Here is a 144,179-nt window from a genome sequence, read left to right as displayed (position 1 = left end):
TGTCCAGAACCATGTGTGTGTCTAACAACCAGCTGACCTTGTGTTTATCTCAGCATGCTGAACACCAGCTGTCCATCACATAACACCGCCCTCCGTCACCATGACGACTCACGAGCTGCTCGCTGCTCTCTCTCTCTACATCAGCTGCACCCTCTCTCTCTTTTTAAAGGTACAGTCCATAAGGGATAATTCAGGATATTGTCACACAATACTGACCCCTATGGAATACCATTAGTTACCGTCAGCAAAACAGAATTCTCTACATTATTCTGACTCTTTCTCCCTTGTCAGTCAGCCAATCTTCGATCCATGCAAGTATCTTTCCTGTAATTCCATGAGCTATGATCTTGTTAAGCAGCCTCAGAAACAGAGAAACATAGAAAACCTGCAACAAAATACAGGCCCTTCGGCAAATTTACTAACCTATCCCTCCACTTCGTATCCAGGTCATTTATAAAATCACGAAGCGTAGGGGTCCCAGAACAGATCGCTGAGGCACCCCACTTTCACAGACCTCCATGCGGAATATGACCCATCTACAAACACTCCTTGCCTTCTGTGGGCAAGCCAGTTCTGGATCCACAAAGCAATGTCCCCTTGAATCCCATGCCTCCTTACTTTCTCAATAAGCCTTGCATGGGGTACCTTGTTAAAGATCATCTTAAAATCCAAGCTGACAACACCCAGTGCCTCTGCTTATCTGTCCCGCCTGTTATTTCCTCAAAGTATTCCAAGAGATTTGTCAGACATAATTTCCTCCAAAGGAGTCCTGCTGAGTTTGGCGTACTTCATCATGCGTCGCCAATTACAGTACCCAAAAAAACTCACCCGTAATACACACTATCATCTTCCTGACCACTGAGGTCAGACAAACTGTCCTATAATTTCCTTTCTTCTGCCTCCCTCTCTTGTTAAAGAGTGGAGTGACATTTGCAACTTTCTGGTCCGCCAGAACTGTTCCAAAATCCAGTGATTCGTGATAGGTCATTACTCATTACTTTCAGAGAAAACTAAGGGGGGTTTTCTTCACTCACAGGCAGGGAGAGTATGCAACGAGCTGCCAGAGCAAGTGGCAGGGACAATTTCAATCTTTAAGTGGAGTTTGCTTAGGTCCATGGATGAGAAGGATATGGAGGGCTATGGTTCAGGTGGAAGTTGTTGGAACTAGATTGGCCGAATGGCATTTTCCTGCGCTGTAGTGTTCTATGACTCTAATGCCTTCACAATCTCTTCAGCTACCTCTTTCTGAATCGTGGGGTGTTCACCTTCTGGTCCAGGAGTCTTATCTACCTTCAAAATTTTCAACTTCCAAAACATCTTCCCTCCTTGGTAAAAGCACGTAACCTCACTTCTGACCTAGATACTCCTGAATGTTTGGCATTTATGTAATAAATTCAATGACACAATTGTAGTAGGTGACTTCAATCTGCAGGAGAATTGGGAAAGTCAGCTTTTTGTGAGATTGCAAGAGAGGGAATGTATTGAATGCATACGAAATAGCTTCTTAGAGCAGCTGATGGTTGAGGCTGCCCAGGGAACTGCTATCTTAGATTTGGTGTTCTGTAATAACCCAGGTCTTATTAGGGAAGGTAACATAAAAAAAAAAAAACATTAGAAGGCAGTGATCATAATATGATTGAATTCCTACTGCAATTTGTGAGGGGGAGCATAGGTCACATGCACAGTATTGCAATGGAAATGGAATAAAGGGAATTACAGAGGCAGGAGACAGGCGGTTCCCCAGGTGGCTGACGTTTCTGAGAATAGTTCATAATGTACAGGATAGATATGTCCTCCAGAAGTAGTTCCCAAACAGCGGTGCTACGCTACCGTGGCTGGCAAAGGAAGTTAAGGACTGTATAAAAGTCAAGGAAAGTGCTTATAAGGTAGCAAAAGTAAGCAGGAAATTAGATAATTGGGCAGCTTTTAAAATCGAACAACAGGCAACTAAAAAAAACTATATGAAAGGGAAAAGTGAAATATGAGAGCCAACTAGACAACAATATAAACAATCATAAAAATGCGAAAGGGAGGCAGGAGTTGATATTGGACCGCTGGAAAATGATGCTCATGAGGTAGAAATGGGGAAGAGATGGTAGATGAACTTGATAGGGACTTTGCATCGTCTTCTCTGTGGAAGACACTAGCAGTGTGCCAGAGATCCGTGAGTGTCAGGGAGCAGGAGTGAGTGCCATTGCTATTACAAAGGAAAACGTGCTAGGCACACTCAGTTTCTTAAAGTTGAAAAGTCACCTGAACCAGATGGACTACATCCCAGAGTCCTGAGGGAGGTTGCTGAAGAGGTAATAGATGCAATGGTCGTGGCCCGTTCAGAATCACTTGATTCTGGCATGGTCCTGTAGGACAGGAAGATTGCAAATGTCACTCCAGCGTTTGAGAAGGGAGGAAGGTATAAAAAAAAGCAAATTATAGTCCAGTTAGCCCAACCTCAGTAGCTGGGAAAGCGTTTGAGTCTAATATAACAGATGAGGTTTTGGGGTACTAGGAGACGAAAGATAAAATAAGTCAAAGCTTCTCTACAGGGAAATCTTGCCTGACAAATCTGTTAGAGTTCTTCGAGGAAGTCATAAGCAGGATGGACTAACGAGAGGCAGTGGATATCATTTAATTGGACTTTCAGAAGGTGTCACACATGAGACTGCTTGACAGGATAAAAATCAGAAGAAATACTGGCATGGACAGAGGAATGGCTGACAGCCAAGAGGCAGCGAGTAGGAATAAAAGAAACCTTTTCTGGTTGGCTAGCAGTGACTAGTGGTCTTCAGGCGTCAGTATTCGGTCCGCTACTTTTCACATTGTTTGTCAGTAATTTGGATAATGGAACTGATGGCTTTGTGGCAAGGTTTGCAGATGATACAGAGATAGGTGGAGACATTGGTAGTACTGAGGAAGCAGTGCGATTGCAGCAGGACACAGACAATTTTGAAGAATGGACAAAAAAGTGGCAGATGAAATACAATATTTTGAAATGTACGATAATGCATTTGGGCAAAAGTAACAACAGTGAACTATTATCTGATTAGGGAGAAGTTTCAAACAACAGAAGTATAGCAGGAAATATGGGTCTTTGGGCAAGACTCGCAGTAGGTTAGTTTACAGGTTGAGCCTGTGGTAAAGAAGACAAATGCAATGCTGGCATTTATTAAAAGTGAAGTGGAATTGAGAAGCAAGGAGATAATGCTGATACTTTATAAAACACTACTTAGGCCACAGTTAGAGTACTTGGGACCCATATCTCAGAAAAGGTGTGCTGTCGTTGGAGAGAGACCAGAGGATGTTCAAGAAGATGATATCGGGAATGAAGGGGTTAAGATATGAGGAGCATTTGCCAGCCTTGGGCCTGTGTTCCTTCACTGACTTATGTTTAATAAATGCAGATGATGGGTGGTAAATCTCACTGAGACCCACCGAATGTGGGAAGGTCGAGATAGTGTGGAGGAGGAGAGAACTTTTCGTATGGTGGGGGTAGCCATGACAGAGGGCATGGCCTCAAAACTGAGGAGCGACCTTTTATAGTAGTTAAGGAGGATTTTATTTAGTCAGAGAGCAGTGAATCTGTGGAATTCTCTGACACAGATGGCAGTGGGGTCCAAATCTGTGGGTACATTTAAAGCAGAAGCTAGTAGTTTGCTGATCAGTCACGGCATTACAGGATATGCTGAGGAGGCAGGTGCATGAGGTTGAGTGAGAACCGGGATCAGCCGTGATAGAACGGCGGAGCAGACTCAGTGGGGCTGAATGGCCTAATTCTGCTCCTATGTCTTATAGTCTTATACTGCTAGTGTCTTACGCAGTGAAAATTGACACAAAATATTTATTACATTTGGCCGCTATTTCTTTACTAACTCACCAGCATCATCTTCCAGCTGTACAATATCAACTTTTGTCTCTCTTTTACTCTTTGTATATCTGACCAACTTTTGATAGTTGATATTATTGGCTCAATTACTTTAATTTTTCATCTTGTCTCTCCTGAGTGTTTTTTTCTTTAGTTGTCTCCTGTTGGTTATGTAAAGCTTTCCAATCCTCGAACATCCCACCAGTTTCTTGCTATATTATATGACCCCACTTTTGCTTTCATCAAAAACAGGAGAAAATCTGTGGATGCTGGAAATCCAAACAACACATACACAAAATGCTGGAGGAACCTAGGAAGCCATTAATAATATTACAGGATAAACAAGCAGGAACAACTCCCTCAATAGATAAAACCAACCCAACACACACATGTTCCTCGACCAGTGGAGCACCTCACCACAGGTATTATTTGTGTCATCAGTCAGACAACTGAAAGATTTTTTCTGTCAATCAGCTTCCAAATGTTGCTACTCTGTCATTCGTTGCCATGCCCCGCTGTTGATTCCCTTCTCCTCATCATATGTTCTTACCCTGACCATCGTCCAGAGCCCCAAACTCTGCCCTGTGCAGACCTGCCTCTGGTTTCTGACCCTGCTTCACTGAACATCCAACTGATGGTTTCTCATTCTGCTTTCAGTCTTTACAGGACAGTGGTGTTTTCTAACAACCCTTTAGAAGCAGGGAAAATGACCCATAATGTGGAAATGAATCATGATTAAGGAGGTTAACTACCAATGTCATTCTTCCTCAGTCCAGAGATTGGAGGGGCAAAGAACATGTCAGTCAGAACTGCAGTCAGCTCAACTTCTTCAGTCTGCAGAAAATTCAAGGGAAACCACTTCACCCACAGAGATGTGACTGTTTGGAACCCATCACCACAGGGAGACCGAGAGGGGAACAACAGGGGAGGATTTAAAAGGACTGTCGTGCAACTGAATCACTGGCTGGGTTCAGCCAGCCTGATTTGACTCTTGACTGCACACTAGGTGTGTTATAAATTCACTAAATACTGGAGACAGAGTGTAAAACGGAACTGATTTATTTGTCACAGATCCAGAATATTAAACTCCAGTCCCATTAAAGGCGAATATGCAGCAGAAGAAACTCCTCCCATGCCCAGTGACCAGGGTGCAGAACTGGGTGTGGTGAGCAGCAGCAATAATTGCAGAGTTCAGCACCGACAGTCACTCTCGGAATTGCATTCAGCACGGTGATGGACAAATATCCAGCAAGCAGCTTATTGAAATTTCTTCCTAGTGTGAAAATGGTAGTGTGTCACAAGGTTAGGTTACTGAGTAGATTAGATTCAACTTTATTGTCATTGTGCCGAATACAGATACAAAGCCAATGAAATGCAGTTAGCATCTGTCCAGAAATGCGAAGAACAGTGTTATTTATAAAATAACTGCGAATGAAAAGTAAGTGCTACAGCACACAAATATAAAAGTACTGAGACAGTACAATATGGATGCAATACTGCTTAGCGCTGTGATGTGAGGTTCAGCAGTGTCACAGCCTCAGGGAAGAAGCTCTTCTTGTGCCTGCTGGTGCGGGAGCGGAGGCTCCTGTAGTGCCTACTGGATGGGAGGAGAGTAAAAAGTCCATGGTTAGGGTGAGATGCATCCTTGATAATGCTTTTCGCTCTGCCCAGTTAGCCTTTATGGTAGATGTTCCCAATGGTGGGCGATCAGGTGCCAATAATCCGCTGGGTAGTTTTCACAACATGCTGGAGTGCTTTGCGATCCGATACAGGACAATTGCCATACCACACTGAGATGCAGTTGGTGAGTATGCTCTCAATGGTATAGCAGGAAGAGGTGAGCTTTTTTGATGCTCCACAGGAAATAAAAGCGCGCTTGTGCCTTTTTGATCAGGATGGAGGAGTTCAGGGACCAGGTGGGATCCTCAGAAATGTGGACACGAAGGAATTTGAAGCTTGATACACGCTCCACTACAGCTCCGTTGATGTAGATGGGGATGTGAGTGTGGCTCATAGCATGCCAGAAGTCCACAATAATCTCCTTGGTCTTCTGGGTGTTAAGGGCCAGACTGTGCTGGTCATTATCGCTGTCGGCTTCCCACATTCAAAACAGGTGAACGACCTCTCCCCAGTGTGAACTCAATGAAGCACATTTGGTGCAAGTGGCTGAGAGAATCTCTTCCAAATGTCTGAGCAAGTGATCAGTCTCTACCCAGTGTGAACTCGCTGGTGTTTCAGTAGATGAGATGATCGAGTAAATCCCTTCCCACAGTCTGAGCAGGTGAACGGCTTCTCCCCAGTGTGAACTCGCTGGTGTCTCTGTAGGTTGGATGACTGAGTGAATCCCTTCCCACAGTCTGAGCAGGTGAACGGCCTCTCCCCAGTGTGAACTGACTGGTGTAGCATAAGGGAGGATGACAGAGTGAATCCCTTCCCACAGTCTGAGCAGGAGAACATCCTCGCCCCAGTGTGAACTGATTTGTGTGCCAATAGGGAGGACGACAGAGTGAATCCTTTCCCACAGTCTGAGCAGGTGAACGGCCTCTCCCCAGTGTGAACTTGCTGGTGTCTCAGTAGATCAGATGACCGAGTGAATCCCTTCCCACAGTCTGAGCAGCTGAATGGCCTCTCCCCAGTGTGAACCTGCTGGTGTGTCTGTAGATGAGATGACTGAGCGAAGCCCTTCCCACAGTCTGAGCATTTAAATGGCCTCTCCCCAGTGTGAACTCGCTGGTGTATCTGTAGATGAGATGATTGGGTGAATCCTTTCCCACATTCACAGGTGAATGGCCTCTCCCTACTGTGAACTGACTGGTGTGCCAATAGGGTGGATGATCGAGTGAATTCCTTTCCACATTCTGAGCAGGTGAACAGCTTCTCCCCAGTGTGAACTCGCTGGTGTCTCTGTAGGGTGGAAGAGTGAGGGAATTTCTTCCCACAATCTGAGCTGGTGAAATCCCTCTCTGCAGTGTGAACAGACTGGTGTTTTAGTAGGTGAGATGCCTGAGTGAATCCCTTCCCACAATCTGAGCAGGTGAACGGCTGCCCCCCGGTGTGAACTCGCTGGTGAGCCATTTGGTCAGATGACTGAGTGAATCCTTCCCCACAAATTCAGCAGGTGACCAGCCTCTGCCCAGTGTGAACTGACTGGTGTGTCCACAGGTGGGAAGACAGACTGAATCTCTTCTCACACACAGAACAGAAGAATTGCCTTGCTCAGTGTGAACTTGCTGATGTACCTTCTGTTGAGATGACTGAGTGAATTCATTCCCACTGTCTGAGCAAGTGACTGGCCTCTCCCCTGTGTAAAATGATGGGTGTGCCAGATGGGTATGCCAGCCAGATGATCGAGTGAATCCCTCCCCACAGTCTGTGCAGGAAGGATGGTTGATTGAATCCCTTGTTCCACTTCTTAAGTATCTAGACAGAGACAGCAAAACTGGTGTGTTATGGTCAAGATTCCCGTAGACAAATTTCTTGTCATTTTTAACCTGTAAAAAGATTTACAAAATCCATCAATTGGGGAAGGACAACATTTCAGATGAGATCACTTTAGTTGCCACGGTGTGATCTGCCATCACACTGCTACAGTGAGGGTCAACCCAAGTTGGAGAGAGAGGTCATCTTCTAACTGGGCACAGTGCTGGTATCTGGAATGACCATCAAACTCTCTGATGCTCTTCCTGTCTCTATGAGAATGGGGCATTTCTGCCATCTCCAATCTGTGACCTGGCTCAGTTTGACTCTCTCCATTAGTATTATTCCCTGTTCCCACTGAGCTGCAGAAACACTGTCACACAAATACCCTTTGTTAACATGCAACTGGGATTTTCTTTTATATACTGTTAATTTAAAGTGCCACAGTTTTAACGCCATGTAAATATCTCCAACTCAGATGTCTGGTTGGTCTGCACAGCTGTTAAAAGGAATTAGAGTGAATATTAGTATTATTTAAGGTTCTTGTCACAGTCATAGAAAAGTACAACACAGAAACAGACCCTTTGGCCCATCTAGTTGGTGCTGAGCTAATTAAACTTTCTACTCCCATACCCCTATATTCCAGGTACCTATACAAACCTGTAACATGTTGAAATTGAGCTCGCATTCACCACTTGTGCTGCCTGCTCATTCCACACCCAGATGACCGTCTGTGTGAAGAAGTTTCCCTTCATGTTCCCTTAACGTCTCACCTTTCACCCTTTACCACCCCATCTCAGTGGTAAATGCCAGCTTGCATTTACTTTGTCTGTACCCCTCATAATTGTGTTTTACCTCCATCAAATCTCCCATCAATCTTCTACGTTCCAAGGAATAAAGCCCTGACCTCTTCAATTTCTGCTTATAACCCAAGGCTTACAGACCTGACAACATACTTGTGAATTTTCTCTGAACTCTTTCAACCACCAATGTCTTCTGCAAGTCAACATAACATCCATCTCCTGCACTCAGTTCCTTGGTTCATGAAGGCCAATATGCCAAAATCTTTCTTTCTGTCCCCATCTAACTGTGATACCACTTTCAGCGAAATATAGGCTTGTGTTCCCCGATCCCTTTCTTCAACAGCACTCCTCCGTGCCCTACCAGTCACTGTGTAAGACCAAAATGCAACACCTTTCACTTGTCTACATTAAATTCCATTTTCCACTTCTCAAACTATTTTTCCAGCTGGTCCAGTTCGCACTGCAAGCCATGACAGTCTTCTCGCAGTCTGCTAAACCCCGAGTCTTGGTTTCATCCACAAATTTGCTGATTCAGCCAACCACATTATCATCCAGATTACTGTGTGGCAAAAGACCAAGTTATCAGAAGATTGATGCTGATAAGAGAGACAAAGAGAGAAACATTCCAAATGTTAATAAGAGAGAGGACAGAGATTAACAAAAAGAGACACAGTTCTGAGTATTGTCAGACCGGTTGCTTTGAACCTGAACTGTTTGAAGTTTGATGGACAGGTGATACCCCAGCAGGGGGATAAAAGGAACAGGTTCCCTAAGGCACGACACACACCACGAAACCACGTGATAACGAGACCCTGGAAGTGCAGTGTGCCCACTCACATGTTGGTGGGAGTTTTGGAGGTCTGGTTGCGGGACCGACCATAGACACACAGGGTGGAAAGGTACGGTCGGCGGGAACCTGGTGTGTGTCTCCGTCCTTGCCTGAGTGCCGGGTTCACCGCAGAAGAACGATCGTATCTGGAACGGAGGGGTCACAGTCGGTGACCTCAGAAGACATTACAAAGGGCTCGCCCGAAAGCTAACTGCGAGGAATATCAAAGGTCTGTTTGAAACTGATTTGAATATCATCATTCACTCTCTCTCTCTCTCTCCCCAATGGCACAACAGCGATTACTGCCAACTGAACTAAACTGAACTGAACTCTGCGTCACATGAGACTGATCATTTTACCCCTAGACTGCGATAGAGCTTGATTGATCCTATTATCCTAGTTCTGTGTACATGTGTGTTTTATCATTGCTAACTTGTTGCATTTATATCCTTACTATTAGAGTACTATGCTACTTATTTCTTTAATAAAACTTTCTTAGTTCCAGTAATCCAGACTCCAACTAAGTGGTCCATTTCAGCTGGTTTGGCAACCCAGTTACGGGGTACATAACATAAGTGGGGTTCTCGTCCGGGATTTTGAACGCTAAATTTGGGACGGGGTAAATTGATTGGGTTAAAATTCCCGAAAGAAAGAAAAGGCAAACAGCAGAAATAGAGATTGAGGAATTTCTAAAGGCGCCAACCTTGGAGGCATTAGAGGATGCCAGGAAAGCAGAATTGGCAGCTGTGGCCAAATGGTTGAATCTTTTTAAGGGGAAGTCGACAATGAGGAGAGAGGAGATGCACAGAGCTATCATAGAGTATTATGTGTCTAAAGGTGTGTTTCCCCAAGGGGAGCTGCAGATGATATCCATTGGAAAACCTGGTGGAGATGCAGTACAGGTGCAGATTGAAAAATTGAGACTCGAGCACGAGTTCCAGGTAAGGCAGCTAGAACACGAAGAGAAACAATTAGAATGGCAAGAGAGAGAGAAACAGTTAGAATGGCAAGAGAGAGAGAGGCAGTTGGAGCGAGAAGAGAGGCAGTTGGAGAAACAGAGGGAAAGGGAATTTGAGCTGGAGAGGTTAAAGATGACGGCAGTGCAGGGGCCCATGCCGAACCAAGGTGGAGGGTTCAGGGCGACCCAGGAGGTTAGGCTGGTTCCCCCATTTGACGAGACCGATGTTGATCGGTACTTTCTCCATTTTGAAAAAGTTGCTACAAGTCAAGACTGGCAGAGGGATAAGTGGGCTGTTTTGCTTCAGAGCGTACTTAAAGGAAAAGCCCAACAAGCTTACTCGGCTTTGTCCGCAGAAGATGCCCAGAGGTATGAGGTGGTGAAAGAGACCATACTCAGGATTTATGAGTTGGTCCCGGAGGCATACCGGCAGAGGTTCCGGAATGCGAGGAAGCAGTGAGTTTGCCCGTGAGATGCAGACATATTGTGAGCGTTGGTGCGCCTCGAAGGGGGTAGAGGGGGATTATGACAGACTGCTACAACTGATCCTGATTGAGCAGTTTAAAGGTATGTCCCTGAGGGTATGAGACCCTACCTAGATGAGAAAGAGGCAGACACTTTAGCCGCAACTGCTAAGTTAGCGGATGAGTACGCGTTGACACATAAAATGAAGTTTGCCCCGAGTAAAGGCTACCAGAAGGGTATTCGGGACGGCGGGGAGAGTCCGCCAGAAAAGTCAGAAAGTAAGCCAGGGACTAGTGAGAAGGATAAGGTAGACCGGGAGCAGTTTGGTAGGAAGTCTCCAGGGGTCGTATGCTATAATTGTGGGAAAGTCGGACACTTTGCGTCCAGGTGCTTTGCCCCAAAGGAGATGAGAAAAGGGCAAACAACGGTTCCGACTGGCTGTATTGAGCTGGTAAGCAAACCGCTAGGAGAGAAAAGGTCTGATAAAGTTCAGGAAGGGCGCCAGAGGTTTATCTCGGCCGGATTTGTGTCAATGAAGGAAGGGTTAAACCCAGTTCCAGTACAGATCTGGAGAGACACTGGAGCTTGTCAGTCATTGATATTAAAGAGTGTGTTAGACTTTAGTTCAGAGACCCAGACTGGGGAGGTCAGGGTCATAAAAGGCATTGGGAAAGGGACTGAAGCAGTACCTTTGCACCAGATACACCTAAAAAGCGACTTGGTCTCTGGACCAGTCACGATCGGGGTGAGGCCCAAATTACTGATGAAAGACGTGGAGGTCTTACTCGGTAATGACCTCGCCGGCGGAGAGGTGTACCCAGCAGTAAGAGTGACAAGCCAGCCTGCCAGCATTGAGGCCCGGCCCATGGACTCACAGGTTTATCCCGTTTGCGCAGTGACTCGGGGCATGTCTAGAAAGGCTGCCGAAGTAAATATAGAATTGGCTGAGACATTTTTACCAGCCTTGTATCAGAAGGGGTTAGAAAGTGAGGAGCAGCGTAGTGAAACGGAAATTAAGGTAGATTTATCATTAGCAAGGAAGGAATTTGTACAGGCACAGGAGCGAGACGAGGAGCTGATGGTTTTGGCGGAGACAGCTCTCTCCGAAGCAGAATTAAAAAGGGAGCCAGTGGGCTATTGTGTGGAGGAGGAAGTACGAAGGAAGAAATGGAGACCAAGTACCGTGCCCGCAGATGAGGAATGGGGGGTGGTGCCAAAAATTTATGGGGATGAGATTCTTAACCTGGCCCACCGGATACCCCTCGGTGGACATTTTGGGGGGAGGAAAACAGTTGGCGGAATCATGAAAGAGTTCTACTGGCCACACAGGAGGAAGGATGTTATTGACTATTGTAGACGTGAGTTAACACAGTTACAGGCTTTTGATATGCTAACAGCTAGCCACGATGGCGAACAAACCTAGTCAGTGCTATCATGAAAATTAATGAGGCTAGTGTGCCACCTGATAAGGGGAAAACCCATTTTGAAAAGATAAGTATGGTGCCGACCAGATGGGAGAAGTCTATTGTTTTGGCCAGCTATGCTGATAAGCTCTCTCCATTAATTCCCGAACAGAGCGACCCGCTAAGAGAGCTAATTAAACGGCACGCACACGTATGTCCAGATGTCCCGAGGCGATGCAAAGAGCTGGGACATGGTGTTGTCGTCACATCAGGTCAGCGTAGTGAGCATCACCCCTATAGGATGATTAATTCAGTGACAAAAGGGCTAAAGAACACAGAAGCGTATATTGGCGATGTAGTGGTCTGGAGTGACACATGGGAGGAGCACAGTGTGGCACTGTTTAAACGGCTGTTTGAAGCCAGCCTGACAGTAAACCTTGCAAAAAGTGAGTTCGGCCACGCGAAGGTCACTTATCTGGGATTTGTGGTAGGACAGGGGCAGCTGGCTCCGATGCAAGCTAAGGTGCGGGCTATCTCTGAAGTCCCCACCCCAACAGACAAGAGAGCCCTGAGAAGGTTCTTGGAGATGGTGAGGTACTATTGGAAGTTTTGCAAAAAAAAACTTCGTGGACATTACCCACCCTCTTACTAAGCCCTTGCCAAAGAATGCTAAGTTGGTGTGGGACGACCCTTGTTATCTGTGTCCGGGATGAAAACCACTGAGAAGTTACACTGATCACAACTCATTAGTGTTTTTGGCCACTATGAAATATGCTAAGTTGGAGCCTGGTCTTAGAGGATTATTAAAATAACACATATAAGAGGAACGAAAAATGTGATTGCTGACTGTCTGTCAAGGGTTGACAACTTAAAGTTCTCTGTATTAGCCAAATAGCTGATGGACATGTATATTTGTGTGTATCTAATAGTGTATTCATGCCTATAATTTTTACCCCAGTAAAAATCCTTTGAAGGGTAGGGGTGTGACACCTGAACTGTTTGAAGTTTGATGGACAGGTGATACCCCAGCAGGGGGATAAAAGGAACAGGTTCGCTCAGGCACGACACACACCACGACACCACGAGATAACGAGACCCTGGAAGTGCATTGTGCCCCCCCCACACAAGTTGGTGGAAGTTTTGGAAGTCTGGTCGAGGGACCGACCATAGACGCACAGGATGGAAAGGTACAATTGGCGGGAACCTGGTGTGTGTGTCCGCCCTTGCCTGGGTGCCAGGTTCACCGCAGAAGAATGATCGTATCCAGAACGGAGGGGTCACAGTCGGTGACCTCAGAAGACATTACAAAGGGCTCGCCCGAAAGCTAACTGCGAGGAATATCAAAGGTCTGTTTGAATCCCATTTGAATATCATCATTCTCTCTCTCTCTCTCTCTCTCTCTCTCTCTCTCTCCCTCCCCAATGGCACAACAGCGATTACTGCCAACTGAACTAAACTGAACTGAACTCTGCATCACTTGAGACTGATCATTTTAACCCTAGACTGCGATAGAACTTGATTGATCCTATTATCCTAGTTCTGTGTTCATGTGTGTTTTGTCATTGCTAACCTGTTGCATTTATATCCTTACTATTAGAGTACTGTGTTACTTATTTCTTTAATAGAACTTTCTTAGTTCCAGTAATCCAGACTCCAACTAAGTGGTCCATTTCTGCTGGTTTGGCAACCCAGTTACGGGGTACGTAACACTGATATAGATGACAAACAACAACAGATTCAGCACTGATCCCTGTGGCACACCACTAGTCACAGGCCTCCAGTCAGAGAGGCAACCATCTGCTACCACAGTCTGGCTACTCATCAAATTTACTATCTCATCTTGAATGCTGAGTGACTAAACCTTCTTGACCAACCTCCCATATGTGCCTTGTTCAAGTCCGTGTAGACAACACCCACTGCATTGCCTTCATCCACTTTTCTGGTAACATCAACAAAAAACTCTTTAAGATTGGTTAGACATGACCTAACATGCACAAACCCATGCTGCCTATCCTTAATCAGTCCACATCTATCCAAATACTTATATATCTGGCTCCTGCACATACATTCTAATAACTTTCCCACGACTGATGTCAAGCTCACCAGTGTATAATTTCTTAGCTTATTTTTAAAGCCTTTCTTGAGCAGCGTAACAACATTGGCTGTCCTCCAACCCTCCAGTACCTCACCTGTCACTAAGGATGATTTAAATATCTGTGCTTGGGCCCCGGCAATTTCTGTACTTGTCTTCCGCAGAGTCCTAGGGAGAAACTTGTCAGGCCCTGGGGATTTATCCATGGTAATTTGCCCTAAGACAGTAAACACCTCCACCTCTGTAATCTGTACAGGGTCCATTAACTTGATGCTGCTTTGCCTCACTTCTATAGATTCTGTGTCCATCTCCTGTGTGAATACAGATACAAACATACTACTTAAAATCTCCCCCGTCTACTTTGTCTCCTCATATAGATTACCATTCTGATCTTCCAGAGTGAGCATATTTCTGTACTGACCTTCTCCATGTTTCTGTGACAGAGAAGTTGGCCAAACTTGATTAGAATCGGAAACTGGCAGGAATGACGACAGAGCAGTAATGGCTGGAGTTTCTGGGAGCAATTCCGGACGTGCATGGTAGATACATCCCAAAGAACTGGAAGCATTGTAAAGGCAGGACACAGCCATGGCTGAAATGAGAAGCCAAAGCCAACATAAAAGCCAAAGAGAGGGCAAACAAAAGAGCAAAAACTATTGGGAAGCTTCTAGAAATGAAGACAAGACAACTGAAAAAAATTGTTGGATGAGCTAAGGGCATGGAATTATGATATTGTAGTCATTAATGAGTCTTGGTAGCACCCAACAGTCTGAGGCATTTAGAGGAACAAAATATCCGGGGCCTCGATAGCTCTTGAAAACCAAGGTTCCCTGCCCCAGTTACCTTTCAACTTTTATTTTGGTGGGCACATTCAAAATCTACATCCTCAAAATTTCACTTCTGAAGGCCTCCCACTCACCAAGTACTCATTTGCCAGAAAACAGCCTGTCCCAATCCACACTTGTCAGATCCTTTCTGATGGCATCAAAATTGACCTTTCTCCAATTTAGAATCTCAACCTGTGGTCCAGACCTCTCTTTTTCTGTGTTTACTTGGAATGTCATAGCATTATGATCACTAATTTCTGTCACCAGCCCTGGATCATTTCCTCACAGCTTATTGTACACTTCTATGTGCTGATTAAGGGCACATTTGACAAACTCCACCCCATCTAGTCCTTTTACAGTATGGTAGTTGGGTCAATATATGGAAAATTAAAATCACTTAATATATCAACCTTTGTTTCTTGGCATCATCTGCGATCACTAGAGAAAAAATTGTTCTTCTAAATGCTTCAGACTGTTGGGTGCGACAGTCCCAGTCATGGCTATAATATCATAATTCCTCTCCCTGAGGTCTGAACAACATCTGTGTTGTGTCTAGATAACAATTTCTCCATCATTGTCACAAAAAACAAAGGAGCTGATTGTGGACGGCAGGAGGAATGGAGACAGGCTAACCCCTATGGACATCAATGGATCTGGGGTTAAGAGCATGAACAGCTTTAAGTTTGTGGCATACACATCACCGAAGATCTCACGTGGTCCATACATACTGGCTGTGTGGTCAAAAAAGCACAACAGTGCTTCTTTCACCTCAGACCATTGAAAAGTTTGAAATGGGGACCTAAATCCAAAGAACTTTCTACAGGGTCACAATTGAGAGTATCCTGACTGGCTGTGTCACAGCCTGGTATGGGAACTGTACTTCCTTCAATCGCAGGAATCTGCAGAGAGTGGTGCGGACAGACCAGCACATCTGTACACGTGAACTTCCCACTATTCAGGGCTGTAAAGAGGTCCTGAAGGATCACTGGGGATCCCAGTCAACCGAACCACCAACTGTTTCAGCTGCTACTATCTGGGAAATGGTACCACAGCATAAACACCAGGACCAGCAGGCTCTGGGACAGCTTCTTCCACCAGGCCGTCAAACTGATTAATTCATGCTGATACAATTGTATTTCTATGTTATGTTGACTGTCTGTTGCACATACTGTTTATTATAAATTACCATAAATTGCACATTGCACATTTAGAGACGTAATATAAATATTTCTACTCCTCATGTATGTGAAGTCAATTCAATTCAATTCACCCTCTCCTTTATCTGTTCTGTCATTCTGGCTCCCACCCTCCCTGCAACTTCAGTATAACTCCCCCACTAGCACTAGCAAGCCTTACCACTAGGATATTAGTCCCCTTCTAGTTTTGTTCCCCTAACTATCGAATCCCGTATCACCCCTTTGACTTTCCTCTGCCAGGTAATCCCCCTAACAGTTTCTAAAGTGGTCTACCTGTTATTGTGTGGGATGGCCACAAGAGTACTCTGCGATGGCTATTGAACCTCATTCTCCTTCCTGACTCTCACCCAGTTTCCTGCGTCCTGCACCTCGGTGTAACACACCTCTCTTTATGTCATATCTATCACCCCCTCCAACTGCTGAACGATCCAGAATTCATCCATTTGAAGTTCCAACTCCGTAATGTTGGAGCTGGATGCACATCTTGTATGTGAGGCTGTCGGACACTGGAGGTCTCCCTGCCTTCCCACCAATATCCCCTGTAATTTGTAATGACCAGTGTGCACAAAAATCTTGTGCTGTGCAATTTTTTGCCCAGTGACAACAACATGTGAACACTGAATTTTATGTAGAGAGGTAGTCATTTCAACTGCCAGCAAATGACTGTCAATAAGAACTTTGATCTCCTCTGGGTTTGATCAAGTTCATCTGCACTCTCACACAACCTATGTAACAGGCCTGTAGCGGTACTGAAGGATTTTCTCACCAGTGCTTTTGCACACTGTATATACATTGGCAGGCAAAAGTTTGGGCAGCTCGGTCAAAATTTCTGTTACTCTGAATAGTAAAGCAAGTGGAAGATGAACTGATCTCCAAAAGTCATAAAATTAAAGATGAAACATTCTTTTCAACATTTTAAGCAAGATTAGTGTAGTATTTTTGTTTTGTACAATTTCAAAGTGAAAAAAAGGAAAGGAGCACCATGCAAAAGTTTGGGCACCCCAAGAGTTTTGAGCTCTCAGATAATTTTTACCAACATCTCAGACCTTGATTAGCTTGTTAGGGCTATGGCTTGTTCACAATCTTCGCTAGGAAAGGCCAGGTGTTACAAATTTCAAAGCTTTATAAATACCCTGACTCCTCAAACCTAGTCCCAACAATCAGCAGCCATGGACTGCTGCCTCTAAGCCCCTGCCTAGCACTCTGAAAATTAAAATACATGATGTCCACAAAGCAGGTGAAGGCTATAAGAAGACAGCAAAGCGTTTTCAGGTAGCTGTTTCCTCAGTTCGTAAAGTAACTACGAAATGGCAGTTAACAGGAATGGTTGAGGTCAAGTTGAGGTCTAGAAGGCCAAGAAATCTTTCAGAGAGAACTGTTCATAGGATTGCTAGAAAGGCAAATCAAAATCCCCGTTTGACTGCAAAAGACCTTCAGGAAGATTTAGCAGACTCTGGAGTGGTGGTGCACTGTTCTACTTTGCAGTGGGGCCTGCGCAAATATGACCTTCATGGAAGAGTCATCAGAAGAAAACTTTTCCTGCATCCTCACCACCAAATACAGCATCAGAAGTTTGCAAAGGAACATCTATACAAGCCTCATGCATTTTGGAATCAAGTCCTGTGACTGATGAAGTTAAAATAAAACTTTTTGGCCGCAATGAGCAAAGGTATGTTTGGAGAAAAAAGGGGACAGAATTTCATGAAAAGAACACCTCTCCAACTGTTAAGCACGGGTGTGGATCGATCATGCTTTGGGCTTGTGTTGCAGCCAGTGGCACGGGGAACATTTACTGGTAGAGGGAGGAAAAAATTCAATTAACTACCAGCAAATTCTGGAAGTAAACATCACACCGTCTGCAAAAAAAGCCGAAGATGAAAACAGAATGGCTTCTACAACAGGATAATGATCCTAAACACACCTCAAAATCCACAATGGACTACCTCAGGAGTCGCAAGCTGAAGGTTTTGCCATGGCCCTCACAGACCCCCGACCTAAACATCATTGAAAATCTGTGCATAGACCTCAAAACAGCAGTGCATCAAGACGGCCCAAGAATCTCACAGAACTAGAAGCCTTTTGCAAGGAAGAATGGGCAAAAATCCCCAAACAAGAATTGAAAGTCTCTTAGCTGGCTACAGAAAGCGTTTACAAGCTGTGATACTTGCCAAATGGGTTGTTACTAAGTACTGACCATGCAGGGTGCCCAAACTTTTGCTTCAGACCCTTTTCCTTTTTTTGTTATTTTGAAACTGTAAACGATGGAAAAATGTAATCTTGCATAAAATATTAAAGAATGTGTAATCTTTAACTTTATGCCGTTTGGAAATCAAGTCATCTTTTACTCGCTTAGCTATTCACAGTAACAGAAAATTTGACCAGGGATGCCCAAACTTTTGCATGTCATTGTATGTGATTTTCTTGCTAAATGACGCTTTAAAAAGTCGGATTTCCAAATATCACTCCCCTTCTTCCCACTTGCAAATTCTCCAGCAACTTTTGCATCACCACAATACACACAGTTTTTGTATTTCACATAAATTCTTCCCGTGAACACTCCCCCAGGTGACTGACGGTAGGATGAACTCAGTGATGGCAATGCCAATGAATATGAAGGGAAGGGCAGTAGTCTGTCTCATTGGAGTCTGGCACATTTATGATGAGAAAACTACTTGTCGCCCAGGGCAGAGGTGTTTGATATTATTATGTACCCAGAGAGAATGGGTCAAAACATGTTCTCACCGGAAAAAAAAAACTCCAGAACAAGAGCAGGCAGAACAAGCAACGCACACAAAATGCTGGAGGAACTCAGCAGGCCAGGCAGCATCTATAGAAAAGAGTACTAATGCTGAGTTCCTCCAGCAATTCGTGTGTGTTGCTTGGATTTTCAGCATCTGCAGAATTTCTCTTGCTGCGGTTACAGGTTGAACGAAGGTGATTTTCTCAACAGCTGATAGAAAGATTTTGTTCTCTTTCTCCGAGTTCCTAATCCTTGCATTTAGATAGCTGGAGCTCAGCTCTGTCTGTGAGATCTATCTGCTCCCATTCCCTGACGTGCAGGAAGCTCCTCGGGGCCCGTGTACGAATCGTGGGACAGAGAGAGAGGAAAAAGACCTGCCCTGTCCCGAGTTTGCGGCCACGGTGTCCGGAGCTCACAGCAATTGAACTCAATTAGAGTCGAAACGGCCCTTATCTGTTCCGATGGTGCTGAGGCCGAATGAGTACTGCGCGCATGCGCAATTATCGGAGACTGCGGCAACCATGACGCCTGCGCATTTGATCGGTGCTGCAAGCGACAGCGAAATTTTAAACGCAAGGCTTTATGGGTAATCAAGCTGCCATTAAAGGTTTCTGCAAACACTGGTTCCATGTCCATACCTCAGTTTTTTTTGTGTGTAGAAAACTCAGCAGCTGTTTTAACGCAGAAAGCGGCTCCCATAAACAATACACTAAATATCAACAGGCATTTCGTGTATCTAGTGCCAAAGTACAGTCCTCTTACAAATGCAGATATGAAACACAAGAGATTCTGCTGTTGCTGGAAACACAGTGACGCACACACACAATGCTGAACGAGCTCTGCAGTTCAGGCAGCAACTAAGAAGAGGAGTACACGGTCTAGGCATGCTGAAGGGGGTCGGCTTAAATGCTGTCTACTTATTCCTCTCCACATTTGCTGTCTGATCTGCTGATTACCTGCAATATTTTGTAGAAATTAACCATTTTGTTTTTCAATTAACCAGGTTCCTAATGTTTCTCATTTTTCATTCATGGCCACATCCTGCTGGTCTGGCTCCTCTTCCTCCTCCTGCTCGTAACCTCCAGACCCCATCTCTTTCTGGAGCCCCAAAGCCCTGATTCATGCTGGCAACTCGTTTGTTTCTGACTCTGCTCCATCGAATATTCACTCGCCAGTCTGTTGTCAGACGTTAGAGGTGCATCGCACCAAACCAGCTGTCTGAGGCACAGTCATTTAAATGAGTGAAAATGACCCAAAATGTTGAAAATAGCAGGGACGAAGGAGCTGAACCAACTTAGTCCAGCTCTGGGGAAGCTCAAGTACTCAGTGAGCTCATTCGTCTTCTTTCTGGAGAAAATCATGCAGGAAATTCATGCAGGTGTATAAGATGATGAGAGGTATTGATCGTGTGAATAGTCAGAGGCTTTTTCGCAGGACTGAGATGGCTAACACGAAGGGGCAGAGTTTAAGGTGCTTGGAAGTAGATCAAGGGAGATGTCAGAGGTATTTTTTTACATAGAGAGTGGTGGCTGTGTGGAATGCACTGCCAGCAACGGTGGTAGAGGCAGATACAATAGGGCCTTTTTAAGAGAATCTTAGATAGGCACATGGAGCTTAGAAAATTAGAGGGTTCTGAAGTAGGGTAATTATAGGATAAATGGGCGGCACAACACTGTGGGCCGAAGGAAGGGCCTGTAATGTGCTGTAGATTTCTGTGATTCTGTGAAATTGAAGGGACATCTCTTCTCCCACGAAGTGATGATTAGTTGCAACCTGTTATCACAGGGAGAGAGAGAGAGAGAGAGGTGAACGGCAGCGATAGATCGTAAAATACTGATATGGAACACAACCATGGGCAGGGACCAGATGGGCCGAGTGGCCTCTCTGGTTTACATTATGAGTGTGGTAGAGACAGGGAGTACCCGAGACACGGGATTTGATACAGAACTGATTTACCTTTCACAGACCCACAATATTAAACACCAGTCTAGTTTAAGGCTAACATCAGCAGAACAGACTGCTCCAATGCTCAGTGACTAGGGTTCAGTCCTGGGTGCGATGAGCAGCCGCAATAACTGCAGAATCTGACAGTAACAATCCCTCATGAACCTGCAGCTGCCTTCAGTCACCGCGATGGTTAAATATTTAACACAGAACTTATTTGAACTTCCTCCCTGATGTGAAGTTGCTGGTGTTGCAGCAGCTGGGATGATTGTGTAAAACTCTTTGCTCACTCCGGACAGAAATGTGACCTCTATTTATTGTGAACTCACTGGAGCATCACAAGGTGGGTTAACTGAATGACTCTCTTCGCACACACGGAGCAAGTGAACGGCCGCTTCCCAGTGCGAAGCTGTTGGTGTATGTGCGATGGCCGACTGAATCCCTTCCAAAATGAGAGCCAGTGAATGACATCACACTGCTATCAACGTCATGGCAATGTATCCAATCAGATGACGGACATGGACACGTGATCGGGCTCTCCTTGTAGCGAGTGGGGCGCTGTCTTCTCCAGCATCTCCGCCTCCACATTCAAGGATCGGCGGCATTCAAGCACTGGTGAACTGACAGATACAGCGGAACTAACGTGATGTTGTGTTTGTGATTCCTATACACAAATCCTTGCCCTTTTCTGTTAAAAGTTTGCAAAACACGCTTGATGGACAGCATTTCAAATTAGTTAATTTTAGTCTCCATGGTGACGTCGAGATTGTTACAGCGAGACTCAATTTAGTTTAAAGGAACAAAACCTCATTTTCTAACTGGCCACAGTTCAGGCATTCAGGCACAATATCAAACTCTCTGCTTTCCTTTCTGTATCAGAATGGATCATTTCTGGCCTTCATCAGTCTGCGACTTGGCTCAGTTTCTCTCTCTCCTTCACGTTCTGAGCATGCGCCACACCTACTAAGATCACATTTTATTTACGCGGCTGCTTCTGGAAACTCTCCGTCCATCCTGGCATTGAATTCAGAGTCAGCAATGTTATTGAATCTCAGGAGTAGGTGATTAGGCTTTCTCATTGGAGATTGATAAAGCGGCGGTAGTGTGTGTCTGGACCGGACCACAGTTGTTCACTGTTTTATGGCCTGACGGAAGCAGCGAGACGTGAAATGTCCCAGTCTATTGATGACGCAGAGAGAGTGGAGCTGGGGGAGGGGAGGCTATTCACATGCAATTTCGTAGCTTTGCAATCAGTTCATAGTGCACTGTGGTGCTGCACTGGCGGGGTCCCATTACTGGGATCAGGGCAAAGTCACTGTGGCTATCAGGATTTTGTGAATAAAGCGCCACTCTCCAACTTAGCAACTCGGGCCGCGGAGCAGGCCTATCGTTTGTATAATTACAGTGCAATTCATGGCATCGTGATAACTAAATACTGTAGCCAACCACGGCCACTCTATCCAGGCCTTTCAATATTCGATAGCACTCGTAAATTTGGCCACACGGCCATCAATGCTGTCATCCGATGCATTCACTTAGAACGCGAATAGAAACGTTACCAACACAGACTCCTGTGGAGCAACACGAATCACCGACAGCCAATCAGACAAGGCTCCCTTTATCCCCACCCTTTCTGACAGGTAACAGGTGACAGATGTGTGACAGTCTCGGCCCGAAACGTCGACGCTTTACTCCTCCTCGGAGAGGGTCACTGTCCTGATGAGTTTACCCAGCATTTTGATTGTTACGCCGGATTTCCAGCATCTCCAGGATCTCTGTATTTGGACTTGAACGTGCACATGACACAAATGCATATTCACATCGCTTATACTTTATTGAACGGGACTAGCAAAAAAAAAGATCGACAAAACAGTTGCAGATAAATTAAAATAAATTAAATAGCGGGAGGTTTGCTCTGTGATATAATCGAGTTTAAGCGGGAGTGAGCGTGATGGGGGGGGTGATGATGTCCGCGGGTGGAACGCCCTCTTGAACAGTCCCGTATCTCTATTGGTTGGTGCTCTAGATTGACATTATCTGCTACCAATGGAAACAAAATATCGCGCGTCATATTACGACAGGTTCTTGGTGTCTGGGAGATGACAGGAGCACGGGTTGCCAGCTCGAGCCCCGGACCGCGGTGCTGACGAAGCTCTGTGAGAGGGCGCGTGGTGCAGTGGCCGGGACCGTGTAATGGCGCAAGAGAGCGATGGGGAGTCTGCAGGATGAGTGAAAGGGAACGGGAAGCTCGTCTTCTCTTCCGGACCGTGCTGCCTTGCAACCGTTTGATTCCGCAACCCCTGCTGGGGTCCGGAATTCTCACTGAAAATGGAATATAAATTCATATTTAGAGCAATATTAATGTTATGTACGGGAAACTAAAAGTTCACACATGCCTTCGCAAACACTCATTCGATTGGTTTACTCCAAATCAGTTGCAAACGATTCTCTTGTGAACAGAGCAATGTGCATACGTAGGCCATTCAGCCCCCGAAAACGGCTACTTCACGCAGTAATAAGGTCCAATAAGAATAATTCAAGTACAAGCGGGACGGCCATTCTTTTTGCTTGTGTCACTGTTTAGACTGGCTTTGGCTCATCGGGCTTAGGGGAGATCAGGTTTGGGTGATACATTGTCTTGTAAGTTACTCTCTCTCTGTCCTCACTTGTTCATTCCTCATTTGTTATGGCAGAGCAGATTAGTGTGAATGGCTCCTGGGCAGGGTTCTGTACTATGTGTGGGATGTGGGAAGTCTGGCAGACCTCCAGATCAACACATCTGCGCCAGGTACACCGAGTAGCGCCTCCCGAGAGAAGGTGTTAAGGAACTGGAGCTGCAGCTCGATGACCTTCGACTCACACGGGATAATGAGGAGGTGACAGACAGGAGCTAAAGTGGGGTAGGACTCTTAGGTTGCAGGAGACAGGTAACTGGGTGGCTGTCAGGAGAAGGTGGGGAAATGCACAGCCACTGTGACCGTTCCCTCATGAATAGTACACAAGTTTAGATGCTATTGAGGGCGACGACGTACCCGGGAGGAGCCGCAGTGACCGGCTGTCCGGCACTGAGTCGGGTGTTGTGGCTCAGAATAACCGAGAGATGAAGACAATTGCAGTGTTGATAGGAGATTCCTCAGTCAGAGGGAAAGCGACGATGTTCTGTGGGGGCGATAGAGAGATTCACATGGTATGTTGCCTCCCTGGGGCCAGGATCATGGGTATCTCGGATCGGGTCCGTGGTATTCTCAAGGGCGAGGGTGAGCAGCCCGAAGTCTGGTGAGCATTGGCAGCAATGACATCGGTAGACAAGGTGATAAGATCCTGAAAAGAGGTTTTAGGGAGATAGTTAAAGAGTTGAGAAACAACACTTCCAGGGTAGTAATCTCTGGATTGCTGCCTATGCCACGTGATGGAATGATTTAACAGGTGATGGCGAGACCTCACTTGGAGCATTGGGAGCAGATTCGTCTCCCTTGTCGTAGAAAGGATGCGCTGAAACTGGAGAGGGTTCAAAGGAGGTTCACAAAAATTATTCTTGGTTTGAAAGGCTTGTCTTAAGAGGAGCGTTTCGTGGCTCTGGGCCAGTATTCACTGGAATTCAGAACAATAAGGGGTGAAATTCTTGATAGAGTGGATGTGACGAGGATATTTCCTATGGTGGGAGAGTCTAAGACCAGTTGACACAGCGTCACACATTGACTGGGTCTCCCATACTCAAAAGGCCTAGATTCGATAGTGTTTGTTAAGTGTGTTCAGAAAAGTTTCCTTCATCGGTACATGGAGCTCCCAATGAGAGAGAGCGCGATACTTGATTCCCTGTTAGATACTGAGACACGGCTGGTGACAGATGATTGTGTCTGCGAATTCTTTACATCCAGCGATCACAACGACATTAGTTTAAAAGTAAGTATAGACCAGGTACGGTCTGCCCCGCGGACTGAAATTCTAAATTGGAGAAAGGCCAATTTCGATGATATCTGAAAGGATATGAGAATTGTTCATTGGGACACGCTATTGTCAGGCAAAGGTGTAATTTTGAGAGTAGCAAGCTTGTATGTGCCTGTCAGAATGAAAGGTAAATATAACAGGTTTAGAGAATTTTGGATTCCCAGAGATATTAAGGCATTAATTAAGAAAAAAAAATGGAGTTGGTTAGCAGGTGTCGGCAGGTAGGGAGAACTGAGGTACTTCTGTGATACGGGAGATGCAAGAGAATGCTTAAGACAAGATCAGGAACGTTAAAGAAGACATGAGGTTTCCCAAGGAGACAATGTGATCTGGGATCCCAAGGAGATTCTACAGAAATGCAAAGAGGAAAAGGAATTGCAAGGGACAAAATTGGTCCTCTGGAAGACCAGAATGTTAATCAATGCGTGAAGCCAGTTGAGGTGGGGGAAATCATACAGATTTTGTTCTGCATCTGTATATATTAGGGAGACGGATGCAGAACCTGCACAGAATGTATAGAAGTGGGGCGAAGCAGATCATGGACCACATAGGTATTAAAGAGGCGGACATGTTGCTGCATTGAGGTAAACTCGGTGGAGAGACTCCCAGGGCCTGCCGAGGTGTTCCTTCCGAACTTGTAGGTGGCAAGTGCAGACATTGCTCGGATTCCAGCAGAGATACTTAAATCATCCTTAGCAACCGGCGAGGCACCGGTGAATTGGAGGATGGCGAATGAGACCTTAAGATATAGGAGCAGAATTGGGGAAATTGGACCAGTGAGTCGGCTCCGCCATTTCATTCTGGGTCATCTAATTTCCCTCTCTGAGCGAGTTCACACAACCATAAAATAAAGGATCAGAATTAGGTCACTTGCCCCATCAAGTGCATGGGTAATGTGTACTGTTGTTCCGCTGTTTAGGAAAGGCTCTCTGCTGACATCAGTCGTGGGAAGAATATTGGACAGTAAGGGACAGGGTCTCTGAGTATTTGGACGGGCAGGGACTGATTGGGGATAATCTTTACAGGTCGTGTCCGACGAATATGATAGGGGTTCAAGGGGAATTTGCTGAGAACGTTGATGAAGGCAAGGAAATGGATGTTGTGTGTACAGACATTAGCAAGATATTTGACAAGGTCCCGCATCGGATGCTGGTCAAGAAAGTTCAGACACTTGGCATTCAATGAGCGGTAGTAAATTGTATTAAGTATTGGCTTTGCGAGAGAAGCGTGGTAGCAATTGCCTGTCTGACTGGAGACCTCTGACTGGTGGAGTGCCAAATGGATCCTCCGTTGTTTGCCATCTCCACCATTGATCTAAGTAATAATGTGGTGAACTCGATCCGCACATTTGCGGATGACACCATGATTGGGAGCACAGTGGAAATCGAGGAAGTCTACTGGATTCCTGCAGGATCTGAATCAGCTGTAAAAATGGTAGAAGGATTTTAATACAGACAAGTGCGAGGTGCTGCACTTCAGAAGGACCAACCAGGGTAAGATTTACACAGTGAATGGTACACTGGGGTGTGCTGTAGAACAAAAGGATCTGTGAATACAGACGCATAATTCATTTAAAGTGGCGCACAGGTATATAGGGGTTGAAATGAAAGCATTTGGCAGGCTGGTTTTCATAAATCAAAGTAGTGATCACAGGAGGTAGAATGTAGTGTTGAAGTTGTAAAAGACGCTGTTGAGGCCTAACTGGGAGTATTGTGTACAGGTTTAGTCATCTACTAGGAAGAAAACTATGAATAGGGTTGAAGCAGTCCGGAGGAAATTTACAGGGATCTTCTCGGATCTGGAGAACCTGAGTTAAAATGAAAGATTGGACCGGTTCACACTTTATTACTTGGAGCGTAGAAGATGGAGGGGGATTTGACAGAGGCATAATAAATAATGAGGAGTACATATAGGGTAAATGCACGCAGGCTTTTTCTACGGAGCAACACACACACACAACGCTGGAGGAACTCAGGAGGCCAGAGAGCATCTATAGAAAAGTGTAAACAGTCGACATTTCGGGTCGAGACTCTTCATCTGAACTGAACGTGAAATGTTTCTTTCTTTCTCTCTCTCTCTCTCTCTCTCTCTCTCTCTCTCTCTCTCTCTCTCTCTCTCTCTCCCTTTCTCTCTGTCTCTCTCTGTGTCTCTGTCTCTCTGTCTCTCTCTCTCTCTCTCTCTCTCTCTCTCTCTCTCTCTCTCTCTGGTAGACTATAGCCTGTCAGTTTGTGAATGTGATCTGCGTGCTGGTCTGTACTCCTGTGAACATATTAAAATTGGGAATCATTCCCTTCCTGGCTCCCATTTTCACTACCACACAACTCCCTGGCTGGTTATAATTTTCAATCAATACGTCACTCCCTCCCTGTCAGCCAAGTTAACCGCGGTGTAATATATAAGTTTCTGCGTCTGCCCCTCCCCGACGGCCATTCCAACAACAGTGCATCTCAAGTTCGCGCGTCAGTCCTTCGATAGCGCCCATTTCCAAACAACCTATCACTCCCCACATGGGTACAATTTCTCGCCATTTGGAATGGGCGTCTTTTCAGAAAGATGCATTTCACAAATATTTCAGGCGCCGTGTTAATCAACAACCCGCTGATTAACCAATGGCGAAGGGGTTTCTTGTTGCAAGAATTGCCCGGATGGAAATACAATATTCAGTTGATGCTAATGTCAATAAATGAATAGTTATAAACCTCTCTGAATCGTACATGGGCGAATGGGTTTGGTTTGTTTTCAAGATGAAATTACGTGCCTCAGAACAGAGAGTCATATGAAACTACAGCAAAAAAAAAAAAAACAGGCCCTTCGGCCCGTCTAGTCAAACCCGAAAACAGTTAAACTGCCTACTCTCACCGACCTGCACCGTGACCATAATCCTCCATATCCCTGCTATCCATGTACCTACCTAAGCTTCGATTGAACGTTGAAATTGAGCTCGCATGCACCACTTGCTGTCACGACCCTCTGAGTGAAAAAGCACCCCAACCCCTGGTTCCCCGTAAACTTTTCATTTTTCAGCTTCAACCCATGCCTTCTGATTGTAGTCTATCCAACCTCAATAGAAAGAGCCTGCTTGCATTTACCCGCAGCTATACCCCTCATAATTTTGTATACCACTATTAATCCTCTCTCAATCTTCCACGTTCTAAAGAATACAATTTTACCCTGCTCAATCTTTCCCTATAACTCAGGTCCCTCAGACCCGACAACATTCTTGTTTTTTTTTTTTTTTCTGTTTTCTTTCAACCTTGTTTACAGCTTTTCTGTGGGTAGGTGACCAAAACTACACACAATTCTCCAAATTTTACTTCGCCACTGTGTTATTCAACTTCAACATAATATCCCATCTCCTGGACTCAGTACGTCGATTTATTAAATACCAACGTACCAAAAACTTTCTTTACGATCCTCTCTTCCTGTGGCACAACTTTCAATAGATTATGGACCTGACCTCCCAGATCCCTTTGTTCCATGACAGTCCTTAGTGCCCTACCGTTCACTAAGAGCTTTCCTGATTGGTCGGACAGAAGTGCAAATCATTGCACTTGTCTGCATTAAATTCGATCGGTCATTTTTCAGCCCATCTTTACAGCTGATGCAGATTCTTCTACAAGCCACGTTGTCCACTATACCCTCAAATTTGGGGCTATCCGCAAATCTGCCGATCAGTTAAGCACATCATTCCAACTCATTGATATAGATGACAAACAACAAATGCCAAGCACTGATTTCTGAGGCACACCACTAGTCACAGGCCTCCGGGCAGAGAGTCAACCCTCCACTAGCACTCTTCCAAAGCGGAATCCTGAATACCGAGCGACTGAACGTTCTCGACCAGCCGCCCATGCTGGACTTTGTCAAAGTCTTGTCGGCAACATTTCTTTCATTCACTTTCCTGGTAGCTTCCTGGAAAAACCCTGTAAGATTAGTTAGACATAACCTACCACGCACGAAGCCATCCTTATGAAGATACAATCAGCAGATATTGGAAATCCAAACAACACATACAAAATGCTGGAGAAACTCAAAATATCGGAGAGCATCTGTACAAAAGAGGACAATCGGCGTTTCGTGCCGAGACACTTCATCGGGACTGGACAGTGCAAGTTTGTCCAAATACATATATATCCAGTCCCGTAGAATAGCTTCCAATAATTTTCACACACTGATGTCAGACTCACCGACCAGTAATTTTCTGGTTTGTGTTTACAGCACTTTGTAAACAGTAGAACAATATCCTCCAATCTCCTGGTACCTCACCTGTCGTTAAGGATGTTTTGAATATCTCCGCAAGGGCCCCATCAATTTCTGCACTTGTCTTCCGCAGGGTCCGAGGAAACATCTTGTTTGATCCTGGAGATTTATCCTTTCTGATTTGCCTCAAGGTGGCAAACGCTTCCTCCTCTGTAATCTGTTCATGGTTCATGAAATTGATACCGCTTTGCCTCGCTTCCATAGGCTCTGCTTCCGTGCCCCGATGAAATGCAGATGCAAATAATTCATTTTAGGTGTTCGACAACTCTTTTGGCTCCACAGATGGATTATCACTCTGGTCTTCAAGAGGTCCAATTTTATCCCTTGCGATCCGTTTGCTCTGAACATGCCTGTCGATTCCTCAGTGATTCTCCTTCATCTTATCTACTAGAGGAACTTCTGCCTTCTTGCAGCCTCCCGGATTTCTTTCTTGAGCTTTCTCTTGCACTTGTACTTTCTCTTGCACTACATAAGGACCGCATGTGATCCTACTTGCCATTATCTGCTTTCTTCTTTTAACCTGCGCCTCAATATCTCTTGAAAATCAGGGTTCCTGCACATGTTATCCTTACCTTTTATTCTGATCTGCACTTGCATGTTTGTAGTGTAAACATGTCGTTTTCGAAGGTCTCACAGCTTCCAATTATATTTTTGCCAGAAAGCCACCTGTCGCAATCCATACCTGCCAGATCCTTTCCGATACCATCAAAATTGTTTTTTTTTTTTCAATTTAGAATCTCAAGCCACCTGTCGGATCTAACATTTTACATACTTACTTTGAAATTATGGGCATCATTGTCACTGGCTGCAGAGTGTTCCTATACACAATCTTCTGTCCCCTGCGCTGCCTCATTCTTTAATAGCAGATTCAATATCGCAGGCTCGCTTATTGGAACCTCTGTGTACTGATGAAGGAAACGTTCTTCGACGCGCTTGACAAACTCTATCCCACCTAGTCCATTTACAGTGTGGGATTCCCAGTAATTATTTGGAAGTTAAAATCACCTACTATAACAAATTTAAGTTTCTTGCAAAGGTCTGCAATCTTACAAATGTGTTCCTCTAAATCCCTAAGACTGTTGGGACGTTTGTATTAGAGCCCTGTTAACATGACCACCTTTCTTATTACTGAGTTCCACACATAACCTCCAGGCTGAGTCGCTGGTGAAGAAGGCGAATGCAATGTTGGCTTCATTTCTAGAGGAATAGAGTATAGCAGCAGGGATGTGATGTTGAGGCTCTATAAGGCGCTGGTGAGACCTCACTTGGAGTACTGTGGGCAGTTTTGGTCTCCTTATTTAAGAAAGGATGTGCTGACGTTGGAGAGGGTACAGAGAAGATTCACTAGAATGATTCCGGGAATGAGAGGGTTAACATATGAGGAACGTTTGTCCGCTCTTGGACTGTATTCCTTGGAGTTTAGAGGAATGAGGGGAGACCTCAGAGAAACATTTCGAATGTTGAAAGGCATGGACAGAGTGGATGTGGCAAAGTTGTTTCCCATGATGGGGGAGTCTAGTACGAGAGGGCATGACTTAAGGATTGAAGGGCGCCCATTCAGAACAGAAATGCGAAGAAATTATTTTAGCCAGAGGGTGGTGAATCTATGGAATTTGTTGCCACGGGCGGCAGTGGAGGCCAAGTCATTGGGTGTATTTAAGGCAGAGATTGATAGGTATCTGAGTAGCCAGGGCATCAACGGTTATGGTGAGAAGGCGGAGGAGTGGGACCAAATGGGAGAATGGATCAGCTCATGACAAAATGGCGAAGCAGACTCGATGGACCGAATGACCGACTTCTGCTCCTTTGTCTTATGGTCTTATGGTCTTACAACGCCTCACTAGTGAAGTTCTACAGTCTGTCCTGGCGGAGCACTGCCATGACATTTTCTCGTACTGGTAACGCTGCCCCTCCTATATTAACCCCTCCCGATCTGTCACGTCTTAAATAATTTGATCCCGAAGTAGGTGTAGCTTATTTGATCAAAGTGTTTGAGCTGAAACTCGCCCTGAGCCGGACAGCCCCGTTCATACACAGGGTGGAGCCCTCAACCCGGCTGGATCAAATTCACAGCCTGGGACTGGCTGAATAAAACGGAGAAGCTTCGCCCCGCTGGTTGCGTCAGAAAAATAAGGAGGAAAAGTGAGATCTACACGGAAATCCAGACAGAAACTATTTGGGAACGCGAGGGAACATTCATACAGCCTCTGTAATTCAGTCTGTGTTTGCTGCATTTGTCTTAGTCCTCTCTCCTCTCTCCCGCTGACCGACCTGTACCAGGCTGGGGAGGAGGTGTGGGACCAGAACTGCGGACTGCCTCATTAACCACGGCTCATCCGGACCTGTCTGTCTGTAATGAGCGACGGACACTCTATAACCGAATAGGGTCGGGAGCAGCAGCGCAGACTGAATTCCGGCGCAGGGTCGGCGCATTTCTCATCCGGGACCGCACTGAACTCCCTCCGGTTTCAACATCAGAGGTACTGCAAATGTTGTCTCCGATTCTGCAAATCCGTGAGCGTGTACAGCGGGGTTCGGCTTTTGTCGGGAGCGGGAGGGAATACAAGGGGAGAAGGGAGCTCTGACACCTTCAGCCAATTAATTGTTGACCAACTGCGTTAAAAGAAACTCGCGCACGGATAGTGATATCTAAAATGTCCCACGGGCCAGGGCAGGATCCCTTCTCCTATTTCTCCCTCTCCCTCTCCCCCCACCCCCCCCCCCTCTCTCTCTCTCTCTCTCTCTCTCACACACACACACACACACAGTAGGACCCGATGACAACTACAACAGAAGAGCTGAAGGGGACTCAGAATACCAGAGGGACCGTGACATTTTACTGTTTTACTGATCGAGACGTCGCAGTGGAGAATGCCGCTGATCGATTTATTTAATTAAATCCTAACAATGATATTTAAACTGCAAATATGGGAGTTTGAAGTAAAATTAAGTACTGGAATCTCACAAAGTCTGCTAGCAGTTGTAACAAGTAGTCATTCAGATTGTAGACATTGGGGAACTTTCTTTTCTATATCATAGGGAGATCATTTTTTTTCCGTAACAGAAATGCTTAAATACAATATTAAACGAGTTTTGTGCACAGTTGAAGTGGAATGTAGAACTAGTTTGTTTGGTTTCAGCAGAGAAGCCGCTCCCTGCTCCGAGGAATGTCTGCGTGACGGAATCCGCCCTGCGGATAGGGAGCAGTTGGCAAACAGAGAAATCGCGCTGTCAGTCTCACAGAACAGCAACACCGGCCCCTCCCCCACAGCTACTAAATATCCTTCGCTTGGTTTTCTGGTAAGAAATTGGAAGAAAAATATATCCAGACGGAGACAGAACATTCTTGGTGAATTGAGGTGAGACTAATTCAGCTTCTGATCTTTATTTCCGATCAGCACGTTATCTGTGTTTCGGATCAGTGAATAAGAAGTCATCAGATCCATTGTAACGCTCCTCTGGTGGTGGCGGTGTTAGTGATCCTGCAGTTTTCCGTCTGTACGTGTCAGATTTTCCACAGTTTATATCAAGATTAAAAACTCTTCTGCAACCAGCGGTTACAATTTCAAAGCAAGCGTGTGAAAAGCTGTTTAGCCAACACGAGTTCCGTTTCCAAAACTTGTCATTTCAAATGAATTTATGTTGTATTCTCTTTGAAACTGTTTATTGTAGCTGTATCGAGCTGATCTAATCAATGCCATGTAGAAGCAAAGTCTTTGATTCTGTTCAAGGCTTCGATACATGGAGGAATATGTTCAAACAGTAGAGTAGCAGACGGAATTAGGAGTCCTCGTGCAGGACTCCCAAAACATTAATTTCCAGGTCGAGTAAAGAAGGGAAATGCAATGTTGGCATTTATTTCAGGGGGAATAGAATATAAAAGCAAGGAGTTAAAACTGAGCCTTTATAAGACACTAGGCTGGCCGCACTTGGAGTAATGTCAACAGTTTTGGGCCGAATATATTAGAAAGGATGTTTTGTCATTGGAGAGGGTTGACGAGGATGATTCCTGCAATGGCGCTGTTAACATTTAAGCAGCGTTTGGCAGCTATGCACTTGCAGTCACTGGAGTTTATAGCAACGCGTGGAGAATCTTATTGAAACCCACCAAATGTTGAAAGGACTAGACAGGGTGGATGTCTCTTATGGTGGGGTATCCAGAACTAGCAGGCACACCCGCAAAATTGAGGAGTGACTTTTTAGAGCAGAGGTAAGGATGATTTTTATTGAGCCAGAGAGTAGCGAGTCTACTGCGGTGGAGGCCAAGTACGTGGATATATTCTGTACCGGTCCCACCTTTCCTGGAAGAGAGCCCAATGATCGAATCATCTTATGCCCTCCCTCCCACACGAACTCCTTTGCCATGTATTAAACTGTATAATCTTCCTACTCCTGGCCTCACTGTCACGTGGCACGGGTAGAAATCCCGAAGTCACAACCCTGGAGCTCCTGACCTTTAACTTAAGCAACGAACTCCTCACTTGAGAAAATGGCTTATCACCATTGCATAGGAAACCACAACACAGACGCTGTCCCTGTCTGACTTACTCACATCCGCGTACCCTCCGGGCTCACGCTCTTCCTGAACAGCCCTCTTTCTTCAGTCAGTATCTGCAAGATCATAAAATAAACAACTGAAATGATCTGCTAAAGAGTTCCAGTACTGGTGACTATGTTTTCCCAGTTAAAACACTCTCTTCTTATTCCCTACCTGTTAAAAGGGGGACGTTGATGGCGGAAGCGGAGATAAATGCAAGACACAAACAATGAAGTAACAGGACTAGGTTAATCGAGATAGCAAGGTGAGTCAGGAAGAAACGACGCTGGACATTGACACAGGCGCTGGACGAGACTAGGATTCGGGCCCTGGGCTAGGACGTGGACTAGAAACATGGGACCCGGATGGGAAAATAAGAACGAGGAGCCTGGCATAGGAACACGGAACTCCGAAACCAGAGCATGGACAAGGACATGGAATCTGGGTCTTGACTCAGAACCGGAACCCGGGTCCAGGCTAGGACTCGGGACTAGGATCTTGGAAATGACAGGACGTGGCTACAGGACAGGACGTGGTACTCCAGCACAGGACGAGTTACCACAGCAGCGGGCTGGGCGAGGAACTCCTGGGTGGGGCGAGGAAGCGGAACTAGATGAGGACACGAACCTCAGATTTGGACAGGGTTGGAACACGACGTCTGGAATTGATCTTGGAACACAGGAACACAGAGCCTTAGTCTTAAACTGAACGCTCAGAGCCTTGGATGTGGACTGGACACTCAGAGCCTTGGATGTGTACTGGACGAGGTATTTTTGGGCAGGCCGAGGTACTCCAGGGAAGGACGTGGATCTTGGACTAGGTTTGGCTCGGTTCTTGGATTCGGCTTGTTGGGTGCAGAGCCGGGACTCCTCCTTGGAGCGCAAGGCCGGGACTCTTTCTAGGACGTAGGGCCGGGATGCTTTCTAGGACGCGAGGCCAGGATGACGGCCGAGGCCACTTGCCCAGGGAACTGCTGAGGTACTCCTGGACTGGACGAGAGACTCCTGGACTGGACGAGAACACAAAGCCTTGACTTGGACAGGACTGGAACATGGCACCTGGGACGTGGAACACAGGAACACAGAACACAGAGCCGGGACCCCTCCTTGGAAACAGGACTTAGGGCCAGGGCCTTACACAGTGTCAGGATCCCTCCTTAGGAACAGGACCTAGGGCTAGGACTCTTCTTTGACATGGACACTGAAAACGGGGACACAAAGAGATAGTTCCAAACTCAACGGTAGATAGTTTCTTATCTTGGCGTGGCAAGGCTCCTGTCTCACTCCGGCAGTTGAACTTGACAGGCATGCAGGCGAGGCTGCAGAAGGAAGAGGAAGGGAACAGTCCAGCAGGGAAACTTGGTTTGAGAGGTATTTATGTGCCAGCCCAAAACGGGAATCAGGTGCCTCAATTAAGGCACCCAAAGGAACAAGAGAACACAGGGAAACCCAGAATAAGGAATCGAAAGACCGGACCGTGAACCGGAATGCAGACTTCTTGGACCGGACCATGACACTACCCTGCTCACGTTCACTTTGCCAACTCCAGATATTCCGCCAGATCCGAACCCACTGTGAGGACATTTACATCTCACAGGACGCTGTTCAAATCCCTGTCCCACTCTAATGCAGAGGTCACTTATACCCCACCCCACTTCCTAATCTGCAGTCGCAGCCCATGACGGTTACAGCTGTTTCGAGACCTGAGATTCTGGGGCTCTGTAACAAACACAATGTTAATAACAAGATGCGACAGTAATTAAGGTGAAAAGTGAATTGTTGGTTCCTGAAAGGACACATATCCCGTCTGATCCAATGGACTAGATCCTCCCTAGTTTACAACTTAATTTTCCCTAGGTGATGGAACTACCAATCAACTCACATTCTCCCCACCAAAGTCTACAGTCCCACGCCCTTCCCCCAACTTACCTAACACCCAGAAATCCACCCATAACTTCTACCCACACACAGGCAGATCCCCTTCACCCCAAACCACCACCCAGCTCTGGGAACCGCAAGTAACCGATCCCACAGCTCGGGCTCCGTTGCAAAGCTAAAACCGGCCTCTGAACCGGAGAGGCCGGAGCCTAGAGCCTAGAGCCGGTAAATTTGCTGTTGACACAAAGGTTGGGGATGTTGTGGATAGTGTGGAGGGCTATCAGAGGTTACAGTGGGTCATCGATAGGTTGCAAAACTGGGCTGAGAAGTGGCAGATGGCGTTCAACCCAGAGAAGTGTGAGGTACTTCATTTTGGTAGGTGAAATATGATGGCAGAATATAGTATTAATGGTAAGACTCTTGGCAGTGTGGAAGTTCAGAGAGATTTATCTAATAAGACCCCGGACTGGTCCATTCTTGCCCCCCCGTCCAACACCACACCTATCCTCAATTTGTCTGGACCATTGACCCCATCTCCAGCTCAACAGTCTGTCGGTGTTTGCCCCCAATGTGGTGAATCCCTCTGCTCGCCACCACCGTGGGCTCAGACATTTCCACAAATGAGCCCCTCCTGTTCCCACCGTGAGAAACATCCTGTCCGCTCCCTCTCACATCACCGTTATCCTTTCAATAAAATCCACCCCACCCCCCTCTGCTGGGAATCCTCCCTCCCCGGGAAACTGGCATCAATCCAACGGGCGGAGCGGTCTCCTCCTACCTCTCAGCTATACATCATTCTCCGGCCACAGAGACTCATCACAAACGCCCCTAATTTCTCTCAGGGGAAATTGAAATAAATCAAATACCGTGACATTTGCTCTGTGTTTTGTTCCGCTTTAAGGGGGATTTTGGAGCCGAAGCGGGAGACATCGTCAGTGGTGGTAACGCCCTCTCGACTGGCCCACCTCCGCTATTAGGGGTAAAGAAGTGATTGACTTCTATTTGCATCACTGGGAATAACGTAGCTCGTAAATACTCTGTTGACAGCGGCGGAGGGACTGAGCTAAATTGAGTACAGTAGTACAAACCGTTAAACCCGTCTGAGCGCGGGCCGGGCAGCGCGTTTATGACGTAAAATACCGGACTAGTGACGTCAAATCCCGATGTGCGTCCGGGCCTCCACGTCCTCATCCAGGTCATTTATAAATATCACGAAGAGCTGGGACCCAGAACAGATTGATGAGGCACACCACTGGTCACGGACCTCCATGCAGAATATGACACGTTTGCAACCACCCTTTGCCTTCTGTGGGAAAGCTAGTTCTGAATCCACAAAACAATATCCTCTTGGATTCCATGCCTCCTTACTTTCTCAATAAGACTTGCATGGGGTACCTTATCTGATGCCTTGCTGAAATCCATTTACACTATATCTACTTCTCTACCTTCATCAATGTGTTTAGTCACATCCTCAAAAAAAAAATCAATCAGGCCCTAAGGCACGACCTGCCTTTCACAAAACCATGCTGACTATTCCTAATCATATTATGCCTTTCCAAATGTTCTAAGTCCTACTTCTCAGGATCGGTTCCATCAACTTACCAACTACTGGAGTAAGACTCACTGGTTTGTAATTTCCTGGGCTATCTAATATTCAATGACAGGACCGGCTGGAGGGGCCGAGTGGCCTGCTCCTGTTCCTGTTATCTGTGTGTTTAAAGAAGAGGACTAACGGGCCCCTTCTTCGGCCTGCAGGATTTCCCAGCGGGTGTTGTAACCATCGGTGTTTGAGGCCAATTGTTCCCAAACGGTCATCAATTTAGCTGAGAGGGCAAATTCAACATATCCAAGTCTGTTATCGACAAATAATGTAGAATTATGTATCGTTAATGACACAAAACCGATATTTTAATATTGTTGCTGACAGAGAATTTTATAATTGATGTTCCATGTGTTATCTGAATGCACGTGTCTGTGATGCTGCTGCAAGTCAGTGTTTCTCTGTACCTGTACCTTCCCGTACTTGTGCACTTGGCAATAAATTCAACAGGACCTGAGAAAACGTGGATACATAGAAACATAGAAAAGCATACAGCACAATACAGGCCCTTCGGCCCACAAAGCTGTGCCAATCATGTTCCTATCTTAGAAGTACCTAGACTTTACACATAGCCCTCTATTTTCCTCAGCTCCATGCAGCCATCCAGGAGTCTCTTAAAGGACCCTATCGTTTCCGCCTCCACCACCGCCGCCGGCAGCCCATTCCACACATCTCAGTGAGATCTGAGTAGTGATGATCATCTTGGGACCTCGGTAGTTTGAAAAAAATGCAAGACCCTTTGGAGTGTTGATGAGCACGGGGATCTTGGAGCCCCAGTTCATTGTTCACTGGAAGTGACTACACATATTGACTTTATTATTTACTACGCATGCTTAATTTTATTATTCGAGGCATTGAGTTCAGAAGTCAGGAAGTTGTGTTGCAAATTTATAAAATTCTAGTTAGACCACATCTGGAGTATATCATACAGTTCTGGTCGACCCATTCTGGGAAGCATTTTGAGGCTTTGGAGAGGGTGCAGAAGAGGTTTACCAGGATATTGCCTGGATTAGATGACATGTTCCTATCTCTCAACATTAGCAGAGATAGGAACAGACAAGTTAGAAAAGCGTTTAAGTGGAGTACGGGGAGTATGGGTATAGCATGAGGTGGAGGATAAATCCTGGCTGAGGGATTGGAGCAGGGGGCAGGGTTTCAGATTTCTGGATCATTGGGACCTCTTTTGGGGCAGCTGTGACCTGTACAAAAAGAATGGGTTGCACTTTAATTCCAGTGGTCCAATATCCTGGAGGGGAGGTTTGCTAAGGATACTGAGGAGAGTTTAAACTAGAATTGTTGGGGGGGGGGGGCGAGACCGAACTGAAGAGACTGGGGAAGAGGCGGTTGGCTCACAAATGGAGAAAGCTTGGAGACAGTGTGTGAGGGAGGATAGGCAGGTGATAGAGAAGGGACGTGCTCAGACCGATGGTTTGAGATGTATCTATTTTAACGCAAGGAGAATTGTGAACAAAACGGATGAGCTTAGCGCGTGGATCAGTACTTGGAAATATGACGTGGTGACCATTACAGAGACTTGGATGGCTCAGGGACAGGAATGGTTACTTCAAGTGCCGGGTTTTAGATGTTTCAGAAAGGACAGGGAAGGAGGCAAAAGAGGTGGGGACGTGGGACTGTTGATTAGAGATAGTGTCACGGCTGCAGAAAAGGTGGAGAAGTTGGTAAAAGAGGGATTGTCTACGGAGTCTCTGTTGGTGGAGGTTAGGAACAGGAAGAGGTCAATAACTTGACTGGGTGTTTTTAATAAACCGCCCAATAGTAACAGGGATATCGAGGAGCAGATAGGGAAGCAGATCTTGGAAACGTGTAATAATAACAGAGTTGTCGTGATGGGAGAGTATAATTTTCCAAATACCCATTGGCATCTCCCTAGAGCAAGGGGTTTAGATGGGGTAGAGTTTGTTAGGTGTATCCAGGAAGGTTTCGTGACACAATATGTAGAAAAGCCTACAAGAGGAGAGACTGTACTTGATTTGGTATTGGGAAATGAACCTGGTCAGGTGTCAGATCTCTCAGTGGGAGAGCATTTTGGAGATAGTGATCATAATTCTATCTCCTTTACAATAGCATTGGAGAGAGATAGGAACAGACAAGTTATAAAGGCGTTTAATTGGAGTAAGGAGAATTGTGAGGCTATCAGGCAGGAAATTGGAAGCTTAAATTGGGAACAGATGTTCTCAGGGAAAAGTGCGGAAGAAATGTGGCAAATGTTCAGGGGATACAGTAGTTGTGTGGAATTCTGCACAGGTACGCTCCAATGAGACAGGGAAGTTATGTTAGGGTACAGGAACCGTGGTGTACAAAGGCTGTAATAAATCTAGTCAAGAAGAAAAGAAAAGCTGACAAAAGGTTCAGAGACCTATGTACTGTTAGGGATCTAGAAGATTATAAGGCTAACAGGAAGGAGCTTAAGAAGGAAATTAGAGAGCCAGAAGGGGCCATGAGAAGGCCTTGGTGGGCAGGATTAAAGAAAACCGAAAGGCATTCTACAAGTATGTGAAGAGCAAGAGGACAAGACATGAAAGAATAGGACCTATCAACTGTGACAGTGGGAAAGTATGTATGGAACCGGAAGAAATAGCAAAGGTACTTTATGAATACCTTCAGTATTCACTATGGAAAAGGATCTTTGTGATTGTAGTGATGACTTGCAGCAGACTGAAAAACTTGAGCATGTAGATATTAAGAAGGAAGATGTGTTGGAGCTTTTGGTAAGCATCAATAGACAATAGGTGCAGGAGTAGGCCATTCGGCCCTTCGAGCCAGCACCGCTATTCATTGTGATCATGGCTGATCATCCACAATCAGTACCCAGCCCCTGCCTTCTTGCCAAATCCCTTGACTCCACTATCATTAACAGCTCCATCTAACTCTTTCTTGAAAGCATCCAGAGAATTGGCCTCCACTGCTTTCTGAGGCAGAGCATTCCACAGATCCACAGATCTCTGGGTGAAAAAAAAGTTTTCCTCAACTCCGTTCTAAATTGTCTACTCCTTATTCTCAAACTGTGCCATTTGGTTCTGGACTCCCGCAACATCGGGAACATGCTTCCTGCCTCCAGCGTGTCCAAATCCCTTAATAATCTTACATGTTTCAATCAGATCCCCTCTTATCCTTCTACATTCCAGTGTATACAAGCCCAGTCGATCCAATCTTTCAACATATGAAAGTCCCGCCATCCAGGGAATTACACTTGATAACCTACGCTGCAGTCCCTCAGTAACAAGAATGTCCTTCCTCAAATTCGGAGACCGAAACTGTACACAGTACTCCAGGTGTGGTCTCACCAGGGCGCTGTACAACAACAAGAGGATCTCTTCGCTCCTACACTCAACTCCCCTTGTTATGAAGGCCAAGATGCCATTAGCTTTTTTCACAGTAAGCTGTATCTGCATGCTTACTTTCAGTGACTGATGAACAAGGACACTTAGATCTCGTTATGCTTCCCCTTTTTCTAACTTGACACCATTCAGATAGTAATCTGCCTTCCTGTTCTTGCCACCAAAGTGGATAACCTCACATTTATCCATATTAAACTGCATCTGCCTTACATCTGCCCACTCACTTAACCTATCATAACCTCCCCCTCACATTCCACACTGCCACCCAGATTTGTGTTATTTGCAAATTTGCTAATGTTACTTTTAATCCCTTCATCTAAATCATTAATATATATTGTAAATAGCTGCGGTCCCAGCACCGAGACTTGCAGTACCCCACTAGTCACCGCCTGCCATTCTGAAAGGGACCTGTTAATCCCTACTCTTTGTTTCCTGTTAGCCAACCAATTTTCTATCCATGTCAGTAGTCTACACCCAAAACCATGTGATCTAATTTTGCCCACTAATCCCCTATGTGGGACCTTATCAAAGGCTTTCTGAAAGTCCAGGTACTTTACGTCCACTGGCTCTCCCGTGTCCATTTTCACAGTTACATCGTCAGAAAATTCCAGAAGATTAGTGAAGCATAATTTCCCCTTCATAAATCCCTGCCGACTCGGATCGATCCTGTTACCGCTATCCAAATGTGCATAATGCAATGAGATTACACATAAATATGGAAAAGGAGAGCTCTGGACCACGGGGTGAGATTATAAATTGGAAAAAGGTCAATTTGATGGTATCGGAAAGCATCTGACAAGTGTGGATTGGGACAGGCTGTTTTCTGGCAAAGGAGTACTTGGTAAGTGGGAGGTCTTCAGAAGTGAAATTCTGAGGGTGTCAAGTTTGTATGTGCCTGCCAAAATAAAAGTTGAAAGGTAACTGGTGCAGGGAACATTGGTTTTCAAGAGATATTGAGGCCCCGGATATTTTGTTCCTCTAAATGTGTCACAGTTGGGAACAGACCCAAATGCAAGACACAGACGTTGAAGTACAAGGAACAGCACTTGACTAGAGTAGGGACGTGACAGGATACAGGCAAGGAGCAGGGACAAGAATACAGACTTGGGTTTGGACCCCGAGCCAGAGACTGTACAAGGACCCAGAACCTGGGTCGTGCCTCGGGCTCGGGCCCCAGAACCAGGCATGGACATGACATGACTGCAGGACTGGAGGCTGGGGTCTTGAAACCTGAGGCTTGAAGACAGGCTTGGGGACTTGAGGCTTGAGGCTTGGATACAGGCTTGGGGACTTGAGGCTTGAGGCTTGGAGACAGGCTTGATGTCTTGAGGCTTGAACCTGGAGACAGGCTTAGGGTCTTGTGGCTTGAGGCTGGAGTCTTGGTCTTGAGGCTTGAGGCTGGGGTCTTGCTCTTGAGGCTAGGGTACTTCGAGGCTTGGGTATCAACTCCGAGCCAGAGACCGAGCAAGGACCCAGAACCTGGGATTTGACTCAGGCTCGGACTCCAGAACTAGGCGAAGACAAGACGAGGCTACAGGACTGGACATGGCTTGGGTGAGGAACTCCTGGGTAGGGCGAGACACAAGGACAGGTAAAGGCACATGGACAGGACTCGGATAGGACTGGACTAGGCACGCACTGGACGAGGACATTCAGGAGCATGGAGCCTTGGACTAAAAGAGATGGGAGCATGGAGCCTTGGACTAGGGGAGACGAGAGCATGGAACACAGAGCCGGGATCCCTCCTTGGGAACAGGACGAAGGGCTGGGACTCATACACATAACACTGAACACTGAAACAGATTTCCACACAAATTGGCAGCAAATAGCCGGACCCACCTAGCGAAGGCGAGGACACAGAGACAGTTGTCAACACTAAGTAGCGGCAAACGACCGGACCTACCTAGCGAAGGCGTGGACACAGAGAAACATTTCCACACAACGAAATAAAGTGCCTTATCTTGACTTAACAAGGCTCTGGTCTTGTTCCGGCGGTAAAACTTCAGCGATACAGGCGGGGTCTCCAGGCTTGGTGAGCAGGCAGAGAGTCAGGCGAGTTATCCAAGCAGAGAGTCAGGTGAGGTATCCAGGCAGAGAGTCAGGCGAGGAGGGAAAGTCAAGGAGGGGAACAGAACAGTCCAGCAGGGAATTCCTGTTTTGCAGAGGTATTTATGTCTCACTCCCAAAATGAGAATCATGTGCCCACAGCAGGAACTGGGGAAAACCGGAAACCCCGGAACAAGGAACCATAGACCAGACCATGAACCGGAACACGGACTTTATGGACTGGACTATGAGAAAATGCATCAGTCTGTTGGGTGCAACCAAGACACATTAATGACTACAATATCATAATTCTAAGCTTGAGCTCATCCGACATTTTTAGTTGTCTTCCATTGGTTCCGAAAAGCTTCCAAATGTTTTTTGCTCTTTTATTTGTCCTCTCTTTAGCTTTTATGTTGGCTTTGGCTTCTCATTTTAGCCACAGCTATGTCCTCCTGCCTTTCCAAATCTTCCACCCCTTTGGGATGTATCTATCACTCACTTCCCGCATTGTTCCCAGAAACTCCAGCCATTGCTGCTCCATTGTATTCGTACAAGTTTCCCCTTCCAATCAAGTTTTGGGCAGCTTCTCTGCAATAGAAATATGGAGAAGATCATTACAGAAATATGCCCACTCTGGAAGATCAAAATGGTAATCTATACGAGGAGGCAAGAGAGATGGGAGAGATTTTAAATATTACTTTTGCACCTGTATTTACTCAGGAGACGGTTACAGAGTCTATAGAAGTGAGGCAAAGCAGCATCAACTTCATGGACCCTGTACAGATTACAGAGGTGGAGGTGTTTGCTGTCTTAAGGCAAATTAGCGTGGATAAATCCCCAGAGCCTGACAAGTTGTTCCCTGGGACCCTGCAGAAGACAAGTGCAGAAATTTATGGAGACCAAGCACAGATATTTAAATCAAACTTAGTGACAGGCGAGGGACTGGAGGATTGGAGGATAGCCAATGTTGTTCCGTTGTTCAAGAAACGTTCTAAAAATAAACTACGAAATAGTACATCGGTGAGCTTGACATCAGTAGTTGGAAAGTTATTGGAACATATGAGCAGGAACCGGATATGTAAGTATTTGGATAGATGTGGACTGATTAAGGATAGGCAACATGTCTTTGTGCATGGTAGGTCATGTCTAACCAACTTTATAGAGGTTATCGAGGAAATTATCAGGAAAGTGGATGAAGGCAAGGCAGTTGATGTTTTCTACATGGACTTTAGCAAGGCACTTGGCAAAGTCTCATATGGAAGGTGGGTCAAGAAGGTTCAGTCATTCAGCATTCAAGATGAAATATTAAATTGGGTGAGACACTGAATTTGTGAGAAGCTAGAGTGTGGTTGCAGATGGTTGCCTCTCTGACTGGAGGCCTGTGACTAGTGATGTGACATAGGGATCAGTGCTGTATCTGTTGTTGTTTGTCATCTATGTCAGTAATCTGGTTGATAACATGGTTAACTGGATCAGCAAATTTGTGGGTGAAACCAAGAATGGGGGTTTAGCGTACTGCGAGAAGACTATCTTAACTTGCAGTGCGAACTGGACCAGCTGGAAAAATGGCTTGAGAAATGGAAAATGGAATTTAATGCTTACTAGTGCGAGTTGTTGAACTTTGGTAGGACCTACTAGTGTAGGTCTTACACAGTGATTGGTAGGGCACTGAGGAGTGTTGTTGAAGGAAGAGATCTGGGAATACAGACCTGACGAAGGGTCTCGGCCTGAAACGTCGACTCTATCTCTTCCTAGAGATGCTCCCTGGCCTGCTGCGTTACCCAGTAACTTTGATGTGTGTTGCTTGAATTTCCAGCATCTGCAAAATTCCTCATGTTTACGTCTGGGAATACAGGTCTATATTTCACTCAAAGTGGTATCACAGGTAGATAGAGATGGGAAGAAAGATTTTGGCACATTGGCCTTCATAAACCAAAGTACTAAGTACAGGAGATGGATTTATGTTGATATTGTACAAAACACTGGTGAGGCCTAATTTGTAGTATTGGGTGCAGTTTTGGTCACCAACAAACAGGAAGATGTAAAAGCAGTTGAAAGAGTTCAGAGAAAATTCACAAGGATTTTGCTTTGGTGTGGATACGGAGTGATGCACCCCAGTACAAGCCAACAACACAAAATATCAAACAATGCACAATGTGCGAGTAAATGATTGGACTCTATAGTTATTTCTTAGTGGTGGGTTAGTAGAAACAGATAAAATAAAGGCACCAAATCTGTACATTTATCAGTTTTGTGCCCAAAAGATTTTAATACGGTGGAGCTCACACCACCGGTTCCATCCACAATGACCATCCGAGCCTCCGGCCACCATCTGAAACGCCGAACCCCGATAGCCGCCGTCCTGGGATGCCAGCCGCTGTGCATACATCCGTCCTCTTTGCTCGCCTCCCGAAAAGACCGCGAACTAGCTCAGCTCACACATACAAGATAATATAACAAACACTCTATTGGTTAGTATCCCCCTTATCTGCAGTTATAACGCAAGCATTTCAGTTGCAGTGACCCATTACATCACTAGGTAACATTACAAAGAAGCTATTTCATCACAACGCTACAGAGACGCCATTTTGTCAGCCTTAATTGTTAACATTACAGTTAATAACCCTACATAAGTATTTAGATAGATGTGGACTGATTAAGTTGGCAGCATGGGCTTGTGCATGGTAGTCATGTCTAATCAAACATCGAGTCTCACGAGGATGTTATCAGGAAAGTGGAAGAAGGCAAGTCAGCGGATGTTGTCTACAAGGACTTCAGCAAGGCACTTGACAAAGTCTCATATGGGAGGTCAAGAAGGTTCAGTCACTCAGCATTCAAAATGAGATAGTAAATTGGATGAGTCAGAGGTTTTGGGAGAAGTCGATGCTTGCCTCTCTGACTGGAGACCTGTGACTAGTGGTGTACCACAGGGATCGGTGCTGGATCTGTTGCTGTTTGTCATCTATGTCAGATATCTGGATGATAACATGGTTAACTAGATCAGCACACTTGTGGATGACACCAAGATTGGGGGTGTAGTGGGCAGTGAGGATGACTATCATGGCTTGCAGTGTGATCTGGACCAGCTGGTAAAATGGCCTGAGAAATGGAAGATGGAATTTAAAGCAGACAAGTTCGAGGTTTTGCACATTGCTAGGACCTACCAGTGTAAGTCTAACTCAGTGACTGATAGGGCATGGAGGAGTGTTGTTGAAGAAAGAGATCTGGTAATACATGTCTATAATTCACTCAAAGTAGTGTCACAGTTCGATAGGGACGGCCAGAAAGATTTTGGCACATTGGCCTTCATAAACCAGAGTACTGAGTAAAGGAGATGGATGTTATGTTGACGTTGTACAAGACATTGTTGAGGCCTAATTTGGAGTATTGTGTGCAGTTTTGGTCACGAACCTACAGGAAAGATGTAAAAGAGGTTGAAAGAGTTCAGAAAGAAATTTGCAAGGATTTTGCCAGGTCTGGACTTGAGTTATAAGGAGAGATTGAACTGGACTTTATTCCTCAGACGTAAAAGATTGAGGGGAGATTTGATAGAGGTGTACCAAAATTATGAGGGTTATAGATGAGGTAAATGCAAGCTGGCTTTTACCACAGAGATTGGATGGGACTACAAACAGAGACTATGGGTTAAGAATGAAATGTGAAACGTTGAGGGGAACGTGAGGGGAAGCTTCATCACACAGACGGTCGTGCGAGTGTGGAATGAGCAGCCAGATCAAGTGGTGCATGCGAGCTCGATTTCAATGTTAAGGGTACGTATAGGTACCTGGATGGTAGGGGTCTGGGAGTGGACAGTTTAAATAGTTCAGCACAAACTAGACAGGACAAATTCTGTGACAAGAACCTGAAATAATAGAAATATTCATTCTATTTCCTTTTAACAGCTATGCGGACCAACCATTCATCTCAGCAGGAAATCTTTACATGGCTTTAATATGTGGCATTTTAAATGAACAGTATATAAAAGAAAATCGCAGCTGTAGATTAACAAAGGGTATTTGTGTGAGACTGTGTCAGTTACCGTGGGGCCAGACACCCATGCATCTTAGTGGGGACAGGGAATAATACCAATGGAGAGAGTCAAACTGAGCCAGGTCACAGATTGGAGACGGCAGAAACATAGAAAAGTATCCTACAGCACAAACAGGCCCCTCGGCCCATAAAGCTGTGCCGAACATGTTCTTACCTGAGAAATTACCTGGGGTTACCCATAGCCGTCTAATTTTCTGAGCTCCATATACCTGCCCAGGAGTCTCTTAAAATATCCGATAGCATACACCTCCACCAATATCACCGGTAGCCCATTCCACGCACTCACCACTCTGCGTTAAAAAAAAACTTACCCCTGATACCTCCTCTGCACCCATTCTCACAGAGACAGGAACAGCATCAGAGAAGTTGATGTCCATTCCAGATACCAGCACTATGTCCAGTTAGAAGATAATTTTTCTCTCCAACTTGGGTTGACCCTCGCTGTAACAGTGCGATGTCAGATCACACTTTGGCGATTAAAGTGATCGCATCTGAAATGTTATCCTTCACCCATTGACGGACTTTGTAATTTTTTTTCCAGGTTAAAAACGACAAGCAATTTGTCTACGGGAATCTCGAACACAACACACCAGTTTTGCTGTGTCTGCCCAGATATTTAAAAAGTGGAACGTTGTATTCATGCATTCGTCCTTCCTGCTCAGACTGTGAGGAGGGATTTATTTGTCGATCCTTCTTGTTTAGACTGGGAAGGGACACGCTCGGTCATCTGACCTACTGGCATACTCGTCATTTTACACAGGGTTCATCTGCTCCGACTGTGGGGACAGATTCACTTGGTCATCTCAACTGAAGGTACATCAGCGAGTTCACACTGGGACAAGGCCATTCACCTGTTCTGTGTGTGGGAAGGGATTCACTTGGTCATCCCACTTATGGACACACCAGTAAGGAGAGTCCAGTCACTCTGCTCAATTTGTGGGGCAGCTCATCTGACCTAATGGCACATCAGCGAGTTCACACTGGGGAGAGGCCACTCACCTGCTCAGACTGTGGGAAGAGATTCACTTACTCTTCCAGCCTACAGAGACACCAGTCACTTCACAATGGAATGTGGCCATTCGCCTGCTCAGGCTGTGGGAAGGGATTCACTCGATCATCTCAAATGAAGGAACATCAGAGAGTTCACACTGGGGAGAGACAGTTCACCTGCTCACACTGTGGGAAGGGATTCACTTCGTTCTTTCAGCTGAAAGCACATCAGAGACTTCACACTGGGGAGAGGGTATTCATCTGTTTGTTGTGTGGGAAGGGATTCACTCAGTTATCTAACCTAAAAGCACACAAGTCAGTTCACACCAGGGAGAGGCCTTTCACCTGTTCAGACTATGGGAAGAGATTCACTCGATCATCTCAACTGAAGGTACTTCAGAGAGTTCACACCAAGGGGAAGTTATTCACCTGCTCAGACTGTGGGAAGAGATTCACTCGATCATCTCAACTGAAGGTACATCAGAGAGTTCACACCAAGAAGTCGTTCACCTGCTCAGACTGTGGGAAGGAATTCACTCAGTCATCCCACCTACTGAAACACCAGTCAGTTCATGCTGGGGAGAAGCTGTTCACTTGTTCAGTCTGTGGGAAGAGATTCACTCACTCTTCCAGCCTACAGAGACACCAGTCAGTTCACACTGGAAAGAGGCCGTTCACCTGTTCAGACTGTGGGAAGGGATTCACTGGGTCCTTTCAGCTGAAGGCACATCAGAGAATTCACACTGGGGAGAGACCATTCATCTGTTTGTTGTGTGGGAAGGGATTCACTCGGTTATCTAACCTAAAAGCACACATGTCAGTTCACACAGGGGAGAGGCCGTTTACCTGCTCAGACTGTGGGAAGGGATTCACTCGATCATCTCATCTGAAGGAACATCAGAGAATTCACACTGGGGAGAAGCCGTTCACCTGCTCAGAATGTGGGAAGGGATTTACTCAATCATCATACCTGCAGAGACACAAGCTAGTTCACAGTGGGGAGAGGCTGTTCATCTGTTCCGACTGTGGCAAAGGATTCAATCGATTATACCACTTACAGATGCACCAGCGAATTCACACAGGGGAGAGGCCGTTCAGCTGCTCAGTCTGTGGGAAGGAATTCCATCGATCATCCGACCTTCGGAGACACCAGCGAATTCACACTGGGGAGAGGCCATTCACCTGCTCAGTCTGTGGGAAAGGATTCACTTTGTCATCTCACCTACTGACACACCAGTCAGTTCACACTGGTGAGAGGCCGTTCACCTGCTCAGTCTGTGGGAAGAGATTCACTCAGTCATCCAACCTACTGAGACACCAGAGAGTTCACACTGGGGAGAAGTCATTCACTTGCTCAGACTGTGGAAAAGGTTTCATTCGGTCATCCGAACTGCTGGCACACCAGCGAGTTCACACTGGGAAGAAGCCGTTCACCTGCTCAGCCTGTGGGAAGGGATTCACTCGGTCATCCACCCTACTGGCACACCAGTCAGTTCATACTGGGGGAGGCCGATCATCTGCTCAAACCGTGGGAAGAGATTCTCAGTCAAATCAACTGAATGTGCATCAGCGAGTTGACAATGGGGAGAGGCCGTTCACCTGCTGAGAATGTGGGAAGGGATTCACTCGGACAACTAACCTACCGGGTTCACACTGGGGAGAAAATTTAAATAAGCTGCATGCTGGATATTTGTCCATCACCGTTGCTGAACGCAATTTTGAGAGTGACTGTCAGTGCTGAACCCTGCAATTATTGCTGCTGCTCACCACACCCAGTCCTGCACCCTGGTCACTGGGCATGGGAGGAGTTTCTTCTGCTGCATATTCACCTTTAATGGGACTGGAGTTTAATATTATGGATCTGAGACAAATAAATCAGTTCTATTTTAAACCATCTCAGATACTTAGTGAATTTATAACACACTTAGTGTATAGTCGACAGTCAACTCAGGCCGCCTGGACCCTGCCAGTGATTCTGTTCTACGACAGTCCTTTTAAAGCCTCCCCTGTTGTTCATCTCTCGCTCTCCCTGTGGTGATGTGTTCCAAACAGTCACTACTCTGTGGGTGAAGAGGTATCCCTCGAATTTACTGCAGACAGAAGAAGACGAGCTGACCACAGTTCTGTCTGACATGTTCTTTGCTCCTCAAATCTCTGAGCTGAGGAAGAATGACATTGGTAGTTAAACTCTTTATTCAGGGTTCATTTCCACATTATTGATCATTTCCCCTGCTTCTAAATGGCTGTAAGAAAACATCACTATCCTCTGAAGACTGAAAGCAGAATGGGAAACCATTAGTTGGATGTTCAACGGAGCTGGGTCAGAAACCACAGGCGGGTCCTCACAGGGCAGAGTTTGGGGCTCTGGACGGTGGTCAGGGTAAAAACGTATGATGAGGAGAAGGGAATCAGCGGCAGGGCGTGACAACGGATGACAGAGTAGCAACATTCGGTTGCTGATTGACAGAGAAAAGAATTCGGTTGCCTGACAGATGAGAAACAAACAATGCCTGTTGTGTTGGGAATAGGTATATCTGTTTAGGGAGCTGTTCCTGCTTGTTTATCCTGTAATATTATATCCGGATGGTTATTATGGATTGTCCTATTAGTAGTAATGTATTTTTATATAGGCATCCATTAGTCTCATGTGACTATGGATGTGCGCCTTGGAAAGTTTCCAGGACGCAGACATGGGCAAGGTTGTATGGTAGACCAGCGGTTGCCCATGGTGCAAGTCTCCTGTCTCCACGCCACCGATGTTGTTCAAAGGAGGGGCATTAGGACCCATACAGCTTGGCACCAGTGTTGTCGCAGAGCAATATGTGTTTAAGTGCCTTGCTCAAGGTCACATACGCTGCCTCAGCCAAGGATCGAGCTAGCGACCTTCAAATCACTAGACGAACGCCTTAACCATTTGGTGACGTGCCAACATATTTTTCTAATTTTTCTAATGTATTGATTATCATATAATTTGTAAGATCTTGACTGTAAAACTGGATCAGGCTTAAATTTATGCTGTCTTTATGAAGTTACGGTGGTCATTCATGAGTTGGTATTTTAAAACAAGATTTTGGTGTATGATATTTGCCAATTGAGTAATCCTCTTTCAAGTATCACTAGATTTGGGAATGTTTATGGTGAACTAGAAATTTGCAAATGCCACTCCATTCTTTAAGAGAGGAGAGCAGCATAAGAAAGGAAATTATAGGACAGTTAGTCTGACCTCAGTAGGTGGGAAGATGTTGGAGTCCATTAACGATGAGGTTTCAGGGTACTTGGAGTGCATGATAAAGTACGGCCAAAGTTGGCATGGTTTTCCTCAGGAGAAATCTTGCCTGACAAATCTATTGGAATTCTTTGATGAAATAACAGGCGGAATAGACAAAGGAGAGGCAGTGGATGCTGTTCGTTTGGATTTTCAGATGGTTATTAACAAGGCGCTCAAGAGCACAGCTCATGGTATTTTATGTCTCTGTGCCTGTTCCCGCTGGAGAGTAGAATGATGTGGGGGGGGGGGGGATGTGGTGGGGAGGGGAATTTCCGAAAACTGAAAACCAGAGACAGAGTGGATGTGGAGAGGATGTTTCCCACAGTGCAGAGCCCAGGACCGGAGGCACACCATCAGACTACAGGGAAATCAATTTAGAAGAGAGATGAGGAGGAAATCTTATGATACTATGTTTATTCAACACGTCCGTGTCTGATCTATGCTTTAGTGCCCAGCCCCTCTATCTCCACGTCAAATGTATCCATCCATCCGCCTTCACGCCCTCGGGGCAGCGAACCTAAAAACAAATGTACACTCAGTTAGACAGACAGATAAACACTTCACTGATCCTAAATTAATTTACATGGAAGATTTAGAATTCCAGAAATTTCCATACGACTCTACAGTATTTAAAATAAGTTGCCTTTTACAATCCGTGTCCGTTTCTCTCTCACTGATCGACGGAGATATCAAAGAGCCCGTCCCTTACCCTCGTTTATCTTCCCGCCAAAATCCCTGGTTTCTATCCCAGTTTACCTCCCCATATATTGTCCCTCCCCTATTCCCTCCAATCTCTCTCCTCGGTCATTCTCTCCCACGCCTCTTTCTTCCCCCTCACTCGCTCCCGTTTATTTCTCACCTAAGTCCATCTCATTTCCCGCCATTTTTTCCTCTCAAGCAACAAACATAAAAGTTGCTGATGAACGCAGCAGGTCAGGCAGCATCCACAGGAAGAGGCACAGTCGACGCTTCGGGCCGAGACCCTTCGTCAGGACCCTTTTCTCCTCTCACTGGTTGTCGCCCCCGTCTCGCTCCCCTCTGTTTCAGGCCTCCGCTGCTTACCTCCCATCTCTCCGCAGTCTGTCTCGCTAAAACTCCAACAGCCTCTTCTTGCTCTCTCTAACTCAGTTTCTCTCTCCCTCTCTTTCACTACCACCACTCAGCCTGTTCTCTCTGTCTCTTTCTCCCTCCCCTCTCCTTCCTCCCTCTCCCTCCCTCCTCCTGCCCTCTCCCACTTCTCCTTCTCTCCTGATCCATCTTCCTCTACCTCTGTCTCTTTCTCTCCCTTCTCTGCTTCATCCGACTCCAAATGCCAGTAAGATCAGATGTCCAAACAAAACAAGGCTACTTATCTTGCGGATGTCATCATCGCACATTGAAAGGGACGGGGTGCTGTCCTGGAATGAACACGGATGGAGATTCAGTGTCGGCGTGGGGGGTGTGGTTTCTAGACAGAAACAGGAGAAGGGAAGTGAGAGTGAGAGAAAGTTGGAGTGACTGGATTAAGAGAGGGAGGTGAGGTAGTGGGAAGGGATGTATTAGGATAAGAGTGGAGAGGAGGAGAGGAGGAAAGGGAGAGAAAGAGGAGGAAGAAATAGAGTGGAAATTGATGTCATGGTCCGGTCCACGAAGTCCACATTCCCATTCACAGTCTGGTCCGTCGATTCCTTATTCCGGGTTTTCCTGTTTTCCCTTGTTCCATTGGGTGCCTTAATTGAGGTAACTGATTCTCGTTTTGGAGTGGCACATGAATACCTCTCAAACCAAGGATTCCCTACTGGACTCTTCCCTTCCCCTTCTGCATGAAGCCTCGCCTGATCCCCGTCAAGTTCAGCCGCCGGAGTGAGACAGGAACCTCACCACGCCAAGATAAGGAACTATCTACCATTGAGTTTGGAACTATCTCTTTGTGTCCCCGTGTTTAGTGTCCGTGTCAAAGATTAGTCCCGGTCCTAGGTCCTGTTCCCAAGGAAGGGTCCTGACTCTATGTAATGCCCCGGACCTAAGTCCTTTTCCCAAGGAGGGGTCTTTGTTCTGTGTTCTTGTGTTCCAAGTTCCAGGCACCGCCTTCCAGTCCTGTCCAAGTCAAGGCTTCGTGTTCTCACCCAGCCCGGTGCTGGAGATTCCTCGTCTGTGCTGGATAGTCCCCATCCGAATCCTCGACAGTTTACCTCAGCAGTCATCCCGGCCCTGCGTTCTAGAAAGTGTCCTGGCCCTGCGCCCCAAGGAGGAGTCCCTGATCCGTACCCTAGATCCTAACCAAGCCGAGTCCAAGAGCCGAGCCAAGCCTAGTCCAAGAACGTCGTCCTGTCCAAGTCAAGGCTTTGTGTTCTCGTCCTGTGCAGGAGTTCCACGTTCAGTCCTGTAGCCATGTCTGGTCCTCGCCTAGATCCGGGTTGCAATCCCGAGTCAAGCCGCAAATTCCGGGTCACTGTCCAGTCTTTTGCTCGGAATCCTAGCCCAGGCTCTTAGTTCCAAGTTCATTGTCCAGTTCCCGCTTTCCTAGTCTTAGTCCTAGCCCAGTCTCGGTGTCCTTGTCTCATCCAGGGCCTGTGTCCATGTCCAGTGACGTATCTTCCTGACTCCCCTTGCTTTCTTGATAAACCTTGTCCTGTTCTTAGTACTTCAGTGTCTGTGTCTTGCATTTGGGTCCGTTCCCAATGCCTCCATTATGAGAGTTGAGGAGCGAGGAGGGTGAAGAGTGGGGAGAAATGGAGTGACAGATAAAGTGAGTCCACTATGGAGAGAGGAGGGAGCAAGATGTTGAGGAAGTTGCACACACTCACAGTGTTGAGGGAGGTCCATTCCCTCTGTCCCACTCACAGTAACTCTTCTAAGGATGTATTTGCATCAACGAAAACAGGATTCAACACGTTGTGACCGTATACTATTCCGAGCTGAAAAGAATGTTCAACCCAGAAAGATGAAGAAATTATCACAATAGAACAGTTATTCTCTCTAGGGGCGGTTACTTAGTCTTAGGTTCTCAGTCATACTTTATTAATCCCGGGGGAAATTGGTTTTCGTTATAATTGCTCCATAAATAATAAATAGTAATAGAACCATAAATAGTTAAATAGTAATATGTAAATTATGCCAGTAAATTATGAAATAAGTCCAGGACCAGCCTATTGGCTCAGGATGTCTGACCCTCCAAGGGAGGAGTTGTAAAGTTTGATGGCCACAGGCAGGTATGACTTCCTATGACGCTCTGTGCTGCATCTCAGAGGAATGAGTCTCTGGCTGAATGTACTCCTGTGCCCACCCAGTACATTATGTAGTGGATGGGAGACATTGTCCAAGATGGTATGCAACTTAGACAGCATCCTCTTTTGAGACACCACCGTGAGAGAGTCCAGTTCCATCCCCACACCATCACTGGCCTTACGAGTCCTAAAATGGCCTTAGGAGCAAATGACACTCACCAGGGGGCGGTCAGGATTCTTGGTGGGGCGGTAACTTGAGGCACCAGACCTGACCGACCGTTAGTAGAGCAGGCACTTCCAGAAAAGGGTGTGGCACTGAAACACAGGAAGAACCATAGCTCTGCAGGCTTTGTGCATTCGTCATCACATCGCGTCTGACACTCGGCAATCTCGTCTGACCATACCAACGTAACAGACGTTGCTGGGGATGCATAAATGAGCAACCAGGGTGCTCGGCATTTCAGCCTGACTCGCGGCACTAAAAGGGCTAAAATAGGTTGGGAAACTCTGCTGTAGAAGAAAGAGTTAACCACTGGATCAGCATAATTGTCCATGGATGGGATCCCCAGGATCTGAACAGAGAGGTGTCAACATAAAGCGTCTGACGCCAGGCTAAAGGTTCGAAATCTCTTCCTAGATACTGAGAGGTTCTTTGTGTTAATACAGGACCAGGTGGTTGACACAAAAATAACAGAAATGCACATTAAAAGAGTAACAAATTCAATACGAAGTGTTATGCCTCTCTCAGGCTCTAAAGCAGAATATGCAATTTGAATGCTTACACAGGCGCCATCAAGTGGAAATAATCATTCACCAAAATCTTGCTTTAAGATACAATCATGAAAGATACTACAGATTACTATAAATACAAATCTGATCCAGTTTTAGAGTCGGAGTCAAACAATTATATTACGACCGATCGGTTACTAGAGATAGGACGATACAAGATTCACGTCCGGATATATTATCACAGGATAAACATGCAAATTACATTTACTGACTAGATATGGGCATTCCGACACACACAACACGCAGAAGCCAAAAAGTGAAAAACACCTGAAATATACTGACGTGGAAGAGGAAAATAAAAGTCTGCGATACATGAACAGGGTATACATTGTCCCAATTGTAATATATACGGCTGCTATCATCCCAAAGTGACTACACGATAACATTAAACAATTAAACCTGCAGGGCAATAATGAAGATCACTGCAATAGTCCAAAAAAATTCGTCGTAGTTCAGAAATCAGTTCTTTGCCCATGTCTGTTCCTCAAGTTTTACCGGTTCTACCTGAGAAAAAAGAAAGTAATATTAAACATGCGATTGTACTGCGCTGAATACAGGAGAGATTCATCGTGCAGTTTGCTCGGAAGGAAATTTTTGATAAATCAGAAAGCGAAGTGACATTTGTCCTTGAAGCAGAGTAGGAATTTTGGTGTTCCATGGAATATTGCACAATCCAGGAGTTCTCTAGTGCTAAACATTTCTCCATTACAGGTTTATCGAATACCAAGGATAAGTGCGTGGTTTACTGTGAACTCGTATAGACTGTTGACTCTCTTTTTCATTTCATTCTGATGCAAAAGATTAAAATAACAAATAAGATGCAATTTTGCTGATTAGGACTTGAATGTCCGCGGATCCTCTCCCGCTTTATCATTACCGAAAGGGTTGTGGCAGTGACAGGGGCTGGAATATGATGGGAAATAAACAGAAAATATAGGGCGAGTTTAATAATTGACAGGAGGTGGATGTCGCGGGCTGAAGGTGTGAATGTGTGTTTGCCTGTGCTGTGTTTCTCTCGGGCTCTAAACCAGTTTTATTCTCCCCGCTACCATGTTCTCCGATTACCGTCTGTCTGCAGTGTCCGGATGGAAATCACTAAAACCACCTCTGAGAAGAGGTTATATATTTTGTTTGTTAATTAGTTGAGTAATCTCAGGGTATATTGTCAACCACTTTCACAAGTTGCAATATGAAGAAGTAAGGCACATTATTTAAACAGAACACAACGCCGGTTGTTGTCAGAACCACAGACGCAGTTTTCCCGGTACAATACTTTGTTTTCCATTTCTGACAACAAATGGCGACAAACCAATCAAACGTAAAGCTGACGGTGAACCAGACAGAACAGTCTGTGACTGCCTCTCCCAGGGCAGAGATCACACTGCACACGACGGTGATGTTCAGGAAAGCCCCAGGGAAGTAATAATAACTGACCCGCCACAATATCACCGCAAACACGATGGTCAGTAGATCCGCCGTTCCCACGGCCACCAGGTAGCGAGTGGTGCGGATGGAGAGGCCGCACTTTCCCCGGGACAGGATCACCATCGACACTAAATTCACTGGGGGGGGGGGGAGGAGAGTAGAAAGATTGAATGAATTATTCTCTCACCGCTCTGTGGGTCTCTGTGCCAAGATCAGCTGTAAAGGCCGAACAATTAAACTTTGCGGGCGCTCATTACTGGAGGTTTAAAACGTGTAAATCGGGTTTCGCAGACGCCTCAAAGGCGCGCAAGCTGGGAGAAAGGTTGCATGCTCGGTACTGCACGAGGAGCGGGATTTGGGAAGGAGGCATTGTCAACTGATAGCAAAGGGTAATTTTCGGCCGATGTGTAAAGTTTGAATACCTCGGCAACTTTCACCGCGATAGTGATTCCCGCGATCCCATCACCTATCTTCTGTCTCTCTTCGCATGTCGCCCAGCCCCGCTGCCTCGGACTTTGTCCATTTCCTATGTTCAAATTTCGAAGCAGGTTACTTCCCCTGTTCGCAAGCATTCATCTCCTCCTCGACTTCCCGTTCTGACACCTCCTTATTTTCCCGAAATTATGTTCATGAATTCCCTGATGCTCACCCATTTATCTGTATATTCATTGGTCAGCTTCTCGTTCAATAATTGACTGACACCCGACAGCCAGCCATCTGCCAAATTACAAACAGGACACGCCTTTGTTTTCTTCCGCAGCAGTATCTCGTTGGAAGTTACGATGCCATTCTTCTCATTTATGCTCCGCTGCTTATACGTGGGAGGGGGTAGTTGAGGGTGGGGCTTTGGGGTTCTAACATTTAATTGTCATTCATTCTTTGGGGTACTCCCCTGTTTCCGTGGATATTTGCGAAGAATTTTAGGATGTATATTGTATAAGTTAAATGTACGTGTTGCAACCTATTGAAACTATGGCAGAGGAGAAATCCGCGGAGAGAGAAATAAGTCCGAATGTCGGTGGAATAAGAATTAAAGTGTAATAAAGCAGGGAGCTCGGCATCAATCAAATATTCGCAAATATTCGATAGTCCGAACACCAAATTTCCGTCGTTGTTTCCCTTACCTCTTCTCTATCCATCTATCTATCACTCTGTAATATCGTGGAGTCATCGTTGTAAACGCTCACATCATTGTGAATAATTTAGCTCTGCAGCTAAATCGCTGCGTCAATTACAGACATTGAATTGAAACGAAGAAAGTCAACATCCTACGCCAACGCGCTTAAATTTACATCTCCACTAAATCTATTCACTTCTCATCAGATGCATCTGGCATGGAGAAATGGTATCACCACTGAACGCATGTGCGTCGCTAATAATAATTTAAATCTTCTGTGAGAAGCAACTCTTTCTCCTCCGCTTCAAGGAGATATTGAGAGATTCTGGCGCTGATACAGTATCTGAAATATTCTACTTTCCGTAACTTCCTGATAAAACCCCAGTGCATCGATTCCAATGCAATCACATCCTCTACTGGTGGGGTACTGAAAAAATAAATTGAAGTTCTTTAGTCTGACCAATATTATATACAATTTCATCTTTATTTCTGCCGTCAGTGAAGGCAGGAATTCGGACTGTACTGAACACCATATTATCAGTCTACTATCCTACCTTAATTGAATTTTCAACTTGCATTACTTTGTCCGTCTCTACTTTATCACTCTCGAGAAAATGTCACTCTATGTGAATTCCTTAGCCCTACACATCCATGAACTGTACTCAACACGACATTAATATTGACCCCTATCTGCCCTTCGAGGACGAACTGAAAAAAGGATGAATTTCTTTCCACAACTGACAATCAGTCGGCTTATTTCTACAACGAATGTCTAGAGGCAGCGAACGGCTCCTCCTGTGTTCCATTCAGTTCAGAACATTGAATGCATTAGTACATCGGGCAGCACAACGGGAGAAACAGAACAAACAATGTTGTGTCCTATTTGCAGTGAAAGTGTAGATCAAATTGTCAAGTAAGTAAGTACAACTCTCTATCTCATTGTCAACAACGCTGACACTCTGCAAAACAACTGTCATTGTTGATACAAATATAACAAATGCAGATGCTCCTTCGGTTTAAGCATTTGCACCAATTTGAGTGTCATGTGTACGGTGATTGAATTACTTTGCTTCATACTGGTGAGAACTTGATAGGAGCTGGTTTAATGTGCGAGGGATTGCAACGACATGATACATTCTGTCATAGGCTTCAGGACTTCAGCAGGTCACAGCCATCTATGAAATGAATAAACAGCCGACGTTTCGGGCAGCGATTCCTCACGTGAACGGGGATGGTGCCAGAGTAAAAAGGGTGGGTAAAGGGAATGCGGATAAGCTAGAATCTGATAGGTGCGTAGGTCGGGGGAGGGGGTGTGAAATAACTAACCAGGGAGGTGATAATTGTAAAAGGCAAAGGGCTGGAGAAAAATAACGCTGATGGGACAGGACAGTGGATCATGGAAGAAAGGGAAGGAGGTCGGGGACGAAGAAGAGGGGGTAGGTAGGTGACTGGAAGAGTGAGAGCCCAGAATGGTGAATTGAAGGTGAGGGAATGGAGAGGCATAAAGTCCGGAAGATAGAGATATCCACATTAATGCCACAATATCAGAGCTTACCTAGGCGGACTATAAGGTGCTAGTCCTCCAGTCTGAGACTGGTCTCATCGTAGGGCAAGAGGAGGCCACTGATCGGGAATTGGAAAAGGGAATTACAATGCATGGCCACTGGGAAATAAAGCTTTCTCTTGATGGAACTGAGGTGCTCGACAAAGCGTTAATCGATTTGAAGGTGTCATGGTCCGGCCCGTGAAGTCCACATTCCGATTCACGGTCCGGTCCATGGACTCAGGGCTCCGGGTCTTCCAGCTGTCCCTCATTTGATTGAGTTAAGTATGGGCATCTGATTCCCATCTTGGGGCTTTGAATATAAGTAGCCTTGGGGTTGAGTGTGGGCTGCTGGTTTGTTTTGTCATGATCCCCTAGGAGCAACCTGTTGCTGGAAGGCTAGAGCAACCAATTGCCATCTTTAGGCCGCGTTGGGGAGCCATCACCTCATGGAGCCTTGCTGTCGGTAGTTGGAGCTGTCTTTGCGGTATGGATTCGGCTGTTTCCCGGGCCAGCTGAGGTTGCTGGCCGAACTGAGACTCGAAGCTACCCCGGAGCAGAGATGGAACTGTCTGTCGTTCTTTGGTGTTGTCTCTTCTTGTCCTCCCCTCCGTGGGGTAAGTCAGGCCGTTTTGCCGTTGCCCTGCGGGGGGATCTGTCTTGTCTTGTCCTTGCCTCTGTGGGGTAAGTCAGGCCGTTCTGTTGTTGCCCTGCGGAGGGTCCTGTCTTGTCTTGTCTTGTCCTCGCCTCCGTGGGATAAGTCAGGCCGTTTTGCCGTTGCCCTGCGGGGGGATCTGTCTTGTCTTGTCCTTGCCTCTGTGGGGTAAGTCAGGCCGTTCTGTTGTTGCCCTGCGGAGGGTCCTGTCTTGTCTTGTCCTCGCCTCCGTGGGGTAAGTCAGACCGTTTTCCCGTTGCCCTGCCGGAGGTATCTGTCATGTCTTGTCCTCTCCTCTTTTGGGTAAGTCCGGACGTTCTGCCGTTACCTGACGGTGGGACCTGTCGCACGTTGGAGCGGGGATGAAGCTGAGTCCCGGCTTGTCTTAGCATAAGTCCCGGCTCTATGTCTATGTTCTGTCCTGTCTCATGTTAGTGTCATGTTAAAGATGAGTCCCGGCCTATCGAAGAATAAATCCCGGCTCTATGTTAATGTTCGGTTCCCAGTCTGTCTCTGAGCTGCAAGAACCCAAACCTCGACGATTCCGCAGCCAAGCTCCAAGAACCGAAGCCTCCATGATCCCGCCGCCAAGCTCCAAGAACCCAAGCCTCGAGGATCCCGCAGCCAAGATCCAAGAACCCAAGCCTCGAGGATCCCAAGCCAAGCTCAAGATCCAAGACCCCAGCCTGCAGCCAGGCTAAGACCTAAGACCCCAGCCTGAAGTGATTCTCAAGACCCGAGACCCCAGCCTGAAGCCATGTCATGTGCTTACCTGGTTCTGGGGTCCGGGCCCAAGTTCAGGGTCCTTGTCGAGTCACGGCCTTGGAGTCCAAGCCTTGTCTTGTCTCCAAGCTCAGGCCTCTGGACCCCAGCCACGTCCTGTCCTGAGGCCATGTCATGTCCTTGCCTGGTTCTGGGGTCCGAGCCCGAGGCAAGACCCAGGTTCTGGGTCCTTGTCCAGTCTCGGGCTCGGAGTCGTAGCCTTGTCTCCTAGTCCATGGTTCCTAGTCCTGGTCCCGCTTTCCCTAGCCCAGGTCAGCGTTCTTGTCCCTGCTCCTGGTCTGAATCCTGTCACGTCCCTACTCTAGTCAGATCCTGTTCCTTGTACTTCAGTGTCTGTGTGTTGCATTTGGGTCTGTTCCCAGCACCCCATTGTGACAGAAGAAGTGTCTTGGCCAGAAACGTCGACAGTTTACTCATTTCCATAGATGCGCCCTGATCTGCAGAGTTCCAGCAACATTGCTTTTGTCTTGCAACTAATGTGATCAACGTTTCAAATTTTTCATCTTATTACAGTAATGTTCAAACAATATTTTTGAATACTTTTATTGCAAGATCTATAACGGAGACGATCCCCTCAGTGAAATGTAGCTTTGGAGCTTTGGAAATAGTCTGTGGACTCTTTCAGTTACCGACAGCTTTGTGAAGCCGGTATATCAGTGAGTGCGGTGCAGACATGGTGGCAAACTCGGTGTTCATTCAGGAGTTCTCAGTAACAGTACAGAATGGGAATCACATGATCAGCAATAACTATCATGAAACCGAGAGTTGAGCATTCACTATTTTTAGAGTCGATATTTCCTCATCTTTGAGATTTGCAATTTTGTGTTAAGCGGACCATACCTTATCACAATTGGGATTTGAATGTCATGACGTTTAATTTTACCCCAGCTGTTGAAAGACACGTCAGCCTTGTGTAGTATTGAGTATTCAGTATGCTGAAGCGAGTATAAATGAATAACCTTGGAGATTCCTCAGCTCAGAGTTTCTTCAGCGAGATCGCGGGTAGCTGGAAGACAGGCTGAATCTCACACAGCATGCTTGAAACATTTTACCCTGTGAGGAAGATATATTTCATGAGCATTGGTGTTGTCGCTGTTCCTGGTCAGAACATGAACAGACTAACATTTGCGGTTCTATGTGTGCGGTCTTTGGACTCGTTCAGTTGCCGACAGCGTTGTGATGTCGCTGTATCAGTGAGTGCGGTGCAGACATTGTGGTAAAACCCTGTGTTCATTCAGAAGTTCCCTTGCAGATTAATCCGCGACCTCGGCTAAAAATAAATCAGTAGTTGAAACAGACGTACAGTGGAAGATCGGAGAAATTGATTTATTTTGAGGATTAATGGCAGGAGGTTTTGATTTAACAATGTAAAGCCGCTATCGTCGTTAATCCTTGATGATCGGTCGTCTCCTGTACGTGGTGTTATTCCGTATCGATAGAGCAACATGCTTTACATTTAAATTGAAATTTATGTCAAACAATAGAAAATCAGACGCTGAAAACCGAGCAACACACACAAAATGCTGGAAGAACTCAGCAGGACAGATAGAACATATATAAGAGTCAAGGTTTCAGGCCGAAGCGTCGACTGTACTTATCTCCATAGACGCGGCCGGGCCTGCTGAATTCCTCTAGCATTTTGTGCGCCTTGATAGGTATGGCGCCGTGGTTTAAGAAATGTCTGCATTTGGATAGACTGGGGCAAGCCGATCGCCGGTGGTTTGAAGGGAGAGTATCACTTAAGAGTTAGACTCTGCACCGTCAGCCTATTTCTTCCCTGCGTCACAGGGAGCGTCGAGACAGTGACTAACAGTATTTTTGCTGTTCTCCCAGTGAATTTAGTGGCGATTGTGATCCTGTACTGGGGCAAATGCGGCCCCTCTGCCTGCTCAACTCGCTACCTGGTGGCTACGGCAGTGGCGGATCTACTGACCATCGTGTTTGCGGTGATATTGCGGCGGGTCGGTTATTATTACTTCCCCGGGACTTTCCTGGACATCACCCCCGTGTGCAGTGTGATCGCTGTCCCGGGCGAGGCAGCAACAGACTGTTCTGTCTGGTTCACCGTCACTTTTACATTTGATCGGTTTGTCGCCATTTGTTGCCAGAAGTGGAAAATAAAATATTGCGCCGGGAAAACTGCGGCTGTAGTTCTAACAACAACTGGCGTTCTGCTCTGTTTTATTAACATGCCATACTTATTCATATACCATCCACTGAAAGTGGTTGACAATATACCCTGGGACTGTGTTCGAAAACCAGGTACTTATACCGATCCCGGGTGGGTGGGATACGATCGGCTTTCTACCGTTCTAACGCCATCACTCCCGTTCGTGTTAATACTCCTGTTCAACGCTCTGACAGTCAGACACATTTTAGTGACTAGTCGCGTCCGTAAGGGGCTGAGGGGTCAGAGCAAGGCGGAGAACCGCAGTGACCCGGAGATGGAGAGCAGGAGGAGGTCTGTGATCTTACTTCTCACCATCTCCGGAAGCTTCATCATCCTGTGGTCGGTGAGTGTTGCCCAACTCCTTTATAACACCATTGCTGGACTGGATCAAAATACTTACAATGATTCAGAATACATCTTTCAACACACCGGAGACATGCTGATGATATTAAGTTGCTGCACAAACACGTTTATTTTGGGGGTAACTCAGTCTAAGTTCAGACAGCAGTTCATCAGCGCAGCGAAATATCCGCTCACGTCAATTATTCAGCTAATTAATAAACAAAATACCTAAGCTCTTCTCTGAGTTGTTTACAGTGTTTTCCATCTTGACACTACAGATCTGGAAACTTCGAAGAACATGGCAGCGGCGAGAATCAAACTGGTTTAGTGCCGGAGGGAGATACGGCACGGGACCGGACACTTCGTCAACCACAGCCCGCGACCTCCTGCTGCTACCAATTATTAAACTCACCCTACCTTTCGTTTTTATTTTTTGTCACTATATTCCCGCTCGCGTCACGTGAGCTTCCCTTTCCACGATGATAGAGTGGGTCAGCATCTGAGGACATTCAAGTCAAAATCGGCAGAAATGCATCTCATTCCTTGCATAAGAATGAAATGCAAAAAAAAAAGAACGTCAGTAGCCTACACGATCCTTCATGTTCTTTGCTTTAGATAAACACGTTATGGAAAAATGTGAACAGTACGTTGTATCTCTCAAATAATAACCACTCGTTTATGTAATCGGAATATATTTACAGAAGAGCAGAAAGGTCACCTTAAGGGTATGAGCGTTGTTGTGTATTTAATATTTTCGGAATCTTTGAGTGAACTTGGTTTTATAGTGTTTGATTACGCATTCTATAAGACCATCAGACCATTAGATATAGGAGCAGAAGTACGCCATTCGGTCCGTCGAGTCTGCTCCACCATTCATTCCTGTTGAGTAAAATGAATGATTCCGTGTTATATTGGCTGATTGTTAGGAGGCTGCGATTATGAAAAAAGTGATCCTTTTCTGGTTAGCTGCTAGTCACTACTGGTGTTCTGCAGGGTTGGTGTTTGGAACCGCTTCTTTTTATGCTCTATATGCAGAACTTTGCTGATGGAAAAGATGTTTTTTATTCCTTTGTTTGTTTTTTGTAAGGTTTGCAGACGATACCGAGATAGGTGGAGGGGCAGGTAGTATTGAGGAAACAGGCAGGGTGCAGAAGGACTTAGAAAGATTAGGAGAATAGGCAAGGGAGAGGCAAATGACGTACGCTATTAAAAAATACATAGTTATGCACTTTGGTAGTAGAAATAAAAGTGCAGATTTTTTTTTGAACAGGAGAAAATCCAAAAATCTGAAATGCAAAGGGACTTGGTGATCCTTGTGCAGAACACCCTAAATGTTAACGTGCAGGTAGAGTCGCTGGTGGGGAAGGCAAATGCAATGTTAACATTCAAAGATTCAAGATTCAAAAAAAAACGTAATTGTCATTCTAACCGCACATCAGCTCTGCAGGGCAGAATGAGACAGCGTTTCTCAGGGGCAGTGCAATCATAAGGAACTGAGCGAAATACATGTTAGTAAGGAAGTGGTGTTAGGTAAATTGAAGGGATTGAAGGCAGATAAATCCCCAGGGCCAGATGGTCTGCATCCCAGGGTGCTTAAGGAAGTAGCCCAAGAAATAGTGGATGCATTAGTGATAATTTTTCAAAACTCGTTAGATTCTGGACTAGTTCCTGAGGATTGGAGGGTGGCTAATGTAACTCCACTTTTTAAAAAAAGGAGGGAGAGAGAAACCGGGGAATTATAGACCGGTTAGCCTAACGTCGGTGGTGGGGAAACTGCTGGAGTCAGTTATCAAGGATGTGATAACAGCACAGATGGAAAGCGGTGAAATGATCGGACAAAGTCAGCATGGATTTGTGAAAGGAAAATCATGTCTGACGAATCTCATAGAATTTTTTGAGGATGTAACTAGTAGAGTGGATAGGGGAGAACCAGTGGATGTGGTATATTTGGATTTTCAGAAGGCTTTTGACAAGGTCCCACACAGGAGATTAGTGTGCAAACTTAAAGCACACGGTATTGGGGGTAAGGTATTGGTGTGGGTGGAGAGTTGGTTAGCAGACAGGAAGCAAAGAGTGGGAATAAACGGGACCTTTTCAGAATGGCAGGCGGTGACTAGTGGGGTACCGCAAGGCTCAGTGCTGGGACCCCAGTTGTTTACAATATATATTAATGACTTGGATGAGGGAATTAAATGCAGCATCTCCAAGTTTGCGGATGACACGAAGCTGGGTGGCAGTGTTAGCTGTGAGGAGGATGCTAAGAGGATGCAGGTTGACTTGGATAGGTTGGGTGAGTGGGCAAATTCATGGCAGATGCAATTTAATGTGGATAAATGTGAAGTTATCCACTTTGGTGGCAAAAATAGGAAAACAGGTTATTATCTGAATGGTGGCCGATTGGGAAAAGGGGAGGTGCAACGAGACCTGGGTGTCATTATACACCAGTCATTGAAAGTGGGCATGCAGGTACAGCAGGCGGTGAAAAAGGCGAATGGTATGCTGCCATTTATAGCGAGAGGATTCGAGTACAGGAGCAGGGAGGTACTACTGCAGTTGTACAAGGCCTTGGTGAGACCACACCTGGAGTATTGTGTGCAGTTTTGGTCCCCTAATCTGAGGAAAGACATCCTTGCCATAGAGGGAGTACAGAGAAGGTTCACCAGATTGATTCCTGGGATGGCAGGACTTTCATATGAAGAAAGACTGGATGAACTGGGCTTGTACTCGTTGGAATTTAGAAGATTGAGGGGGGATCTGATTGAAACGTATAAGATCCTAAAGGGATTGGACAGGCTAGATGCAGGAAGATTGTTTCCGATGTTGGGGAAGTCCAGAACGAGGGGTCACAGTTTGAGGATAGAGGGGAAGCCTTTTAGGACCGAGATTAGGAAAAACTTCTTCACACAGAGAGTGGTGAATCTGTGGAATTCTCTGCCACTGGAAACAGTTGAGGCCAGTTCATTGGCTATATTTAAGAGGGAGTTAGATATGGCCCTTGTGGCTACGGGGGTCAGGGGGTATGGAGGGAAGGCTGGGGCGGTGTTCTGAGTTGGATGATCAGCCATGATCATAATAAATGGCGGTGCAGGCTCGAAGGGCCGAATGGCCTACTCCTGCACCTATTTTCTATGATTTCTATAACAAATGCAACACTAAATAATAAACATAACAATAAATAGTAAAACACAACAGCCACATATCAGTTATAAGTGTCCAGTGCACGTTAAAAGTGTTCAAAGTAGAGTCAGGTAGAGCAGCTATTTAGCAGTCTGACTGTCTGTGGGAGGAAGCTGTTTAGTAGCCTTGTGGTTTTAGTTTTGATGCTCCTGTAACGTTTGCCTGATGGCAGAAGAACAAACAGTTCATGGAGAGGGTGTGAGGGGTCTTTAATGATGTATCGTGTCTTCTGGAGGCATCGACTCTGAAAGAGGTCTTGGACAGAAGGTAGGGAGACCCCAATAACCTTCTCTGCACCCCTAACCACCCTCTGCAAGGCTCTTTTGTCGACAGCAGTGCAGCTGGAGTACCAGGTTGTGATGCAAAAGGTCAGCACACTCTCAACCACGCCTCTGTAGAATGTAGTTAAGATGTTAGTGGGGAGTGATGCTTGTTTAAGCTTCCTCAGAAACTGCAATCTCTGCTGGGCCCGTTTCACAATCCCAGTGGTGTTTCTGGACCAGGTGAGATTGTCCGAGATCTGCACCCCAAGGAACTTGATGTTTTCCAGTCTCTCCACTGTAGAGCCGCTGATGCTGAGGGGTGTGTGCTCAGACTGAGACCGTCTGAAATCGACGATTATCTCCTTGGTTTTGGTGACATTAAGCATCAAGTTGTTATCCCTACACCAGCTCTCTAGGTGTTTGACCTCCTCCGTGTACATAGATTCATCATTTTTTCTGATGAACCTCACCACTGTGGTATTATCTGCAAATTTAATGATCAGGTTCTCCTTGTATCTGACTGCACAGTCATGTGTTAGCAGTGTAAATAGCAATGGGCTAAGCACACAGCCTTGTGGGGATCCAGTGCTCAGTGTCATGGAGTCATAGATGTTCCTGCCAACACGGACTGACTGTGGTCTTCCTGTCAAGAAATCGAGAATCCAGCGACACATGGCAGTGCATTTCAAAAGGACAAGAATATAAAAATAGTGATGTGGTGCTGAGGTTTTATTGCCTTATCTTGAGTATTGTGAGCAGTTTCGGGATCCTTATCTAAGAAAATGCGCGATGGCATTGTAGTAGGTTCAGCGGAGGTTAACCAGGCTGAATCCAGGAATAAAATGGATATCATACGAACAATGTTTAATAGCTCTGCGTTTGTACTCGCTCGCATTAAGAAAGATGAGGGGGTATCTCACTGAAGCCTTTTCGATGTTGAAAGGCCTAGACAGAGTAGATGGAACCTAAGGCAAGACGGCAGAACCTCAGGATAGAGGACCGTCCAGTTAAAGCCGAGATGCAGATACGTTTCTGCTGAACTTGTGGAATTTGTTATCACGGGCAGGTGTAGAGGCCAGGTCGTTGGGTGCATTTAAGGCAGAGCTTGTTAGGTTCTTGATTGGACACGATATCAAAGGATATGGGGAGAAGCCGAGGAGTGGGGCTGAGTTGGGAAAGAAAGGATAATCCTTGAGTGAATGACCGAGCAGACTCGAAGGGCCAATGGGCCTAACTCTGCTCCACTCCTATGTCTTATGGTTATGGTCTCTGAATCAGATACAGTATGTCTAACATTGAGGAACACGTGTGGAGGCAGATTAAGGGAAGGTGTACAATTACAGGGTTGTCATCAGAGTCCTTAACTTACTTCATATGAAGGGAAACCTCCTTAGTGCAAGTAGTTTATTTCAGGCAGAATTTGTTACGGCAGAATATGACTATATAGAGGAGGAGTTGGACTCCACTGGTGCAGGTGACTGAATATTCAATGAGTGAACAGTTAGGGAAGAGTGAACTCAACTCCTTCAGTATAACGTTAGATACGGATAAGGATGGACATTGCAGGGGAGCTTAAAGAGGAACAGGGCAAATTACCAGAAGCAGGCAGCAGTAACTCGGGAGAATCAACTGTGGAGGGTGTGAAAGGACCAACAGCGCAGCCTACAGCACAGTTATGTTCCAGTCTGATGGAAGGACAAGAATAACAAGAGAACCGCGAAAATCAAAAAGTCATGAATCCAGTGAAAGAGTAAAAGAAAAATATATGTAAAGTTTAGGAAGGTAGATTCAGACGGAGCTCTGGATGAGTAAAAAGAAGCCAAAGAAGAACTTAAAAAGGGAATTAGGAAAGTCAGGAATGTCTATGAAAAGTCCCTGGCCAGTAGAACTAAAGAGAATTCCAAGGCCTTCTGTAAATAAACAGGATCAAGAAAATAACTAGGTAGAGTGTGGGATACTCAAGGATAAAGGGCCGAACATTTGTTTGGATGCAAAGGATACCGGTGAGGTCCTGAGTGACTACCGTACATCAGCATTTGCCAAGGGGAAGGACGTGGAGAATGGGGAGATGAGTGCCGAATGTGTTAATTTACAAGGGCATTTCTAAGTAAAGGAAGAGGTAATGGTGGGTCTCTTAAAGGTTATTGAGGTGGATAGGCCCACAGAGCCTGATGTGGTATATTCTGCGTTACTGAGAGAGGCAAGGGAAGAGATGGCTGGGACTTTGACCAATAATCTTGCGTCCTCCCTATCCACAGGTAAGGTCATGGGGGACTGGTGAGCAGCCAATGTTGATCCGTTATCCAAGAAGAAAACCAGGGGTAATCTTGGAGACTATTAATTGATGACTCTCATATCAGTGACAGGGAAGTTCAACAGAGAAACATAGAAAACCTACAGCACAATACAGGCCTTTCGGCCCACAGTGTTATGCCGAACATGTCCTTACTTTAGAAATCACTGCCATTACCCAAAACCCTCTATTGTTCTAAGCTCCATGTACCTATCCAGGAGTCTCTTAAAAACCCTATCGTATCCGCCTCCACCACCATTGGCGGCAGCCCATTCCATGCACTCACCGCTCTTTGCCTAAGAAAAAAGAATTACACCAAGTCATCTCCTCTGTACCTATGTCCAAGCTCCTTAAAACTATGCCCTCTCGAGCTAGCCATTTCAACCCTGGGAGAAAGCCTCTGGCTATCCACACGATCAAGGCCTCTCATCATCTTGTACACCTGTATCAGCTTATCTCTCATCCTCCATCGCTCCAAGGAGAAAAAGTCAAGTTCTCTCCATCTATTCTCATATTCCCCAACCTAGGCAAAGTTCTTGTAAATCTCCTCTACAGCCTTTCTCTAGTTTCCACGTCTTTCTTGCAGTAGGGTGACCACAACTGATCACAGTAAATGGGCTTGAGCAGGGTCCTATATAGCTGTAACATTAAATCCCTGCTCCTGAACGCAATCCCACTGTTGATGAAGGCCAAAGCACTGTATGCCTTCTTAACCACATAGTCATTCTGTGCAGCAGCTTTGAGTGTCCTATGGACTCGGACCCCAAGATCCCTCTGATCCTCCACACTACCAAGAGTCTTACCATTAATACTATATTCCGTCGTCATATTTGATCTACCAAATTGAATCACCTCTCACTTATTTGGGTTGAACTCCATCTGCCACTTCTCAGCCCAGTCTTGCATCCTATCTATGTCCCGTTGTAACTTCTGACAGTCCTCTCCACTATCCTCAACACACCCAACCTTTGTGTCATCAGCAAACTTACTAAACCATACTTCTACTTCCTCATCCAGGTCGTTTATAAAAATCACGAAGAGTAAGAGTCCCAGAACAGATCCCAGATGCATACCACTGGTCAACGAACTCCATGCAGAATATGACCTGTCGAGAACCACTCCTTGCCTTCTGTGGGCAAGCCAATCCTGGATCCACAAAGCAAGGTCCCCTTGGATCGCTATAAGCCTTGCATCGTGTACCTTATCAAATGCCTTGCAGAAATCCATATACACTACATCTACTGCTCTACCTTCATCAATGTGTCTGTGTGTTTAGTTTCATCCTCAAAAAATTCAGTCGGGCTCATAAGGCTCGACCTTCCTTTGACAAAGCCATGCTGACTGTTTCTAATCGTATTATGCATCTCCAAATGTTCATAAACCCTGCCTCTCAGGATTTTCTCCATCAACTTACGAACCACTGAAGTAAGACTCGCTGATATATAATTTCCAGGGCTATCTCTACTCCTTTTCTTGCATAAGGAAACAACATCTGGTACCCTCCAATCATCCGGAACCTCTCCCATCCCCATTGATGATGCAAATATCATTCCAGAGGCTCAGAAATCTCCTCCGTTGCCTCCCATAGTAACCTGGGGTGTATCCCGTCCGTCCACGTGACTTATCTATCTTGATGTTTTCCAAAAGCTCCAGCACATCCTCTTTCTTAATGTCTATATGCTCAAGCTTTTCAGTCCGCTGTAAGTCACTCAAACAATTGCTAAGGTCCTTTTCCGAAGTGAATACTGAAGCAAAGGATTCATTAAGTGAACACACACAGATCCGTAAAACAGCACAATCTCAAAGACAATATTGAACTGGTAGAAACTCTGGAAATACTGCTGTGACAAGTGTACGTATGCAAACACCATAGCGCTCCCAGGTTCTGTCCTTAATTCATGATGAGCTCCCGATTCTGTTCCTAGCGAATCGGAGCGCCTGAATTTTTTGGGTCCAAACGGATCATTGCACCCTGAGCAAAGTGCAGTTGATAACCCGCTCGTAAACCTGGACTTCGCCTTAATCAGCAGGCAACTCCACACCCTGCTCCCCGGCGCTTGCATTGAACCACACAAATACCAATTCAATCAAATAGTGCCTAAAGCCTTGCTGATCTTTATTGTTCAGTGTGTCCTACCTGTTAGAGCGGCTACGGATTCTGTTACCACCCCGAACAATGTGACACTGCTCCATGGGCTTTGCAGGCAAGTAAACACTCTCTCTGGTTAAAAATCAGCTCTTGGTGACAATCATTAACTAAATACACAGATTTATCAGCGCGTCTCTCCGTGGTAAGCCACACGTGTCGTGCTTTGTAAACAGAACAGTTGGGACAGGTTACCTCTGTTCATTCTGTGCCAGTGTAAACGAAAATTCTACCATTAACCCTGGGAGCTGCACTTCAGAACAATCACTGTGATTTACCGCTAGTTGCATGATCAAGACGTCGGTTCAGTTACACGTGCCATTACACTTGTCAGAATAGACAATGTTGGTCTGCCCGGTGATTGATTGGGAATCTGCCCAGCAATAGACTGGCTGTCTATGCAGTGATCGACAGACAGTCCGCTCAATGTCTGTCAGAGGTACTTCCTATGAATGACAGATAATCCGCACGGTGATTGACAGGCTGCCCGCCCAGTGATTGACAGGGAATCTGCCCAGTGATTGACAGGGAATGTGAACAACGATTCACAGAGATTCCGCTCAATGATAGACACGATGGCTGCACAGTCATTAAATGAAGACTTGCATAGTGACTGCTAGCAAGTAACACACACAATGCAAACGGACCCCCCCCCCCCCCCCCGCGGATCAGGAAATATCTTTACAGGCTGACAAAAGTGATATGTTGGCGATAGTTTTTCAGGGACTTCATCAAGCCTGCCAAGGTAACCTCACCACAGTGACAGGGACGGCATCAATCTGGTTAGCAGCTCCGGTGCCTGCCTAACGCTCACCCGAATTCGACTGTATACCAGTACTAGCCTGATAGAGGGAAACTCCCTAGACTGATAAAACTCACTGCATTTCACCACTGGATGCTCTGCGTCAGGTGAACAGGACAGAGACACCACCGATACGTCTGTGCACAACAGTCATAAGGGTATTCCACCGCCTTTGTCTTTAAAAGACTAAACTGCCCTGTCTTTGCAGATTAAGGTCTAGCCATCAAGCTGTAGTGCTGCGTCCAAAATAGCGGAGGTGAGCCAAGTTATCATGAAGTACACAGCGGTCTCTGATGTCCGTCCAAAACGACCATCTTGTTCTATAGTCTTCAGATATATTTTCTAGAGACCGTACACCCGAAAGCAGAAGATTGAGAGTGGGTCCAGGCCTCTGAGCTTCAATCATATCCGCAGACCAGGTCCGCACCCGCGCTTCCAGTTGTTTACAGCGGATCTGCAGTCGCAACAATGTCTGCAGTGTGGGATTCGCCGATATCGCTATGTTTTATTATCGATAGATTATTTTAAAGTTATACAATGATGTCCTTGCAGCACCTGATTACCTTGTGATCTCTGTCTCGGAACTAAACGTCAGAACATCTTCAAGAGGGTCAGACCCTGATGGCTTACCTGTTTGGGTATTTGAAAGCAGTGCCAACCAACGGGCGGAAGTGCTCAGGGACATTTTCCATCTCTCACTGCTGTAGTCGGAGGCTCTCAGCTGCTTCAATCGAGCGACATCATGCCAATGTCCAAGAAGAGCATGGTGAGCTGCCTTAACAACTGTCATTCAGTTCAACTCAGATACTATGATGGAATGCTTTGAGAAGTCGGTCATGGCGAAAATCAACTCCTGCCTGAGCAAGGACATGGTCCCGCTGTGATCTGCCTACTGCCCTGACAGGTCGGCAGAGGATGCAGTCTTAATGGCTATTCTCTCTCCCTAGAATCACATGGACAAGATCAATACCTACATCATGTTGTTTTTTTATTAATTTCTTTTTATGAACGTTGGATATAATCATACCATCGAGTCAAATAACAAAGTCCAAAACCTGGCTTTCTGTACCTCGCTCAGCAAATGAATCCTTGAGTTACTCACCGGGAGACCACAGACAGTCCGGATCGGAAATAACAAATTCTTTTCGCTGACGATCAACACTGGTGCAGCTCAGGGATGCATCCATAGTCCACGGATCTACTCTCTCTACACCCATGAGCACCAAATATACATTTGCCGATGACACAAATATACTTGACAGATTTTCAGGTGGTGACGAGCAGGTCAGCGAGATAGGTTTAGCTGGCTGAATGATATCGTGACCTTGCGGGCAACGTCAGTAAGACCCAGGGATTCGTAGTGGACTTCACGAAGAAGAAGTCGAGGAAACGTACATCAGTACTTATCTAGGGGCCAGCAATGGAATGGGTGAGCAGTTTCAAGTTCCCGGGTATCAACACCTCTGAAGATCTCTCCTGGCCCCAACATATTCGTGCAATTACAAAGAAGTTTGTGGAAACTTGGTAAGTCACTAAAGACACTCGCTGTTTTCTACAGATGTCCGGTGGAGAGCAATCTAACTGGTTGCATCCACATCTGCTACGGAGGCGAAACTCTACAGGATCGGAACGGTTGCAGACACAGCCACATCGATCATGGGCACTGGCCTTCCCGGCATCGATGGCACTTTCAGAAGGCGATGTCTCCAAAAGCAGATGTCGAGCATTAAGGAACCCTACCTTTCACTCATTGCTCCCATTAGAAGGAGGGACAGGAGGCTGAAGACAAACACACAACTTTTCAGGAACATATTCTTCCCCTCCTCCATCAAATTTCCGAATGAACATTGAACCTAGGAATACTATCTTTTTTTTTTGTTTTCTTTTTGCTTTCTTTTTGTACGATGTAGTTAGTTTTATATACATTTCCTACTGTAAGTTATGGTTTATTTTTCAATACTATGCATTGCAATGTACTGCTGCCGCAAGGTCACACATTTAACGACATACGCCAGTGATATTGAACTGGATTCTGATTCTGTCAGGCACGTTCGTGTCTATCACCCTGTGACCGCACCACCGCCAACCCCCATACAGTTCAGCAAGTGCGTCTCCCCCACCACAACTCCACAGAGGTTCGGTTCCCACGCCTGATTGAGAAATATTTCACACCATATGGAAATATCAATATTTTTCCAATAATGTAGCATTATTCATTTTCTGCTCAATTATTTAAAACTTCATTATAAACAAATGTGAAGGCAAATAATAACTAAATTCAATTGTCAGTACCAATGGAAATCCTTAGAGCACAGAAAAGTACACCACACGAAAATACCTTTCGTCCTACCCTGTCTGTGCTGAACGATGCCAATCCAAGTATTTCATGTGAACATACGAATATAGATATAGGAACACGCAGCAGCATCTATTCAATCAGGACATGGTTGATTTGACCATTACCTCCATTCCCCATTCCCCCACCTCACCATCACCGGCGCCATAGCTCTTCACTCCATATCAAATCAAGAATTCGCAAGCTCCGACATAGCCAGAACTCCACTGGCCTTTGAGGAAGAGAGTTCCAGTTCGAGTTCCGTCTATTGTCATTCAACTGTTCTCATGTATACTAGCAACGGAATCAACACTCCTCCAGAGCAATACAGTCCCAAAAACTCACACACATATCCCATCAAGTAATATTACAACAGATAAGTTAACAGATATTAATATATGCAATGCAAGTTAAAAAGAGAAAAGTATAACACTACTGGCGATTCATATGTGACGAGAACTGCGTGGTGATAGGTGTTTCAATAATTCTACTGTCTGGGGAAGAAGCTGTTGCCTATCCTAACAATCTTGCCTTAATGACACAGTTTCTCCTTCCTGATGGTAGGAGGCCAAGGAATTTGTGGGATAGATGGGAAGGATCATTGTGAATGCTGATGGACCCGCGGACGCAGCGCTCCTGATAAATATCTCTGATGGGTAGAAGAGAGAATCCGATGATTCTCCCAGCAGTCAGCACGATCTTTTGCAGGGACTTGTGGCCAGAAGCCTTTCAATTCCCGTACCAGAAGGCGACGCAGCTGGTCAGGGCGCTCTCGATGTTGCTGTTTTGAACCCTCTACAGTTTCAGCACATCTTTTCTAAGATAAGGGGCCCAACATCGCTCACAACCCTCCAAGTGAGGCCTCGGCAGTGCTTTATAAAGTTTTAACAGAACATCCTTGTTTTTCTTTTTATTCTACTCATCTAACATTGCACTTGCTTCCTCACCACACACTCAACCTGCAAATCAACATGTAAGAAATTCTGCACAAAGACTCCCAAGGTCCTTTGCACCTCAGATTTTTACCATTCTTCTAATCTGTCTATGTCCCTCTGTAGCCTCTCCTTTCCACCTATGTTCATATTGTCTGCAAAATTAGTTACAAAGCCATCCAAATCATTGACAAAACTCTAAAAGGAATCAGCATCAACACAGACCCTTGTGGAACACCACTAGTCGCCGGCAACCAACCAGAAAAGGCTCCTTTTATTCCCACTCTCATGCCAATGCATGCTAGAATGTTTCCTATAATGCTCGGAGCTTGTTAAGCAGCCTCTGTGGCCTTCTGAAAATCCAAGTACATAACATCATCCGATTCTCCTTTGTCTCTCCTGCCGACTATGTATTTAAAGAATTCCAACAGATTTGTCAGGTAAGATTTTCCTTTGAGGAAACCATGCTGAATACGGCCTATTTTATCACGTGTCTTAAGTACCCTGAGAACTCATTCTTGATAATCGACTCCGACATCTTCCCGACCACTGAGGTCAAATTAACTGGACGGTAGTTTTCTTTCTTCTACCTCTCTCCCTTGTTGAAGAGTAGAGTGACATTTGCAGCTTCCCAGTCTTCTGAAACCATTCCAGAATCTAGTGATCCTTCAAAGATTATTACGAATGCCTCATGATCTCTTCAGCCAACCTTTTTAGAACGCTGGGTTGTCCACGTTACTAACCTACCTTCAGACCTTTCTGTTTCCCAAGAAATGTCATTTCACATTTCATGGCCCCAGAAACTTGGAACTTCCACAATACTGCCAGTGGCTTCCACAGTGAAGACTGATTGAAAATACTTAATGAGTTTGTCCGCTATTTGGATGATGTCCACTTTCGCCTCTCTTTTACGCTTTCTGCATTTGAAGAAACTTTTGGTATCATCTTTAATATTATTGTCTAGGCTTAGTTACTTATTCCATCTTCACCTTCTTAATGACTTTATTGACATGAACAGACTGTGGCCTTTGCATTATGAAGCCCGGGGTATAGTTACGGTGAATGAACGAGAACAGTTTACCCACCAGCTTCTGTGAGATAAAAGCCAAGGTGGAGATGATGAGCAGTGTCCTGGCGTATGTGTTACTAATTCCTGGTGGGACGTGAAGGAGTGGAGGTGCAGAAGCATCAACACCATCGATTTGAGTGATAGGTGACCTAGAAATGTTTCAATAAAGATCGGATTGAATGCCATCCATAATGGGCAGCTAAAAGCAATTCATTTCTTTTTTTCAGAGGTCAGCATCTCTGGACTGCAGTCATTGAGACGTCTTTCCATCGACCTTTTTGGAACCGCAATGATGGTGGCCGCCTAGAAGCCCGAGGGGACAGTGAACTGTTCCAGAGAGATGATGAAGATAGCTCTTAGAACCTGCCAACCGGGCTGCACAGTCCCACAGAATCCTTCCACGTAAGTTATCAGGATCCGCAGCTATACATGGGTTGACCTTGGCTTGGGGGTCTTCCTCACATCAGCTGCGGCCAGACAGAGTGTCTGTTCCTTGTGGGTTTTGGGGTGGGGAGGGGTGAGTCATCGTTCCCGACATGTCGTTCCGTGTATCAAACTGAGCATAAAAGACCTGAGAACTGTCTTATTCCGCCAATATGACGGCAGAATCCCAATCTCTCACCGTCAGCCATGATTTGTCTTCACGTTGATATGTTTAATAACGGTGACTTCGTCAATGCCCTTCAGAGATCTGGCATATTCATCGATGTTAATGTGACGGTCGTAGGTAGCCGCCTCTCTGAACGTGATCCAGCCCGTGTTTTCAAAACAGCTCCACAATGCTGAGGTTTCTCCCTCTGGTCAGGTCTGTATCTCCCTCTGAACTCGTTTGACTAGTTTTGTCAGTGGCTGATATGCAGGAATCTCCACAACAGCTAAGATGTCAGAGAGGCAGACTCAGTGCAGAGACCCTCCTCATCTCCAACCTAAATCTTCTCCCCGAATCTTGAGGCAATGTCCCCTAGTTCAAGGGTCCCCACCCTTTTTCGCACTGCGGACCGGTTTCATATTGACAATATTCTTGTGGACCGGCCGACCGGTGGGGCGGGGGGGTCGGGGGTGGTAGGGTTGCCAACGGACTAGAGCAGCAGTGCAGTCAAATACGCTGGGTTTACCCCGAGAAAGACTACAATTACCATGAAGCCGTGCGTGGGCACCAGTGTGCATGCGTGTACGATTTCCACCACCCCCCCCATCGTTTTTGGCGATTGTCTTCGGAGGAGGGGGGTGGGGGGTGTTAATCACTACCAGAATATTGGTGATAAGTGGCTAATGCACTCAATTTCCTTTCTAAAAGGGTTTATCTAACGAATTTAATATTAAGCACACAGCGCTTATTTTCCTCGCATGAAAATAGTGATAAGTCAATTATCAGGGGAGCTTGAAGTAAGTGTTGAATGAACTTCCGGTAGAAGTGATAGAGGCAGGTTCGATACTATCATTTAAAGAAAAATTGGATAGGTATATGGACAGGAAAGGAATGGAGGGTTATGGGCTGAGTGCAGGTCGGTGGGACTAGGTGAGAGTAGCGTTTGGCACGGACTAGAAGGGGTGAGATCGCCTGTTTCCGTGCTGTAATTGTTATATGGTTATATAAGTCAATAGCATCATAACATTTTAAGTAACGTTTGGATATTAAACACACAGCACATATTTTCCCCGTATGAACATATAAAATCATTGCAACACACCAATATCACTGAATCAGTGGGAGCCCTGGGCTTGTTTTCCTGCAACAAGACGGTCCTATCGAGGGGTGACGGGAGACAGCGATACTCGAAGGAGGTTCCTTATGTCCAGTCTGTTCCGCAATTTAGTTTTTGTTGCATTCATTGCAGAGATTTGATGGAAATGGAAGCAACGTTTTCAGTGCTTCCGTGACTATCTCAGGATTTTTAGCCTTGACTTTGATCCAGAATGCCGGCAGAGATGTTATATCAAGCATACTTTTCAGCCCGTCGTCATTTGCAAGCTGGAGGAGTTGATCTCCTTCCCGCGCTGACATGGATGACGCGCTGTTAATGACCTCGCGTGCGTAATGGCTCCACAGTGGGCGTGACGGGGAACGAGGAAAGGTGCAGCTGACTCATATCGCCAAATCATATCGTTTCCTCGCGGCCCGGTGGCTGGGGACGGCTGCCCCAGTTCTATCTCACCTACCAATGGAAACAAATTTCCTACTTCTATCTTATGTCAGAGAGACAGACTCAGTGCCAGAGACCCGGCCACTGTGACTTTTCTCTATTAGGTCACCGCCTCACAACAGTATCCAAAGTGGTGAGGAGGCTGGCCACAGGGATACTCTGCACTGGCTCCCGAAACCCCTTTTTCTCTTCCTGGTTGTCACCCAGTTTCCCGTGCCCTGTACCTTGGGTGTAACTACCTCTCTATTTGTCTAATCCGCCACCCCTCAGCGTCTCGAATGATCCAGAGTTCATCCAGTTCCAGCCCCAACTCGTTTAACACGGCTTGTAAGAAGCTGCAGCCTCTCGCAGTTGTAGTTGTCAGGGACACTGGAGGTCTCGCTGCCTATCCACATCCCTGAAGAGGAGCATTCAACGATCCTGCCTGGAATCTCTGCTGTCCTAACTGAGCAGATGTAGTTTACCAGGAGATGTTACTTTATTTCTTTTTCTTTCTCTGACTGAAGTCTCTCTTGCTGAAGCCTCGAAGAGCCTCAAGATCACCACTCTCACTCCGTCCACTTAGACAATGGCCACTGCGACAATACACAGTTACTGAATTGATTGTACACACTACTATAGAGTTTTATCAGGTAGCAACGTAGCTTCCTGGCTTTTTCACTCAGTGCCTTGACTAATAAAGGCAACCATGCCATTTGCCTTCTTAAACACCCTTTCAATCTCTGCAGCCACAGTCAGGGAGCTGTGGACTTGGATTCCAATATCCCTCTGTTCATCAACACCATTCAGGGTCTTGCATTTAACAGTGTACTGCCTTTTTACATTTGACCCAGTGAGGTGCCAAGGAGAGGGTCTGATTCCAGGAATGAAAGGGTTATCATACGATGAACGTTTGATGGCTTTGGGTTTGTACTCGCTGCAATTCAGAAGGCTGAGGAGGATCTCACTAAAACCATTCAAATGCTGAAAGGCCTGGACAGAGTAGATGTGGAAAGGACGTTTCCCATGGTGGGAGAGACTAGGATAAAAGTGCACAGACTCAGGATAGAGGGCTGCCCTTTCAAAACAGGGATGCAGATAAATTTCTTCAGCCAAAGGGTGGTGCATTTGTGGAATTTCTTCCACGTGCAGCTGTGGAGGCCATGTCACTGGTGTATTTAAGGCAGAGATTGATAGGTTCTTGCTTGGACATGACAACAAACGTTATGGGGAAAATGCTGGGAACTGGGGTTGAGGAGGAGATAAAAAGGGTTAGCCATAATTGAACGGTGGAGCAGACTCAACCGGCCTGGTGGCCTAATTCTGCTCCGAAGTCTTATAGTCATATGGTCTTATGATCATCACTGCTCAAATCTCATTGTTTTCTCTCAGGTCCTGTTGAATTTATTGCCAAGTGCACAAATATGGGAAGGTACAGGTACAGAGAAACACTGACTTGTAGAAGCGTTATTGGCAAGTACATTCAGATAACACACGGAAAATCAATTATACAAAACTCTGCCAGTAACAATACAGAAATATACATTTTGTGTCATTATCAAGGTATAAATTTTGTGTCACGATCAATATATAACTGTACATTTTGTGTCATTAACAAGGTATAAATATAAATTTTGTGTCATGACCAATATATAATTATACATTTTATATTATTGAGAACATATAAATATTCATTTTGAATCAATAACAGACTCGGAAATGTTGAATTTGGTCCCTCAACCAAATTGTTGACACAGTTTGGGAACAACTGGGCTCCAACAACTGGTCCCTACAACACCGACTGGATCAGCCTGCAGGCCCAACAAGGGTCTGATTATTCCATTTCTTTAAACACACAGACAACAGGAACAGGAGCAGGCCACAGGAGATGGGATGGTGTGGTGGGAGGTTATCTCAATGACTGACCCTGTGTGTGTGTGTGTGATGTGACGCTGTGGAGGGATCTTCACTATGCCTGACACAAGAAATTTGTAATCGGATAGCCCAAAGTGAGACTTTCTCAAGGTCTGACCATGGAGATGTATCGTGGGATGGTGTGGAGGGAATTCGCTGTCTCTCACCCTGTGACTATGTGATGTGAGGGAGCATCACTCTGTGTCTGACACAGGACTTTTGTCATGGTATGGCCCGGTGTAAGCTTTTCCCAATGTCTGACCCTCGGAGTGTATCATGGAATGATGTGGAGGGAATTCTCTGTGTCTGATCCTGTAAGTGTGATGATACTATGTGGAAGGAGATTCATTTTGTGCCTAATCCAGGGATTCTGAGCTGGGATGGTGTGGAGGGAGCATCACTCTGTGTCTGATCCAGGGAGTGTTAACTAATATGTTGTGGTGGGAGATTCACTCAATGTCTGAGCATGTGAGTGGTGATGTGACAATGTGGAGGGAGCTTCACTCTGCGTCTGACACAGGGATATTGTAATTCAACGTCCTGGAGTGAGACTGATGGGACGATACAGACGGAGCTTCACTCTGTCCGACACCCCATGCTGTTTGCTTCTGTTCCATTCTCTTGTTCGCGACCTTTGTGGACGCAGGTCAGATATGACACAGTATATGACCTTCCTATCTCTTTTGTCGTTTTTGTCTGTGAGAGTAAGAGAGCATGGGGGTCAGAATAGTGCTCATATCTGGGGGTGCGAGGAAGCGGTAATCAGCCTGGATGGGGATGAGGAGTGAAGAGATCCTGGGGACCAGACACTATCAGACTGACATCCCTCAGCCTGGAGCTGAGAAGCTGCTGTACCAGTGTGAGGAGCTCAGACCCATTATTGCAGTTCACTGGGTGTGTGGGGGCAGCAGTATCCTCAGGTCACTGTTTCTCCTCGAATGAGACTCGAGTCTGACTCCAAGACAGGAAGTTACAGCGGTTTATTGATTTCATCAGGACAAATGTAAATTAAACAATGTGTGAGCTGCTGACGTGCAGGAATAAATAAGCTGTTCCCGACTCACTGACAGTCACACTGACCCGGGTGACAGATTGAATAATCAGCTACGTTTCTCACTGTCACTCTGCATCGGGGAACTGATGATTATAAAATCACACTTCAGGGCCGTGTCCGGGATCGCTGCAGATCCAGGGTCACTGCCGAGGTATTGGTCAATTTAACATCATTATATTGGCCAGACTGCCGAATACACCGTCCTCAGCAAAGGGAGCAAAAGGATTCTGTCAAACATGAGGAAATCTGCAGATGCTGGAATTTCAAGCAACACACATCGAAGTTGCTGCTGAACGCAGCAGGCCAGGCAGCATCTCTAGGAAGAGGTACAGTCGACGTTTCAGGCCGAGACCCTTCGTCAGGACTAACTGAAGGAAGAGTGAGTAAGAGATTTGAAAGTTGGAGGGGGAGGGGGAGATCCAAAATGATAGGAGAAGACAGGAGGAGCGGGGATGGAGCCAAGAGCTGGACAGGTGATTGGCAAAGGGGATATGAGAGGATCATGGGACAGGAGGTCCGGGAAGAAAGAAAAGGGGGGAAGGGAACCTAGAGGATGGGCAAGGGGTATAGACAGAAGGACAGAGAGAGAAAAAGAATGTATGTATATAAATAAATAAATAAATAAATAAATAGATAAATAACAGATGGGGTACGAGGGGGAGGTGGGGCCTTAGCAGAAGTTAGAGAAGTCGATGTTCATGCCATCAGGTTGGAGGCTACCCAGACGGAATATAAGGTGTTGTTCCTCCAACCTGAGTGTGGTTTCTCTTTACAGTAGAGGAGGCCGTGGATTGACATATCAGAATGGGAATGGGATGTGGAATTAAAATGTGTGGCCACTGGGAGATCCTGCTTTCTCTGGCGGACAGAGCGTAGGTGTTCAGCAAAACGATCTCCCAGTCTGCGTCGGGTGTCGCCAATATATAGAAGGCCACATCGGGAGCACCGGACGCAGTATATCACCCCAGCCGACTCACAGGTGAAGAAGTGTTGCCTCACCTGGAAGGACTGTCTGGGGCCCTGAATGGTGGTAAGGGAGGAAGTGTAAGGGCATGTGTAGCACTTGTTCCGCTTACAAGGATAAGTGCCAGGAGGGGGATTGGTGGGGACGAATGGACAAGGGAGTCGCATAGGGAGCGATCCCTGCAGAAAGCTGGGGGCAGGGAAAGGTGTGCTTAGTGGTGGGATCTCATTGGAGGTTTTGGAAGTTATGGAGAGTTATAAGTTGGACCCGGAGGCTGGTGGGGTGGTAGGTGAGGGCCAGGTTAACTCTAACTGGTGGGGTGGTGGGAGGATGGAGTGAGAGCAGATGTACGTGAAATGGGGGAGATGTGTTTGAGAGCAGAGTTGATAGTGGAGGAAGGGAAGCCTTTTCCTTTAAAAAAGGAGGACATCTCCCTCCTCCTGGAATGAAAAGCCTCATCCTGAGAGCAGATGTGGCGGAGACGGAGGAATTGCGAGAAGGGGATGGCATTTTTGCAAGAGATGGTGAGAAGAGGAATAGTCCAGATAGCTGTGAGAGTCAGTAGGCTTATAGTAGACATCAGTGGACAAGCTGGCTCCAGAGACAGAGACAGAAAGATCTAGAAAGGAGAGGGATGTGTCGGAAATGGACCAGGTAAACTTGAGGGCAGGATGAAAGTTGGAGGCAAAGTTAATAAAGTCAACGAGCTCAGCATGCGTGCAGGAAGCAGCGCCAATGCAGTCATCAATGTAGCGAAGGAAAAGTGGGGGACAGATACCAGAATAGGTTTGAAACATAAATTGTTCCACAAAGCCAACAAAAAGGCAGGCATAGCTAGGACCCATACGGGTGCCGATAGCTACACCTCTAGTTTGGAGGAAGTGGGAGGTGCCAAAGGAGAAATTATTAAGAGTAAGGACTAATTCTGCTAGATGGAGCAATGTGGTGGTAGAGGGGAACTGGTTAGGTCTCTCCCGGGATAATCCCACCCCGGGACACTGGTGTCCCAGACTGAAACCCGCCATCCTCAGGATCTTCCTGTCTGAGTTATTCCCCGGGGTTTCACGTGGGGGAATCTCGAACCTGCACATCTGGCGGAAGCTGCATCAGCGGACAACAGGTGGAAATAAGACACTGCAGGATCGCTTCCGGTGTCACAGAGCACGAGGCTGGTGTCAGTTCCATTAGAACCGTTGGGAATTACATCAGGCGCGTGGCCATTAAAGGGGAGGGCAGGGAATCGGCCAAAATATCCCCATCCCGCGGGCGGGGAGGTTCACACATTCAGATGTTCACAGGATCACTGTCAGTCCGGGTCTGGGTTCTTGCAGAGATCTCAGCTCCTTCTTCCCGGTCTCACTGAACCGATTCTTCACAAGCCTGAAACAGATCGAAGAATAAAGATGAAATAAACAGATTACACAACAGTGTCAGAAACAGGGGACTGGGGTTAATGTTTCAACAACAATCACAGACAAATATCACTAGAAAACCCGAGGATCCGCTGATATTTTATCACATTGAACATTAACACAAACACTCACTGAATCCGCTTCAGACTCGGTTGGTTCAGTATGAGGCAGCGGAGATCGGGGACAGATCGGTCTGTCAGCAAGTTCCATCCCAGCCTCAACTCCGTCAGCGACAGGTTTGTTCTGAGAGTAGAGACGAGATCCTCAGCACCAGAATCTGTGAGACTGACACTGTCCAACCTGGAGATAAGAGAGAGTGAGGGTGAAGGACACAGAGAGACAGGAGACGGTACAAATCCCCAGTGTTTATCAGTAACACACTTACTGATCACATTTATGTTCAATGTCAGACACCCAGTGACTGTAAACACAAACTCCCACAGTCTGGTACTTACCACAGTTTCTGTATTTTACACTCCGAGTTCCTCAGAGCCGCAGACAAAAGTTTCACTCCTGAATCTCCCAGTTCATTCTCACTCAGGTTCAGCTCCGTCAGTGATGGGTTTGTACTGATAGAGAAGACGAGATCCTCGGCACCAGAATCTGTGAGACCGACTCTCTCCAGCCTGGAAATGAGAGAGAGTGAGGGTGAAGGACACAGAGAGACAGGATTCAGTACAAATCCCCAGTGTTTGTCAGTAACACAATTACTGATCATATTAACGTTCAGTGTCAGACACCCAGTGACTGTAAACACAATCTCCCACAGTCTGGTACTTACCGCAGTTTCTCTATTTTACACACCGGGTTCCTCAGAGCCGCAGAGACCAGTTTCACTCCTGAATCTCTCAGGTCATTCTCCCCAAGTCTAAACACAAACAGACAAATTGATGAACAAAGTAATTCAACCAGAGAGTCTGAGGGAATTTCTCTCACATGGATATTTCAGGGAACATTAAGCCCTTCAGTAAGTCACTGATCGGAGTTCCCATCAGTGTCAATGTCCCTCACTGCCCAGCTCCAGGATGTTCACTGAATGTCAGTAATTTAGTCTGTTGGTGTGACCCTGTAAACTCCACATATTCTGTCTCATTCCCTGATGGTTAGAAAAGTGTTCCTGACTTGAGAGCATCGGAAGGGGCAGGGCCACAGTGAGGAAGATTTATTTATGGGAGATAGTGGACAAGACCCCACCTGAGGAAAGGGATAGGAAGAATGGGGAAGAGAGATCACACAGGAGGACGGGGGATGAGGGAGAGGTCCCAAAGGAGGATACCAATGGGAAAAGATAATCCAATAAGATGAACCCTCCCGTCCTTGGGAATTACTGACCGATCCTCTGGTCATTTGTCCCAATTCTTCACAATCTGATTTACTACAGTTTCACCCAAATTCTTTTACGTTGAAACAACACAATGGAACAGTTTCAGAGTTCAGAGTGAGAGATAAATAAAGTTACCTCAACTCCTGGCACTTGTGCAGCCCAGGTCCCAGCCGCTGAATTCCTTCACATTGAATGTGGCAGTTGTTCAGTTCAAGCTGTTTTATTGTGTCACAGAGTCCGATGGCATGAGACAGGACCGCGCAGTCAATCGGGGTCAGTGTCATTCCATCGAATGAAAGTGTTTCCACAGATCCCAGTGCGGCCTGAGCCAGCCCACGATTCTGAGACTCAAACAGGTAGTGCAATGTGTTCAGGAGGCTCCTTTTACCAGCTTCACTCCACGTGTTTCCACTCTGGCGTTTAACCTCCTCCTTCACCCAGTCAATCACCCGGCAGGTTGTTTGATGAGGAAATGGACCCAGAAACTCCTCCAGGCCTCGAGCTGTCATTGGGGAAGAGAGACCAGCAACAAAACGGAGAAATATCTCAAATCGCCCATCTGTCGTGTTGTGGGCTTTAGTGAGGAATTTGAGGATATTCCCAGGATGTGGATTCAGGAATTGTGCGACTGCAGCTACAAACTCTTGGATGGTGAGGTGTGGGAATGTGTACACCACACATCGGGCAGAATTCTCTCTCTCCAAAAGCTCCATCAAAAACCCGGACAGGAACTGGGAAGGCTGCAGATTGTAGTTGATCAAATCTCCATCTGTAAACACAATCTTCTTCTCGGACACTCCTCTGTAGGCCATCTGACCAACCCTGAGTAACACATCACGGGGGTTCTCAATCTCACGGCCGTGGTTTTTCAGGATGTTGTAAATATAGTAGGAGAACAGTTGGGTGATGGTCTTGGGAACTCGCTGCGGGTCCCTGACTCTTTGTGTGAAGAAGGGTCCCAGTGCCAGAGCGAGGATCCAGCAGTAGGAGGGGTTGTAGCTCATGGTGTACAGGATCTCGTTCTCCTTCACATGTTTGAAAACAGCTACTGCCACTGCCTGATCTTCAAAATGCCTGATGAAATATTCCTTCCGTTCCTCACCAACAAATCCCAGGATTTCAGCACAGACACTGATCTCTGCCTTTTCCAGTAAATGTAATGCAGTGGGGCGGGTGGTCACCAGCACCGAACACCCTGGGAGCAGTTTGTGCTGGATTAAACTGTACACAATGTCAGACACCCTGCATTTGAATTCAGGATCTGGGCACTGGTGCTTGGGTTCTGTATCTCTCCGACCGTCAGCAAAATCGATTCTGTGCTTGAATTCATCCAAACCATCGAATATAAACAGCAATCCCTCTGGGTTCTTCCAGACCTCTCTCAGGAAATTCCCAAAGTAAGGATACTGATCCAAAATCAGTTCCCTCAGGTTTACTCTGCAGTTAATGGAGTTTAAATCCCTGAATTTGAAACTGAAGACAAACTGGAATTGTTGGTATATTTTCCCTGTGGCCCAGTCATAAACAATCTTTTGTACCATTGTTGTTTTCCCGATCCCCGCGACTCCGGCCACTGCTGCTGAACTCCCAGATTTGGATTTACTCCGGGAAAAGCTGCTCTGGAATAACTGATCAGTCCGGATTTTTTCCAGCTCTCCGCGGAGATGTTTCTCTCTCCACTCCTCGTGGTCTCTGCCTCTTGCTAGCAGCTCATGTTCCACTAATCGTCGATCTCGAACAGTAGAAATGACCGTGAGCTCAGCGTATCGATCAACCAGCTGGAAAACCTTCACCTTCTCCCTCATCAGGATCGTGTTCACTCTCAGTGTCTCAGTTTGTGCCCGCAGAGTCTCCTTGTGTTTCTGTTGAACATCTTCCATGGGAACAGAGAACATTGTCAAAGTGTTAAATGGCTCATCTGACAAAGAATTTTATAAATTCAACATTCAGTGCTTGAGATTACATGAAGTAATTGAATGCTTCCATGGATATTGGGATAGAAAGTAAAACTCTGTTCACGGACACCAGAACTGACAGCGATGGATATCCCAGAAAATGCCCAACCCTCATATTCTGGTACTACTGACTTGTGAAGCTGAGCATCCCCCTGATATCCTATTGCACTTCTATTACAACAACATTTCACTACATTTAAAGCGTTGTTTGTAACATTAACAGACGATGTTAATGTTGATCTGGTGTGGAAATATGGAGAGCAGGACACTGTGCGTTTTGGCAAATCTGTACACTGGGGAGTCACAGGTGTCCACTGCTCTTGTATCTAAACAGGAGCAGAATATGCGGGAAATACTCAAGTCGGGCAGCATCTGTGGAGAGAATCACAGTGAGGTTTCGGATCGACAGCTCATCGGAAAGACAAGAAAGAAAATTGTTTACTTTCGATTTCAAAGATGGAGGAGCGGTGGACAGATGGAGTCTCTGTGAATGGAAGAGACAACAAATGTGTCAGTGATGTACGTCGTGTTTCTGGGAGAGGGCGGTGAAGTCTTGGCAACTGCTACTGATCAGTCTGGCAGTGGGGTGTGTGGAACTGTCTTATGAGGTCTCCGCCTGTCAGGGTCGACCATGGATGTTACCTCCCAGCTGACTCGATACGGGAGCCAGGACACTGCGATATGGAGAGCCAGCTGTTGCCCATGTAGCGTTCTCCCCTCTTCCATGCATCTGATGAAGACAAAGGAACGGCAGAGACTGATACAGCTTGGGACCAGAAGCATCACAGGAGTAGCCAGTTTGCGCTGATCACAACATAAGTCTGCCTTAGGAGCTCCAGCTCTAGGTTTTTGCCTGTGGGTTTACTCCCATGAGGGATAGAGTTGCAAGGCAGTGGAGGATTGAGATCAGAGTTTTCCTTCCCCTGGATGAGATGCCAATCGTGTCTGACGAAACCCAGCTGCCCGAAGCGACTAGTTGTAAGGCCCAGTAACCCGCCTTTGCCCTGTCTGCTCTCGGATGAAATGCTTCCACCGGGCTTAGTAGCTAAGCCACACATGAAGGCCAGGAGCTGGACTTGGTTGACAGAGGGTATTTGATTCGGACGCTATTGGGAGAATTTAATAGGTCATGGGGGCTTATCCCCATCACCACCCCACGGTATAACAATCTGAAGCAATCAAGGGTCACTGCATAATTGACAACAATAAATCGGTAAATTGATTTATTATTGTCAAATGTACCGAGGTACAATGGTAACTTTTCTGCATGCGATCCAAATAGATCATTTCATCACATCAGTGCATAGAGGTTGCACAAGGCAAAACAGAACAGGATAGTTCAGGGAAACAGTATTGCAGTTGCCAAGGAAATGCAGTGCAGGCAGACAATAAGGCCAAAGGATCTTCAGGGAAGGGTTCAAGAGCTTAATCCGGAAGTGTATTGAGGGTGTTGTTCCCCAGATATCAGTCACGGTCCACCCAAACCAGAAACCCTGGATTAACAGTTCCGTGCGAACAGCACTTAACACGCGGCAGACAGCTTACATTGCCGGTAATTAGAAGGAGCTCAAGAAATGCAGCAAAATCATCAAAATGCAGCAGGGAGCCCTTGGAGTGAGCTGTACTTTGGCATTGCTCCATACCCTTTACTTTTTTACACGTAACCACTCTTACTTACTTCAACTATTCCCACACTAAACGATTTATGTCACATTTATGTCATTGAACTGTGACTTTCACTCACTGAAAATGAATACCAGAGCACGAGAAGTTAAAGAAGGGAAAGGTCCCGGCAGGAACGGGAAGAAAAATGGTGATCCTGGAACATCGAAGGAAGTTCCGATAACTACGGAAGTAATGAAGGAACTTCCAGATGAAACAGTTAATCAAAGACTCACCCTAATTGAAGGAGTGTTGAAGTTGATGCAGGAAGATTCCAGATTACTCAGACGTGAAATCGATCAACAACAAGTTAGGATCTCTGAACTAGATCAAGATGGCTGCAAAAGGGATCGAAAAATTGAAGCTTTTGAAAAATGGTTAACTTCGGTAACTCAGCAGCTGGAACGTCATCAAGCTAAGACTATTGATCTTGAAAATTGCTCCCGACGACAGAATTTGCGAATAATCGGTTTTCCTGAAGATGTTGAGTCGGGAGATCCTACCAAAGATTTTTCTAAGTTGCTAATGGAAGTGTTTGGTTCCGATATATTGGAGGAGCCCCCACTACTAGATCGTGTGCATCGTACTTTTCATTTTAATCCGGAGAATTTGGCCAGACCGAGACCAATCATCATTCGGTTTCAATATGTTCATGACAAGGAATGAATTATTCGAGCTGCTCGAAAGAAAGGTATGATCCAATTTCAAGAATTCAAGTTCAGGATTGTCGATTACAGCCAAGATGTACTGAAAAAACGGATGGCTTTTAAACCACAGATGGCAGAACTTTATCGTCGGGTCTATAAAATAGCGCTACTGTTTCCAGCCCGTTTGAGAGTGGTTATGCTGGACAACTCGCACCGCCTGTTTAAAAATCCGATGGAAGCCCAAAGTTTTCTCAACAATCTGCCGCCCTCTGCGGAGAATTAATTAATGTATCATTTTTTTTCTCTCTCGTCTTTGATTTGTATAGTTCGAGGGTTTTTCCCCTTGATCTTGCAGTGTAGGTACACTTTATACTGTTAAATGATATTATGCTTTTCTGTTAGTGATCTTGTATATCTTACTCTATAATTTTTTGAAAGTTATTTAATTACAATTTTAAGGCTTGTTTTCTTTCTGAAATGTTACTGGAGTATTATATTTTAAGATGGTGGATTGTTTTCTTCTTCTTCCCAGAATCCTTTCTGTTTCTAACGTCACTTCCAATCATTTATATATGGAGAATTAATATAGTAATATGATCTGACATTTGATGTTCTTTGAAATATGAGTAAGAAGGAACTATTCGATGCTTCTAATCGCTGTAAGCTTTTTCTTACCGTTATGGCTATTTTTTTTAAAACTTTTTTGAATATGGGTGGTATTTCTTTTGATAAACATATTTCTCTTGGGTTGCCTTCTGGAAAAATGGGGTTAGGATTAGCTTTAGATTTAGCACTGGCCACTGTCTGGCTTTTTTCTGAGTTTTTGTGGGAGGAGGGTGGTATTCTTGTTTTTATTTTTAATTCATTTTTGCTTTTTAAACAGGCTGACCTGAAACTACTAAAATGTCCGAAACGCCGTAACTTCCGGTTCCTCTTTGGACCTTTTTCCCTCTTCCGGGGTCATGAGTCTGTACTCTGGTCAACCCTTTACATACCTTGTGCTCGAGCTCGTTACGATGGATAAGATTATTAATTTGGTTTCTTGGAACACAAGTGGTTTAAACCACCCAATTAAACGGAAGAAAATGTTTTAAGTATTCCATAGGATGAATGCTCATATTATTTTTGTACAAGAAACTCATGTCCGGAAAGAGGATAATCAGCGTTTTTTTAGATTCTGGAAGGACCAACAGTATTAATCGAATTCACAGGCTAAAGTAAAAGGCATTTCTATTTTTATAGATCCGTCAATTTCGTTTCTGCACTATGAGACGATTTCAGATCCGAATGGCAGATTTTTGTAAATTACTGGTTTGTTATTTAACAAAACAGTTGTTATGCTTAATGTTTATGCCCCAAATGTTGACTTTCCTGATTTTTTAAGAATCTCTTCACATCGCTTCCTAATTTAAATGACAATATGCTGATTATGGGTGGAGATTTCAATTGTTGTTTAAATCCTTTGATGGATAGATCCAAGTGCAATCAAGTACTTCCGAACAAATTGGCTACCCTTATTAACTCTTTTATGACCGACTCTGGTATCTCAGAAATTTGGAGATTCTTACATCCAAATGAGAAAGAGTTCTCATATTTTTTCACATGTATATCAGCATTATTCAAGAATTGACTATTTTTTTTAAATCGACTCTCGACTAATTTCTCGTTACTGGTTGCGAATATGATTCTATTGCTGTTTCTGACCATGCACCGTTGAAATTATTTATTAACTTAAGGGATACATTTACTAATTCTAGATAATAGCGATTTAATACCACTTTACTTCAAGACTCGGATTTTGTCAAGTTTATTGAGGAACAGATTATTTTTTTCTTTACAATGAATTCTACGGAGGATATTTCCAGTGGGACATTATGGGATACTTTTAAAGCATATATTTGTGGACAAATCATTTCATATACTGCTGGATTAAAAAGGTGAACTAATAATGAAATACTTAAACTGGTTGACAAGATTAAAGAAATTGACAAGAAATATTCTATAGCCCCTAATCAGGAACTTTATAAACAGAGAGCTGAACTTCAAATGGAACATAATCTCTTATCATCATCTTTAATTGAAAGTCAATTAATCAAAACTAAGAGTCAATTCTATATACATGGTGATAAAACTGGGAAACTATTGGCTGATCAATTGAAATCAGTCTCGGTTAAATGACAGATTCTTAAGATTTGTAAACAAGATGGCACTTTGACAGTTGACCATGACTAGATTAATAAATCCTTTCAAGAATTTTATACCTCCTTATATCAATCAGAATTTCCTGATGACTCTACTATAATGCATGGATTTTTTAAGAAATTGAATATTCCAAAATTATCATCTAATGAACGGTCAAAACTAGATGTACCTATTACAGTAGAGGAAATAAAGAACACTATTTTTTTGATGAACTCAGGTAAAGCACCTGACCCAGATGGATATACAGTAGAATTTTTAAAAAAAATTCTCTACTATACTGACTCCTTGGCTATGTAGAGTTTTTAGGGATGCAGTATCTATAGGTAAATTACCACAATCTTTTTATCGAGCTTCTATTTCCCTAATTCTTAAAAAAGATAAGGATCCTACTGAATGTGCATCTTATAGGCCTATATCCTTGCTGAATGTGGATTCTAACATTTTTTCCTAAAATATTGGCAATGAGATTGGAGAATGTATTACCTCAAATTATTTCTGCTGATCAGACTGCATTTATTTAAAATCCTTACTCTTCTTTTAATATTAGGAGATTAATGAATATTGTTTATACGCCTTCACCCAGAATTCCAGAATGTGTTATCTGATTGGATGCTGAGAAAGCTTTTGACAGAGTTGAATGGAGATATTTATTTAACACCCTTGAGAATTTTAATTTTAGTTCTATATTTATATCTTGAATTAAACTAATATATTTCACCCCTTTGGCTTCAGTATTTACTAATAATCAAAGATTCACTCTTTTTCATCTATTCCGTGGTACTAGGCAGGGTTGCCCTCTTAGTCCACTACTATTTGATATCGCTTTGGAACCGCTAGCTATTGCTATTCGTGACTCCCCTAATATATTTGGCATTACCCGTGGAAATGAGACTCATAAATTATCACAATATGCAGATGATCTACCGTAATATATTTCTAACCCAGGAAAATCTATTCCGGCAGTATTAACTTTACTTGCTCAGTTTAGTAGTTTTTCTGGTTAGAAACTGAACCTAGGTGAGAGTGAACTTTTCCATTAAATATGCAGGTTCCCATTTACAGAAATTCTCCATTTAGAGTGACCACTGACTATTTTACTTATCTAGGAGTTAAAATTACTAAGAGACATAAGGATCTATTCCATTTCAACCTTTCACCATTAATTAATCAGGTTAAACAACTGATCACTAAGTGGTCCCCATTGTCTCTATCATTGATTGGCTGAATCAATGCTATTAAAATGATTATTTTACCTAAGTTTTTATATTTATTTCAAACGATACCAATTTTTATTCCTAAATCCTTTTTTGATACTATTGATTCTAAAATTTCCTCTTACATATGGCAAAACAAAAGTCCCAGATTACGTAAAAAATACTTCCAGAAATCCAAGAAAGAGGGTGGTTTGGCATTGTCCAACCTAAGATTTTATTATTGGGCAATTAATATTCGATATTTAATATTTTGGACGCAAGATTGGAATACAACTCCAAGCCCACATTGGGTAAACCTTGAAGGCCACTCCGTACAAGGGTTCTCTTTAGCTTCCATTTTAGGAACTTCACTTCCTTTTCTACCATCTAAATTGAATAAACAAATGTTTAACCCTATAATTAAACATACATTGAGAATATGGTTTCAATTTCGTAAATTTTTTGGCCTGAATGAATTTATGTTATCAAGTCCTATTGTATCTAATTTCTTTTTTCAACCCTCAGTTTTGGACCAAGCCTTTTTGATATGGAAAACGAAAGGTATAATATGCTTTTGTGACTTATTTCTGGATAGCTGTTTTATATCTTTTGAGCAGTTATCTAAGAAATTTGATTTGCTTAGATTCCATTTTCTTAGATACTTACAAATAAGAAATGTTTTAAATACTACGTTGCCTACCTTTCCGACTTCAAATCCTACTGATATTATTGATAAAATTTTAGGTTTAAATCCTTTTCAGAAGGGATTAGTAGCTATTATCTATGATATAGTTATGAAATTACAGCCAGGTATATCTGATAAAATTAAAAATGAATGGGAAAGAGAACTTCAACTTTGTCTACCTATAGAGAAAAGGGATAAAATTTTTCAATTAGTTAGCACTTCTTCTATACATAATACATAAACATACATTAACACAATTTAAAGTAGTACATAGAGCCCATATGTCCAAAGATAAATTAGCCCATTTTCATTCCCATATAAACCCTACTTGTGATAGATGTCACTCTGAGATGGCTTCTTTAATTCATATGTTTTGGTCCTGTCCTCTTTTGGAAAAATATTGGAAAGATATTTTTGATATTATTTCTACAGTTCTATGTTTTGATTTAAAACCCCACCCTATTACGGCAATTTTTGGATTGCCAATGTTAGAACATAGATGTTTGTCTTCTTCAGCCTGTCGGGTGATAGCATTTGTTACGTTAATGGCCAGATGGTCTATTTTGTTGAACTGGAAGGAAACCAATGCTCCTACTACATTCCAATGGTTCGCTCAAACTATATTAAGTTTAAATTTAGAAAAAATTAGAAGTGATATTTTTGATCCTTCGGTTAAATTTGAAGAAACTTGGAAACCTTATATGCAACATTTTCATATGATGTAATTTGACCTTTCTGAATTTTTTTTTATTAACTTAAATTATATGAATAGAGGAGCGGAGTTGATGACATTACTGAACGTGTCTGATTCAAGATACAGGTGTCCCCCGCTTTTCGAACGTCCGCTTTACGAAACCTCACTGTTACGAAAGACCTACATTAGTACCCTATTTTCGCTTTCAGAAGGTGTTTTCACTGTTACGAAAAAAAATTCAGCGCGCAAAAAAATCAGTGCACGATAAAAGGCAGCGCGCCCCGAGCAGCTGCTCTCCCCTGGATTCTCGCCGGCATTGCTTAAACACGAGCCTGTGAGCAGCTGTTTGCAAGATGAGTTCTATGGTATCGGAAAAGCCTGAAAGAACTCGTAAGGGTGTTACATACGGTAAAACTAGACATAATTAAGCGTTTTGATCGTGGTGAATGAAATAAGGACAACGTGAGTTTGGCTTGTGGAAGTTGACAAAGATGATGTTGAAGACGTTTTGGCATCCCATCACCAAGAACTGACAAATGAAGAGCTGATACAATTGGAAGAAAAAAGGATAACAGTTGAAACCGAATGAGTAATGATAAAGTACAACTTTAATTTTGAAAGGGTACGTCGGTTTAGGGGATATTTGCAGGATGGTTTGAGTCCTTATTAAAGAACTGTGTGATAGAAAAATACACAAGGCTCAGCAGTCAAGCAAGCCTCCACATCAGCCACAGCAGACGACGAACCTTGATCTTCGACATCGAGGCAGGCAGTCATAGGAGAAGATGTGCTGCCTGCTCTAATGGAAACAGGCAACGAGATGACACCCCAGTGTCCCACCACCCCAACCCCCAGGCCACCGACAGATACCGACTCATGGAAAATGCAACGGTAGCCGGGAGGCACACAGCACATCTTTAAGAAAAAAGCCGAAATAAACATGCTAATTAATTAGGTGCCGACGACACGTAATTGTCGGCCCAGATCAGAGACGACGCAATCGGAAATTGGCACTGATCTGGGCCGACAATTACGGATGGCACCTAATTAATTAGCAAGTTTGTTTTGGCTTTTTTCTTAAAGATATGCTGTGTACCTCCTGGCTACCGCTGGACCCCTGCGTTCTTCGCGGCAATGTATCGCTCAGCGGCCTGGAGGGTGGGGGGGGGGGGGCCACTGCACCACCCAAACTCCAACGACTCAGTCTAACACCATCATCAGTCTGCTCGGCGCTGAACCAATTCTGGTAAGTGATACTACACTGTACATACATTATTTCTACTTTATATAGGCTGTGTATTTATCATATCATTCCTGCTTTTACTATATGTTACTATTATTTTAGGTTTTATGTGTTATATGGCATGATTTGGTAGGTTATTTTTGGGTCTGCGAACGCTCACAAAATTTTCCCATATAAATAAACGGTAATTGCTTCTTCGCTTTACAACATCTCGGCTTGTGAACCATTTCATAGGAACGCTCTACCTTCGGATGGCGGGGCAAACCTGTACTGGTCTAGCTCTGTTCCTTTTTGTTTTTTTTCTTTTTCTTTTGGGTTTTTTTTCTTTTTTTCTTTATGACTAATTTCATTATGAGTTTGGAAGTCTATTATACCTATGTTACTTAAATCCTTTTTGTATATGCTTATTAAGATTATTCCAATCTCTTTGTATGAACTTTGTTACTGTGTTTATAATTTTGAAAATTAATAAAAAGATTTAAAAAGAAAAGAAAATCATCGAGGCAGCGAAACGACAATACAGGCACAACTCTCCAGCAAGAACACACGCCGCAAGGTCTGTACACCACTGCAGACTTAAAAGCTAAGCGCAGTGGTGTTGCCAACATTGCTGCCTCTCTCCCAGAGCAGCTAGATCTTTTTTACGCTCGGTTTGATATCGCCAACACTGAACCTCCGAGGAGAGCCTCCAAAGCGACCTGCACCTTGGTTATCTCTGAGGCTGAAGTTCACAGGTGTTTCCAATGAGTGGACAGTTGCAAGACTGCGGGACCAGACGGCATCCCGGGGCAGGTACTCAGGATGTGCACGGCAGAACTGGCAGGTGTGTTTACAGATATTTTTTATCTCTCCCTCTCCCAGTGTAGAATGTCCTCCTGCTTCAAATCATCCCCCATTGTCCCTACCTAAAAGACCAAGGTAACATGTCTACTGACGTCCGGTGGCACTCACCTCAATAATAAGCAAATGCTTTGAGAGCCCGGTCAAGGACTACATCTGAAGCTTGCTACTACCCACACTGGACCCTCCACAATTCATCTACCGACACAACCGATCAAAAGATGATGCAATAACCACAGCTCTACACACAGTCCTTACACATCTGGAGAAGAATGATGCTTATGTCCTTGAACCTCAGTTCAGCATTCAACACCATCATTCCCTCCAGGCTTGACAAGAAGCTCAGAGTCCTTACCTTGTGCAGCTGGATCGCGAACTTCCCGTCAGATTGCCGGCAGGTGGTAAGAGTGGGCTCCCTCACCTCTGACCCTAAACACAGATGCCCCTCAGGGCTGTGTCCTAATCCCCCTCCTTTACTGTCTGTATACCCATGACTGTGCTGCCACCCACAGCTGCAATCTTTTGGTGACACTACATTGATTAGTCTAAACTCAAATAATAAAAAGGCAGCCTATAGAGAAGTCATCACCCTGACCTGGTTGTGGACGACAGGAGGAATGGAGACAGGCTGACTCTTATTGACATCAATGGATCTGGGGTTGAGAGAGTGAACAGATTTAAGTTCCTCAGCACACACATCACCGAGAATCTCACGTGGTCTGTACTTACCGACTGTGTGGTGAAAAAGGCACAACAGAACCCCTTTCACCTCAGATGATTGAGGAAGTTCGGGAGGGGTCTCCAAATCCTAAGGACTTTCTGCAGGGGCACAATTGAGAGTATTCTGACTGTCTGCATCACTGCCTGGTATGGGAACTGTACTTCCCTCAATTGTAGGACCCTGCAGAGAGTGGTGTGGACCGCCCAGTGGATTTGAAGTTGTGAACTTCCCAGTATTCAGGTCATTTACAGAGACAGGAGTGTAAAAAGGGCCCAAAGGATCATTGGGGACACAAGTCACTCCAACCACAAACTGTTCCAGGTGCAACCATCCGGGAAGCGGTACCGCAGCATAAAAGTCAGGACCAACAGGCTCCGTGACAGCTTCTTCCACCAGGCCATCAGACTGATTAATTCTCTTTCTACAATTGTATACATATATACACGCTCACCACACACACCATACTGTAATTGTGCAGACAATTTTCCCAATATTTGTCAGTGATATTAAAACCTGATTCTGAGAACTTTTATCTGACTGTTCTGTAATTTTTTTTTAGATCTCTTATTCTTCTTCCTCATAGTGTCCTAGTTTGGGTTAATCTAAGTGCACTCGAGTGCACATGGTATTTTCTAAAAATTGCTACTTAAGTTCTTATTTTTTTTTCCCCATATTTTCCAGATCTGTTTCAGACCAGGATATTATACCAAAAGACTTATCAATATGGGCATAGGGAGTGTTTAGTACCTTTGTTATAGTTTTACTGTTCAGCTCTGTTTGGCAGATTTTCTTGAGCCTTGAAGTAAATTGTGTTGAAAGATTTTCTTTTATCACACGATGATCTCTTTTCTTTGCTTGTAGATATCCTAAATATATGTTTCACATTCATCCTTCGGTTGTATTGCATCCTGATGCTCTGTTTTATATTCTACTGGTTCTATTGCATATTCCTTTATGTTATTTTTCTGTACTTTTCAAGTCTACAGTTCATGTTTTTTTCTTGGGAAGTTAGTGCCATTATTTGAATTGATTGTTTTAGCTTTACTGATGCAAGAGTAACTAATTTCAAATCATTCCTGTATAGCTGTGACAAGGTACAATTAGTTTTTTTTGTTCTGATTTGATACCCGATTGTTGTCCACTTCACTAAATTACAGTGGGTTTAAAGCCAGACTCTGGAAAATGGCTCCATTTATTTTGATAATGGTGTTTGCTCCTTTGTGGTTGTTAATGGGGAGATTATTGTACGTCACTGTCTCATTAGATGTTGCAGAGATTGCATGCATCTTGTATGTATTAGGAACTTCTCTTAACCTTGCAAGAGATAGAATGAAATGGTTTTTGATAGGCAATATAACATTGAAAGAATTCTGCTTTCCCCAGGGCTTGCTATAGAATTACGTAATCTATTATCAGTTGTTCCTTAAATCCGTTCATACCCTAACGGTATCTTTCCACTCTTCTGTCAGCATATTGTGGTTATCTAAGTGAGTGGTCATTAGCTATGAGATGCACGATGCTACAATTTTATATATAAGGTTGCAGAGTGGTGGTGGGGGAAGGGGAGACGGGAGTCGACTCCAGCCCTGAACTCCAGGCCAGGTCTTTATGTGCTGCTGTTGTGACTCCCGTCTCCCCTTCTCCCACCACCACTCCGCAGCCCCGTCTTCCTCAGATCCCACCGTCAACTCCTGGGCCCTCGGAGGCTCCATCTTCCTCTCACCCCAACCCTCCCCTCTCCATTGACACCCCCAGCCTCCCCCCTCCCCCCTCTGATCCCAGCTCTCATCCGTGCCGGGTCTTTACCATCCCCTCCGACCTTCAACTGTCGGAGGCAGAACGCTCTGTTCTCAGTAAGGGCCTCACCTTTGTCCCCCTTCGCCCACACCTCAGCGAGTTCCGTGTTCGCCATGATGCGGAACTTTTCTTCCGCCGTCTCCGTCTCCGAGCCTACTTCTTCAGCAAGACTCTTCCACTCCCACCGATGACCCCTTCTCCCGTCTTCAAACCTCCTCCTCTTCATGGACACCCCGCTCTGGTCTTCTGCCTGCTCTGGATCTCTTTATTGCTAACTGCCGATGGGACATCAACCATCTCGACTTCACCGCACCTTGTCCCCATTCCAACCTCACTCCTTCCGAACGCTCTGCTGTCCACTCCCTCCGCACTAATCCTAACCTTATTATTAAACCCGCCGATAAGGGGGGTGCTGTTGTAGTCTGGCGTACTGACCTCTACCTTGCCGAGGCACAGCGACAACTCGCAGATACCTCCTCTTATTTACCCCTCAATCATGACCCCACTAAGGAGCACCAGGCCATTGTCTCCCATACCATCACCGACTTTATCCGCTCAGGGGATCTCCCATCCACTGCTCCCAACCTTATAGTTCCCACACCCCGCACTTCCCGTTTCTACCTCCTACCCAAGATCCACAAACCTGCCTGTCCTGGCCGACCTATTGTCTCAGCTTGCTCCTGCCCCACCGAACTCATTTCTGCATACCTCGACACTGTTTTATCACCCCTTGTTCAATCCCTTCCTACCTATGTTCGTGACACTTCTCACGCTCTTAAACTTTTCGATGATTTTAAGTTCCCTGGCCCCCACCACTTCATTTTCACCATGGATGTCCAGTCTCTATATACTTCCATCCCCCATCAGGCAGGTCTCAATGCTCTCCGCTTCTTCTTGGATTCCAGACCTAATCAGTTCCCCTCTACCACCACTCTGCTCCGTCTAGCGGAATTAGTCCTTACTCTTAATAATTTCTCCTTTGGCTCCTCCCACTTCCTCCAAACTAAAGGTGTAGCTATGGGCACTCGTATGGGTCCTAGCTATGCCTGCCTTTTTGTTGGGTTTGTGGAACAATCTATGTTCCGTGACTATTCTGGTATCTGTCCTCCACTTTTCCTTCGCTACATCGACGACTGCATTGGCGCTGCTTCCTGCACGCATGCTGAGCTCGTTGACTTCATTAACTTTGCCTCCAACTTTCACCCTGCCCTCAAGTTTACCTGGTCCATTTCCGACACCTCCCTCCCCTTTCTAGATCTCTCTGTCTCTACCTCTGGAGACAGCTTATCCACTGATGTCTGCTATAAGCCTACTGACTCTCACAGCTATCTGGACTATTCCTCTTCTCACCCTGTCTCTTGCAAAAATGCCATCCCCTTTTCGCAATTCCTCCGTCTCCGCTGCATCTCCTGTCAGGATGAGGCTTTTCATTCTGAGACGAGGGAGATGTCCTCCTTTTTTAAAGAAAGGGGCTTCCCTTCCTCCACCATCAACTCTGCTCTCAAACGCATCTCCCCTATTTCACGCACATCTGCTCTCACTCCATCCTTCTGCCACCCCACTAGGAATAGGGTTCCCCTGGTCCTCACCTACCACCCCACCAGCCTCTGGGCCCAACATATTATTCTCCGTAACTTCCGCCACCTCCAACGGGATCCCACCACTAAGCACATCTTTCCCTCCCCGCCCTCTCTGCTTTCCGCAGGGATCACTCCCTACGCAACTCCCTTGTCCATTCGTCCCCCCCATCCCTCCCCACTGATCTCCCTACTGGCACTTATCCTTCTAAGTGGAACAAGTGCTACACATGCCCTTACACTTCCTCCCTCTCTACCATTCAGGGCCCCAGACAGTCCTTCCAGGTGAGGCGACACTTCACCTGTGAGTCGGCTGGGGTGATATACTGCGTCCGGTGCTCCCGATGTGGCCTTCTATATATTGGCGAGACCCGACACAGAATAGGAGACCGCTTTGCTGAACACCTACGCTCTGTTCGCCAGAGAAAGCAGGATCTCCCAGTGGCCACACATTTTAATTCTACATCCCATTCCCATTCTGACATGTCTATCCACGGCCTCCTCTACTGTAAAGATGAAGCCACACTCAGGTTGGAGGAACAACACCTTATATTCCGTCTGGGTAGCCTCCAACCTGATGGCATGAACATTGATTTCTCAAACTTCTGCTAATGCCCCACCTCCCCCTCGTACCCCATCCATTATTTATTTATATACACACATTCTTTCTCTCACTCTCCTTTTTCTCCCTCTGTCCCTCTGAATATACCCCTTGCCCATCCTCTGGGTTTTCCCCCCTCCCCCTTTTCCTTCTCCCTGGGCCTCCTGTCCCATGATTCTCTCATATCCCTTTTGCCAATCACCTGTCCAGCTCTTCGCTCCATCCCTCCCGCTCCTGTCTTCTCCTATCATTTTGGATCTCCCCCTGCCCCTCCCACTTCCAAATCTCTTACTAACTTTTCCTTCAGTTCATCCTGACGAAGGGTCTCGGCTCGAAACATCGACTGTACCTCTTCCTAGAGATGCTGCCTGGCCTGCTGCGTTCGCCAGCAACTTTGATGTGTGTTTCTTGCTAACTTGATTGAGTTCTTCCAGGTGTGATAGATGAAATTACACATTGATATTGTCTACTTGGATATTAGTCAGGTGTTGACAACGTCCCACATGGGAGGCTTATACAGAAAATTAACATGCTTGGGAACTGTGGTGAATTGTCCTGGCTGGCGGGGACTCACACTGGGAGAAATTTCTTCCACTGGCGGGTGGTGAATCTGTGAAATTATTGTCATAGACAGCTGATGAAGACAAGTCATTGGGTATATTTAAAATGTTCCTGATTAGGAAAATGGTCAACGTTTACTGGGAGAAGGCTGCATAATGGGGTTGAGAGGAATTGTGGAGCAAATTCACTGAGTCGAATGGTTTAATTCTGTTCCTAAGTCTTAGGGTGCATCAGGAGTATTGTATTCACTTCTGATTGTCCAGCTCTAGCAATGATTGGAGAGGGTGCAGAACAGTTTCATCAAGACGTTGCCTGGATTCGGTGGCATGTGAGACAAGTGAAGTTTGATAGACTTAGTTTCTTTACTCTGGGGTTAGAATAGAGATCTGACAGAGGTGTACAAGTTTGAGAGATAAGAGTTTGGGTAGATGGCCTGTATTTTGTTTTTTTTCCCACATATGACTGGTGTCTAATACCAGAGGGCATTTGGTTAAGGTGAGATGGGGTAAATTTACAGCACTTGTGGGTAGCTTTTCACAGAGTGGTGCGTGCCTGGAATTCACTGCCTGGGTCGTGTCGGAGGCAACTATGATATATATTGTCCTGGATATAAATGAATGTCCAAGAAATGGAAGGATATGGTCAATAATACAGGAGAGGATAACAATTTTTTTTTTCCCCAGATATATAAAGAGTAAGGAAAATGGAAAGTGTTGATATCGGACCACTGAAAAATGATGTCTATGCAGTAATGGGTGAAACGGAAATGCCAGGCAATCTCTATGGAAGTCACTAGCGGAATTACAAAATGAAAAGAGCATCCGTGAACAGAATTGAATGGACTGCAAGTACGAAGGAGGTGCTTCAGGATCTGAAAGGTCTGAAGATAGAAAAGTCACCTGGACTGAATGATACAGTGTATCAGGAGCCTGCCTGGGGTGTGTGGGGATTCCCAGAGCAGCAGGGCCTGGAGTGAAGGCTTCAGCAAAATCAACAGCTGGATTAGTGGGAAAAATTTATTCTCTGAATTGTAACCTAAATCCATAGACCAGCAAGTGATTTATGGTAAATGTTCATTACCAGGTTCTGCCAAGTCAGTGTAACATTTGAGATGTGGTTTGAACTTAGCATTTCATCACTCACCTATCAGATGAGTGGGTAACTCAGATAAGCCTTGGGCGATGTTCATGTATTCCCATGGACCAGGACCTGTTTAAATCAAAAATACGTCAATGAAAACAGAGCTAAAGTAATTTAAACTGTTTATTTCAATATGGCTTTGTGTTCACTGCGTGTTTTTTAACGTACCGAGCTCCTGTATTTCCTTCAATATTCTGTCCAACTTTGGTAACTCAGTCCTCCACGTCACAAAGGATTCCCACATCGCCCTCCGGGCCCTGGAGCCTTTGCCCATCACCAAACGGAGGAAGAGTGTGGAACTCTCTGTCCGGTTTCCCTTCTCTGTCAGTTCAGTGACTTTCTATAAAAGGAAACAATGAATTTATTGTGGAGCAGACAGACAGACATGGAGAATGTGGAGGAAAATATCTGTTCATGGCCCCAGTAGCTTCAGAACTGATGCAGTCACTGGGCTGCTGCCTCATCCTCCCCGTGTTCAGTCATTAACAGAGAAACAGTAACTGAAGGAAATTTTAAATGAATAGTGTGAAAGAATAAAGATTTACTGACACCCTGCAGTCGATGCAACGTGCTTAATTTCCTCAATCCGTCAATGTGCAATATTACATCAAAAAGATGTAACAAAAAGAATGGAAAGATTGAGATTGAGAGAGTGAAAAATGGATGGTGGGCATCACTGAATCGTGACTGAAAGAAGATCCTAGTTGGGTGTTTACATCCAAGGATAAATATTTAATCGAAAGGATAGGCAGGTAGGTGAAGGATTGCATTGACTCTGTTGTCATAAAAGGAAAAGTACTTAGAAAGAGGTAATATCGGATTGGATGATGTAGATGTTAAGAAAACGCATAGGTAAAATGAACCTGATGGAAATTATGTACAGGCCTCTTAACAGTAGCTAGGATGTGGGCTACTAATTCCAATGGGAGAGAGAAGAGGCATGTAAAAAGGTCAATGTTAAAACAGTCATGGGGAATCTCAATATGCAGGTAGATTTTGGAAAATCAGGTCAGTGCTGAATCCCAAGTGAAGGAATGTATAGAATGCCTATGAGATGGCTTTTTGAGAGAAGGTTATGGTTGAGCCCACTATAGGAAAGGTGGATCTGGATTCTGTGTTGTGTATTAAACCAGATTTGATTAGGGAACTTAAGATAAATAAACCCTTAAGAGGCAGTGATCATAAAATAATAGAACTCACGCTACGGTTTGAAAGGGAGAAGGGAAAGTTAGATGTGTCAATGTTACAATGGAATAAAGGAATTACAGAGGCATGAGAGATGAGCTGGGCAAAAATAAACTTGAAAATGGCACTAGCAAGGACAATGGCAGAGTAGGAATGGCTGCAGTTTCTGGAGAAATTTGGAAGGCACCGGATAGATAATCCCAAAGATGAAAAATTATTCCAAAGGATGGTGGACAGTGTCTGACGAGGAAGTCATTGCAGCACAAAAGCAAAGGAGAGGGCATAGAGTATAGCAAAATATCATGGAAAGCTGGAGGACTGGGAAGCTTTTACTAACCAACAGAAGGCAACTAAAAAAACCACAAGTAGAGAAGATATGAAATATGAAGGTAATCTAGCTAATAATGTAAAAGAGCTCACCAAAAGGTTCGCCTGATATATATGCTCTTTTAGGACAACCTATTGATTTTTGGGGTCATGAGATAACAGCTTTGTGCGTGGTAGTTCATGTCTAACCAATCTTAAAGCTTTTCCAGGAAGATACCAGGGAACTTGATGAATGGATGGAAGTGGGTGTTGTCTACATGAACCTCAGCACGGCATTTGACAAGGCACCACAAAGGAGGCTGGGCAAGAAAGTTCAGCTGCTCAGCAGTCAAGGTAAACTGGTAAATTGGAAAATTGGATTGGACAATGGCTTTCTGGAAGACGACAGAGAGTGGTTATAGACCATTACATCTCTGACTGGGAGTTTATAACTCGTGCGGTGCCACAGGGATCGGTGCTGGGTCCATTGTTGATTGTCATCTATATCGATGATCTGGATGAAAATGTGGTTATCTCGATCAGCAAATTTGCGGATGACGTCAAGAGTGAGGACGTGTAGCGGACAGTGAGGAAGACTACCAAAGCTTGCAGTGGTGTCTAAAGCAGCTGAGAAATGCGCTGAAAAATGGCAGATGCAATTTAATGCAGGCAAGTGCAACGTGTTGCACTTTGGAAGGGTCAATCTTATACAGTGACCGATAGGGCACTGAGGAGTGTGGTAGAACAAAGTGATCTGGGAATACAGATCCATAATCCATTAAAAGTGGCAGCAAAGGTAGACAGATCAGAAAGAAAGTATTTGTCACACAAGCCATAAATGAAAATATTGAGTACAGGAGGTGAGTTATGATGTTGAACGTGTATAAGACGTTGGTGAGGCTTAATTTTGAGTACTGTGTGCAGTTCCAGTCACCTACTAATAGTACAGATGTAAAGAAGGTTGAAAAAATACAGAGAAAATTTACAAGGATTTTTCCAGCACTGGAAGATCTGAGTTAGAAGAAAGAATTGAACAGGTTAGGTCTTCATGCCTTCAAACAGGGAAGACTGAGGGGATTTGATAGAGATATACAAATTACGAGAGGGAAAGATAGGGTAAATGCAGGCAGGCATTTTGCACTGAGGTTCAGGGGTACAACAACAAGAGGTCAGTAAAGGATGCAAGGTGAAAAGTTCAAGGGGCACGTGAGGGGAAACTTCACTCAGAGGGTGGTGAGTGTGTGGAACAAGCAAGTGGTACAAGCGGTTAACAGAAGTCTGGATAGATACATGAATGATAAGGGTATAGAGCACCATGACCCAGTGCAGGTCAATGGGAATAGACGTTTTAAATAATCCGGCATGGAATAGATGGGCCAGAGGGCCTGTTTCTGTGCTGTACTTTTCTATGACTCTGACAAGTCAGCTACTCATTGTTCAGGAACTCAGATGGAGACCAGACCAGCTGTGGTTGGCAGGTTTCCCTCCTGCAAGTACCGCAGTGAAGCCAGATGGCCCAATTTTAATATTCATCCTGGATTAGTGAGCTGAGGTGAATTTGACCGACGATCCCGATAAGATGTGAAATTAGTTTTAGACTGAATGTCTGTTCAACGGTCCAGATATGCAGCCACTGCTCGTATATCACACTGATAAATACAGCAGGCGTGAGAGGAAAAGGTGACACTGAACCTGTCGTTCCCAGTGCTCCCCACCTTAACAGCTGAAACCAGATCTGCGAGAGACAAGCTTGAGCTAAAAGTCTCCACTGTCATGTACAACTCCTAGAACGTGCAGCAGATTAATATTGATCACTATTCCCTCTGATACCAGCAGTTTGGTGACAATACACTAAATACACTCACCTCATTTTCTTCTCTACTGAAGTGTCCCTCCTTTGTCAACATCCAACCGAGTCTTTCAACCTTTTCTTCAATCGCTTGTTCCAGTCTGTCCCTGTAGAACTTTGTCAGCTGGTACAGTCGATATTCACCCCCCTGCGCCAGGAGGTCAGAGATCGTAAACGCTGGCGCTGTGAATATAAAAAGAGAATGTAGACACAAACTCAAATATCGCTTGTCTCCACCGCTCTCACCCAACTTAAACCAATCATGTCTTGAACCTCAGTATTCACCTGCCTTCAGCTGGAAACAGAGATTTTATCCTAATCTCTGACACTGGCCTTAAAACCGACCCAACACCGCTCTGGGCATTATGTTACCAGAAGGACCACATTTACGAGAAACCTGTCTCTCCCACCATCCCACCCACTCACCTATTTCAGTTTAAGATGGGCAATAAATGTTCGGACTGTCAATAATTGTCACTTCCCAGAGATACTCCCTACATCCTGGTGAATACATTTCCCGTCATTCACCTCCTGGAAATACTCCCTTATCTGGAACACTGCATTTCCTCCAATACACAGCCTGGAAAACAGAGCAGGTAGTACATGCCTAGTAGTGGGTTAACAGGTGCCTCAGTAAGCCAGTTGTACCACACCCATACATTTCCCCTCTCTAGTAACCCTCCAACAAGGCCTCACATTTACCCTCCTCCCTGCCGCATTCTGTGAACACATCATGCTCATATTTCACTCACCTGCTCCTGGTTGGGGACTTGACAATTCCGTGTTTAATGAGTCTCCGAGCTGACAGACAGTCGCCTCACTTGTACCGGTTCCAGGGTCCCGATCAGTGTTCCTGACGTCACTGTCTCTGGGCTGATAGACAGTCGCCTCACTTGTACCGGTTCCAGGGTCCGGATCGGTGTCTCTGACGTCACTGTCTCTGGGCTGACTTTGCTCTCCCTCCTCTGCGGCCGGACCACATTCTATTGGGACATTGCTCTCAACCTGACCCTGCTTTGGTACCTTGCTCCCCGTGTCCCGATCATCTTTCCTTGGTGAGCTGCCTGGTAAAAACCTCTTGAGTACTTTCCGTACATGATTTAATTTCCCACCTGAAATATGTGATGAATTGCAGGTTATACTAGAGTGATTTAGAACTGAGAAGAACTGATTGACAATGGGTGTCTGCAATGGAGCCGAGACTCTGGCTGACCTGATTTGGACTGGGACTGTGCTGGTGAATGTGAACCACACTTCTTGCTAGCTGACCCTCCCGATAAGCTGCTGACCAGACACATCCACTCCCAGAAAACAAACGGGGTAGACACAGTAATACTGATCTCCAATACACAGTAGTTGAACGCACTGATGACCAGGACATCTTAGTGGAACCAGGAGATATCACTGCAATTATCTTCCACAAGCTAAAATCTCCTAGGGCCACTTACTGTCCAGACATCTGTGTCACACACAGACCAGCAACGGGATTACACATGGTCCGATCTGCTGGATCACACTTTCTCCAATCGCCTTGTCACATGATGTCCAGTCCCCTTGGTCACTGACTGACCATTGGCTTAAGATGCACATTGTCAGGTCTCCTGGGTCACAGACTGACCATTACCTTGAGATCTATGCTGTCCAATGCCCTGGTTCCCTTTCTATCCTCTGCAGGATGATCGTCATGTAACAATTTTGCAGGTCATTGGCAAAGTCTCCCTTAGAGAGCTCTGTGTGTAGTATCAGTTGCTAATCTATAGGATGGAAATGATTATGCTGGAAAGAGTGTAGTGGAGAATGACCAGTATGGTACTGGACTAGGGTGTTGGGTTTTCTGTTATGTGGATCGGCTGGGACAGTTTGCCCTGGAGCACAGGAGCTTGAAGGGTGACTTCACTCAATTACATAAAATAATCAAGGGTGCAGATACAGTTGATGGTCACAGTCTATTTCCCAGGGTAGGGGAGTCTCGGACTCGAGGGAAGAGATTTGAAAGGGACCAAAGGGGCATTTCTGTATGTGCAGGGTGATGGGTATAAATTACGTGCAGCCAGATGAGCCTGCTAACACTAATAAAATTACATTTTTAAGAAGATGTTGCTGGAAAAAGGATAGAAGTCAACTCCGAGGATAATTTGAGGAAAAACTGCATGAAATGGGGCAAGCTCGAACATTTAGATCAGCATGAATTAGTTGGGCCAAAGGACCCGTTTCCAGGCTATAATCTCTGTTTTATTCCAGCTGGAATCACAGAGTTGAGCACAATCACAATGCCTACGGGAGACAAAGACAGTTGGTTATTGGTTATACTGGGTTTCCCATCAGAGATCCTGGGAATTTAAATCCAGGTAGCAGATCATCTCCATAGGGAAATATTCAGAAATCATGTTCGCTATTTGTCCACAGCCCAGGCATTCATTGGGGTATTAAAAATCTGAAGCAGACCACATGTTTATCGACAGTGAGCTGAGCATCTGAAGCTCAGCTTTTCCCAACACCGACAATGTTCTCGGCTCAGCTACAGAAAACAGATTTTGGAAACTCCCCTCCTCACCATTGCGCAGCAGACAAGGAAACCAGGGGATTGATACCTGTTCTTCCAAAATCTGAAATGTTGTGTTATCACACAATCTCTCATATCCTGGAAATGCTCCAATCATCAGGCATTGAGCTTTTAGAATAAAAGCTGGAGATGTCTTACACATCAGGGCCTGTCTGGATGTGAAACAGACCCTGATCCTGGACATTTACATAACCCACAAGACTGCTGTGACATTCCTGTCTGTGTTTCACTCACAACCAGCTGATTCAGGACCTCCTGGTCCTTTCACTTAACTTAAGCTTTGCAAGGTGAGTGGAGTGATTTGACCATTATCGGTGTCAGGTCCCTGCACTGGAACTGTTAGATTATCAATTACTCAAGGCCGCTTTACCAGTGGGATCAATGACCCTGACGAAACTTCTCTGTGCCCTGTTAGCACCTGTGTAAGTTTCTTCATCTGATCTACTGTGGACAAACACAACAGAAGTTTAATTATAAATATCCCAGTGAACATACCTGTAGCCATTCTGATTCTGACTAACAATTGTTGATTGTCGTCTTCTTGCTTACATTTTGGTCCCGGTGCAGAAAAGCTCCGCCTGCTGGTGATGCCCTGAATTACACACAACAAGCAGACAGTGAGTCAGGGAGAGTAAAATTACCTTGCAAATGTGACAGTATCGCCATCTGCTGTATCAGAGCAACATTCCAAACATTCCTCGTTGCCATCAACTTAAACACTATGTCTGTATGTCTATCCAGTGATACCTAACACATCCTACTGATAGAGACACAGAGCAATACAGCAGATACAGACGCTCAGTCCGACAAGAAAATGCTGACGATATTGCCCACAGAGATGGTCCTAATTTCCTGTGTTCCATTTCCTTCTTGGCATTTTCATTCCATCTACACATCACAACTGCTTCTGGAATTATACAATTGTGCCTGCCTCGTCCACTTCCTCTGGCAGTTGTATCAACATCATCACCAACCTCTGCATGAAACCATTGCTGATTGTGTCGGTTTTGCAATCTATTTACTACTCCTCTGCACATTTAGATCCCCTATAAGCTATGATAATCTTCATCATTAGCACCATCTACTAATTTTGTGTCATCTGCAAGCTTACTAGTCAAGTCTTGTGCATTCGCATCCAGATCATTGCTATCAAATAGGAAGAAACCTTCAGCCACCACTCTTCGCTTGCTGCTTTCAAGGTAATGTTTGAATCCATCTAACTTTCTCTCTCTGTACCGCATGGGGCCTTATCTTCCAGACCAAGCTGTCATGTGGCATCTTGTCAAAGGCTTTACTGTAGTCCAATGTACAACATCCACTCACCCACCCTCATTGACAACCATCTTCAAACATCTTAAAAATGTATTGTTGAACACAACTTTCCATGCACAATGCCATGGTCACTCCTGATCAGACTCAGCAGATCCAAATGTTGGTAGATATTCTGTGTGTGACTGGTCCACATTGTGGAAAATTTTCTCTGTCATCTCCCCTTCCATTCTCTCTACTCATCAACAAATAGCCAAAGTGGCAACCTATAGTAAGATATTGTTTCTCCAAATGCTCAAAATTTCCTTTCCAAGCGTTTTCCGATGACTGATGTAACACTCACTGGATTTTCCCTTTTCCCTTTATAGAATGATGGAACAAAAGATGCCATCCTCCAATCCTGTGTTACTGCTTCTCTGGCCGGAGAGGACACAAAGATCATTGTCAATACCTCTGAAAACTCCTTACTTCCTGTCGTAATGTGCTGTACATTGGGAGCTTCATCAACACCTCTTTCTTAACATTGCTGTGCTCCTATGCTAACGTCACAATCACAGTCTATCTCATTGGTAACTTTGAAGCAAAGCATTCATTAAGCACCTCACCTATCACCTCATTCCATCTTTGCTCATGAGCAGTCCTACCCTCAATCCTTCTGTACTTCACCCATCTGGTGAAACGCCATGGGGCCTTCCTTAATCCTACTCACCAAGAATGTCAAGTCCCCTTTGAACTCTCAATCCCTTCTTAATCTCCTTGCTGGCTACATTATAATTCTCCAGAGCCTTGCTTGAATGTTGCTTCCTAAAACTGAATAATACTTCATTTTTCCTAAAGGTCCGCATCTCTTGTGAACCATGGTTCGTTTATATGAACATTCTTTCCCTGTCTGTGGGACGAATCTATCCAGAACCCCATATCAGTGTTCCAGAAACAACTTCCCAGTTCCATTGTGCAATGCCCTGACAAAATGTTTTTTCCAGTTTATCCTCCCAAGTTGCTATGACTACCATTGTAATTATCCATCATTAAATACTGTCCCATATCATCTGCTACCATCCTTGTCCATGATCATTATAAAAGTTGGGGTGTTGTGGTCACCCATCTGACCAGCATCATTGCCTAGTACTAAACACAGTATGGCATCTTCTCCAGTTGGCCCATCCACAGACTATGACAGGAATCATTCCTGGACACACAACACAATCTGCCCCATTGACACACTTTGAAATGACAATTCTGTTGGAATACTTTATCCTGCTTGGTTATTTCTTCAAAGGAGAATTGGTTGATATTGTGCACCCGGATTTTCAGAAGGTGTTTGACAAGGTGCCACACATGAGGCTCCTTAACAAGCTATGAGCCCATGGTGTTGCAGGAAAGATCCAAATATGGATAAGGCAGTGGCTGATTGGCAGGAGGAAAAAAAGGAGATACGGGCAGCCTTCACTGACTGACCCCCGGTTGCTAGTGGTGCTGGGACCGATTTGTATATGCCAATGATTTGGATGATGGAAATGAAGGCTTTGAATGAAGAAAGGCCTTGATCGAGTGGATGTGGAAAGGATGTTTCCTATATTGGATGAGTTTATAGACTGGCCTCAGAAGAGGGGCATCCTCTTAGAAAGGAGATGAGGGGTTTTTTTTTGGCCGGAGAGTGGTGAATCTGAGGAATTCTTTGCCACAGGCAGCCGTGGATATTTAAGGCAGAGGTTGCTAGATCCTTGACTGGTCAGGGCATGAAGGGATACAGGGAGAAGGAAGGAGACTGGGACTGAGAAAATTGGAACAGCCATGATAAAATTGAAGAGCAGATGTGTTGGGCCCAATGCTGCTCCAATAACTTATGGATTTAGGTGGGGCGCCAGAGTGATGTCACATGTGGGTGAGAGCTGTTTAATGGATGTTTTAAATTTCAGCAGGACAACGAAGGAAACAACGGGTTTCATCACTGAATCCAATGTTTTGTGATTTAAAGTCCCCTGCCAGGTGCCCTGCTCTACCATGTTGTCCGTAGAGTGGGCAGTGTGACCTATCTCTCGAGCTGGGTCACAAAGCCCCAATGTTTCTGAGGAGGACTTTCCAGAGTGATCTGGTCTGGGGTGGTTCAGTCAGTGCAGTGTCTCGTTGTTTAGTATTTTCAGAAACAACAGTTTTACTAATATACACCGGAATTGCCAGCAGGGTAAAGACATGTTCATATCAGTTAACTGAAGACCTCTCGTCCCTGTGGTCCTTGTCTCCCGGCAATCTAAACACCCCAACAGTGTAGGTACCCCTTCATCTAAAAATGAGTGAATCATTCAGTTAGCTGATCCCTGAGAGGAATTATATTTGTTGGTGGTTAAAATTGGTCCAGATTTGGCTGGATGGAGTTAATGCAGAGTTCGGGGGTGTCACAGTGAAAGAACCGAACAGCCAGATCCTCTACGTTGTCCCTCCAACCTCCGGCCACTGGTGGCGCCGTGGGGACCTCCTGCAAATCACAGCACAGGGCCAACCCCAGCTGTTGCTGGCGGATCTCCTGGTTGGGCAGCGATGAGGAAGGGAATGATCTCGGGTTTGTGTAAATCGAGGGGCGGATGCAGTGGGAAAGGGCCAGGACGGAGCCAGCCAGCTGGACAGTCTGGGCCGGGGATGTAGGATCAGTTCGTTCTGGCTCCCCAAGCTGTAAGAGTGGATTTGTTTATGTGTATGGGTGTGGGATAAATGGTGGGAAAGTTGTGGGGCTACTGGCAAGGTGGAGGGAGGTTGGGGATGTGGGTTATCGGACACAGTGTGACCTGGGAGGATGGGTCCTTGGCCAGATTAAGTTGTAAACAAGGGAGGATCTGGTCCATTGTGTCAGGCAGCTTTCTGGAAGCAACAAATCTCCCTTTATATCACTGTCTAATCTTGCTGCTAACATTGTGTTTGTCACAGAGCCCAGAGTCTGGGAACAGCAAGATGGTAGGAAGCAGATGGTGATGATGGGAGGCTGTTTATTGGAGTCAAGGCCCGTGCCTCGTGGAGTTCCCCAGGGTTACACCCATTGCTACTTGTCATCTATGTCAATAATCTGGTTGATAATGTACAGGGTATGGATCGTGAGTGTGCAACAAGTAATTTCAAACAATTACTTCTTTTTGAAAGATGGTAAATATAAACAGCCCTCTTTCCCTCTCCACACTCAGAACCGACCAAAAGCTACTTCAGAAGATGCAAGTTCTTCAAATGAGCAAACACTGAGGGAACGTGTGTGAGTTTAAAGAGCTGGGATACTGACAGTACATTACCAGACCTGGAGTGATTGCAACTGGGTCTGACAGATGCATAACTTGTATTTCTGGGCACATTCAGTCTCACCACAACTATTCCCTGCCTTACTCTGTACAGTTATGTAATGTCTAAAGGACCAGTGTTTGAGTAAATGAGACTCACCAAACTTTCTCCTGATGAATCACTGGATTCTCCGAGTCAGATGGGTTCTCTCCAGTTGATGCTCTCAATCCTCAGGCTGGTTCACTTGTTGCTGTTCCCTCGTCTTCAGTCGTGGTTTGCTTCCAGTTGGGGTTTTTCTTCCAATAAATCTCTCAACGCAGGTCTAACTTTAACATGAAAGATAATGAAGTACGTTAACAATACAAAGGAGAACAAATATTTCTGCTCACTGAAATCTAAACATTGAAGACAAATATAATGATCTCAGTGAACAAATCTGTAATTGTCCCTGACACCTCACAAAACCTGATAAGGAATAGGAAGGAGTCATCATTCAGTCATGGTAAGACATGAGATGTAGGAACAGAATAAGGTGATTCGATCCATCGAGTCTGCTCCACCACTCAACCATGGCGGAGATTTATTCCAACACCGTATTCTTGCCTTCCTCCTGTAACCCTGAAGCTACTTAGCAATCACGAATATATTAATCTCTGTCATAAATATACCCAACTAACAGTCTCAACCAACCTCTGTGGCAACAAATTCCACAGATCAGCCATCTTTTGGCTGAAGAAATTTTTCTCATCTCAGTTTTAAAGGGAAGCATCTTTATTCTGAGTGTGTTGTCAGATCACAGACTCTCCGTCGAATGGAAACATCTTCTCCATGTCCACTGTATCCAGGCTTTTCAGCATTCAGTAGGTTTACTTAACCACCTCCCCTTTCACCACCCCGCCTGACCTCCATTGAGCACAGCCCCATAACCATCAAATGCTCCTCATTCATAAAGCCGATCATTCCTGAGATTATTCATGTGAATCTTGTTAGCAACAACTACACTGAACACATTCCCAAGTATAACAGACAATCAGGAAATGTAAACCATTCCAGTGTGAATGTAATAAAAATAAACTGGAATCACCAGAATCACTCAACAGGTAAGGAACTGCTGTGGGCAGAGCAACAAATTTAACGATTCAGGTTCACAATCTTTTGTCAGAATGGGTTCACAATTTCCCATTTTTAGTGCAGATCTCCAGCAACTTGAATTTCTGTTTGATTTCCACTGCCTGACAGACAGGTGACAGCAAGGAGGAATTTCCAAACACAGTTCAAACACTGAACCCCCAGGTCTATTTTGACTGGTGCTGTGACGCCAAACCAAGTTATCAGATGATTGAAGCTAATGAGAGAGATAAGGGAGACAATGAAGAAACGTTCAAAATGTTAATGAGAGAGGAGAGAGACATTAACAGAAAAGAGACACAATTCAGAATATTGACAGACCGGTTGCTATGAACCTGAACTGTTTGAAGTTTGATGGACAGGCGATACCTCTGCAGGGGTATAAAAAGAACAGGTTCGCTAAGGCACAGGACACACCACGAGATCATGAGATAACGAGACCCTGGAAGAGCGGTGTGCCCCCATAAGTTGGTGGGAGATTTGGAGGTCTGATCGCGGGAACCGACCATAGACTCACAGGGTGTAAATGTACGATCGGTGGGAGCCTGGTGTGAATGTCCGCACTTGCCTGGGTGCCGGGATCACCACGGAAGAACGGTCGTATCCGGAACGGAGCGGTCACAGTCGGTGACCACAGCGGGATAGAAGACATAAAAGGGTCTGCTCGAAACCAACTGCGAAGAACATCAAAGGTCTGCCTGAATCAAATTTGCATCCCCCCCCTTCTCTCTCTCTCTCCAACGGCACAACAGCGATTACTGCGAACTGCACTAAGCTCAACTGAACTCTGCGCCACTTAAGACTGATCATTTTACCCCTAGACTGCGATAGAGCTTGGTTTGATTCCTATTACCCTAATTCTGTGTACATGTGTGTATTATCATTGCTAACCTGTTGCATTTATGTCCTTACGATTAGAGTACTGTGTTACTTATTTCTTTAAAACTTTATTAGTTCCTAGTAACCCAGACTCCAATGAGTGGTCCAATTCTGCTGGTTTGGCAACCCAGTTACAGGGTACGTAACGGTACAAACACAGAACAGCCCATTTAATCACAGCCTCTCCTCGTGAGGGATGGAATACAAACTCATTCTCTCCTCAGATTAACAGCCATTGCTTCCAAAGGAACTCCAGAGACAAACATCTGATCCCAGGCCAGGAATATTCACTCAACACCTCATAAACCCTGGCAGCTTGATCCCCAGGTCCATTTTACTTTGATCTAAAACTGTGATATCCCAGGACCCAACCTCACAGAGTCACACAGCTGAATCTGCCACTTACCCACCCTGAGAGTCTCACACATCGTTCCCGCATCTCACACTGGGTGGTGCAATCCGGGATTTCCCCACAACCAATGTCCAGCTGCTCGAAATTTCTGCTTCATTGCAGCAGGATGAACATCCAGCCCCACCTGTAGAAGCACTAACCAAAGTCAAAGCCAAAACACCAACAGTTCCATATCACAGGATTATTGTCCAAGCACCAACTCTCCCAGTGCTGTTTGCTGCCAGTAAAAATGCTGCAGTGTGTCAGCCAGTCACAATTCAATAACTAGCATCTCCACACCAATACACAACAGAACTGGTAACTGATGACCCTCTGGCATTCCAGCTAACAAAAACTGATTCTGGAAATAACTCAGCGAGGCCAAAGGTGTAAATGAACACTTCACAATGAAGACAAGGTTAGAAGAAAGATTGCTGATATATAATACTGAGGTGGTAGGATACAGGGTGGACTGAGGTTAACCCAGATGGCTGATGTATATTGCTGAACCAGGGGAGGTGGGGTTAGGAGACTGGACAGAGGTTGAACAAGATGGGCAGGGATGAGCAGATGGAATCAGGTGGGAGAAGGGATCAAGGACAATCACTGATGGTCCTCCAGCAATACACAGATACTGAATGAATAGTACACACTACTGTATAAAAGATAGCAAAATAACAAAGTTAGAACAAACAACAAGAACTTAGTCATATATACTTTGACCCTCACCAAATTTTTATCAACACACCATAGAAAATTTCCCATCCGGACACTTATCATTTTTGCATGGTAACTACTCTGCCCGTGTCTGTGAGGAACTGCACAGACCTTTGGATACAGATCTTGTCTTGTGCATACTGCACCAACCACCGTCGCTGGGCCCTTAACGTGCAGGAGCAATGTGTGGTTAAGTGCCTTGCTCACGGACACAACACTCTGCTTGGACTGAGGCTCGAACTCACGACCTTCAGATTGCTAGTTCAACAGGTTAACCACTTGGCCGTGTGCACATCACAGAAACCATTCTCCCCTCTAGAGTTCCCAGTCTGTCAGTGAAATCAAAGATCCCCACAATTTGGGATGTTCTCCTTTTTCACCCACCCCAAACAGGTAGAAGACACGACAGCCATGAAGCTCAATGACAAATGCGAGGAGCCTCAGGAAGCGAGGCGAGTTGGGGGAAGTTAATGGGACTCAGTGGCCAACATCAGATTTTACAACACAACATGGAGAAATATCATCACCCATCCGGGGATTCGGAGCACACACCACGTGATCTTGCGTCACAAAGCGGAAGGCGGGCAGAACTGCGGCACACAGCCTCACGTGACCTGTTGGCGGGACTTCCATTCAATTCTGCAGAAATAGACAGCCTGGGATCCTGGTTTGGATCGTTCAATGCAGATTAAGTGAAGTCTGCACATTTCTGACGAGCCCATCTAACTGGAAAATAAATGAGTAATTGGCCCTCAGTTTGGGGCTCATGGCCAACATCGGATCTCCCCGCTCGGGATCGGTCTCAATACTCACCGTTGGTAAAGTGATATCTTCGGCCCGCAGACAGTGATCCCGACCCAAGAGGCGAGGAGCCTTTGCCGATCGCGTAGACGATTCGTTTCAGCACTGAGCAGAAAAAAAACCGACCACCCGGACACAGTGAGCATGCGCGAAGTGATTGTTGCATCATCCAGAGGGCGGGGCCTCGGCTGCCCATCTGCGGTTAAACAGGTGGGACAAACGGGATCACGTGACTGGTGGGTGTCTCCCACCCCAGGCAGAGACTCCAGCTACCCACCACTCCGTAGAAAGAAACAAACTTGCCGCTCACATCTCCTCTCACCTTAAATGTATTAGACATTTCAACCCCCAGGAAAAATATATCTTCTGTCCACTCTGTCTCTACCTCTCATCATCTTACAAACGTCTATCCAGTCTCACACCAGCCTGCGCCGCTCTGGAGAAAATAACCCCCGGTTTGTGAAACCTCTCGTTATAACTCATGCCCTCTAAAACAGGCAGTATCCTGGTAAACCTCTTCTGCGCCCTCTCCAAAGCCCCGACATCCTTCCGAGAATGGGGGCGACAAGAACTGTACGAGACACTCCAGATGTGGTCTAACTAGTTTTATAAAGCTGTGTTACGAACTGTAACGTTTTAGAAACGATCCAGCAGCAACAGAGTTCACACTGGAATCTGGTTTTGATGTTAAAACCACTATCTTTATTAGTATCTACTAAAAATATAGTAACAACGAAATAAAGAAAAGTTAACAGTATTGTGTAAATATTGCTCCCAAACTATCGAGCCCGAGGGAGCAAAGTTTAGAGTCTTGAGAAGGTAAAGTAGGAAAATTCAGTAATCCATGGAATAAATGATGGGAGAGAGATATTTGTAATCCAGGGTGAAACGTAGAGAAAAGGCCGTTACATCAAAATAACCGTCGTCGAAGTTCTTATCCGTTGAATCCGTCCACATACGAGTTATCAGCGAAAGTGACCTGTCACAGGAATACCGTCTTCCAGGGGTTACCACACAAGCGGTCCCCCAAGATATTCCAAAATCCACTCCTATGGATTATACGAAGTGATAGCCACACACATTCGTTGTGGTTCCCTGTACCGATGATCAAGAGCATAGGAGATTTCCGAGCCTCAGCTGCGACAAACTGAAGCTATCAGCTTTTCCAGTCTCTCTCTCTCTCTCTCTTTAGACTGGCCGACTGCCTGTCTGCAGATCGCTCTCTCTCTCTTATGGTTAAATCCACAGTCAGCGCCGTCAGCCTGTGACTGACGTCATAGTCCCGCCTCCTCACTCCGGCGCTCTTAAAGACACAGTCACAGTCCGACCGCAGGCTCGTAACAGCCGCAACACAACTTCCCGACTTTTCAACTCAGTGCTTCAACTAATAAAGACAACCACGCCATTTGCCTTCTTAACCACCCGATCAATCTGTGCAGTCTCTTTCAGGGAGGGATGAACCTGGAGTCTAAGATCCCTCTGATCATCAACACCGTTCAGGGTTTTGCATTTAACAGTGTACCGTCTCATACATTCGACCAACCGAGCTGCCAAGATCATCATCACTAATCAAATCTCACTGAGATTTCTCAGGTCCCGTTGAATTTATTGCCAAGTGTACAAGTACGGGAAGGTACAGGTACAGAGAAACACTGACTTGTGGCAGCATCACAGGCGAGTACATTCAGATAACACACGGAACACAAATTATACGATCTCTGTCAGTAACAATCTATAAATATGTTTTATGTCATTAACAATGTATAAAATACATTGTGTCGTGATCAATATTAAAATGTGCATTTCGTGTCAATAACAGACTTGGAAATGTTGAATTTTGGTCCCTGTCTCCATTCCTCCTGCAGTCCACAACCAGCTCCTTTGTTTTTGTCACCATGAGGGAGAAGTTGTTTTCTTAACGCCACCGTGTCGGGGTGATGACTTCTTCTCTGTAGGCTGCCTCGTTATTATTTGAGATTAGGCCAATCAATGTCGTGTGGTCAGCGAATTTAATTAGCAGATTGGAGCTGTGGGTGACGACACAAGTCATGGGTGCACAGAGAGTAAAGTAGGGGGCCAAGGAGACAACCCTGTGGGGTATGTGTGCTGAGAGTCAGAGAGACAGAGGTGAGGGAGCCCACTCTTACCACCTGCCGGCGATCTGACATGAAGTCCAGGATCCAGCTACACAAGGCAGGGTGAAGGCCGAGGTCTCTGAGCTTCTTGTCGATACTTCACGCCTTCGTATGGCTACTGCTCTGCCCATGACTGCAAGGAACTGCAGAGAACTTTGGAGAGCAGAGAACATCAGAGAAACAAACCTCCCCTCCATGGACTCTTCCTGCACTTCCCCTGTCTCGGAAAAGCAGGCCATGTACTCAAAGATCCTCACAACCTGGACATTCTTGCTGCAAACCCACTCCCCTATCGGGGAAGAGATACAAAAGCCTTAAAGCGCGTACCACCAGGCTCAAGGACGGCTTCCTGTCTGCGGTTATAAGCCAAATGAATGATAAAATGGACTCGACCCTACAATGTAAATCAACGTGACCCTGTACCATATGTCTATCTGCACTGCACTTTCTCTGCAGTCATAATGCTTTGTTACAGTTATTGTTTTGTCGCATATCAGGTCACTGTACTGTTGCAATGTATAGATCTGGTGACTGAAGGCAGATGCAGGTTCATGAGGGACTGTTACTGTCAGATTCTGCAGTTCTTGCAGTTGCTCATCGCACCCAGGACTGACCCCTGGTCACTGAGCATTGGAGGAGTCTGTTCTGCTGATGTTAGCCTTAAACTAGACTGGTGTTTAATATTGTGGATCTGTGAAAGATAAATCAGTTCTGTATCAAATCCCGTGTCTCAGGTACATACTGTCTTTACTACACTCACAATGTACACTAGAGAGGCCACTCGGCCCATCTGGTCCTCGCCCATATTTCCGTTCCATATCAGTATATCAAAATCTATCCCTGCTGCTCCGCTGTCACTGTCCCTGTGATGACAGGTTGCAACTCCGTGGGATAGGAGATTCCCCTTGAATTTCATAGAATCATAGAAATCTACAGCACATTACAGACCCTTTGGCCCACAATGTTGTGACAACCATGTAACTTACTCTTGAAACTGCCTAGAATTACCCTACCTATTTTCCTAATCTCCATGTATCTATCTAAGAGTCTCTTAAAAGACCCGATTGCATCCGCCTCTATCACCGTTGCTGGCAGTGCATTCCACACACACACCACTCTTTGTGTAAAAATTTAGCTCTGACATCTCCTCTGTACCGACTACCAAGGAGCTTCAATCTATGCACCCTCGTGTTAGGCATTTCAGCCCTGGGAAAAAGCCTCTCCACACGACCAATGCCTCTCATCATCCTGTACACCTGCATGAATTTCCTGCAGGCGAGGACCGCCCCGTCTGCAAATGGAGCAGCAGTAATTTTGTGCTGCTCTTAGTTTTCTTTCTCTTCGCCTAGTTTAAACTTTGAATTTAAAATTTTTATTTGCTGATTCTTGAGGGGGAAACAATATGTCTATGTCTACAAAAAGTGGGAAGAATTTACCTGAACCTAGTGATAAAGGTAATGGGAAAGGAAAGGTGCAAAAGCAAAGATCTGATGAAATGCCATCGTGGGCTGAAGATATCGTTCGGACACTGAATTCAATTAAGAATCAGAATGGATGATTTAAAGATCCACTGGAAAAGAATAGTAATGAAATGAAGTCATTTCTGGGAAAACATAAAGACCTGGAAACTCAAGTTATTACACATGAAGAGGAATTGAAGATAACTAAGCAGAAGTTGCCTGAAGCTACAACTCATTTGCAAAGATAACAAAATAAGATTATAGACCTGGAAACTAGGGCTCGCCGAAAGAATATACGAACTGTTGGGCTGCAGGAAGAAGCTGAAGATGGAGATTTAACTGCTTACTTTGGTAAGCTTTTCCACACTTTATTTCCTACCATTCTATCAAAGCCGCCTGCTATAGAAAGGGCACACAAGGCATTTACTTCGAAATTGAAGGATTCTCATAAACCAAGATCTGTTCTGGTTTGCTTTCATCACTTTAAAATTAAAGATCAAATAATGCGACAGGCAAGAAAACAGAGAGTTTTTAGATTTATGGAAACTGATCTCCGCTTTTACGAAGATTACCCAAGAGAGATAATGGAGCAAAGATCAAAATCTCACCTGGAAGGATGTTTGGATAACGGGGAGAGTTCGGCCGTCCGGCCCTTTCACTGTGACCCCCGAACTCCACATCAAATCCGTCCAAACGAATCTGGGTGAACTTTAATGACCAATAAATATAATTCCTCTCTTTGATCACTGTCTGAATGATCCCCTGACTCTGAGAGGAAGGGGTGTCTATGATCCACATTGTCGGGGTGTTGAGTTTACCAGGAGACAGAGACTGCAGGGACGGGAGGTTTTCTGGTCACTAATACACTGTGTGTGGACCCCGCTGGCAATTCTGGTGTTGTGACCCGAATCGAGACAAACACCACGCTGCCCACTCCACCAACAACACGGCACAGCCGGAAACATAACAGGGGACTTTACATCTCACAACACTGGATTCAGTGATGAAACCCGTGATTAATGTTGTTGTCCCACTGAAATCATAAGAAACGTCCATTCAGGTGTTTTTAAATACAAGCGCTCTCCCACAGGTGACGTCACACAGGCGCACCCACGCGCCTGACGTCACACATGCCCCCCCCCCACACCGGGATCTGCCCTCACTTGCGCGGTGTCTTACGTCACCCACGCGCTGGTGAGCACGAGCTCTACCGGTTTAACGGCTGGGCTACTAATCACGTGACCAGTCCCTCCCCCACCGCTGTCAACAGAGGATTCAGGAGCTGCGCTATTCCCATTGGTGCGAAGCGATGTCAATCACCGGTTACAGCCAGTCGCGGAGGCGGACCAGCCGAGAGGGCGTTACCCCCGCTGACTCCGTCGTCCCCACCGTCAACTCCTCCATCAGAGCGGAACAAAATCCCAAAGTAAATGTCCGCTTTTTGATTTATTTCCATTTCCCTCCGAGGGAAGTTGGGGCGTTTGTGAAGCGTCTCCTGCGGCCGGAGTCTGATGTATCGCTGAGAGGTAGGAGGAGACCGCTCGGCCCGTCGGTTTGATGCCGGTTCCCCGGGGAGGGAGAGGATGAAGACGGTGAGAGAGGGGGCGGACAGGATGTTTGTCCCGGTGGGGACAGGAGGGGCTCATCTGTGGAAATGTCTGAGCCCACGGTGGTGGCGATTCACCACATTGGGGGCAAACACCGGCAGACTGTTGCCCTGCGAGCGGGGCCAATGGTCCGGGCAAAGTGACAATTATTTGTGTTTTGTTGAGATTGTACCGGGAATATGGTGTAAAATCCCGCTCCCCACACTAACACGGGTTATACAGACCAAAGAACAAACTGCCGGAGGAACTCAGTGGGTCGGGCAGCATCTGTGGAGGGAAATGGACCGTCAACATTTCGGGCCGAGACCCTCCCTCTGGACTGAGAGTGGACGGGAAATAGTCCGAGAAAAGAGGTGAGGGGTGGGGATGGGGCAAGAGCTGGGGAGTGAGAGGTGGGTCCAGGTGAGGGGGAGGTGGGAAGGTGGAAATAGTGACAGGGGTGGGAGGTGAGTGGTTGGGGCAACACGGGGCTGCAGAAGATGGAAATTAATTCCATGATGGAGGATCGGGCAGAAACATGCGGTTGAGAGGGGAGAGTTGTGAATGTGAAATAATGAGGGAAATGTGGCCGGTGGGTCAGGCAGTCACCGGGTCACGTGGGAGACCCTCTGCCGTCACGTGATCCCGTTTTATCGCAGATCGGCAGCATCTGCAGGTTGTATTCGAGGCCCGGTTTGTCCGCTCTGATGACGCAATAAGCACATTGCGCATGCTCGCAGTCCCGGGACTGGGGGCGATGTTTTTTCCCGTCTTTGTCCGGAGCGGCTGATCGTCTGCGGGATCCGGATCGGGTGAGGGTCCTCGCCCCCTCGGGCGGGCAGCCGGATGGACGGATCATTTTCTGCGGAGCGAGAGCGACAAGATCCATGCGGTGAGTATTGAGTCGGTCCCGAGCGATGTTCGGCAGTGAGTCCCGTTAACTTTCCCGAACTCGCGGTCTCACCCCGCTTCCTGGACAAAACCTGCCGGGGTGGGTCCGGGTTGTGAGACCTTCACACCGAACCTTGGAATACTTTCCATGCTGTGTTGATAAAAGTTGGTTAGGGGAGAAGGGTAAATGCCAAAGTTGCTGTTGTTCTGTTTTTGTCATTTTCATTCATGGTAGTATGTAGTGTTAATTCAGTATCTGTGTATTGCTGGAGGACTATCAGTGATCGTCCTTGATCTCTTCTCCCATTTGGTTCTATCTGCTCATCCCCTGCCCATGTTGTTCAACCTCTGTCCAGCCTGTATCCCACCACCTCAATCATATGTATCAATCATCTTGTTCAAACTCTGTCCAGCCTGTATCCCACCACCTCAATCATATGTATCAATCATCTTGTTCAGCCTCTGTCCAGCCTGTATCCTACCAATGATTATAAATCAACAATCTCTCTTCTACTGTTGCCTTCACTGTGAAGTGTTTTGCCTCACTGAGTGATTTGTGTTTGTTACCTGGAATGACCAGGGGATTTATTTAATGCAGAATGGGGAAGGATAAAGACAGTCACCACAATTTTAGTTTCAAAGTTAGCAAATGGTTGCTATGTTAATCTTTGATAACAGAAGACTCTCCACATTTAAAGTTGAGTCTGTTATTTCCTGTTTTGGTCTTTTTTGGAGAGGCAATTTCCCGGTTGCCAGGAGCAGCCGCAAGATCTGCAGGGAGTGGTGCACATTTTTACAGCACTCTGGTCACTTCCCCTCATTGAGAGTTAGTGGCCTTGGGAGCAGATGGGACAGATTGATAGAGGGGTGGGGAGGATGTTGTGAGCATTGACTGTGTTAACCCTGTGTTGGAATGAAGAGAAAATTAATGAATGTGGTCATTATATTTGTTCAACATTATTCAGGCCATCACAAACATCTTGTGATCAGTCAATAGTTGTGCGTCATTTAAGGTAAAAAGAGAAAATGCTGGAAGTGTTCTGCAGATCGTGCAACATCAGTTCTGATACTCAGTTTTCCACATTTACTCTTTCCACACCCCCAATCTGATGTACCGAGTTTCCAGCACTTAATTTCAATTTGAAATGAAAAGCCTGTTCATCCTGTTAGCCTACAGAAAATGTAATGGCCAATTGTGCTGGGCAAAATCTCATTTAACAATAAGATAATGATAAAATGTGTTCATTTTAGCTGCTGGAGACCCACACCCAGGTTTTCCAGCCCAATATCTGGCCCAGTCAGACGATTATCAGGTTCCCGTTCTACCACAGGTTGATGCAGGAGTGTCAGTTTTTCAACTCTGAATGGTCGATACACTGCAGCATGTTACCGGCAACAAGGGAGTCCTGGGAAAATTGGTGCTTGGGCTGTAATCCTGGGATGCAGACTCCAGGCATATGGAACTGTTAGTATTTGGGATTTGACCCAAGTCAGTACTTCTGTAGATGAGGCTGAATGTTCCTCCTTCCACAATGATTCAGAAGTCTCAGGTTGCTGGACATTGGTTGTGGGGAAATTCCTAATGTGGGGACGATGTGCGAGGATTCTGGGGTTGGTAAGTGGCATGTTCAGCTGCGTGACCCTATCACAGATTTTCACGAAGGTAAAATGGATTTGGGGATCAAACTGCTTGGATTTATGAGTGAGTATTTCTGGTCTGGGATCAGATGTTTGTTTCTGGAGATCCTTTGGAAGCAATGATTGCTGATCTGAGGAGAGAGTAAGGTCACATTCCATCCCTCACAGGGAGAGGCTGTGATTAAATGTTTGGAAAGGTAGAATTGGATCCAGGGGTTCAGAGTTCAAACCATGTTTGGAAATTCCCCCTCACTGTCACCTGTCTGTTAGTCAGTGGTTCTGGGCCTGTGCTGAATGGAGTTCAGAGAGATGCTTGTTTAAGTAAACCTACCAAATGTTGAAAAGCCTGGATACAGTGGACATGGAGAGGATGTTTCCATTAGACGGAGAGCCTGGGATCTGACAGCACAGTCTCAGAATAAAGAAGCTTCCCCATAAAATTGATCTGAAGAGAATATCTTAAGTAAAGGGTGGCTTATTTGTGGAATTTGTTGCCACAGAGTGTGGTTGAGGCTGTCATTTGTGTATATTTGTGGCAGAGGTTAACATATCTGTGATTGCTAGGTAGCTTCAGGGTTACAGGAGGAAGGCAAGAATATGGTGTTGGAATAAAAATCAGCCATGGTTGAATGGTGGAGCAGACTCGATGGATCGAATCGCCTAATTCTGCTCCTACATCTCATGTCTTACCATGACTGAACGATGACTCCTTCCTATCCCTTATCAGGTTTTATGACGTGTCAGCGATATTTACAGATTTGTTCACTGACAGCATTACATTTGTCTTCAATGCTTAAATTTCAGTGAGTTTTATTTTTAGGAACATTGAACAGAATTGTTTTGTTCTCCTTTGCATTGTTAACGTGCTTCATTATCTTTCATGTTAAAGTTAGACCTGCAGTGAGAGGTTTATTGGAGGAAAAGCCCATAACTGTAAGCGAACCACAGCTGAAGATGAGGGAACAGCAACAAGTGAACCTGCCAAAGGACTGAGAGCGTCAGCTGGAGAGAACCCAATGTTGCCTTGGGCTTGAGTGGGTATTGCAGAAGGGATGGGAGAGTCTGTCCTTCTTTCACGGTGATCTGGACAGTGGGGCAGTGGTACGGCCGACTTCATGGCTTCAAATTGCCCAGAGATGGGGAACAACATCTTGGGTTCGGTCAATATTAAAAGAATGTCTTACCAGATGTCCCGTCTTCACCTCAGACTCCTTCCAGTATTGGAGTTGGCCCACCACCAAGTCTTGCCAGTCTCCCTCTGTGTTGGAGGCTTGTTTCATCAAGGTGTAGGCAAGGAACCCTAGGCTCTTTGGCTTGAATCCAGGGCAAACCCTAACGGTGGTATGGGGAACCACCAGTCCTGTCTGTCGCCAAAGGAAATCTGGAACTTTGGCCAGAAATGCACTGCCCTCTCTTCCTTTCACCTCTCCAATCACCGTGACTGGGAACTTCTGTCCCTCGAGGAGTGTATAATATTGGCTTTCCTCAGCTGAGCACCCCGTAGGCTCATAGCACAGAGTCACACGAGAGTCAACCGCTGGCAGAAGGGGTTCAAACGCAGTGGAGTCCAGGTTAAGTGCCCACCACTGGGGGTCGGTAACTGGGGAAACTGCCGGTTGTTCACTGGTCCCAGGGTCGTACCCTTGTCTGAGCATAGAATCTCGGCTTCCAAGGTACATAGCAAGTCTCCCCCTGCGAGATTACACCCCAGTCTGGTGGTGGCTGTAAATGAAACATCACACTGGTTCCCCTGGAATTCCACCTGCACGTGAGTACATGCGTTGCGTGCTTTGGTTCCCATTTCTGATCCCCAGATGTAGCCTGCTTGTGTCGTTCTTCCCGCTGAACATATTCACCTTTGATATTACTTCCCTTCGGGGTTCGTCAGGATTCAAAAGCCGGGTCCCAGTAATATGTCAAAGCTCATCGCATTCGATTTTGTTCATAGTCAGGCCAATCCATATTACTTGTTTTAATCATGTTGGCTAACTTAGTTGGTAAGCATTGGAGCAGTAAGGCATTTAACTGGGGGGGACAAATTTCCATCATTAAAGGCTTGGTCTCCTGAGAAAGTGCCATAGCAGCCCACAATTTGCTCCCAATACTCTGGTCCCAATTCTCCAGGCTTAGGTTTGCATTCAAGTACTTTAATGATGTTTACAGATTGCTGGAGAGTCCTTCCAAGACTTGAATAATCTGGTCTGTCTGTTCATTCCCATTATGTCATTCCGTCTGTAACTCCTGATAGGTTTGGTATCTCAATTCGGCCTTCCATTTCCACCCCTCATCAGCTGAGAGAATCATGCAGCAGAGACTGAATAAATCTTGCAGGGTTGCATTAAACATTTGTTTAGTACTGCGGACATACTGAGCAAACTGTGCTGGTTTTTCTTTTCTATGTGGGGCCTGATTCATGATCATTATCATTTCCTGAGGCTTCAAGGGTGAATCACTGAGGGCTGTCCCCCCTCCTGCTCGTGGATTGGGCAGCATTCAGGTGGGCAATGGTCTTTGTGGAGCCATTAACTCTGCGGTTTTATTGGATTCTTCCCTCCCTGTCTCGGAATAATCCTCGGTATTCCCTTTCTGGATCTCAGGGTATAGAGTGCCTCCCCTCCCCTGCCGCCACTGTTTTACCTGAGTGGCCACCGTACCTGAGTACTGGGAGGATTGGGGTACGGGAGCACTGGGTGCACTTAGCCCCTGGTAAGCTGGGGGGGGGGACGGGTATGGTGGGTGCCCACTCCTCATCACAGTTATTGTCCTCAAACAGGTTCGGTATGCCAGACATGGGTTCGGGATCCCTTGTTTCCTTATCAGTTTGAACTTTAGACTTGCGTTCCTGCCCTTCTCTCCTATCTACAAGATGTGTATCCAGCTACAGCTTGTAACCCTGCACTTTAAAGAACTGGAACTTGAAATGGATGAATTCTGGATCATCCAGAAGATGGAGGGGTTGATAGACATGACATGAAGAAAGGTGAGTTACACCTAAGGTGCAGGACACGGGAAACTGGGTGAGAGTCAGGAAGGGGAATGAGGTTCAATAGCCATGGCAGAGTACTCTTGTGGCCGACCCCCACAACAACAAGTGGGCCTCTTTACAAATTGTTGGGGGGATTATCTAGTTAGGGCAACAGAACAAGAGGGGACTAATATCCTAGTGGTAAGGCTTGCTAGTGCCAGTGTGTGGGGGAGGGGTGATGTGGTTAAAATAGGTTGCAGGGAGAATGGGAGCCAGGATGACAGAACAGAGAGTGGAGATGGTGAATTGAATTGAATTGACTTTATCACATACATCCTTCATATACACGAGGAGTAGAAATCTTTACGTTACATCTCCATCTAAATGTGCAATGTGTAATTTATAGTAATTTATAATAGATAGTTTATACACCTGTCAGTCAATATAACATAGAAATGCATTTGTATCAGCATGAATTAATCAGTCTGATGGCCTGGTAGAAGATGATGTCCCAGAGCCTGTTGGTCCTTTGCTGTGGTACCGTTTCCTGGATGGTAGCAGCAGGAACAGTTTGTGGTTGTGGTGAATGGGGTCGCCAATATCCTTTGGGCCCTTATTACACACCTGTCGCTGTAAATGTCCTGAATAGTGGGAGGTTCACATCTACAGGTGCTCTGGGCTGTCCGCACCACTCTCTGCAGGTTCCTGCAATTAAGGGAAGTACAGCTCCCATACCAGGCAATGATGCAGCCAGTCAGGATGCTCTCAATTGTGTCCCTGTAGAAAATTCTTAGGATTTGGGGCCCCATCCCAGACTTCTTCAACCGACTGATATGAAAGAGGTGCTGCTGTGTTCTTTTCACAACACAGCCGGTAAGAACAGACCATGTGAGATCCTCGGTGATGTTTATGCTGAGGAACTGAAAGCTGTTCACCCTTTCAACCCCAGATCCATTGATGTCAGTAGGGGTTAGACTGTCTCCATTCCTCCTGTTGTCCACAATCAGCTCCTTTGTTTTTGTGACAATCAGAGAGAATTTGTTTTCTTGACACCAGTCAGATGTTGTTCAGGACACAGAGAGAGTCAGCAATCAAATGGCTGAGCATGGTGCGATGAATGTGCTGAGCTGTACATATCACATCGTAGGAAAGCCAGATGAGCTGAGGACAGGGAATTATGATATTGTAGCCATTATTAGGACTTGGTTGCACCCAACATTCAGAAAGGTTTAGAGGAACAAATTTGTGAAGAGTTTGCAGACCATGCCATGAAACAAAGCTTAATTCATTAAGCGATTTTAAGTTTCCATATATTGACTGAGACTCCCGTACTGTTAAAGGACTAGATGGGGTAGAGTTTGACAAATGTGCCCTTAATTAGTACGTAGAATTCCTGACATAAAAGAGTGCAATAAGCTGTTAGGAAATGATCCAGGGCTGGTGACAGAAATTAGTGATCATAATTCCATAAGATTCAAAGTAAAAAAAATGAAAAAAGTGAGGTCTGGACCATGGGTTGAGATTCTAAATTGGAGAAAGGTCAATTTTGATGGTACCAGAAAGGATCTGACAAGTGTGGCTTGGGACAGGCTGTTTTCTGGCAAAGGAGTACTTAGTGAGTGGGAGGCCTTAAGAGGTGAAATTTTGAGTGTGTAGAGTTTGTATGTGCCTCCAAAAATAAAAGTTGAAAGGTAACTGGTGCAGGGAACTTTGGTTTTCAAGAGATATTGAGGCCTGGGATATTTTGTTCCTCTAAATGCCTCAGAATTTTGAGTGCTACCAAGACTTATTAATGACTGCAATATCATAATTACACCCCCGAGCTCATGTGACTTTTTTTTTAGTCGTCTGCTGTTGGTTTCTAAAAGCTTCTCAATAGTTTTTGCTCTATATTTTGCCCTCTCTTTGGCCTTTATATTGGCTTTGGCTTCTCATTTCAGCCACAGTTGTCTCCTCCTGCCCATCCAATGCTTTCACTTCTTTGAGATGTATCTATCACTTAGCTCCCGAATTGCTCCCAGAAACTCCAGCCGTTGCTGCTCCATTGTTACTCCTACCTTTTCCCTTCTGAACAAGTTTGGCCAGCTTCTCTGTCACAGAAACATAGAAACATGGTTCAGTATGGAAACAGGCTATCTGGCCCATCTAGTCAATGCTGAAAATACATTTAAGCTGTCTAATGCAACTACCTGCACTGGGACCATTGCCCTCCATACCCCTACCATCCAGGTACCTATCAAACTTCTTTTAAATGGTGAAACCAAGCTTATATTCACCACTTGTGCTGGCATCTCATTCCTCACTCCAACGCCCATTTTAGTAAAGAACTTTTCCACTTGTTCCTGTTAAGTTTCTCCTTCCCTACTTACCCAGGACATCTGGTTGTCGTCCCACCCAACCTCAGTGGAAAAAGCTGCTTGCATTTACCCTATCTATACCCTCATAATTTTGTATACTTCTAACAAATCCTCAAAGCAATGTATAATTTCTTTGTTTATGTTTAGAGCCTTTTTTAGGTGAATAGGATGATGAGGGGCATTGACGTGTGGATAGCCAGAGGTTTTTTTCCCAGGGCTGAAATAATGAACACGAGGGGCATAGTTTTAAGGTGCCTGAAATAGATACCGAGGGAGATCGATGACCTGCGGATCATTCGGGAGAATGCGGATATTATAGATCGTAGCTACAGGGAGGTAGTTACGCCAAAGGAGCAGAGGACAGGAAATTGGGTCACTGTCAGGCGAGGGAAGGGGAAAGGGCAGGCAGAGCAGGGTTCTCCTGTGGCCATTCCCCTCAACAACAAGTATACCGCATTGGATACTGTTGGGGGGGATGACTTACCTGGGACTAGCTGCAGTAGCTGGATCTCTGGCACTGAGTCTGGCTCTGCAGTGCAGAAGGGAGGGGGGAAAAGAGGAGAGCAGTAGTGATAGGGGACTCGATAGTTAGAGGTGCAGATAGGAGGTTCTGTGGTCGTGACAGAGAATCCAGGATGGTTTGTTGCCTCCCGGGTGCCAGGGTCAAGGATGTCTCTGATCGATTGCATGACATTCTGAAGTGGGAGGGTGACCAGCCAGATGTTGTGATGCACATCGGTACCAATGACATAGCAAGAAAGAGTGAGGAGGTCCTGGAGAGTGAGTATAGAGAGCTTGGTAGGAAGTTGAAAAGCAGGACATCAAGGGTGGTAATCTTAGGATTGCTACCTGTGCCAGGTGCCAGTGAGGGTAGGAATATGATGCTCTGGAGGAGGAACAAGTGGCTGAGAAACTGGTGTAGGGGGCAGGGTTTCAGATTTCAGGATCATTGGGACCTCTTCTGGGGCAGGTGGGACCTGTACAAGAGAGACGGGTTACACTTGAACTACAGGGGGACCAATATCGTTTCAGGGAGGTTTGTTAGTGCTATTGGGGAGGCTTTAAACTAGATTTGCAGGGGGATGGGAACCAGAGTGCCCGAGCTGACAGTGTGGCTGGGGTGAAAATAAATGATGTTGAAAGTTTAAGCAAATCAACTGATAGAAAGGTTGTGAGTGGTGGTAAAAATCATCTGAGGTGTATATATTTCAATGCTAGGAGTATTGCGGGGAAGGCAGATGAGTTGAGGACGTGGATTGACACATGGAATTACGATGTTATAGCAATTAGTGAAACTTGGCTACAGGAGGGGCAGGACTGGCAGCTTAATATTCCAGGGTTCCAATGTTTCAGATGTGATCGAGGCAGAGGAATGAAAGGTGGGGGAGTAGCATTGCTTGTTAGGGAAATTATTACAGCAGTGCTCAGGCAGGACAGATTAGAAGACTTGTCTACTGAGTCCTTATGGGTGGAGCTGAGAAACAGGAAAGGTATGGCCACATTAGTGGGATTGTATTACAGACCACCCAATAGTCAACGAGACTTGGAAGAGCAAATCTGCAGAGAGATAGCAGGCAACTGCAGAAAACATAAAGTTGTGTTGGTAGGGGATTTTAATTTTCCATACATTGATTGGGACTCCCATACTGTTAGGGGTCTAGATGGTTTGGAGTTTGTAAAATATGTTCAGGAAAGTTTTCTAAATCAATATATAGAGGGACCAACTAGAGGGGATGCAATATTGGATCTCCTGTTAGGAAATGAGTTAGGAGAAGTGATGGAAGTCTGTGTAGGGGAGCACTTTGGTTCCAGTGATCATAACACCATTAGTTTCAATTTGATCATGGGCAAGGATAGATCTGGTCCTAGGGTTGAGGTTCTGAACTGGAAGAAGGCCAAATTTGAAGAAATGAGAAAGGATCTTAAAAAGCATGGATTGGGACAGGTTGTTCTCTGGCAAAGATGTGATTGGTAGGTAGGAAGCCTTCAAAGGGGAAATTTTAAGAGTGCAGAGTTTGTATGTTCCTGTCAGGATTAAGGGCAAAGTGAATAGGAATAAGGAACCTTGGTTCTCAAGGGATATTGCAACTCTGATAAAGAAGAAGAGGGAGTTGTTTGACATGTATAGGAAACAGGGAGTAAATAAGGTGCTTGAGGAGCATAAGTGCAAGAAAATACTTAAGAAAGAAACCAGGAGGGCTAAAAGAAGACATGAGGTTGCCTTGGCAGTGAAAGTGAAGGATAATCCAAAGAGCTTTTGCAGGTATATTAAGAGTAAAAGGATTGTTAGGGATAAAATTGGTCCTCTTGAAGATCAGAGTGGTCGGCTATGTGCGGAACCAAAGGAAATGGGGGAGATCTTAAATAGCTTTTTTTTTTACTAAGGAAACGGGCATGAAGTCTCTGGAACTAAGGGAAACAAGGAGTGACATCATGGAAACTATACAGATTGAAAAGGAGGAGGTGCTTGCTGTCTTAAGGAAAATTAAAATGGATAAATCCCCGGGACCTGACAGGGTGTTCCCTCGGACCCTGAAGGAGACTAGTGTTGAAATTGCAAGGGCCCTGGCAGAAATATTTAAAATGTCGCTGTCTACAGGTGAGGTGCCGGAGGATTGGGGAGTCGCTCATATTGTTCCGTTGTTTTAAAAAGGATCAAAAAGTAATCCGCGAAATTATAGGCGGGTAAGTTTAACGTCGGTAGTAGGTAAGTTATTGGAGGAAGTACTAAGAGACAGAATCTACAAGCATTTGGATAGACAGGGACTTATTAGGGAGAGTCAACATGGCTTTGTGCTTGGTAGTCATGTTTGACCAATCTATTGGAGTTTTTCGAGGAGATTACCAGGAAAGTGGATGAAGGGAAGGCAGTGGATATTGTCTGCATGGACCTCAGTAAGGCCTTTGTCAAGGTCCCGCATGGGAGATTAGTTAGGAAAATGCAGTCGCTAGGTATACATGAAGAGCTGGTAAATTAGATTAGACATTGGCCCAACGGAAGAAGCCTCAGAGTGGTAGTAGAGAATTGCTTCTCCGAGTGGAGGCCTGTGACTAGTGGTGTGCCACAGGGATCAGTGCTGGGTCCATTGTTATTTGTCATCTATATCAATGATCTCGATGGTAATGTGGTAAATTGGATCAGCAAATTTTCCGATGATACAAAGATTGGAGGTGTAGTAGACAGTGAGGAAGGTTTTTCAGAACGTGCAGAAGGACTTGGACCAGCTTGAAAAATGGGCTGAAAAATGGCAGATGGAGTTTAAAACAGACAAGTGTGAGGTATTGCACGTTGGAAGGACAAACGAAGGTAGAATATACAGGCACTGAGGAGTGCAGTAGAACAGAGGGATCGGGGAATACAGATACAAAATTCCCTAAAAGTGGTGTCACAGGTAGATAGGGTCATAACGAGAGCTTTTGGTACATTGGCCTTTATTAATCAAAGTATTGAGTATAAGAGCTGAAATGTTATGATGAGGTTGTATAAGACATTGGTGAGGCCGAATCTGGAGTATCGTGTTCAGTTTTGGTCACCAAATTACAGGAAGGATATAAATAAGGTTGAAATAGTGCAGAGAAGGTTTACAAGGATTTTGCCGGGACTTGAGAAACTCAGTTACAGAGAAAGATTGAATAGGTTAGGACTTTATTCCCTGGAGCGTAGAAGAATGAGGGGAGATTTGATAGAAGTATATAAAATTATGATGGGAAAAGATAGCGTGAATGCAAGCAGGCTTTTTCCACTGAGGCAGGGGGAAAAAAAAAGGAGGACATGGGTTAAGGGTGAGGGGGGGGGAAGTTTAAAGGGAACATTGGAGGGGCGTCTTCACACAGAGAGTGGTGGGAGTATGGAATGAGCTGCCAGACGAGGTGGTAAATGCGGGTTCTTTCTTAACATTTAAGAATAAATTGGACAGATACATGGATGTGAGGTGTATGGAAGGATATGGTCCGTGTGCAGGTCAGTGGGACTAGGCAGAAAATGGTTCGGCACAGCCAATAAGGGCCAAAAGGCCTGACCCTGTGCTGTAGTTTTTCTATGGTTTTCTATGGTTCGAAAAGAAGGAAGGTTGTGCAGTGTCTATTCTCCAGAGGAAAAGGTCAGTTCCTTGAACCCGTTTTATTTCTGTCGTCGTGAATCCTATGGACAAGGCAGGTTCCTACTGCGATCAGCAGTAACGTCAGGTCTTCGAGGAGATCTTTACTTCAGGAAAGTCTCTCCTAATTGACTGTGTAAACTCTTGGACTTTCGAATTTACAATTTTAAGACCGTGTTCGCATTTACCACTTTAAGAAGTATTCCAGAGTTTGATGGTTGGCTAAATTGCCGTATAGCTGCTGACTTCCGTTTAAGTTAGTCGTTTGTTTATTTTTCACTATCGCTGAGCAGTGTTTAATAAATGTTATATGTTTGTTTGTATAATACTGACTAAAATTCTATATTCCTTGCTGCCTAACACCATAGCACTTCACATACTTGTAGAATTGCTTGGCGTTTTCCTTAATCCTGCCCACCAAGTTCAGTATTCTCCAGTCAGACGGACATTTGTGAGGAGAGCGTTAAACGGGCCGATGTACGACGACATATTGAGGTTGAAAGAGAGGATGCACTGGAACTTCTGAAAAATAGAAACTTTAGGACAGATAAGTCAGTTTGTGTGGTAGGGAGAAACCCTGGGAGACTGCGGGAAGCGGTGAGTCCTACATCAGTGATGGGCAGATTATCGGAGAACATTCTTAGAAACAGGATTTACGAGAATTTGGAGAAGCATTACTTGATTTTGGAGAATTAGTATGGCTTTGAGAGTGGCAGATAATGTCTCACAGGCCTGCTTTAATTCTGTGATACAGAGGATAGTTGGGATGGACCGTTTTCTCTCTGGATTCTGGTGCCAGTCGAGTCCTGCAAAGATTTGCTCTGAGCCCCCGGATTTTTGTGCTTTAAGATGATGTGAACAAGGAAGTGAAACGGTGGGGTATTGTATTTGCATTGATGTGGAAGTTCGTGGAATTATGGATAGTAGAGAATGTAGCCACAGATTAAAACAGGACGCAGAGCAGCACTGCAAAGTTACAGAGGGAGTTCAAACCGGAACTTTACGGAGTGAGTCACTTTGGAAGGATGAACTTGAAGGCAGAGGTGATACTCTCGAGTCAACCGAGGGCGGCACATTTGTTAGAGTTCCACAATGGAAAGAGAGTGATGAGACTCTCTCCAGTAAGCGGAGGGCCGCTCATCGGTACGAGAACCACAATAGGGAGGGAGTGTTGCACTGCAGGAGCAGGAAGAAGTGTGATTGAAAGGTGAGCTGGAACCCATCCGCTGTTCTGCACATATTTATAGTGATGCTCAAAAGGCAATATACTTGAAAGCAAATCAGGAGAAAAGAAAGAAAACTTAATGGCAAATAATAGAACAGCCTGGGATAGTTCACAGATTTCCCTTTCTACTTTTGTTCAAACAGAGAATGGATGGAGAAATAGCGGTAGAATTGTGGCAGTTTTGAGAATAACTTTAAAGTTAAATAGACTGTAACGCTCCTCAAGGGTATGGGGAGTCAAGCCATTGACTGGAAGTGGTCAGAGTCCTGCCAAACGGCCCATGTGTGCGCTGGAAAACATTGCTCTTCAAACCGACTACAGCCCTCGCTAATCTCCCGAGGACACGTTCCCTTTTTGATCACAGATCTCTGGAATATCGCTGTGGATCTTTTAAAGTGTTTGGAGGAATATGTGCAGTGTATTTTATTGTAACGTATGTCAGCTGTCACTATGATTTCCAACAATCAAAGCGCCCGGAATGAATGGAACGAATGAAAGAGAAGAATGAACGAATGTTCCCCTTTAATAAAGAAGTGTTCTCCAGTTCACTTGCCAGAACAAACTTCTTCCCTCAATTTCAGAAGCGAATGTTCTCCGTGAAGTGTTACAAAATAAATCGACTTCAATATAAATGCCAACTTTAACAGCAGCACAGATATGAACATATACTATTTAAATAGCTGAAGCCAGGTATAATGGAAAGTAACGTGGAAAATTTGCATCATATTTTGTTTTAAAGTAAATAGATTGCAATATCCCTTGAGGAGTCAAATTCAAGACACGGGAACAGTGCGTAAAATTAGTTTAACGTAAGTGTTTATGCAGTTGTTTTTCACTAATGTCTCTGACGCTAATTGCCTCAGTGGAATTGCTCTCACCGCAATAAAAGTCTGCTAAACCGATCAGCAGTCCATCTGAGCAGCTGAAACGTTCCGTACAACTGAACGCTGCTTCTGACGGAATATGGGATATTCGATGATTTACTGCCTCGCAGCCGTTTACTATCCCACACTTGTAGCGGTTGGTGTCCCCGGTAAGATGCCGGAGCTGGTCACTTTACGTACGGTACCGTAGTCTTGCTGTCACTCTGCTGCGGTATCCACACTGTTACTGAGCACAAATGCTGCCATCGGCTGTAACGTGTTTCAGGAAAGGAGGAAACAGGCATCTAATGGTTTTACTTCTATCTTCCATACTTCCATCACAGTGTTTCTTCTTTTGTCAATTAAGTTGGTGCCAATATTGTCACTTTCATAATTTCACCTCGTTTGGCTTTCTGAAGTGACGTTAGGCTCTGCTTTTCTAGGTCCGAGTCTCTATCAGTGCAGACACTTCGACCTTATAACAACTTGGCAGCTTATTTAAATGACGGTCCAGTCTATTTTCGACATGTAGGGCTCTTCTTCTGTAAGTCAGGAAATGGGAACTCGTGCTTTATATCTCCTTGAATCCACTTTGTCACCGCTATAAACAATCCCTTCAGCTATTTCACCTGTAATAATGGAAATGGTGTTGCTTACAGGAGTGATCAACTGCTCGCCAGTACGTGAGTCGTGGAACTCGGATGCCTCGCTCTAAGCTGTGGGAAGGTCGCCAATCCACGGACACTCACATCCGTCATTGTCCTCCAGCCGGAGCGCAGCGACGGAGACTGCACACACTGGGTTTTCGCTTTCCACTTCCAAACAGACCATACCCTCCATAGCATCGGTAGAATCGGGGCATTCAGAGAGCTGACCATATTTCTATTTTGTTTCCAAATTTCTTGCAGTTAACCTAACGACGATTGTGACCCTTTCTCGGGGTAAATGCGGAATCTCCAAATGCATCACCCGTTACCTGGTTGGAATGGCAACAGCGGATCTGATGGTAGATGTCGTTGTTGCTTTAGTGGAACAGACCAACAATATCTACATTTATTCCAGATCCCTTCTCATCACTCCTGTATGCGCTCTGACACTTATATTTCGGGTTGTAAAGACCGACTGTTCTGTTTGGTTTACGGTCAGTTTTACCTTCGATCGCTTCATCGCTGAATGTTGCCAAAAGCTGCGGAAACGATACTGCACGGAGTGAAGAGCAACGGTGGTTATCGTGACCGTGGTTATACTGAGCTGCGGAAAATGTGTCCCGATTTACCTTGCCCTTGAACCTTACGTCATCATTGACAACACGCCGTGGCGGTGCACCCGCACACATGAATACGCTGCTTCACCCGTGTGGAGAGGATACACATTACTGGGGAGTATTTTAAAACCATTGCTACCAAGCGGCGTAATCCTGGTGTTTAACGGGTTAACCGTAAGACATCGTTGTGGCAAATAGAGTCCGCAGAAGGCTTCGGCACAGCAGCGACAATCAGAAAGATGCCGAGGAGGAAAAACGCAGAAAATCGATGATTTTCTTGTTTTCTATATCAGCTAATTTCATATTATTTTGGATGCCCTATGTAGCTCGTTCCCTGAAATAGCAAGCACAAAACTATTTAATCAAGACAGATATTTGTGTTCCCCGGTATACATCCTACAGCAATTTGGGTTCATTTTGCAAACACTCAGCATGTGCACCAATACTTGCATCTATACAGTGACAACGAGGAAATTCAGAGAAGAGCTGAGGAATGTAATGACATATGTGTTTACATTAAATGGCCATCTGTATAGATAACACCCGCGTCTAATGACACATTCAGCGGAGTTTTCAATAAAAGCCTTTTTACAATGACAAATATGTCATAAATTCAAATAATCATATGCCTGGTTATCCGGAAATTGCAGAATTGGCGGAAGATTGCTGACTTCATACAGTTCTGAAAAGTAGCAATACAAACATTCAATGCTGCTGGCGTGATTCTTACGTTGGTTGAAGTATCTTCCAAACTATCACAGACACTCGACTGTCACAAGGGCAGGAATGGCTTCAGGACTTTCCGTGTTTCAGGCAGGGTCCCGTAAAAGTGTGTAAAGGGAGTACGATGGCAAATCAGGGATAGTATAGCAGCTACAGAAAGGGAGAACAACATAAAGCTTTCATTTGTTAATAGACTGTGAGACTAACACAGAAACTTGAAGGGAGAGATCGCCTCATTTGGAGTATTCTATACAGCCGCCCACCAGATTAACAAAAACAAACGCAACGGAAACAATCTGGAACCGATCCGGAAGCGGAGCTTGGACATTTTCCATATGTCGACACGGGCAGCGGAAACTTCCCGAATATACTTCGGCACCTCCCCAGGGTAAAAGGTTTAGGTATGGCATAATTTCCCAGTTGTGTCCAGGAAGGATTCATGTCACTATAAGAAGAGAGGCAGACTAGTGAACAGTCCAGACCGGATCTAATATTTAAAAAGGAAACGGATCAGGTGACAGATCTCTCCGTGAGTCAGCATTTCAGAGCGATATGGCAGAACTCCCCGATATTTGTCTTGCACCGGAATAGGACCACGGAGCATAGGATGTATTTAACTGGGGGGTCTGCGATGAATGGTGCTACCTGGCAGGAACTTGAGAACGTACATTGGGAAATGATGTGCGCAGGCAAATGCGCAATAGATATGTGGAGATTGTTTAGGGAGCAGTGACATGGGGTTCAGTATAGGCTTGTCTCACTGATGCAGGGAAAGGATGACAGAGTAAAGTAACCCTGGACGAGAAGAAAATTGGAACAAATCGTCAAGAAGAAGAAAGAAAAGTACTTAATGTTTAGGAACAAAGGATAAGTTAGGGCTTTGGGGAGTTACAATGTAGACAGGAAAGAACTTAACAATTGAATTAGAAGAGGTAGAAAGGGACTTGAGAATGCCTTGGCGAGTTGCACTCAGGTAAGTGAAGAACGGGAGGATGACTAGAGAGATTGTGGGTAAATGAGAGGTGAAAGAGGAAAACTTGTGTCTGTAGTTCAAGGAGGCAGTGAAGCTCCTCACTGAATACATTCATGAATGTGAACATAGGGTGAACAGGCAGGTATGCTAAGCAAGAGGATGCGCTGGAAATTTGGAAAATATTATGATAGGTGATTACCCAGTTCCCAGAAGGGATATAGTCCAGGTAATTTGGGAAAGCGAGCAAAGGTATTGCTAAGCTTCTGGACAGGATATTTGAGTCTTCGGTGGGCACGGAAGTAGAACAAGAAAATTGAAAGATGGGAAATGTTATTTTTTTTGTTGACGAAAGTTAATAAGGACACTGCTTGGAATTACAGACCAGTGAGTCAAACTATTGGAGAAGATGATTGCAGACGGCATTTATGAGCATTTGGAGAAACGTACTCTGGCTAAGGAGAGTCAACAAGGCTTTCTGAGGAGCATGCTGTCCTTTATTAGACAGATTTAATTATCTGAAAAAGTGAAAACAAAACCAACAGATGAATCAGGATAGTGGATCTAGGTGTATTAATTTTGGTCAGGCGCTTGATCAGTTCCCCACAGTAGACTCATTCAGAAAGTCAAGAGGCATGGGATCTGGGGAAATCTGGCTGCATTGATTCAGAATTGGTTTCCTAACAGAAGGCAGATTATATAGTTGGTAGAGTGAATTCTGGCTGGAAGACAGCGGGCAGCCCTGTTCCGCACGGAGGGTTGAAATTCTGGTACACTTTACAACTCTATTTGGACTCTGCAGTTACAATGCTTCAAGAAATAGGGCTGAGGGAAATGACCGATTTAACCCGACCACCCAGCAGCAGCTGAATAACTTATATGATTAGGGCTAAGGATCTAAGCAAATCGCTGAGCTACTGACTGCACCGCCACGTTTTCTAAACTGACCTGCCATTTACATATAACGGGGAAGATGCTACAACGACCTCAAAACAATCTTTTCCAATGGAACCCTACAACTTAAAAACAGCATTTCAAAGTGTTCAGCAGCAGCTTTTTCTGCTCATTAAAATAAGCAACCTTCCAAAATGCCAATTCCAAATTCCCAGTTCAAGTACGCGCCAATTTATCTCTGAAATGTTGTTTATTCGTATCGGGTGTAGATACGCTAATATTTCGATCCATGTAACCCTGAATCCACATGACCGGTGTGGAGTCTGTGTCTCCCTCTGAAATCAATAATAAATGAAACATACAAAACAACACAAACTGAAACGCAGCGCGAGCAAAGCAACATCCGGGCTCACACTTGTCGTCCTTCCGAACCATCGCAGGCAATTGGAGAATACAGAATAAACAACTGCCAAAGCAAAAGGCCTCAGCACGTATTCTAAAGAACTTAGGAGAGTGAGATATGGGGAGCTGAGGCTCACATACACTAACACTTTATAGAATTTCAGAAAGATACGCAGCCTCCGAATTTCGCATCAGTTCCTGGAAATCACTTCTCGCAAGGAGACACAATATTTCTGCCACATGTACAGTGAAAAAGATGATTAATTCAAACATCCCCGCAACACGAACTAAAGAAACACACGACTCCCATAAAGTTATTCATGGCCGTAATTTTCCTCTTTCTCTTTCAATTGAACACGCTTATGTTCACACCTTGTGCAATGCATTAAATCCGCAATGCATTCATATATTTAAAATATCGCAGAAAACAGCATGCTCTTCTTTGTTCAACCGTTAACAAACATCTGTAATTGCAATAATACATTTAATAAAGCCCTTCGACTCCAAGACAGAGAGACGCAAAAAGTAATGTATAGTGCACGAATTAATATTCAACACAATTAAGATATGACATCTCCACAACTCCAAGCATCCAACGACTGCCAGGATTTCTCACCTCCAATTTCTGACCAAGGATAGGATTCGTATTAAATGACCGCTTTGCTGTATACTATTGGGGCCAGTCATCCCCATTACCACCGCTGAAGCATCAGATTTGTTCACCGTACTGGAGCCAATGTCACACCCATCTCCAGCCGAGAACTATTGTCTTTATAGCCTTACCGAAGGAGTGAAGGTATTTTCCTGTATACTCCCTTTATTAGCTCACACCTGCACTTCCATCTTCTAATGCTATAACCATCCATTTTACTCAGTCTTCAAGCTGCAGTGTGTGCAAGGACAGAAGGATTGAAAGGTATCAACGATTGGTCGGTGCTTTGAGACACTAAAGTTCTAACCTAGACTTGCAGTCAGACAGCCACAGGAAACCACTGCACAGAAACAGGGTCTCCAGCCCGTCAGGAGAGTGTGAAAATATTTAAACCGCCTACTTCCATCGAACTGTACCCGGACCGTTGCCATCCATCTCTCTCTCTCATCTCTGTACTTATCCAATCACCTCTTAAACGTTGACATCGAAATCTCAATTACTATTTGCGTTGGCAGCACTGTCTACACTCTGACGACCCTCTGGGTCAAGTAGTTTCCCATCATGTTTCCCTTAAACATTTCACATTTCACCCTTCACCCATGATTTATAGTTGTATTCTCGCCCGACATCAGTGGAGAAAGCCCGCTTGCATTTACAGTCTCCATACGCCTCATCATGTTGTATACCTCAATCAAATCGTTATGCAATAGTTCAGCAAAACTGTTCACATTTTTTTTTCCAAATTAGGCCGCAATAAAGTCTTAACATCAACATAACATCCCAACTCATGTACACAATATTTTGGTCTGTGAAGGCCAATGTGCGAAAAACCGTTTTTTTTAATGACACTGTCTAACTGTGCAGCGACTTTCATTGAATAACGGATCTGCATTTTCAGATTCGTTTGTCCTATCGTACTCCTCAGTGCCCTATGTCTCATTGTGTCAGACCAACCCTGGTTGGTCCTCCCAAAGTGCAACAACTAACAGTTGTCTGCTTTAAATCCGTTTCTCCATTTTCAGCCGATGTCTTCAACTGGACCAGACCCCGTTGCATGCTCCGGTATTTTTCCTCGATGTCCTCTACACCGGTATTGTCGTCGTCATCGGCAAATCCAGTTACCGACATTATTATCCAGATCGTTGCTATAGATCACAAACAATGGACACAACAACGATCCGTGCGGCACTCCACTCGTCACAGGTCCCCAGTCAGAGAGACAACCATCTATTACCACACTCTACTGTCCCCAACATAGCCAATGGCGAATCCAATTTACTACTTCATTGTGAAAGCCAAGCGACTAAACCATCTCGAGCATCCTCCCATACGGAACCTTGACAAATTCTTGATTTACTCCCAGTAGACGGCCACCGCTGCCTTGCCTTCAACGCCATTTCTGGTAACTACCTCGTAAAGCTCTGTAAGATTAGACAGACATGACTTACAATGCACTGGCCCAGACTGACTATCGCTAATGTTCCTGTTTGTCCAGATACATCCCTTCACACCCCATGATTAGCTTAGTCTGAACATCGAGGGCAACTCCTCATTAGGTAGCACTTGAGTGGTCCCTTCCAAACAAAGCTATAGGTATCATCCAGCGGCCATCACTGATATTTATGGCCTATTGTTGTTAAATTCTCCCGCAGTATTATCACGGAGATTGAGAGTAGTCTGGAAAAACAAGGCGTTGTTGCTTTAAATAATTAATCGACTGGACTTAAATAGTAAGATATGGTGCACTAGTAGAGAGCATTACAGCAAGTATCCTTCGTCTCACAGGGGTCCGATAGCCTTTCAACTAATTTTAAGTTCAATCAAACAGATCAACACCCCCTCCCACACATCTGAATAAGAACCAGAACCAGATTTAATATCACACGCATACATCATGAAATTTGTTAACTTCATGGCAGCACTACTGTACACCGAAATACAGGATAAATAAATGTAGAGAAAATATACTGAGTTACAGGTGGCGGAGGGAAAGAAGCTGTTTCTGCATCGCTGAGCCTGAGCTTCCAGGCTTCTGTATCTCCCACCCGATGGTAACGCTGTGTCAAGGGCCTGTCCTGTTGGTGGGAAACTTTAATGATGGACGCCACTGTTACAAGAATCGCCACTTGTAATAATGATCAGTGAGGCACAGGGAATCGTTTTTTACCAACAAGTAACTTTTGTTATTTCAACTAAAAACTCGTAGGTTCACATGCGATCTAACTGTATGCACCCCACTAAAACCCCTGACACTCCCTGAACAGTCAATGAAGAGAAAAGTTATTACCCGGGAAAGGAGTCGATGCTGGCCAGAGAGACGGGAGAGGCAGACTGGGGAGAAAGAAACGGGGGCAGAGACTGGTGAGGTAGCGAGAGAAAGTGGAGGGTTGAGAAAGACCACGGGGAGAGACGCCCGGGAAGTTGAGGGATCTGGTATGTGTAAAGAGATCTGGGATTGGGGTAAAGTTTCAGATGGGGAGAGAGATCGGAGTCGAGAGTTTGGTGTCGGTTAAAAGCGGGAGGGGGATAGCCGGGAAAATGAGTGAGAAACGCGGAGGGAGAGGGAGATGGGAAAGAGATATTATGCAGAGAGACAGGAGGCCTAAGGAGTGACTGGATGAGAAACAGAATGGCGGAGAGAACGTACGGAGGAGGGCGAGGGTTTGGCGTGTGTAGAGAGAGAGAGAGAGACAAAGCCGGGATTTTGGAGAGACGGGGTGGAGAAACTGTGAGAGATGCGTGGGAGGAGAAACAGACTGGGGAATGTAGAGAGACGGCGGCGAGAGTCTGAGAAGAGAAGGACGAGAGAGAGACACACACACACAGAGCCGAGAATCTCGGAGAGTGGAGAGAGTAGAGGGAGAGGGAACCGGAGGGAGACAGAGTGGGATCGGGGTAGGGGGAGAATTTTATGATTGATCTAGGGTAGAAAGATGGAGGAGAAACTTGGAGAGAAAGCGGTGAAGTAGAGAGAGACCAAGAGGTTAGAGTAATACCAGGGAGAGGGAGGGCGGGGATGGGGAAAGATCGGTGTCAGGAGGGAGATTGGAAGTGAACTTGGAAGGGGAGAGCCTGAGACGTGGTGGGAGTGGGGGATAGGGGAGGAGTGACGGCGGAAAGGGAGAACAATTTATGGGAGGGAGACACAGGGATTGGGGAGTGAATCTGGGAAGAGAGAGGTAGGGTTAGGTAACGGTGACCGGGGGTTTGGAGAGACTGGTGGATACATAGACGGGAGGTTCAAAGACTTGCGGGGGGAAATAGACACTGGGGGTTGAGAGGCAGAGAGAGACTGGGATGAGGTAGGGAAGAGTGAGTCAGAGCACACTGTTCGTGAATGCACTGAGCGATGAGACGACTTTCCTTCCTGCAGGGCATTTTGGGATTACAGCGGTTTCATTCCGAAACAAGCAACCTGTGCAATCTCGCTGACGTATCCGGGAACTCCCTTTCCTCAACTGGTTTTGGCGATCTTCAACCCCGTCTCTATGACCACATCACACTGCTCCTGTAACGAGCGCACGGAGTAGTATAATGAACCCCTTATACTGAGTCATGTTATGTAATGGGACACTCTGGGCAATTTAGCGTGGGAGCTACGAACCCACCCGAGACGAAAAATACGGATATTGTAAAGCCCGCGCGGAGACAGCGCTTGTTACGCGCAAGAGGCACACCTGCCACTTTGTCGCAATCGATCTGATAGACAGGTTCACATCCTTCCGCTGCACTTTTTTCTATCTTCGCGACACCATATCTGCCCTCCGACCTGACCCTCGCTCCCTCTCTCCACAGAAATCACCCTTGCTGCATCTGAACCCAGCTCTTTTCAGACGCTACTGTCTCCCTGCCTATCGGCGGGAGGCGAAAGTTCCCCAGGAGGA

General features: G+C 45.3%; 3 protein-coding genes across 4 annotated transcripts; 2 read left to right on the top strand and 1 right to left on the bottom strand.

Moving 5' to 3' along the window:
- The first annotated feature begins 30,879 nt into the window (after window positions 1-30,879).
- On the top strand, window positions 30,880-50,080 carry LOC140207707 (uncharacterized). 2 transcript variants are annotated; one of them, XM_072276260.1, is made up of 3 exons: window positions 30,880-31,221; window positions 31,885-32,100; window positions 46,752-50,080. In XM_072276260.1, exon 3 carries the CDS (start codon window positions 47,169-47,171, stop codon window positions 48,804-48,806), a length of 1,638 nt encoding a protein of 545 aa, XP_072132361.1. In that variant the 5' UTR covers window positions 30,880-31,221; window positions 31,885-32,100; window positions 46,752-47,168; the 3' UTR covers window positions 48,807-50,080. The 2 variants fall into 2 exon arrangements, with proteins under 2 accessions (XP_072132361.1, XP_072132360.1); XM_072276259.1 differs by having other exon boundaries at window positions 31,882-32,100.
- A 10,856-nt stretch (window positions 50,081-60,936) lies between these two features.
- On the top strand, window positions 60,937-62,730 carry LOC140207408 (neuropeptides capa receptor-like). Its single transcript, XM_072275936.1, has 2 exons — window positions 60,937-60,988; window positions 61,820-62,730. Exons 1-2 carry the CDS (start codon window positions 60,937-60,939, stop codon window positions 62,728-62,730), a joined length of 963 nt encoding a protein of 320 aa, XP_072132037.1.
- Window positions 62,731-79,026: 16,296 nt separating this feature from the next.
- LOC140207027 (NACHT, LRR and PYD domains-containing protein 3-like) lies at window positions 79,027-116,327 on the bottom strand. Its single transcript, XM_072275346.1, has 12 exons — window positions 116,186-116,327; window positions 112,417-112,583; window positions 108,223-108,319; window positions 105,917-106,276; window positions 105,181-105,347; window positions 101,993-102,164; window positions 101,828-101,893; window positions 84,442-86,179; window positions 83,764-83,850; window positions 83,438-83,608; window positions 83,115-83,282; window positions 79,027-82,950 (listed from the first exon to the last, which is right to left on the bottom strand). The coding sequence occupies exons 3-12, from the start codon at window positions 108,230-108,232 to the stop codon at window positions 82,863-82,865; spliced, it is 3,027 nt and encodes a 1,008-aa protein (XP_072131447.1). The 5' UTR covers window positions 108,233-108,319; window positions 112,417-112,583; window positions 116,186-116,327; the 3' UTR covers window positions 79,027-82,862.
- Window positions 116,328-144,179: the final 27,852 nt, after the last annotated feature.

This window comes from Mobula birostris, chromosome 13 (genome assembly GCF_030028105.1).
Source record: "Mobula birostris isolate sMobBir1 chromosome 13, sMobBir1.hap1, whole genome shotgun sequence".
Lineage (NCBI taxonomy): Eukaryota > Metazoa > Chordata > Chondrichthyes > Myliobatiformes > Myliobatidae > Mobula > Mobula birostris.
Note: the sequence above shows the minus strand (reverse complement) of the source record. Positions and strands in the feature narration are given on the sequence as shown.

What these genes read in the sequence shown, in the direction of transcription:
- LOC140207707 (XM_072276260.1), top strand. Translation starts at nt 47,169, where the DNA reads ATGGCACATCAGCGAGTTCACACTGGGGAGAGGCCACTCACCTGCTCA.
- LOC140207408 (XM_072275936.1), top strand. Translation starts at nt 60,937, where the DNA reads ATGAATAACCTTGGAGATTCCTCAGCTCAGAGTTTCTTCAGCGAGATC. An exon ending in TTTCTTCAGCGAGATCGCGG is followed by an intron (nt 60,989 to 61,819) that starts GTAGCTGGAAGA and finishes CTGTTCTCCCAG; the next exon opens with TGAATTTAGTGGCGATTGTG.
- LOC140207027 (XM_072275346.1), bottom strand. An exon ending in TCAGTAGAGAAGAAAATGAG is followed by an intron (nt 102,165 to 105,180) that starts GTGAGTGTATTT and finishes TTCCTTTTATAG; the next exon opens with AAAGTCACTGAACTGACAGA. An exon ending in CACAAGTGCCAGGAGTTGAG is followed by an intron (nt 83,851 to 84,441) that starts GTAACTTTATTT and finishes GTTTGTGTTTAG; the next exon opens with ACTTGGGGAGAATGACCTGA.